The sequence below is a fragment of the Mustela putorius genome, unplaced genomic scaffold, assembly GCF_011764305.1.
Source record: "Mustela putorius furo isolate JIRA1106 unplaced genomic scaffold, ASM1176430v1.1 tig00000145_pilon_pilon_pilon, whole genome shotgun sequence".
Classification (NCBI taxonomy): Eukaryota; Metazoa; Chordata; class Mammalia; order Carnivora; family Mustelidae; genus Mustela; species Mustela putorius.
In genome coordinates, this window is record NW_025421294.1 from 45,280,775 (window position 1) to 45,424,953 (window position 144,179).

The window sequence follows — 144,179 nt, forward strand, 5'->3', positions numbered from 1 at the left end:
ATTATAATAAGGTACATGGAATCCCTATACAAATCATTCCCCCCCAAACTGGAAATCTATAGGTAAAATGTACAAGACTATGAATAGACAATCTATAAAAAGGAAAACCTTTAATGGCTAATAAGCGTACGATGCTTGACCTCATTAATAATCAGAGAAATGCAAATTAAAAGGACGAGATGACATTTTAGCTACATTAAAATAGCAAAATTTGAAAGATCAGATAATACCAGTTGGTAAAAGCCTCATGAACTGTTGGTGGAAGAACATTTAGTATGAATACATCCTGAACCAAAAAGTTGTCGTCAAGGGGACACCTACAGAGATAATTACTGAAGCATTATCTTTCATACCAAGATGACAGAGGCCTCTAAGGTTCCCATCAGTAAAAGAATGGGTAAATGAAATATAGTAAATGTGTGTGATAGAAACAACAACAAAAAAATCAAATAATATACTGTAGTAACAAAATATTTTTTTAAATGTTGAAAGGGAAAATTAGCAGTGCATTGTATAGCATAACACCATCTACATAAATTAGAAACACACATACACAAATAGCGGGTTTGTTAAGGAATGTGAACATAAGAAAGGCAAATGTTAAATTCAGAAAAATGGGTGCTTATAAACACAGTGAAATGACTGTAAGTAATGAAGACAAAGGGGAGGAATCAAAAAGAAGACAAAAGATATTAAGCAGTGAGGAGACTGCCATGAACTGATTAAAACTAACTCAATTCTTAAACTTGAAGTTCACACTAAGAAAAACAAAATGGTCTATGGGCCTCATCCTCAATATCATCACATATTAGAAAAGAAAGACCATCTGTGTCTTGTAACTAAATGCCAACTGACAGATTACATTCCACCCAACTGATTTCTTAGGTCCAAATGATAAACTTGCACATCCAAACAGAAGGGGAGAATGTTTTTTCTCCCTTCTGCCCCACCCACCACATGCAGAGGAAGAACTGATAGTGGCTTAGAAAAAAGCTGCCATCTCTAAATAGTATGCAATTTTTCAAATCATGGTTTTATTATCTCTCTACTTCTGCAAACTCCCAAATCTCCAAAGAGGAATAACTCATAGATACCAAACTCATTCAGGGGATAAGCCTAAAACAGAAATAAAATAAGGCATAGCTTGTCTAGAGACTTTTTCCTAGAAAACATAAACTACTCTATGCAATTATGTTGAGAATTAAAAACTGCTACAGATGGCTTACTAAGACTATTAATACTCTAAGACCATTATATGCAATTCTGTCATTAATTGCTAAAATCCCATTGATTTTAATTTACAAAAGTAATAAATCCAACATACCATAACTGCTTGTATTTTTAAACCCTAAGAGATTAGACATTTTAAATCTTGTCTCTGCCCTTAACTAGGGAATTTAAATATCAGAAAATAAATCTGAAGCTTCTGCTTTCAGGATGAAAACATAAATTTTGTCAGGAAAAACATAAAAATAGATGAGTTCAGCGTGCACCACTTGCCTCACTATAGGGTTTCCACAAAAAGAGGGAAAACAAAAAATTAGCACAATTTAACATCCCTGACTCAGAGCAAGATCAAACATGGTTCTCAGGTCAAATAATATTGCAATCTTGTTATACTTTAGAACACATTTTCTTAATTGTGATTATAGTTATAGTTACATATATCTTATTGTACTTCTGTTTTAAAATATTATTTTCATAAAATTATTCTCAAATATACAGTCACAATAATATAAATACATTTTAGTAGGTTTTATCTTTATAATTTAACACTAGCCAAACAAAAGTCTTAAAAGGGTTCTAGAACACACTGTACACTTAATGTTAAAGAATATAAGAAAGTGGGGATTGAGAACAAAGAGCTAAAAATTTTTAATCCTAAATTATCTTGAATTATGTTATTTCCGTATATTTATATGTACAATTTTGAAAATCAAACAGAGAAACGAAACTGCAGATTATAGTTGTATCTGGGAAGTAAGATTACAGGAGATATTTTATTTTCTACTTCATACTTTTATATATTTTTCCAATTCTCTTCCACGGGAATATACTTCTTTTTTACTCAGAGGGAGAAAAAACCTTAAAAGCAAAACAAAGGGGCGCCTGGGTGGCTCAGTGGGTTAAAGCCTCTGCCTTCAGCTCAGGTCATGATCCCAGAGTCCTGGAATCGCCTGCATTGGGCTCTCTGTTCAGCGGGGAGCCTGCTTCCCCCATCCCCCTTCTGCCTGCCTCTCTGCCTGCTTGTGATCTCTATCAAATAAATAAATAAAATCTTTAAAAAAAAAAAAAAGGCAAAACAAAAGGACTTTCACTACCAACAATATAGCCAACCAGATATATAGTGTACAAACCACTTAAAATTCTATGTAAAATATTTTTCAATTTTATTTATTTATTTATTTTATTTTTATGGACATATATTTTTATCCCCAGGAGTATAGGTCTGTGAATCGCCAGGTTTAACACTTCACAGCACTCACCATAGCAAATACCCTCCCCAATGTCCATAAACCCATCTACCTTCTCCCAACCCCCTTCCCCCAGCAACCCTCAGTTTGTTTTGTGAAATTAAGAGTCACTTATGGTATGTCTCCCTCCCAATCCCATCTTGTTTCATTTATTCTTCTCCTACCCCCTTAACCCCCCATGTTGCATCTCCACTTCCTCATATCAGGGAGATCATATGATAGTTGTCTTTCTCTGCCTGACTTATTTCGCTAAGCATGATACCCTCTAGTTCCATCCACGTTGTCGCAAATGGCAAGATTTCATTTCTTTTGATGGCTGCATAGTATTCCATTGTGTATATATACCACTTCTTCATTATCCATTCATCTGTTGATGGACATCTAGGTTCTTTCCATAGTTTGGCTATTGTAGACATTGCTGCTATAAACATTTGGTTGCACGTCCCCCTTGGGATCACTATGTTTGTATCTTTAGGGTAAATACCCAGTAGTGCAATTGCTGGGTCACAGGGTAGTTCTATTTTCAACAGGTAAAATATTTTTTAAAGAAGATTGCTTTTTAAATCTTTCACCTTTTACTTTAAAAAAAAAAAAAGACTTTTTTTAAAAATTTATGACTAAGAATTTTTTAAAAAGAAAATAGGGGCACCTGGGTACTCAGTCAGTTAAACACCTGCCTTTGGCTCAAGTGATACATGATCCCAGCGTCCTGGGATCAAGCCCTATGTCCAGCTCTGTCAAATAAATACATAAAATCTAAAAAAAAAATTAATAAACACTTGTTCCCATCTAGTTTATCATCGTATCACCAGTCTTACTGAAAGTCTTATGATCTCTGTACCTAACTTTGTCAGTCACATTAATTTCTATAAATCTGGTAGATATGAATGTCGTGGCCAGCACAACAAATTGACCAGGAACATGAGGGTAAGAGGATGAAGAAAAGAATTCAAGAAGCAGAGAGATGGGGGCAGGAGGAGCACTTAGGAGGATGTTCAGCAGTGCTAACTTTATTCAAAGCATTAAGGCCATATATATATAGTGATAACAGGAGAAGCAATACATCTGTGTCTAGTTAAACAACCACGAGTTCCCATAATAAGTTTCACACTTAACTATAAGCAGACCTCGTGGCGCCAAATGGCTGATGCCAGTACAATGGTTCTGTATTGATACAGCAAACCTGAAAGTAATTTATGGGCTATACCAGGGCAGCAAGGACCAGCAACGAACTTATGACCCCAACCGAATTGTTCATTTGTTTAGCAAGCGTGTGGGAAGTCACGTAGGCGAGCGCACAACACAGAGCACAGACCCTTTTTCGGTGCTACTCAACTTTTCCCGTCCTAAACCTTTTGTTAGGTTTTTTGGACTTTAAAGAAGGCACAAGTCAGGGCCTGGTTTGGTCCTCGTCTCAAGCCTTATTGCAGCCTCCCACATATGAAATGGTATCAAGTTTTTAATTTGAGTATCTCTAAAGAGACTTAACTTCATTTTACATATTTATTGACCAGTCATGTTTGCACTTAAGTAAATTGCTTATTTTTATCTTTGCCCATTGCTTGATTGGGTTGTCCTTTTTGATTCATAGGAGTTTTAAAATATTCTGGATATGCATACTTCGTCATTTTATATCTCAAATATCTTTCTGTTGGTTATAATTTTTCTTACCACTCTGATATATCTTAGAAAAAAGGGAGCTCATATTCATTCATCTTTTCATTTATAATTTTTATTTCTATGATTGGTTAAAAAAATTCTTTTCTACCCAGAAAACACAGAATTATTTTCTGGTATTTTTCCCCCAGAAGGGGTTTAATGTTTTGTCTTTAACATTTAAGTTTTTAGCGGCGCCTGGGTGGCTCGGTCGGTTAAGAATCTGCCATTGGTGCAGGTCATGATCCCGGGGTCCTGGGATAGAGCCCTGTAGGCATCAGACTCCCTGTGCAGTGGGGAGTCTGCTTTTCCTTCTGCCTCTCCCACCAGCTTGTACACTCTCTCCCTCCTTCTCACCCACTCTCTCTAATAAATAAATGAAATCTTTAAAACAAATTGAGTTTTTCAGTCATATTAAAATTATATATATACAAACCTATACATTTTATTGTGGTGTAATTCACATAAAAGAAAATATACCCAATTAAAGTATACAGTTTGGGTTTTTTTTTTAAGATTTTATTTATTTATTTGACAGAGATCACCAACACTTGGTATTGCCAGTCTTATTAATTTTATATATTGGAATATGTGCATAGTAACATCTCATTATGGTCTTAGTTTGCATGAAACTGATTTATGTGAAAGATTCAATTTGATTCCTTTTTTCCATCTGACCAACAACAAATGGTCTTGGCACCATTTATTGAGTAAGGTAAAAATTTCCTTTTTAAGGTAAAAATTTCCTTTTTAAGGTAAAAAATTTCCTTAGTAAATGCAGTGATAGTTCTGTCATGTTCTGAGATGATACCAAAATATTTAAAATCTGGTGTGAAAATGGGTACTCTGTTTTTTAGAGCTTTCATTGTAATATTAAAGTTTAGCATGTATATTTAACTTTATGCTTTGTTAATCAGTATTTTAATAAGCTTCCCTTCGAATTTGGAAGGTGATCAGTTATCCAACCCCACTTTACTGTTCTCTCACCCACAGTCTTGTTTTCTTTAAAAAAAAAAAAATTATATATATATATATATATATATATATATATATATATATACATATATATATATTTGAAACAGAGAGTACAGGCAGGGGAAGGAGCAGAGAGAGAAGCAGGCTCCCCACTAAGCAGGGAACCCTGTCGTGGGGCTTGATCCCAGGACCCCAGGATCATGACCTGAGCCAAAGGCAGATGCCAAACTGACTAAGCCACCCAGGCACCCCAAAAAGTGTTTATAAAACTATTTAGCATACCTAGTAAAGTTGAGTATGTCCATACCCTGTGACTTAGCAATTCTACTCTCTGGAGTAAAATATTTTAAATTAAAACAACCTAGGTAATTTGGCTACACTAAATTTACTTTAAAGCAGTAGTTCTTGATCTTAGCATGCATCAGAATCTCCTAGGGAACTTCTTAAAGTACAGAGAGATCCCTGGGCTCATCCCACAGTTTCTGATCCAGCAGGTCTGGGAAGAAGCCCTAGAATTCACATTTCGAACCAGATTGCAGGTGATGAAGATGTTACTGATCTGAGAACCACACTCTGAAACCACTGCTCTAAAGTAATGTGCTGTCCCAGATTTACACCTTGAACTGGCATACAGAAAAAAAAAAAAAAAAAAAAATTCTTCTTTTGCTTGAAAGAGCTCTTGTGATATTTCATGAAGAAGCATTATCTTTAAGAAATTAAAACAAAATTGAAGAAACACGGACACACGTTTACTCCAAAAAAGTAGTGTATCTGAAAGGAATGAGCAGCCTCTTTGATTTTAACACACAATAGATACTCCAGGTTAACTTACCTGCTTTAAAGTCTTAGGATCTGAAAATTCATGACACTAATACTGTATCAGCCTTAACAAACTAATCCATCACTTTCTAATTGGGAGTTTTTTCTGTCAACATTTCTAGTTTTTTACTAATCTGTATACTGTGTTTTACAGAATATTTAGTTAATTATGCAAGAGATCTAATTATACCTATTTTTCAAGAGACGAGAGGAGTAAACCATGAACTTAAATAGCAAGAAATGAACATCTCATTTTAATTTACTTGCTCTCAATAACAGGAATATGGAGGAAATTCCAATTACAGATGACACTGACAAAATCTAGTACAGACTGACAACCAAACAATTTATTTCAAAACAATTGTTCTGCAATTCCCAAAGATATTTCCCCTGGATTTTCCACCTCAGCTTTAAAATCATAAAATTATATAAAATTATTCAAGCCATATAATGTGAACCAGATTTGTCATTTTAAGTTATGGCATCATCAAGCAATTTAATAGAACCTAATAACCTTCCATGACTAATAAAACAAGATACAAAATTATTCAAAGAGGTTTGAAATTTTTTTATGAAGAATTATTTTATCATACATATGAGCTTTTTATGTGTCTGAATATGAACAAACTCATTCATATAGGTTGCTAGTAACTAGTCAATTAAAAATTAATGTAATAATTATCATCTAAACCTAATTTCCACTAAAAAGATAAATATAATTATACTAGGTTCCATGAACAAACAGTAACTGTAATAATTAATAATATAACTGAGAAAATTATTATATGTGAATAAATCAATGAGAGAGATAAACCTGAATAAGTATACGAGAATGGGTAAACAGATAACTGGAAGGAAGCAAAACCTGATGAGGAAATACAAGGAATTGTTCAGTCAATGAAGAAACCTACCAAAGTTGTTACTGAATAAAATCCTGTTGTCAAAAGCCAAGATATGCCCCCAGCTATAAAACCATGAATAGGCCAATTCATTCCTCAAAGGTAATGTTTTCATATCATAAAATGGGAACAACTGATAAGGCTGCCTCATCCAGATGCAAGGTTGATGGACCCCATAAAGGGGTTCAGTTTAGAGGGGCTTTCTTTTTCTACTTCACACAAAGGCATAATATAGACTAGAAGCAGTCCTGCTGATACAGCCTATCCCATCCTGTTGTTTCACAAATTAAACTATGTATGTCAAATATATATGGAGGTTAAAAACAGTTAAATATGTCAAATAGTGTAGTAACTAGCACATTTAATAAACAGTAACTATTACTATAATGTCAGCTTTCATTAAGATCTCAGGATCAGGACTATGAAAATATCATCATGGACAGAAGGATTTTAATACTACTAGTTAAAAAACTACTCCACCTGGATCCATTAAAAAGAAACATCTCCACTTTTTTGGAATGATGTAAAGATTCTGTGTCATGATTATGGTGTTGATTACATGACTGTACCACTGTCAAAACTTAATTTGCACCCTTAAATTTGCTAAATTGTAAGTCAATAAAGCTGATTTTTAAAAATAAAATAAAATAAGGGATGCCTCGGTGGCACAGTCAGTTAAGTGTCTGACTCTTGGTTTCAGCTCAGGTCGTGATCCACTACAAGGTGGTAAGATCAAACCTTGCATGGGGCTTCATGTTCAGCATGGAATCTGCGTGAGACTCTCTCTCCCTCTCCCTCTGTCCTTCCTGCTTGTGCTAATTGTTTGGTGCCTGACAAAAAGCCAGGAGAACATAAGGCGATCTGCCTCCCTTGCCATCCTGGCAGATCTTCTTCTTCCTACCTTGAACCTGGTCATGTCAGGACCAGGTTCTATATATTTGGCAGTCATTTCTATATATTTGGCAGCCATTTGTGACCAGGAGGTAATACACCCCAGAAAGGAAATAGGCAATTGTAGAAAAGATGCAGAAAAGACAAAATGCCCCTTTAGTGACATCACTGAGCTATGAAAGCCTCCGTGTACTTCTGTTAATGCAATAGGCAATGATGTTAAAATATGAATATTCTGAGACTTGCAGAACAAAGCATTCCAAACTCAGAAAGAAAAATTATGTAGGGAATATCAGGTGTTGCAATGAACATAGTCTTCAAATACAGAGTAGTGGGTATTTACTGTTGTTTCTTTCTAGTACCTTTCCCTTCTTTCAGAAACAACATGCTTTTGCAGACTTGGTCCTCTTCCACTGGACCAGTGCCCTCACCACTGTGTAAATTAACCATTCAACAAAGTTTTTGTATTGTTTTTACTATACTGTAAGTAAGTTAATAGTTTATCTTAATCCCTCAAAGATAAATAGCATTTTTTTTTTTTACCTGGAGAAACAAAAGGAACTTCCTTGGGTCATTCCCTCCTAACTAGAGCTGAAGCAGGTCCCCACCATACAAGTCTAACTAAAGCTGCCTCCCCTTGAACTTTTCAGCATTTTACTATCTATGAACTATGTGTGCAGAGATGTATATTGTGAGAAAGTCGGTCTGAATGCTGATACTGGCATGACAGCTGATGATTAAAGTCTGAGCCATAACTTGTTGTAAACATGTAATTTCAAGTTAAAATAAATAATACCACGGACAATTCCTAGTGCAAACTTCATATTTACATTTCCACTTAACTCAAATTCTTCCCATCATTCAGGATGTAGCTTGAGCCTCCTTTTTAAGGGAATTGTCTCAAACTATGACAACCCATATGATTTTCCCTTATCCTAAAGACTACATATATATCTGAGCTATGCATATCAGTATTTTTATCATTTCAAATTAATTTTATTTCCCAGTCTCATTTCCAAATATAGCATGAAACGCTTGACATATAGTAGCTTCTTGGTAAATACTTTGAAACTATCAGTCTGTTATCTAACTAGATAATGGATAGCATGGTAAACACCGACTGTTAAATTTATACTTAGTACTTAAATAAATATACCAAATACTAAATTAACTCCTCCTTTAAAATCTTTCTTTTTAAATTAAAATATCAAATCTTAAAAATAACAGAGTTTAAAACTTGTAAAATATTGATCTTCCAAATATGATAACTCTCTTATCTCATGAGACCATTGTTTTTCTGTGTGTCTAATTCAACGTAGGTCCTCCAGCAGCTCTTTCACTAAACCCTGATGCTCTTCTCTGTTCTCTCCTCTTCTCCAACTACCCTTTTCCCATTTCTTGATATTTTAATACAGTCAGGCGCCCGGTAAGAGTGTTTCAGTCATCAGAGTACTCACCAGTGAAAAGGCAGGGAGTAGGAGAGAAGGAGATAGAAGGGAGGACACCTACTCCAGTGACTGAGGCTCAGAGTAATACTATTTTCATCAACTTTTTTTATTCGTATGCACAATATCTGCCTTCTACCATAATTTCTCTTCCCAGTACCTAGCCCATATATAATAGGTATTCAAACATCAGTTGAGTGAAAATTAGCAAACAGCACACATTTATTAAGCACTATCAAATTTATTAAGCACTAGTTATCAAACACTAGTCAGAAAAAGTCAATTCACATATATTGGGAATTATGTCATGCTACTTAGATTATAAAAACGAGGTTTCAGTGACTAAAATATTTTGCCCAGCATCCCATATTTTGTAAATGACTGAGTGAGAATTAAAACCCAGTCCTATTCAACATGAAAGTTGTTTTCTTTCCACTATATCATACTTAATTCTTTGAAGTATTAAAAAGTATTCTGGGGGCGCCTGGGTGGCTCAGTGGGTTAAAGCCTCTGCCTTCAGCTCAGGTCATGATCCCAGGGTCCTGGGATTGATCCCTACATCGGGCTCTCTGCTCAGCAGGGAGCCTGCTTTCCCCTTTTCTCTACCTGCCTCTCTGCCTGCTTGTGATCTCTGTCTGTCAAATAAATAAATAAAATCTTTTAAATAATAAATAAATAAAAAGATTGGGCGCCTGGGTGGCTCAGTGGGTTAAGCCTCTGTCTTCAGCTCAGGTCATGATCTCAGGGTCCTGGGATCAAGTCCCACGTTGGGCTCTCTGCTTGGCAGGGAGCCTGCTTCCTCCTCTCTCTCTCTCTGCCTGCCTCTCTGCCCATTTGTGATCTCGTTCTGTCAAATAAATAAATAAAATCTTAAAAAAAAAAGAAATACATAAAAGTAAAGTTTTTCTGTGAAGGAAAGTGTTAAATTTAAGTCATTTTTATTCCTTTTATTTGTAAGGGGGAAAAAAACAGAGAAAGGGTTATATGAGTAAGTAAAAAGAAGGTGAGAAGATAGAGCAAGACCGAGAATATCTAAGATTCCTACCTCAACATACTTTACAATTTTGCCTAAGGCTGGCCCTCAATTACCATCTCACATATCCTAGAAATAAGACCTAACTCAAAGAACCAGCAGCCTTCATTAAATATAGATGAACAGGAAAAGAGAGTATGTGAGAAAGGACTAACCCAAGTTCTACTTGCCCAAGGCAAAAACTTGGGAGAAAAACAATATGAGACCTTTTTTTTCTCTGACCTGTTAACATAATTCCAGATGCATGCACTTTAGCTCCAAAAAAATTAGGATCAATATGTTGAATCTTACCATTTTAAGTAGTTATGGTGAATTACTTATACCAGCTACCCCCTTAGTCTCCAATACTTCATGTAGAAAGCAACACTAAAGCACAGTGGTTCTCTTTGGACTAAAAGCCCCACCATGTCTTAACTCTACATTCTAGCAAGTAACTTATTCTCTCTATATCTTAATTTTATTCTCTGTAAAATGTGGATAATTATAGGATTACTATTACTGAATGGTTTGTTATCTGTAGTAAAAGAAGAGGGTTTAGCATATGGTAAGCATTCAATAAATATTATTTTCATTATCCCCACCCCAGCAAAGGTTAGTCTCTTTTTTTGTTTTGCTTTGTTTTGTTTTAGGGAAGAGGTGACACAGGAAGAGAGAGAATCTTAACCACGCTCAGTGGCCCATGTGGAGCCCAACATGGGGCTTGATCTCACAACCCTGAGATCATGACCTAAGACAAAAAACAAGAGTTAGACACTTAACCAACTGAGTCACCCAGGTACCCCATGTTAGTCTCTTTTATACACTGCTATGTGCCTTCAAGCCTGTAAAATATCTGTCATAGGGGACATATCAATAAATTGGTCAGTGAGTGAACTTTAAAATAAATAAAAAAGAAAAGTGAAAGTTGAATGAACAAGTCAGTCAAGTAATCCTACTATTGCTCTACCAGATTACTGAGTACTGCTTTAAAGTCCTCTGGGGTAACAGTCCTCTGTTTCATAATTAGAAGTATTTTAGGCAACTTCAGCCTTCCTCCTCATTTATCCTTTTGGTACTTAATACCTCCCATCTGTTCATCAAGTTCATCATATCAGCTGTGATCTCCAGGGAAAGAAAATACCTCTTTCATTTGGGGCTCTGACTTTTATGAGGAGAATGCTGCAGGAACTAAGATAATAATAATTAATGGAGATAAGTCATCATCATTACTTGCATTATGAATCCCTTTATCCCTGACTGGCCAGGTGTTTGATGGGCAGTCACTTCACTGCTCAAAACCCCACTGCCTAGAAACTCCTACAATGAATGCAAATATGTCTCTACCCGCCTCCTGGGGCAAAAGGGAAAGCAATTAACAAATGTTCACAAAGTACTTGGAAAGAGATAATAGCACCATATAAATGTTACAGATTATTGCATCATGAAGCTTAAAATCATAATCAACTCTAAGATGGGTTAATTGGAAAGGTAACAAAAAAGTCTCTTGAGCCTCCTTTCAAAGGAATTTCAAAAAGGTATCACCTTCCTGTGGCTGAGAAATCACCTTCTGACCCTTTGCCCCTCACCCACATCCTTTACAGAAGAATGGTAAGAAACTACCTGGTTATGACTGGGCTTGGTGGCGGGGGCGGGGGGGGAGGTGGATTAATAAAACCAAAACTAAACACAGAATCACTTCCAATTCAGAATTAAGCATGAGATAAAATTTGAGAGGCCTGGCTTTAACCTGGGTTACAATTCTAGGGTACTGCAAACACAATTTTTATTCAAGTCACAAACTGCACTTCGCAGAAGACAGTGTGCACAAAAGTGGACAGAACACGCAATTTGGCTCTGATTGCTCCTAAACTTATGCCTCCAACCTGGGCCACCCATTCCCAGTATCTTGATTATCATCTCTATTGGATATCTAATGGGCAAGCACCCCAAACCCTATATATTCAAAACCAAGCTCCTGATCCTCTCCCAAAACCTGCACCCTTGACAGACACCATCCTCCTACTCTCTGCAAATAACAACTTTATCATTCCAGTTGTTCCAGGAAAAACCTTGGACTCATCCACACCTCTTTATATTACCTTACATCTGTCATTCGCCCCAGCAGTAAAACCTGTTGGTCTAATTTCAAAATATCAAGATTCAGACAACTTCTCAGTGCCTTTACAGCTACTGCTCTAGTCCAAACTACCATCTCCTCTTGCCTGAATTACTGAACCAATCTCCTAATTGGTCTAAACTCTACTTCCTCCCTTGCTGTCCTTAGTGTGCTCTTATGAAGTCAAATCACAATATTCCTGTGGTCACAATTCTGAAATAACTCTTCCCTTGATTCCGACTAAAAGCCAAAGAGTCTTTATAATGGATTTTACCAATCTACATAATCTGGATCTCTAATCTACTCTCAGCATATGATCTATAACTCTTCCTTTCTCTCCCCTTACTCTAGCTGACAGTTTCCCTACCATTTCTCGACCATGCTAAGTATGCATGAGCCTCAGGGCCTTTGCACTTGCTGCTCCCAGCTACTCAGATATTCACATTGGCTTGCTACCTCACCTCCTTCCCTCTATATTAGAAAGTTAGTGAGATTTTTCCCAAGCCAATTTTTTTAATTTCTAAAATTATAAGCCTCACCTCCCCCTGATGGTCTCTTTATCCCTTCTCTGCAATTCTTCTTAGTTATCAATCACCATCTGGCATTATTTGTTTATGGATTTTCTAATGTCTCTCTCCATCTGAATGTACTCTACATGATGGCAGTAATTTCTGCCTATTTCTTTTCTCTTTTTATTTACTACTGTTTCTCCATCCCCTAAAACAGTTTCTGACATATAACAATGCTGAATATGTATCTGTTAATTTTTTCCCCTTTTACTTGTCCTTGAATCCCAGATGTCATATTTACCACACTAATAATCTGTGCTAAAGAAATGGTACTATCGGGGCGCCTGGGTGGCTCAGTAGGTTAAAGTCTCTGCCTTTGGCTCAGGTTGTAATCCCAGAGTCCTGGGATAGAGCTCCCACATTGGGCACTCTGCTCCAGGAAGCCTGCTTCCTCCTCTTTCTCTGCCTGCCTCTCTGCCTACTTGTGATCTCTGTCAAATAAATAAATAAAATCTTAAAAAAAAAAGAAAAAATAAATGGTACTATCAAGTAAAGATCCCAGGAACATGGTCAACTTTCTCTCAAACTCCTAATTATATAATTTCTGGGCATGGACATACTAAAGAGTAATGCTGGAATTTGATTCTTTCCATAGATATTAATATTGAACACTAGCCCTCTAATCATAAAAACACAAGACTGGTTTTTACTCATGCATCAGGCCGGAGGGGAAGAAATGAAACCAAGATGTGCATTTCATACTCTGGCACCATCCCTTGGTGAAGAGACAGTTTTGTTCAACAACTAAAACAATGTTTTAAATGTGTAAATTCTAAAAGAAAATTAAAACTGGCAGCTACTTGATATTTAGGAGGGGGAAAAAAAAAGAGCTCCTGTTCAGTAATCATTAAGATCTGGAGCTGCAGTAATTCCCTCGAATAAAAAATAATTTATGATTTTCTTGGAGCTGGAAAAATGATGGCACACCTGAGCCTCTGATTTATAAAAAATGCATTTCCAGCTCTTTTTTAAAACTGCATCTTTATTCCAGTTTTACAGCTCTTCAAAGCAAATCATAATTGTAAAGCCCTCTACAAGAAGGTAAAGGCCACAGAAAGAGGAAAGATACTCCAAACTGCAAAAAAGGAGCAGACTTGCAGAATTATACTGGAAGTCCCTCTCAAATGTGACAAAGAGGACTTTCCTGACCACTCAATCTGAAATGTGCCTCCCTCCATCTCCCAATCACCAAATTTTAATTGTTGGCAGGGCACTCATCTCTCTCCTGCTATGTATTACCCTTCCCCCAGTTTTAGAAGCTCCCAGAGATAAGGACCTGTCTGCTTTACTAAAGTACTCAACAATGGCAGAAGTGACACCTGCCAAAGATTAGGTGCATAATACCAATTTGCCATATGAATGATTACATTAAACATCTGAATTTTCTCCCTAGTGCTAGATCCAAGTAGGAGGTATGATTTCAACTCTTGCCAGTTAATGAATTAATCTCAATAGCTAAGATTTGAGAGAAATACATTCTTTTATAAGGTCTAAATCCTCCCCATAAAATTAGTGCCATATAAAAAAAAAGGCCCATAAGAAGAAGCCCATCCCTTCTCTCCTCCCCAATTCCCAATACAATAAATGAAATGTACATTTCCATTAGCTTCTATTCGCTGGTGACATTTAGTTTTAATCTGAACTAGTCTTCATAAATTCTGGTACTGTGCACAACATCTTAAATGGCTCTATTCTTTATTCAAAATCATCCTTCTCATTCCCAGAATTGTAGTAAATAGATCTTCTAAAGGGGAAATAAAGCTATTTCAACAACAGGCCTATTTCAGCAGTTTCTCAAAGGCATTTCTTTCATTCCCTTGGCTAGAGTTTTCTTTTTATGCTTGGAAAGTTGTATTATATATACATGTAGTTTAGTCCAAATGGATGTGGCTTTTTGTTGTTGTTGTTATTGTTGTTGATTTCAGCTTTTCTATTTTCCACTTCAGTATTTTTATAAAAGCAAAACTTCATATTTCTCTTATTCCTCCATTTGTGAGTCTCCATTATTGAACCATGTTCTCTTTTAAAGAATACTCAAGATGCTCTGTGATTCATATCTTCCCCAATGAAAAAAAATCAAATTTATAGATCAGAATATTTATAGCATATAATAATCTCAAATAACCTTTCATTTTTCTGCATTATTTTTAGGGAGTGACCTATATGCATACGAATCTTTCTCAACTTTTTCGTCCCATATACCCAAAATATCAATTAGGGGTCCTCTGAACTGTAATCTAGCCAGAAATGATTCCCTGCTATCCCCACACAGCTGGGAGAGATTATTAGAAGGGAAGAAAATACTGCAAGAGCCATGACTTCTGCCCTCCTCCAACCAACAGCTTCAATGTCCCCAATCCCAATCTCCAGCCCCATCCTTATGGTGACTTTAAAACTTCAGAGGAAGTTAACATACTCTTAACTCATCCTAAGGAAACAATCAGAGCTGTATAGAAAATGTACGTACAGAAGGGTTTATCACAGCATTATTCTATTACAGTAGTAAAAATAAACACACAAGTACCCATGATGGAAAGAAAAAAAAAAAAAAAGACTGGAATTAAATAAAACTATTTAACATTGACATATCTCTTAATTGGGGAACTATTGATTACTCTTGCTTTTACTTTATTTGTATTTCTAATTTATTTTCAATCAACATGTACTGCATACAAAATTCAGAGTTTAGAAATCATTTTTTAAAAATTTCAAAAATAAGGAAACAGACTGCACAAACTACAAATAAAATTGATATTTCGGGGAGGGGGGAAATGTTTAAGAAAAATCTTAAAGTCCTCTGACCAAAACTGTAGCGTGTTTTTGTATCTGCCTTAAAATGATCAGATTAAAAAGAACAGGGTGTTGGCCTAAGAGACAGTGAGAGATCCCATACCATACGAAAACATACCCCCAAAGGCCAACTACCACAAACTTGTGGATGCAAACAGAAGGAAGAGGAGGAAAGCTAGAGAACAAAGCATTTTACAACCTTCACTCATTTTTCTTTTCTTTTGTCTTAATAACCCTATGGAACAACCTGAGATTTCTGATTACATTTTAACAGTCAATATGATAGTGCTCGCTTCGGCAGCACATATACTAACAGTCAATATGATAAATGATTACTTTGCAGCCAAATATTTTGATAGATAAGCACCAACTCACAGCTTTTTGGAAGCATTCAAAAAAAGATCTTACCTAAAGCCCTCTTTTCCTCCATTTTAATTTATTCTTTACTAGAAACATGCATCAATTTTACCATCTAACAAATCAACTGCTTTCATTTTTGTTTTTTTCGATCTTCATCAACCGCCATTTCCATCCCATGGGGTTGTAAATATGTTAAAAGATTGTGCATTCTGTTATCCTCATTTAAATTTATAGAGGAGATTCTTATTTTAAACTACTGTATGTTTTTAATTCAAAGAGAAAATAATTCTATGAGATTTTGACTAGAGATAGATTTGACTAGAGATATCTTCCTGCCAAAGTATAAACCCTAAAAGTAAATACAGCTATTAAAATTAATTACACCAAATTGCTTGAGCAAGGTAAACAGCAAACCCAGGGCCAAGTGCTAAAAACTTGAGAGAGTCAATTATCAAGCCATCTAGTAAAAGCCTCCAAAAATCGATAATCCTCCAGCCTTACTTTTATGAGGACATTAGAAATAACATTTAATTTTTTATATATAAGAAAAGATCTCATGGAAACCAGTCTATGCTAATCTTTTTAAACCTATTACCAACATTTTATGCATCATAATCCTCACTAAACCAGAGTATATGTATCTATTTAGGTTCTCTCAACAACTCCACTTTCTAAAAGGGTCCCTGCCAGGCAGTAACACCATTCATTTACTAACTATTGCCTGGGTACCTAGCCATGCGTGACTCTTATAATGCAGATGGGAGTTTCAGTCATATCCAAGGTCTGTGGAACAAATGGAGTAACCCATTATTGGTTCTTCTCCCCTCATATCTATTTAACATGGATAATAAAAAGAATTTGGTCTGCTATGCCTTACTCAAATACCAAATACCACTAAGTTCATATTTTTAGAGTCAGTTTTCTCTTTGAACCCACGTATCATTTATGAGTCCACAGGGGAAGGAAATTTACACCTAAAGCCATTATCTTAAGAATATTTCTTGATCAGCTTCCTGTTGTTGCTCAATTATCTTATCAGCATAATTACAAGTATAGGACATTTGATAACAGGAATTATTATATAAGATTACATCTGTAGCCTAATAACAGGAAATACTGTATATACTCACACAAAGGAGGATGACTGTTTTATAACAAAGAAGGGTATCAATTTGATTTCCTAACGTTAATATTTACTTACCCAAGTAATAATGTTCATTTAGGGCATACAAACAATTTAAATAAATGAAACTTTTTAAGTTTCTAAGCCTTCAACAATAGGATAAAATAAAGTACAGCCTACCTATCCACCAGGACATGTCAAAGCTATCAAATATGACATATAGATCTCTATTGTCCAGGACATATTACCAATGAAAAAATAAGTAACAGGTTATTATGGTATGTGATCCAATCTTATATCTTTACGCATGTGTTAAAATGAATCACAGAAGAGTATACACTAAAATCTTATCAGTGGTTATTTCTGGGTGGTCAGACTGTAGATGAGATGTTTACTTCCTTTTACCTCTCAGTATTTTCTATAATGATAAATATAATTCTATATGCTAAAAGCCTTGGAAAAAGTGCATTAAAGAGGAGAGGTGGGTGGGACCAAGAGACAATCAGTTTGCCCTTCAGTCTAATATCAGACATGTAAATGCTACTTCATATAAATGATAACTTCACAGATTTTGGTTAGGAGTCCAGAATTGAACAATCAGTTTGCAACCATCAGGATACACACAGTTAAACCTCAGAATGCCAGAGTGTCTTTGCCATTCTTGGTCCTGTGCCGCAGACTAGTTCAATTTCCTTACCCACATGTCCTCCATTAATTGCCTTTTCAATGGATTACTAATAAGTTTTTGATGTTAAGCAAACATCAATGCTCCTATTAAAGTGAGACCAAACACTGTGACTATTTGTTTAATAACACAGTCTGAATGAAGGACGAAGTTCAATTAGCACTGGAGCTGATACAGGCTTCATTAGGAAGGAGAGGCAATTAAAAAGTGGAAGGCTGCAGGAGGCACTGATGTGCACATCATGCAGCAAGCAGAAAAGGACAAGCAGCACAGAGTTCCTTTGAAAAAACTGTAACCTGAAGACTTCAGACAGAAAGAAGGATCATTAGCTCAAAATTAAGCACCTTAATAGGGTGATCCTTACCCCACTAGCTCCAGAAGAAATATGAGGCCAAATCACGTAATCTAAATAAACTGCAGGGTGTCAGGACAATTGGAAGGAAGAGGAATTATCTAGCGGGTAGAACTTGATTTAGCACAGAGCTTGGTTCAGAGACACTGTCCAATGGATGCTACTGAGCACTATTTGGGGAGTCAGAAGACCCACCTGTACCATTAACTAGCTGTGTGACCTTGAGTAAATCACCTAAACTCTACAGACTTCTGTTTTCCTTTTTTGTAAAATTAGGGGATTAAACAAATGAGCTCTTCTAATTCAAAAATTACATAATTTTACAATTCCAATTACTCACGTTATCCTTGTTATCCTAGTGATACAGGAGACAATGCAAATCACAAATTATTTGACAATTAACAGTATTCATACTATTTTCTTAAAAGGAAAATAGTAAAGATATGCAAAAGTACTTTAATTTTTAAAGATACATGTGGACATGGATTTAATTTTATTTTACTATTAAAATCTTAGGGTATCTCTCTGATTATCCCAATTTCAATGTAATAGAAATTTTGAAGCCATACAATAAATTGATCTTTTTTTGCAACTTTCCTTTGTGGTATTGAGTATTTACAACTTAGTGCCAGACATTTGGGGAAAAATAAATGTGGCTGAAGGATGAAAAGGAAATTCTTTCATCTATTAAATTGTTTAATGACAACTCAGTCATACCCCAAGGTCACTCCTGAAATCACAGCCTTGTGAAGAGGCCCATGGGGATCAGACCAGCTGCCTAGTGCCTGCTTTTCCTCCAGAGCTCCCAGGAGGGAGAGAAAGCAGGCCAGCCTTCCACAGTAGAGATAGCAGCAACAGACCCACAGAACCACTTTGAAGAGAGGCATGAGAATACTAAAACAAACAGGCATGGGTGTGGAGCGGGGAGTCAAAGGATTTTTTAAAAAGAACAAATGCGCTCAGTGCAAAAGTAAGCAATCTCAGTTCTAGAAATTTATTATACACAAGCACTTATTCAAGTGGATAAAGATATGTTCGTATAACACTCATTTGGCAAATATGGTAAGAAAACATTTGAACAGACACCTAAAGGAGAAATGCAGGTGTGAATTAGATAAATATGTGGGAGTGGGGAAAGGCCTGAAGGTTTCTTGGTAGTGAAAACAAATGCAAAAACCCTAAGAAGAAATTGTACTTATTACACTCAAGAGATAGCCAATATTTTAACATGGTTCATGTGTAGAGAATAAGGAGAGTAGTAGAGGTCAGTGTCAGAAAAGTAGTAAGATGCTGGGTCATGGGGCAGCGAGTGGTCTTAAAGACCATAGCAAATACTCTGGATTATAGTGAGTTAGAAAGGGAGTCACTGAAGAACTTTGAACAGAGGGATTTTTACCTGCGTTTTAAAACATTACTCTTAACAAGTAGAGAGACTGCTAGAAGATGATGACATTAATCCAGATAAAAGGCAATGATGGTTTGGACTGATTAGTGGTGGTTGAGAGGTGCAGTGAAATCACTACTATCTGCATATACTTAAAAAATAAAATCAATATGATTTGCTGATGAATTGAACGTGGGATATTATAAAAAGACAGTATCAAGGACAACATCTAGGTTTGGTGCCTCAACTGAAAAATGAAAAATGAGATGAGTAAGACTAGGATACTCAATTCCATATAGTTTCCTATTTTCCCACAATTACAAATAATTTAAATATCAATGATTTTAAATTATCAAGTAAATTATGGTATATTCATACTACATAGCCAATAAAATAAATTAAGATAGACACATATCCTAGTATGAAAAGACATCCATAACACATAGGTTAGTCACAAGTTACGAAATGTGTTTTTTACTGTGATGTCACTATATATAAATATGTTATCTGAAATAAAATACAACAAACTTTAATGGTACCTGTCTCTATGGAAACTGGTAGACGAGGGGAGACTATCATTATCAATTATATCAATCTTATCATTGTTTGAGGTTCTAACAACTTAATATATTTTTGTTGTCATTAATGACTAGCAGGTATTACTTTTTTATAATTAAAAAAAATTATTTTTTTTTAGGTAAGCATAAAGAAGAGCACCTAGCCAGTGCAGGACTATATCAAAGTCATTATAATGGATTCTGAAGTCACACTCAGAGTTCAAATTCTGACTCTGCAGCTTATTAGCTATGTGACTTAGAGAAAACCGCCCAACCTCTCTGTGCCTTGTTTGTTCATCATTAAAAAAGGCGTTACACTAATACCTATCTGAGAAAGCAGTTGTGAGGATTAAATGGGATAATGATTGTATTTTTTTATATTGTTTTTTAAACAGAATTATGAATAAGACTCTACCCTGATGGGGAGGGTATGTGCTTTGGTGACTGCTGTGAAGTGTGTAAACCTGGCGATTCACAGACCTGTACCCCTGAGGATAAAAATATATGTTTATAAAAAATTTTTTAAAAAAGAATAATTAATATAAACTACAAAAAAAAAAAAAAAAAGACTCTACCCTGAGATAAATCATCATGAATTTACTAAGGGGTTTTTTTTGTTTTTCTTTTTTCTTTTTTTTTTTTAACACTGTGAAGGGGGATGTGTGTGTATCATTATGTTTGTACTTAACATTGGTGGGTTAAGATGGGAAGAAAAGGAACACTAAGAGTTTTAATTTCAGTCACAGTCTGTGTTTTGAGGAAGATATCATTGTAGACTCTAGTGCCCAAGGAAGATGTGATTTAATAACTTAAAAGGTCAAGAGAATGGGTAATTGTAAATTAAAAGGAAAAAAAAAGTCCTTGTAGGGACAAAAAAAAATAAAAAACCTGAAAGAACTATTTCAAATTATCAAGTTGATTACTTTAAAAAGATCCAGTCTTTAAAAAAATATATTGTTAGTGATATTATTATGACTTATTTCTTAAAACTTATTACCATATCTATCAAAACAGATGGTGACACCACATAGAATTTTCCCCATTTTCTCAGGAAAAAGATTCATAAAATGTTTTTAGCCAATTTGAGTATATAAAGTTTTACGTTAAGACAGAAGACTTAAATATTTACTTCTAATAACTGATTTTCCAAATTTTTATACTCAGGCTTAAAAATCACATCTTATATGAAATATATTAATTCAAAATTACTCCACTTTACTACCTTGATGTTACTTGAAATAATTTTATTCAAGTTCTTCAAATTTATCTTTTTCATCACATCTTTATTAACCATGAATTCACTCTGAGATGCCTTAGTCTTCCCGAGCTCATCATGTTCACTTCTGCCTAAATTGTCTGAATTTGTATATATGCAATCAGTAACAATACTCTATGCCTACAGTATTCATCAGAATTACACTAGGGCACTTACACTTCTCATCATCCTGTAGAAATATATTCCTAATGTCCACAAACCCAAATACAGAATTTTCCTTCCTTCAAGACTCTTCAAAAGTTTTGTTTACAGTGATATACAGTCAAGTTCTGAGGCCAAACCTCTGGGAACAATTCCTATGGCTGTGTTAAATTTTTCTGCTTCTTTTTTAAAGTTATCATGGCAGATGATCTTTCTAAGTAACTAGCATTCACTGAGGTCGTGAGGACTTTCGTGTTTTCCACAAACTTTGACACCGCTTTAGAATGCATTCCTTATGAGAGGCTTCATAAGAACTTTTTATTAAATGCCATTCAATCTTCTAGAGAATAGTATTTTGGGGAAAAGAAAACCTTTCTTGTGTTTAAACATCAATCAGACAGTATGCAAAGAATCTTATATGCAGTGTCTTTTTTGTAAAATCCTCAGAATAACCCCGTAGGGTAGGTAACAACTTTGTTGCCATTTTCCAGATAAGAAAATTGAGGCAATTATGTAACTTGCCCAAGGCAGTTACATAACTTGCCCAAGCTCACAGGACTAAAAAGTGATGGGTATTTGAAATTCCAAATCTCGAGCTCTCAGTCACTACTTTGTGTGGCACTCCCAGTCAAGATTACTGGCATAACAAACATTTTGAAGAAAGGCTAAGAAACCTGAAAGGGAAAGAGCCAGAGAAAAGCATGAATCTTTTAATTATAAAAGACCAAGAATTCAACAGGAAAGGAAAATCTGGTCAAAGCTATGATTTTTAAAAACTAATCCTTCATGGAACAAAGAGAGAACAATTTTTCAGAGATAAAGACCCACAACTGTTTCAAGATATTTTTCTCCAGAGGACATTACAGAACCACAAGGGATTAAACTTGAGTGAAATTTTCCTAAAAGTGCAATTTGTTAGAACCTGGAAGCTTTATGTAAGTATGGGAATTTATTCTTTCTAGTTTCTTTTAAAAAGATAAAGGGCAGGACTAGGGAAGTGTGATTTTTCCTATGACTAGAGCTGCTCCATAACAACCGTCTTTGACATCAGTAAGCAGAAAACTTCATATTGGACAGTCAGCTGTGTAAGAGAAGAAAAGAGGAAGCTGAATTAAACAGGCAAGTCAAGAAAATATGATTCAGGGGCGCCTGGATGGCTCAGTGGGTTGGGCTGCTGCCTTCAGCTCAGGTCATGATCTCAGGGTCCTGGGATCGAGTCCCGCATCAGGCTCTCTGCTCAACAGGGAGCCTGCTTCCTCCTCTCTCTCTCTCTGCCTGCCTCTCTGCCTACTTGTGATCTCTCTCTGTCAAATAAATAAATAAAATCTTTAAAAAAAAAAAAAGAAAGAAAAGAAAATATGATTCAACTCCTTTGTAAGTTTGTTCAACAGTATTTTTGTGGAATGCACTTGACTATTCAGTAAAGGTACCTTCAGTATTTATTACCTGAATAGCACTATAAGTTTATAAAAAAGTGGTCTCTGGCCTCAGTCTATTTAAAATTTAAGAGTATATAATTATGGTTGCATGATAGGATTATGTCTTTATTTTCCCTTTTGGACTTTATTTTCCAGCTATATCAACATAGGCAAATTAATCTCTCTATGGCTCCATTTCCTCATCTATAAAGCATGAATAATAATAGTTGTATCCATCTCATAAAGTTCTTATGAAAAATAAACAAAATAATGACACACAGTAAATGTTTTCAATAAATATTAGCTATTATTTCATTTTTATTGTTATTTTAAATGCTTACTATTTTTTAATGGGACCTCTACAATCCAACTGTGGTTGAGGAACAATATAATACTTATCCAATTCTAAATAGGTCTTATTTAGGTAATTTATTGCTATCACAAAGCAACTGTAATTAAGTACCTAATAAGTGTCAAACAGAACCACGAACTGAGAGGAGAGATCACTTGCCTAGACTGGTCAGAAATAACTTGAAAGACAATTCAAGTTTCTATAAATGAAGAGAAAGCAGGAGAGAACACAAACAACCAACGTCAGAAGCCAGGAAAACACTGACGTTCAAATCATGGAAACTGGAATAGAAGCAACCAAATGTTAAGAAGGAAACAACAAAGAGCATGGAGGCCATTTGTTCGTCCAAATCTAAGATCACCAAAGCCTTTCCCTTCTAAGTTTTTTCCATCCTGATACTGGAACATTCACTTCTTAGTTGAAGAGAAAAACTATCCTCCCTTCTCCAATGGCTCATGCTCTGGGAATTTCCTCTTCATTCTTTTACTAGCTGCAAGTCTTCTAAGAACCAGTAAGCTCACCCATATCACTAAGTGTATGAGCATTAGGTAATCACATCCAGCCAGAAACAAATGTAAAGAAGTTTCTCTGTACCAGGTACTACAGTAGAAAGATCATAGGCTGAAAAATCAGCCTTAAGTTCTAGTCCTGGCTTTGCTTATGTTACTTAAATTGCAGTCCTTAGTCCTTCCGTCTGCAAAATGGGGTGGTAACAACATGGTTGTTAAGAATATTAATTTGATAAAGTTGGTAAGGTGCTTAGTAGAGCTAGCATACAATTAGAAGTCAAATAAGAGATCTGATGGTTACAAAAATAAAAGACAAAGAAGAAAAGAATAAGTGAATGTAAGGGAGAAGTTCATTACAGATTTTTTTTTTTCTGGCAACCCTTGGTTTGAAGAAAGTCAAAAACAAATGGATCACTCAGAAGCTAAAGGAGACAAAAAGTGTTTCAAAATTGATATATCCTGGCTTCTGGTCTATCTGAACATTTTTGGCAGTAGATGCCTACATTATATATCACAGCTTGAAATACAAAATCTGTTAACACCTATACTAATTTAATTGCCCTTATATTTTAGTGAGACTCCTATACCTAATGATATGAAAAGTGCTTGTACAACCCTTAAATTTTTTTCCTGTATACAAACGTTCATACCACCTTTATTTGTAAAAGCAAAAACTAGAAACAACCTAAATATCCATGAACAGGTGGTATATTCATACAGTGGGATACTACTCACCAATAAAAAGGACAGAACAGTAATACAACACAAACAAATCTCTATAATGTAATGCTAAGTGAAAAAAGTCAAACAAAAGACTACATACAGTAGGTGTCCACTTAGTGCTCTCATTCTAAATAAAATTACAAGGATAAAAATCTGATCAGTGGTTACTTGAGGTTCCGGGTCAGGATCAACTGCAGAGTCCTAATTAAACTAAGGGTGATGAAATGTTCCTGTATCTTAATTGTGGTCGTAGTTACACATAGTATACAGTTACCAAAATTCAAACTCTACACTAAAATGGGTGAATTGCATTATATGAAAGTTTTTTTAAAAGATTTATTTATTCATTCAACAGAGAGAGAAAGCACGAACGGGGGGGGGGGGGGCGGGGGGGAGCGGGGAGCGGCAGGCAGAGGAAGAGAGAAGCAGACTCCCTGCTGAGCAGGGAGCCCAAGGCGGGGCTCAGTGGGGCTCATTCCCGGGGATCACGACCTGAGCCAAGACAGCCACTTAACCAACTGAATCACCCAGGCGCCCCTATATTATATGAAATTATAACTCGATAGTCTGGGAACATTAAAAAAAAAGTCTATAAGGTAAACTACTGCTTTCCTAACAAGTAAAAAGAACCTTCTCATATACAGTTGTAATAAGCAATGATGCAATTCCAGCGAAACAAAATAAGGCCCTGATACTTTTTTTTTCAGTCATTCCAAAAGTTTATACTCTATTCCAAAAAAAAAAAAAAAAAAAACTTGCATACCTCAAATGTGAGGAAAAACACCCAATTCACCTGTGCCTGGCTTCAAGGGCTTTGAGAGTTTCCAGCATTTGTGTAAGCTCTGCTGCTTTCCATACACTGGTTTTCTTCTTCTCCTAGTACCATTAACTTCGCTGCCTACGTGACCTCAATGAAACGACGAAAGCCCATATGACTAACACCCTCGAACTCTGCCAAAGTTTCCTGAGTAAACTCCTGAAAGAATTTTAGAACTTACTGCAAGCAGCCCAAACAGCCTGATGGGCCTTAGAAGGGTGTCCGTTGACAATCACAATGCTACAGTAAACGGGTCCTGCTCCCCTGCTGACGCAGCAAACCCAGGATCATCTTACAACCTCCAGAGAACTCCTGAAGAGACTCCACAGTCTCGTCGGCCTCCACAGCGGCGGAGACGCTGCAGACACACTGCGACTGCGCCAAGGCCACGTGAGGTGGCCGCTTACTGGGCGAGGACCAGGAAGCGGACAGGCCACGCCCACATGCCCCTTCCTGACTCGGGGATTTGGTGTTCCAGAGAACTAAGCCCAGGGAGGAGGAGGAAATTGGGCTCTGGAGCGGTTGTGTGCACGCAGAGCCTGGCTGTGCTGGGAGTAGGGATTCTAAATTCCCACCCTTACCTTCCTCCTACCCCCACCTGACTCCAGGTGTGAGTGCTTCTGATCCGGACCTCAGAGTTGACCCTTAATTTTCATATGAAGAGGTCTAACCTTTGTCTCAGAAAGTCAAGTTTTCCTCACGTTTATAGTGTATCAGCCAACATATCAAATAAAACTGTCCTTATTCATTCGCTATTTCGCCTTGACCCATTCATATTTGTTTATACACCCAATATTTTTTAGTAAGTTCTGAGCCAGAATCTGGGCCAGTTGCTAGGACTGCAACAAAGACCCCTGGAGACGCAGGTCCTGCCCCTCCTGGCTTTAGAGTCTAGTGTAATGACACATGGTGCTCTGTCTCCCGGGAGGGCAGGGAAGGGACCATCACTGAACACCTACCATGCACCAGACTACAGGAGGCACTTAACCTGCATCCTCATTTAACCCCACAACAACCAGATGAGATAGGATTCTCACCATTGCCCAAAGATATGAACAAAGACCGTGAAGCCAGAGGTTAAGCAATTTTTTTCAATGTATGCGTAGGGTGAGCCCTAGGCAAAAAATAAAGGTGACTGTGATATAGCTGATCCATGGTACTGCCTTGCCCTCACCTCACCACAAAGAGCCTCTGATTGGCCTTTTTCTATTTTCCTTAAATGACACTGTATGAAGGATCATCCACTCAGCCAGATTAGTGCTCATTAAAATTTTAAGCCAGTGAGCAACATTTCCCTCAAGTCCAGTGACTCTCAAACTATTGCAGCACTAAAACTGTTTGAGTGGCTGATTAAAACACAGCTCACTGGGCTCCACCCCAACATTTGATTTAGTAGGTCTAGGGTAAGGCCCAAGAATTGACATTTCTAACAGACTCCTCCAGGGATGCTGATACTGCTGGCTTAGGGACATTTTGAGAATCGCTACTCTCAACTAAAAGAACAAGTGGGGCTTCTAGCCCATATAATCTAAAGAGTTCAAGGTTAACAGCAAGAATAATCGACAAAACTTATCTTGTTACCTACTTAAAACATGGAGACAGGAGAATCCAAGCACATGGGAGAAGTTTTCTCACTTAAACCATTTTACAGGTGAAGCAAATGAGGTTCAAAAAAGTTAGATGGGTGTGCCTGGGTGGCTGGCTCAGTCAGTGAAGCATCTGCCTTTGGTACAGATTATGATCCCGGGTCCTGGGATCCAGCCCCTCAACAGGCTCCCTGCTCACCACCGAGTCTGCTTCTCCCTCTCCCTTTGCCTCTCCCCCTGCTCATGCTCTCTCTCTTTCTCTCTCAAATGAGTACATTTTTTTAAAAATCTTTTAAAAAAGAGTCATGTGGATTCCAAGGTAAACTATGGACTTTCAGTGATAATTAAATGTCGGTACAGGTTCATCTATTGTAATAAATGTACTACTTTGGTGGTAGATGTTGGTAATGGGAGAGGCTGTGCATGTGTCCAGCAAGTCATATGAGAGAAATCTCTGAACCTTCCCCTCAATTTTGCTGTGAAGCTAAAACTGCTCTAACAACAACAACAACAAAAAGTTATGTGGTCCTTGATTATGCAAAAAGTGACAAGGCTGAGGCCTAAAGTCAAAGGCTTCAAAATATATAGACCAAAGAATGTGCTTACTCCCATGCCAGAGTTTTGCACATGGAGAGCAGTAAATACATTACAGTTATCAGCTATGGCTCCCTTTAGTGCCCAGAATGGCAGAGTGGGGGAAACTTAGGATAGCCTAGACCTCATGAACAACTTCTTCCAGACAAAATTCAACTGAATCACCCGAGTTTCTCTTACACCCTGCCTCATACCTGCCATCTGCAATATGTAGATTTGATCTGGAGTTGGACCCAGAAATCTGCATTTTTCCTATTATACTGAATTTTGAGAAAAATTAGACAGGTGTGAATGCCTCCGGGAAATATTAACTATGTCCGAAACATCCCTTCCATTGTCACTTCTTAAAACATTCTAAGTAGGCATTAAATACTGGGGTCAACAACAAACCCCAGCAGGCAGCATCTTGCTTTCCATCGCTCAATTTCCCACATGGTCAATAAGCTCTGCAAATCAGGCTCGTACTGGATCAGTAGATCTTTAATCTCCTAGATGATCTGAACCAGAAAGATGGCCTAGCAGCAAGCCAATACTGAATTAATTTCCCTTAAAATCTATATTCCATATATCTGGTCACCCCTAAATTTCAGTTAATATGACCTAGTTTCTTCAGAGTATCAGCTCTCCCAAAATTATTCTATTACTCAAGGAACCTGAACTTGATTAAGCTTTTAAGTATGTGTGTGAATTTGAACAAGAGAAAAAAGGGAGGTTAATTAGTATGCGTTAGGGGTTAAGAAACCGTTTTCCTACTCATGTCCTCATTAACCAGATGCCTACCCCATGCATGTGCTCTGTACTAGACCCTAAGTCCCAAAGGAGCATGAAATCATGGTGTCTACCCTTGTAGAGCCTACAGTCTAGTGAATAAGAGTCTGCTAGCCAGCAAAGCAGAAGGGGAATAATCCCTGCCTCAATTGCACACATATGGATACCCAAAATAAAACCAAGCTGGGGGAAAAAGTGACAAATTACAGTAATAAAACAGATGGATTTAACAGCTTCCCTTTAGAACAAAGGCACTGTATACTCTTCCTCAGCAACCTCAGCATTTATCCTGAATAAATGGTCCATGTTTTCCATTCTGAATAAGAGTCAGGACAGCCCTAATCGAATCACACCCCATAGTGGCCCCCAAATCTCTCCCCAGCAAAACCTAGGGTCCTTCAATTACTCATCCGCTCCTTTCGGTTATGTTATTTCCCTTGATGCTTTCATAATGACAGTTACTCTTCAGAGATATATTCCTTAAGCCACGAGTTCTCAGACTTTGGTGAGTGTAAGAGGCCTCTTAAAAGTACATATTCCTGGGCCTTTCCCTCAAGATTCTGAATCAGTTGTCTAGAATAATACTCAGAAAACTTCATTTTTAACAAACACCTTAAATGTTTGACTATTCCAATGCCGGAGCCCGAGCTTTATAAGTGATGTTTCATTTATTGCTCAAAATAGCCCTACTTACAGATGGGGACATGAAATGCATGAAAGTTAAATAATTTGCCCAAATTTACACAAGAAGGAAGTGGCAGAATCGAGATCCAAACAGAGCTCCCAGACCCCCAAACCCAAGGACAGCCCAAAGTTGGTAAGCCAAATGCCAGAGGCAATTAAATTAAAAACCAATAAAGTTTAAGGGGAAGTGGAAAGAAGTTTTAGGTTCAGAGAAGGGAAAAATAAGCAATGAAATAAAAAAGGGCTCAGAAACAGATTTTACCCACCCCTCAATTTTGCCTAGTGCCAGCTCCACTCATGCTAAGGCCACAGTAGTACCCTGACATAAACAAGGCAAAGCACCTTCTATAAATGTGTAAGGAAAAAAAAAAAAAAAACTTGAGATTTTACATGCAATTAATTGCAAAGACATTTCTTAATGGCAGCCTTCTCTTGCCTTTCCAAATTAATGAGTCAGAAAAGCACTGCTCTCAATAGCATCTTTAGAAGTGGGCAAGCCCCCCTCCTGGGCTCCCATTAAAACAGAACACAGGACCTTCAGCTAAATGCTGCAATGTCCTCCAATTCAGAAAGTCATCTCAAAGCTGTAAATGCCTTCACACAGATTCTTCCTCGAACTCTTTTTGGTCCCAGAAGGAAAAAGAGGTGGGGAAATGAAGATGCATAACTTGGATAACATGTCATTTGTGTCACATTTTGGACAACACTAGAGGTAGTTAACTTATGCTGAAAGATGGTTCTTTCTATAAAGGAAAATGTCCTTTTTATTGATAAATAAAAAGTTGTGCACATAAAAAGGGTGGAGATGGAAAAAGCATTTTCAAGTCCTTTCTATTTTCACTATAGGGGTGTGTGTGTGTGTGTGTGTGTGTGTGTGTAACATGTATCAGAAGGAACTACTACTAAACAGATTTTCTTTTTATAACATCCAATCTATGAATAGACCAGGTCTGATGGGTGCCAGCCTATTCCCAAATTAAACTCCAAGTTAAAGGCCTGGGTGGCTACCTGGTGGTTTGCATTCTGCAGAGCCTTGCCTTTTTAATGAACCAACAAGGGCCCACCTGTGTTTGCTACATGTCCCTTGGATAATTAATGCTGGTAATAACACCTAAGTGTTAGCACACAAAGCACCTGGAATGCGCCTCGCTGTACACATTCTAATCACATCAGCCATCGAACTCTCCAAATGACCTTCTTCAAAACAATGACTGTCTTTGAAACCACAGCAGCCAACCTAGGAGAGAGCAGTTTCCCAGGATTTGGCTGCGGCTGAGCAGTTCTTAAAGCTAGAGTGGCACCAAGTGGTCAGGAAGGGAATTGGGCTGTCAGTTTGTATTCGCGTCCTCTGGCCAGCCTGCATGCATGCCAGTCCAATACTGTTTCCAGGCAGCCAGAGGTTGCAGTCCATCTTCTCAGAGAGGTGAACGAGGCTGGGGAGGAAAAAGGAGCCCCACATACCTCTGACATTTCAAAGGTGATTCTGAAATTCACATAAGCCTTGAATTATCCTAATTTTAAGAAGGCTTATGTTTTCATGAACACACAGCCAGGGATGGGTTTGGGGATAGGGAACAGCAATGAGGACCTATTCCTTAACATTGTTTATAATATTTACATAGCATTATATTTTTAGTGAAGTGTGTTTGTATCATTGTGCCCCACAAAGATGGTGAGAAATACTGTCTCATATTACAGATTTAAAAGGAAGGTGACATAACAAGAACAATGGGACAATAATTACTCAGAGAACACATAAGTGTTCCATGACTTTATAGTGGCTTATTTAACCACTAAGATAGTATTTCCTCCTGTAATTAGTTTCTTATAGCCAAAACCAATAATTTTTTCCTTTCTCATACACAGTCTTCTCCTAAACCTTTATTGCTACTACATATTCTGATTTTTCTCTTCTTATATTTGTCTTACATTTTTAAACTTTTTTTCCCCCCTAATGGCTTGAACTCAGATAACTTGGGTAGCTTCAAAGACCATTATCAGAAAGGGTTTCTCCCTCCTGTGGCTTCATATAATTATAGACATACCATTTTCCCATAATGCTGCAGCATCGTTAATCACTTCAAATACAGAGAGAGTCAGGCAAGCTTTCCTGTGAACAGAGAGCTCAGGGTCCCATTTCAATTTGTGATTATATCAATAATCTTGAAACTGTTTTATTTGAACTAACCCATTATTTCTGGAGAAACTGGAAGGAAACTTGAAATCATGTAGGCATACCCTTGCAGAAACACAGAGTATTTGTGTATATGATCCTAAAATTCCAAATGACATTTGTCAGCTGTTTTGTCTTGCATTTCTAAGTGGCAAAAAGACAATTTTGTCTTTTCTGTCAGTACATTCATATAAAGCATTGTGAGAACCTTTATCATTAAAAGCACAAGTTATCTATGGATCTCTACCACACATAGCAGAGGCTAGTGTGAATTTAAACTGCTTATAGATCAGAACAAAAACAACAACAAATTAATCCCGATGTACTTTTCTAAAATACTCTAGTGTAATTTTCATGCTGCAGTCCCTACACCCTGAGACCACAAGCAAATCTTGTAGCAATTTCACAGATAATCTTATGGCAGATTGGAAAGATTAGAGGAAGCAACATTTCTAAAGAAATTATTTCACAGGGGAAAAAAAAGAGCTGAACACAAATATTGTCATTTGTATTGATCATTTCTCATAAATACATCTTTAAACAGGAAATCTCCAAGTATAGAATAAATATATAACACATCATCTCCAATCAGAACAACATTTTATTTGGGATAACAAATGGGGAATTACATATACTGCTATGGTCAAACAATAGAACCATGGGGCGCCTGGGTGGCTCAGTGGGTTAAAGCCTCTGCCTTTGGCTCAGGTCATGATCTCAGGGTCCTGGGATCGAGTCCCGCATCAGGTTCTCTGCCAACAGGGAGCCTGCTTCCTCCTCTCTCTCTCCTCTCTCTCTCTGCCTGACTCTCTGCCTGCTTCTGATCTCTGTCAAATAAATAAATAAAAATCTTTAAAAAAAACAAAATAGAACCACAAGACTGCAGGAGGGAATGTTAAGATATAATTTGCCTTTAAAGAAAATATATTCATTAGTCCAAAAAAAATGTTTACTGAGCACCTGCTATGTGCCAGGTACAATCCTCAGGACAGGAAACAAGGCTCCTGCCCTCATGGACATTACATTCTAGTAGAGGAACTCTGAAAATTGTTCGGTGTAAAAACAAATAATATAAATGTCAGATAGGGATAAATGAAAAAGTATGAAACAAAGTATACCATTTGAGAATTACATCAGGAAAGCTGCCACTGTAGGGTGGTTTAGGAAGGCCTCTCTAGATACATAAATTTGAGGGCAATGAAGATCTACAAACAGATGTGCACTTTAGGATTTAACCTTAGTAGCAGCCAATAGGAAGTACCAACGAGAGAAAAGAGTGGAGACACCCAGTAGCTGGGGCATGCCTTTAATTCCTTTCGGGTCTGGGGTAAAGAATAGTCAGCCATCAGGCATATTAAATGTATATTCCTAAACTTCTTAAAATCTAAGTGTTTATCCAATGTCTTCTACTTTGGCAAGTGAAAGGAACCAGGGTCACACTATAAACAAATCATCCTTGACATTTCACAGTGGTTGGAATTAATTGCCATGGGATAATAGCATCAAGACTTAAGCTTATAACAAATGTTACTTTCAAATCAGTTATGCAAATGCAGCTTTAAGAAGCCTAATATATGTAGATTTATGACTAGTTCCTTAAAGGTAATGATCTAAAAAAAATTTTTTTAAACGCCACGAAATTCTAAAAGGAATTTATAATATAAAATAAAAAGAAAAGGAAAACGAACAATGGACCTCTCAAGTTTTTAATAAACAAAGAAATGTAGCCGTAGCCTCTTCTACTAGAAATAATAATATAAACCCACTGATTTCTTTTCTCACATTGCATATTTTACTGAGCTTTCGCATATATCAGAAGGCAAAGGCAGCCAGCAATCTGGAGCTCTGGCACATAGATTTCATCTCATTTTGCATATATAGGGCCTCATGCTGTGGAATTAACAACTTTTAGATTGTTATAGTGTAACCATTGAGCTGTTGCATTTGAATATGATGTATATTTTTTAATTTAAATAAAATACATTTAATATTGATTTTTTTCATCCATATTCAGTATGCTATCCACACTACAAAATATAAATATAAAAAGTCCCTTCCGGAGCTTAAGAAATCTTCTATGATTCTATGATTCTGTATGATGTTTCATTTATACAAATTTGCCACTCCAGAATTCCTCAACCTTCTCTAGTTCAATCAGTAACTGTTGATAGTTTATAATGTGAAAAGTTTTCCTTCACATACTAGCGAATTATAGTATGGAATAGTATAGTGCTTTTAGAGATTCTATAAAGATATAGAAATAATTTACTAGATATGAGGCTATTGAATTAACAAAGCACTGATATACTACCAAAACAGCAATTTTGGGGCGCCTGGGTGTCTCAGTGGGTTAACCCTCTCCCTTCAGCTCAGGTCATGATCTCAGGGTCAGGGCATCAAGCCCTGTATGGGGCTCTCTGCTTGGCAGGGAGTCTGCTTCCCCCCTCTCTTTGCCTGCCTCTCTGCCTACTTGTGATCTCTCTCTCTCTGTCAAATAAGTAAATAAAATATATTTTTTTAAAAACAGCAATTTTTATGAGGAGACACAATAAACATCATGTTAGCCTATACACTAAGCTTAATTAAAGATGAATATGTTCAAGACAGCCTTCCTCTTCACATTAAAACCAGGGCATGGCAATCCCCTAGAAATGCCTGAAGGACCTACTACTGTGGAAAGTTTTCCTAACTCCTTCTGAATGATTTGGGAAAGCAACTTAAGAATCTATTAGGAATTAGCAAAATATATTCATTGTTGATGTTTATGGAATTTTACATAATCCCATCGAGATTACAGATGAGCAAACTTGCAGACAACTATATGAACAACACCCCTGTGTCACACAGGTCATGGGTAGGTTTCGTTTGCTTGAGGTGGTGATATTCTATACAACGACCAAGAGAAGAAAGATAAATAATTTAACAGTTACAGTTCAGTTGAGACCATCGACCATCTCTATTTTTTTGCACCAGAGATTAAAATTTTTTTCAAGATTTTCAATTTAGTAAAAGTACAAGAAATAATGCACACACTGTTATTTATAACTATAGCTTCTTTCTGGGTTTTATGTGAGCTCAAGTGAAAACTTTTATTAAAATGCAGAAAAGTCAGTTCATATAGCACAGAGAAGCAAAAAACATTTACTTTAAAATGAATCTCACAAAAAATTTATAATTTCCTGATAGATCTTCTCCCGTCATCTTCAAAGACTGTCAGTGAAAGTTTTATTTTCATCATTTTTAAGCAGAAAATCCTTAATCATTATCAAAAGAATTTAAATTTGAGGTACCCATCTGTTGCATTTTTTCGAGGCTCCAAACACCCTTCTCAGAGAGAAACCTTGGTTTTGAACTTCAGTGATTAAACAGTGGTCTCCTTTGTACAATCTGCTTATACTGCTGTTAGATAGCAAGTATTTTAAAGCCAACCTTCAGTCAAGAGCCTCTTGTCCTACAAGACACTCATTATTCAAGGAAAAAATATCTTCTACATTTAAAAAATGAAAGGAGGGAATCTGTGTTCACACAAGTGTTTTATGTTTGGGTTTTAATTTTTTTTCTTTAATCTCCAATTTCGAGGCTTTGCAATCACCAGAATTGTGACCTTTTTTTCCTCTCTGAAATAATAAAGATACCACTTAATTATCATCTCATGGTCATTTTGCCTGCCATGTGCAGATTGCAAAACTCAATAACAAGTCTAATGAAAAGCATGTCTTCATGGCCACAACCTCTTTATACCTGGACTGAAGCTTTCAGAAGATGATTATATGGTTGCTGCAAGAAAATCACCGCACAAGGCCAGAGGAACAATCCAGATGCCTGAACTCCTCCCAACGTTACTAACACACTGCTGACTGAACGGTTCCAACTGATGGAGTGGCTTATAAAAGAGACCATTTTAAAATATACTAATAAAAATGCTTTGAAAAGACAATTTTAAATAAACATAATAGTACAACAAGGCTAAGATAATGGGCTGGCTTTATTTAAAAAATAACCAGCTTGTCATTTGAATTAAGAGTAAAAGGAGATAAAAACTGATATTTTACAGTAATTTTCATCAGATGAATGAAACAATGCTTGGATAGGAGAATCTAGGAAGAATGCAGAATTCTACCCATCAATTTGTAATAAACGACAGCATATGTTGTGTTTTATTTTGAATTCTCTGATAAATGAAGGTTTATCCTGGGATCAATGGCTCTGGATGAATGGCAGATTGCAGCAGCAATTGCTTTCTTACCAAGAGAATTATCTTAAATCAGATCTCCTTTGTTTGATGAAACCTAAATTACAGGGGGAATATTTAAACATCTAAGGAGAAAATCCATAGATAAGCTAATACACGGCTCCAAGATGCATTTAGCAGAACTAATTGTCTCTATTATTCCTGTATTTTAAATGCTAAGACAGAATGTACAAGTCAAATACAAAATACTGCATCATTATAGGTGCCCTGATAAGGGACCATAGGCCACCAAAACAGTATATTTACTGCAAGTGATATTGGAAGGTTGGAACAAATTAGACAATTATGTGATAGTAAGTCTAGCTTAATGAGTGGATTAAGAACATAAACTCCTTCCCGGTGTTGTCACATATTTTTGTGAGGCAAGTAAAACATGGCAGCTATCTCTTTTGAACAGCATCTGTGGCCACAAATGTGCTCAACATGCCCTGGGACCAAGAAGACTTTCTATTCCAGGGTAACCACATACCCATGGCCCTGATGAAAGTGGTAGAAAAATTAACTGCAGTTAAGAGTTCAGTACTGCAGGGAAGACATTTATATGTTTGAATCCTGTGTCTGCCACTTATTACATGTATAGTCCCATTTAAAGTACTGAACCTTGGGGAGCCTGTGTGGCTCGGTTGGTTAAACGTCTGCCTTCAGCTCAGGTCATGATCCCAGGGTCCTGGGATCCAGTCCCGCATTGGCTCCTTGTTCAGCGGGGAACCTGCTTCTCCCTCTCCCTCTGCCCCTACCTCTGCTTATGCTCTCTCTCTCTCTCTCTTAAATAAAGTGCTGAGCTTTTCTGAAGCCCTTTTAACTCAGTTGGTTAGCTATGGGATAATAAGAATATGTAAAGCAGGGGTGCCTGGGTGGCTCAGTGGGTTAAAGCCTCTGCCTTCAGCTGGGGACATAATCTCAGGGTCCTGGGATTGAGCCCCGATCGGGCTCTCTACTCAGCCTGCTTCCTCCTTCTCTCTCTGCCTGCCTCTCTGCCTACTTGTTATCTCTGTCAAATAAATAAATAAATAATCTTTAAAAAAATAATAATATGTAAAGTATCAAATAGTCATCTCACCACCATATGCTTGCTCCTTGCACACTTTTCAACCCACTTCATCATGGCTTATTGCCTCCCCATTCCACTGAAACAGCTCTCCTTAAGGTCACCAAGCCCAAAGGCCACTTATATATCCCTTGTCACTAAGCCCAAAGGCCATTTACACATTCCCTATTGTTGTACTACGATGCCTCAGAAGCATTCTCCATTCTTGAAACACCCCCTTCTCTCTGTAGGGAGAGAGAAACAGGCAGACACACAGAAGAGAAGCCACCATGATCAGAGAGACAGAAGCCACCTGTGCTTCTTGGTGCTCTTGGAACCTGACCTTCCTAAGTTTGAGTTCTGTGACACTGCCATGAATTTCCACTGTGAATTTCCTTTGGGGGCACCTTAAAAGACCAAGGACACTATGCAAATGGAAGACAGGATCACCTTTAAATCTTTTTTTAAGCTATTCTCTTCAATATCCAGCACTAGGCACCTTCCCCACCTTGATTTCTGGCAACGGATAAGCATACAACACACGCATTTGACAGGTACTGAGAAGCAGTGAAAAGAAACATGAAGGTCCATGGCTCAATGTGATCCATTCTTAAGCCCCTTCACCAATTAAGTGGTGTCCCTGGAGGGCTCTTCCAGGTCAGGTGTTGGAAAGGTTTCCTTGAATTTAGAAGAAGCTAAGGTAGGACAGCCCCAGGTCTGTGATTTCTCTTTACCCTTAAGAGACTTATTTAAAATAAATAGCCAAGGCTTTGTCTCTTTGCCATACCCTTCCTTGCTATGAGCTGAGGTCAGGACAAATAGCTCATGTCCCTGACTCACAGCTGAGGATGAAATGGCTCCTTTGAGGAATCACTAAATCACACAATCCTCCTGGCAAAGGACAAATGAAGTTTGCCATTTGCCACCGGCTCAAACAGGTATCAACAGGACTTGGAACCAGGTCTCTTATGTTGCTGCTTTGCTTGAGGCCCTTCTAATTGCCCCTTGAATGGGTCAGTCCATCTCTCCTCCATCCCAGCAACACAAGGGTAGAGAGATTCAGGTAGAGACAGTCAGTGTTCTGTGACTGTCAGCGATGCGTTTGCTAAGACAAAGACTGACAAATTGCACTCCTCACATTAATTTTCAAGTACATTTTTAAAGCACATGCCTCTGATGAAGTATTTTGAATAGTTCTGTGGATGTCAAGGAGACATTTAAAATATCTCACTCATAATTTTTGAAAATCTTCCTCATTCAAAGTTGTCACAGCTTGACAGCTCAGCTCTGTTTTGAGTATATTCTTTTACAATGTACTACAAACTGATTGAAGAGCTGACAAATCTGACTTAACCCAAACAAGAATCTTTAATATATCTGATTGAAAAGAATGTTTAATGAAAATGCATATACAGACATTACATCTAGCATCCTATTTTTAAAAAGTCAAATTACACAATTAAAATCTTTACTGAAAATATGCCTCTACCTCCCCACTAGAAAAAAGAAAATCACTCCACCATCTATTGAGACAAAATGCTGAAATTATTAGAAATCACTGTGATTGAATATTCATTTTTTTTTGTCTAAAGAAAATCTAAGATTTTATTTCCTGCATGCACATTTAAACAAAGTTCAATAAAGTTATTTTCCAATTATCCATTCCTTTGGATCCAAGGATTGATCCTGGTTTGCACACACAACCTATAAGAAAGAGAGTAAAATACTGAAATGGGGTTATATAAATACACACACACACACACACACATATATATATTCTTATATATATATATATATGTAATGCATATATATGTATAACTATATGTAATTCTTCTCTAATTCAGGCTGGAAAAATTAACTTATGATTATTAAATACAAAAAAGGAAGAGAAGAACAAAAGGGATCTGTTGCTAGATAAAGGGAGAAATTGGTTGTGTAATATAAGAGGCAACCATGAGTTAATATTCTTAGTGCAGTGACGATTCTACCCAAACATCCATAAGCAAGGCAAGTCCATAAAATGCCACTGGCAACAGTAGAATAAGAAACAGCCATAAGATTACCTCCCTAAATATTTTTTTGGTTTTGCTAAAATACACTTGGTTTCCTGCATCCTTTTCTTGCACTGAAATTATGTCACTAATAAGGAGTAGAAAAAGAATATACTACAACATAAGGCAAAAATTCCTGCCAGACAGAAGGATGAAGAAAGAACCTTTTCAGTGCTAAGAAGAGAGGAAGAAATAAAAGAACAAAAGAGAAAGATGGGAACATCCCAGCCACCTACAGTCTTCAGAGTGGAAAAGGCACAGAAATATCCGCCTCGTGTTGTTGGAGTTTAAGAACACTGGGACTGGGTGCCTCATTTCCACAGGTATCGCTGAGGAAGCCAGAAGCATCTCAGAGAAGCCCAAGTAAGTTCACATCACGGCACTACATTCCAGGTGGCATGAAAGTCACAGAGCAACATCACGCCCTCCAAGCCTGGCAGATATTTAAACAGGGTACTTCTGGGGCACCTGGGTGGCTCAGTGGGTTAAGCCGCTGCCTTCGGCTCAGGTCATGATCTCAGGGTCCTGGGATCGAGTCCCGCATCGGGATCTCTGCTCAGCAGGGAGCCTGCTTCCCTCTCTCTCTCTCTGCCTGCCTCTCTGACTACTTGTGATTTCTCTCTGTCAAATAGATAAATAAAATCTTTAAAAAATAAAAAAATAAAATAAATAAATAAACAGGGTACTTCTGTGGGCATTTCAGAGCCTCCTTCCCTTCTGGGCAGTTCCAATGACATGGAAGAGATTTCTGATTCAGTGTGGTTCTCCAGTGGCCGCTCTATATACAGACTTTCACAGCTGGAAGCCCTTTGCCCTCCTCCTGGGTAGAAACGAAAGCAGTTCAGAGATAGGTCTGATCTGGATGTGGCCCACATTCCTCCATGGGAAAGATGCATTATCTGTTTGGTTATTAGTGGACATGTAGTTTTCCCTAAACGCAGGCTTCTAGCTTTTACTTAGGCTTCTATAGCTCTTTCTGACATGAGTGAGTTCCCAAAGTCCACAGAGGTCCCTACCGTAGCTCTCCTAGCAATCCTCCCAACTGCATGAGACAATTTCTTAAAATAAATCTCTTCACTCACACACACACACACACACACACACACCCTATTGGTTTTGTTTCCCTGGAGAAACCTGACTAAAACGGGGTTTAGCGTAACATTCTCTAAAGTAAATCTCCTCACCAAATCCTCTCCTGTCAGGATTTTGACCCCTTTCTACAATTTCTATTTGACTGAATGATTCCTGTCCTTTAAGTAGCTGTTTTAATCTGGCACCTTACTTAGTTAAGAAGCATCTATAACATCCTTGAGCCTTCGAAAAATCCCATTGCAGAGTTCTCTTATAGGTATTAATAGGTCTAGCAGAACAGAAGAGCTATGCTCAGGACAAAAAGACTTCACAGAGGAGGGACCTCACAACCAGAGACAAGGATAGGATCCATGGCGATCCAAGGCAGATGTTAGCATTTTGGGGACCAAAGCAGCAATTCAACACCATGGGTATCAAACAGGGACAAACAGCCCTGAGAGGTTAGTGCCAACCCTAAATTGACTGCTTTGTAGCTACAAGAGATGGTTTCAAACTAGAAGAGTCCCAGTTGAAGTGTGAGTGACAGTTTGTGAGGGGTTTTTTCTTCTACTAGAGGGAATAACTAAAAGAATAACATGAGAGCAATATGAAATTGGTTTTGAAAAACAAAAAAAACCTATATGTTTATTCACATCTGAGTCATAATGAGAATTTTGGCTTTTCTGATTTTATTTCAGAGGGAAGGTTGAGTAACTGCAGACTACTTGATAGTTTTGACTGTCATAAATCAACCACGATATAAGTTGTGCATGAGTGTATCATGAATTCGCATAGATTGTGGAAAAGCATGGAACACAAAGATAATCAGCACCCAAAGGTGAAGCAGGACAGAAAATAATAACTACAAAATGATGTGGACGCAGGCATTTCCATTAACTTATTCTTGGATTACCTGGAAATGCCCGAATCTTTGGAGAGGACAAATTGTAAGGAAATCATGGAACAATAACGTAGTTAGAACTGCATTTTTATTGTTGTGTTTGTGTGTGTGTGTGACATGCATAAATGCATATTTATAAAATATTCATTATATATTCCTGAGGTAAGAGAGATAGGTCATAAAATTCATTTATTTCCAGATATTAATAGCCCCAAACAGTGATGGGTCCTGGAAGTTGACATTTTGAACACTTCTGTCTTTCATGCAACCAAGACTGACAGCGTAGTATAATAGTTGAAAGCACATAATCTGGTGTTTCAAATCACAATTCTTTCATTTAATAGTATTGTGACCTTGGGAAAGTTATATAACTTCTCTAAGTCTCCTTTCCTGATGGGTAAAAGAGGAATAACAGTAACTACTTCATAGGGGTGTTACAAGGATTAATGAAGAGACATAATATCCATAGGTAGCCTAAAATAGTGCCTGGAATATAGTGAGCTCTACATAAAGATTTGCTAAATAAAACTAGATGGTCACACATATAAAGATCATAATAATAAATTGTGTAAATTGTGTATTTTGTTTTATTTTGATATTTCACTTGCTTTTGCTCTTCTAAACCAATCATTTTTCTTTATCACAGTCAAAAAGGGGGGGGATCTCCATTTTAAAGTTGCTTAAATAAAATGTCACAACTATAATTAAAGTTGAGGGTTCAGTACACTTTTAGAAGTTTGGGAACAACACTAACATCAAGGTATTGTAAGACTGGAGATATTAAATTGATATTTAAAAAGAAAATAAGTGAACTGAGAAATGTCAGTCTTTCATAGAGAAAATAAAAAAATATAGTGGGTTTTTGAAATTCAAACTACCAAACTTTCCACTCACTAGTGTTTTCCCATTTGACTGAAAGATTCCTCTCCTTTAAATAGGATGTTTTATTTGGGCACCTTACTTGCTAAGGAGCATTTATCACATGCTTTGAAAAATCCTATTTATAAAGCTGATTTTTTTTTCTTAATTCTAGATATGGTTTGTGATCCAAGGTTTGATCAATCTTCTATCTATAATAATCAAAGAAAATTGATAAATTGGAAGGGTTTACCTAGTACACTATTGGGTTTTTAATTAGAAGTGGGTATCATTAGGTTTAATATACTGTTTTTAATGACAGGGGAGTGAACTCAAACATTATTCAAGATTTCCAGAGTTGGGGGTGGGGGGAAGAAGTTGCCTAACTTTCAGCTAACCAAAACTTTAAAAAAATTTAATTATGCAGGATACCCCATCATTCAAGTTTATCCACGTTTTATTACTATGTCCTGATTTTGTTTTTGCCATATTGCTTCTCATATCCTCCATTCTAATTTTTTATGCTGGCAAAATCAGTGAAAATGAGTGTAATTCAGTAATGTGCTTGTTAACAAAAACAAGACACATTTCAGCTACTGGTAACACAAAAAATAGCCAGTCAAGGGCATACTCATAATAAAAGTTCACCAAGTTGTTCAGTAGCTTAGTTCTTTCTGTGAGGAGAGTGTCTGGTTTTCCATACAAACTAACCCAGAATTGAGAAATGGGAATATAAGGGCCCTCACCAAAAGCATTCAAAATGAGGTAGATCAGGACATGTGTGAAAAGATATCAGGACATCTGCATACCTGGCTTGAGGGACCTGGAGTCTGTGATCATCGCCACTTGTAAACTTTGGGATTTCTCACAGTTATTTATACAAACAGGGCCTCACATCATTATATCCTCATCAGTGCTGCCACTCTCTGCCTCTGGCCACCCAGAATGCTAAACAAGGAAATGATGTTTCAGAGCTTCATCTTCAGGAGACTGAGAAGTTATAATTTTCCTTCCTAAGGAACCCTGGCTCGAGGCTGAGAATCTCCTGGAAATTTGTTTTCAGTTTCTCTTGTTTGTCCTTTGTCCGGAAAGGTCATCATCTGCTCCTCAGAAGCATCATGCTAAGCCTCTTCTTTGAAACATATACATATAAATTCTCTTGTGAAACCCGCAAAAGAGGCAACCTTGAGCACAAATGCTTGGAGAATATTCCTGTCTTAGGTTGGTTTCTACAACAGAATACAATAAACCAGGTGGCTTCAACAACAAACAGTACTGGAAGCTGTTCTGGAGGCTGGAAAATCCAAGATCATGGTACAGGCAGGTTTAGTTCCTGGTGAAAGCCCTCTTGCAGATTGCTGTCTTCTTGTTTTGTCTTCACATTGGAGAGAGAAAGAGAGAGAGAGAGAGAAATTACTCTCTTTGGTTTCTTCTTACAGGAGGTCTTAATCTCATGTAAGAATTCTACCCTCCTGGGGGTGCCTGGTGGCTCAGTATGTTCAAGCCTCTGCTTTCGGCTCAGGTCATGATCTCAAGGTTCTGGGATCGAGCCCCGCATCAGGCTCTCTGCTCAGCAGGGAGCCTGCTTTCCTTCCTCTCTCTCTGCCTACTTGTAATCTCTGTCTGTCAAATAAATTTAAAAAAAAAAGAAAAAGAATTCTACCCTCCTGATCTCATCTAAACCTAAGCACCTCCCAAAAGCCCTACCTCCTACTATTATCATATCAGGGTTTTGTTTCAACATAGTTCAAATAAAATAGTTTGACAGGACACAAATATTTAGTCCATAACTATTTTTCTATCTGTTCCTACTTCAATATCACTAGATGCTATACATACTATCACTCTTCTTTTGTATTATACTCTCTGGCCTGGCAAAGGGACAGTTTTGATAACATGGGTAAGTAGCTTCTCTTTAGCATATATGATTCAGAGAAAATCAAAGATTAAAATGGGACAAAATGATTTAAGTAAAAAGATCAGATTTTGAAATCAGTATCTTCTTTATCTTATGTAAGTTGCTTAATCTTGTTTCCTCCTCTGTCAAATGAAGTAACAAGGATATCTACTTCTCAAATTGTGCTTTGGGTATTAAATAAGATCCATTTGGTGATTCCTCTCAGTACTTCTTTTTTTTTTTTTTTTTTAAAGATTTATTTATTTATTTGACAGAGAGAGATTACAAGTAGGCAGAGAGGCAGGCAGAGAGAGAGAGGAGGAAGCAGGCTTCCTGCTGAGCAGAGAGCCCGATGCGGGACTCGATCCCAGGACCCTGAGATCACGACCTGAGCCGAAGGCAGCGGCTTAACCCACTGAGCCACCCAGGCACCCCCTCTCAGTACTTCTTGACTGCCTACTCTGTGCAGATACTGTAATACACACTCAGGATAGCACAGTGAAGAAGACTGTCAAAATCCCCACATCACTGAGCTTCCATTCTAATCAGTGTGAAAAACAAATACATGCACTCCACAGTTAGGTAGTACAGAAATTTTGTAGAGAAACAAAAGCAGTGTGGAAGGCTAGAGAGTGACAAAATGTACTATTGGGGATAGGGTGGTCAGGCAAGACCTCTTTTTGGAGACGAATTTAAGTAGAGATCTTAAAATGACAGAATAAGCCATGCACAGACATGAAGCAATTTCTAGACAGAGAATAGGGAGAGCAAATTCCAGAAAGATTGCAACTTCTTGGGGTCTTCAAGGAATAATGAGGAGGTCATTGTGGCTCATGTATAGTGGTCAGTGGGGAGATAAAGGGAAAATGAGGTCTGCAAAATAAAGGGAAAGGAATCGAGACAGATCATAGAGAGTCTGGCACAGAGTGAATAATCAAAGCATAGCTATTCCTGACAGATTTTGTCCCTGTATTATTGATGAAGGTTGGGATTAAATGATTTCCCTTCATATTGTCAATGAGTCCTCTTTCAAAAGAAGAGGTGATGGTCCTGTCACTTTCCCCCAATACTATCAGTACCATATTTGGGTTCTCATTGACCCTGGGCTTTCAGCAAATGATAATTTCTTTTCCTCTATCCAAAGTCATGTTCATCCTAATGAAGATGCATCATTGGCACTTGCTTCCTGCATGGCTGGGAAAGAGCAGTAGAACCAAAAGGCCCCATCCAGATGGAGGAGCTCAGTAGAACATCTGCCTTGCGTGTCTGTCACCTCCCTACCTTCTGCTGCTGTGTTAGCTGCCAGCCATTGCAGCAGTTCCTGAATCAGGGGACCCTCCTCTTCTGGTGTTTTCTTAGAGCTTTGACAGATTATCTGTACTGTTATTCCCAAAAGCATCACGCTATCTTTCTTAAAACTGTAGGAAGATCCTCATGGAAATCTGTGCTTTAAAAAAACTACACTATTTGATCTTTAAAACAGATCCATTAAGCCATAGCCACACCTGCAAATGTCCTATCAGCTGGTGTCAGGCAGTTAATCCATTGCATCAATTACATGGATGACCTATACTGGTCCATATGAGACTGAAGAAACAAAACAGCTATGGAGAACACATTTGTTCCTCTCCAACTCCTTGTGCTTCTCAGCCAGGTCCACCACTCTCTAATCCTTGCTATAGCTCCTTTTACTCTACTTTTGAAGCTCTTCTAATTCGTAGTTACATGTCACTGAGATTGATTATTTTATTAAATATCTATCTCCCTCCACTAAGCTGTACTAACTAGGAAGCCAGGGAAACTTGTTTTTCTTATTTCTTGAATCTTAGCACTTACTATTCCAAAGCTAGTGCTTATTCTACTGCTTTCTGGACCAACTTGTCAAAGAGCAGATAACCATTTAAACCTAAACATCTCTTAATATAAAGACTGCCTATATGGGTTTTTTAAACCTATGCCATTTGCTTCTTTTTATATAGAAGAAGTAATAACATCAGTTCTTTCAAGCATGAGTTTGAGCTAAGAACAGAAAGAAGGGCTGAGACACCCATTATACATGTTTTGAGCAACACTTTGCAAAACCAAAAACTTTGATCTTTTCTTCTCATTGAAGGTATATCCAAAAAGCTTGACTGTGGACATAAACAAAAGGTAAAACTGGACCTCGTCAATCTCCTGCTTCTATGAGCCTACCTAATTTGTTCAGTGAAAATGAATATCTACTTGTTTACTTATGATAGGTTCTACTTGAGCTCCTTAGTACCAATTCCAAATTTTAAGTGAATAAAAAGGCAAAACCTTGCTGTGTTGCAACATCATCCCTTCCTACAAAATAAATAAATAAATAAATAAACTATTTTTATAAATGTACTTAATAACACTACCATAAACTCATGAGTTTTTTAAAAAGCATTACTTCAAACTTGAGGAAAAAAATAAAAGAATATCATTAATCTCCCAAAATTATAAATTCCCATGAAAAAATAACAAGAAAGAAGGAAAGACCAAAAGATATAGAAAGCAAAAAGGGAAATAAAAAGAGAAGTGGAAAAGATGTAGAAAGATAAGGCACCATTGAGAAAGCAGAGTACTCAGTCATAAGTCTTAGACTTAGAAGTAGAGATTCTGTGTGAAATCATCACATAGCTCTAATGCAGATACAGGAAAATGTAATAGTATTACCCCCTACAACTAACCTCTAAATTAGTAAGGATTTAAAACACATAAAAGTGATGTTTGATATTCGGATCACAGTGGAAAAATTCTATCAAATGGTGGGCAGCAACTTTATTTCTTTAATAAAAGTAATACTTTTAATATTTATTATATTTAATAATTTTATATTAATATTTAATAATATATAATGATATATAATAATATATTGATATTAATATATTAATATTTAATATTTTAATCCACTGTATATAAGCCACTGAAATCCCTGCCTCCATAAAATTTAGATATTAGCAGAGAAAGGTAATCAACAACTAACAAACATAATCAGTACATTATATAATCTGTTGGAAGATGACAAATGCTTGAAAAAGTAAAACAGAAAGTAGTTAAGACTGCAGGGACAGACAATTGCAATTTAAACATGATGGAGATAGTAACCCTCATTAGGGTGGTGACATTTAGTAAAGTCTGAAAAAGTTGAGAAAGCTACCATGAATATTTGGGGAAGTACATTTTAGGTAGAAGTCAGGACTGTGTCTGGGATATGTGTGTGGTTTGATGTGAAACAAGTGAGGCAGGAAAACATGGGAGAGGAACTCAGAGAAGTATTAAGGGGCCAGACCACATATTTTCATTTCCCTGCTATTTAATGGTGTTGAACATCTTTTCATGTGCTATTTGTTTATATTATTTGTGAAGTACCTGTCTAAGAATTTCCCAATTTTGAAATTAGCTTGCTTGTTTCTTCACTATGGAGTTTAAAGAGTTTTTTTTTTTTTTAAGATTTTATTTATGTATTTGAGAGAGAGACAGTGAGAGAGAGCATGAGCGAGGAGAAGGTCAGAGAGCGAAGCAGACTCCCCATGGAGCTGGGAGCCTGATGTGGGACTCGATCCCAGGACTCCAGGATCATGACCTGAGCCGAAGGCAGTCGTCCAACCAACTGAGCCACCCAGGCGTCCCAAGAGTTTTTATATTTTTTGGATACAAGTCTTTGTTGGATATGTGGTTTGCAAATATTTTCTCCCAGTCTGTAGTTTGTCTTTTTATTCTCTAATTAGTCTGTTGCAGGGCAAAGGTATTCAATTTTGATGAATTCCAATTTATCAACTTCTTTTATGAATCTGGCTTTTGGAATTCCATCTAAAAATACTTTACATAACCCCAGGTCATAAATACTTCCTTCTAGAAGTCTAATCATTTTGAAATTAGATTGGCAATTCATTTTGAGTTGATTTTTATATAAGGTAAAAGGATAATATTGAGTGTCATGTCTTGTAAATGGGTTCAAGTAGTTCCAACTTTGTCAAAATAACTATATTTTTCATATTGAACCACTCAGGTGCCTTTGTAAAAACCAAATGGCAATTATACAATGGAATATTATTTAGGAGAAAAAAAGAAATGAGCTATCAAGTCATGAAAAGACATGGATGAATCATAAATGCATATCTTTTAAGTGAAAGAAACCAGTATGAAAAGACTACATACTATCTGATTACAATTATATGGCAGTCTGGAAAAGGCAAAACTATAGACACAGTAAAAAGTTCAGGGGTTGCCAGGGGTTCAGAAGGGAGAGTTGAAGCATGGGTGATTTTTAGGGAGAAGTGTAACTATGCTGTATGATACATAATTCCTGACATATGACACTATGCATCTGTCAAAGCCATTCAACATAGAAAACTTTATAATGGACCTTAATTTATGCAAAATTTTAAAAATTACTTAGGATGACATGTGATCCCAGGAGAGAATATAGAATGTGATTGTATTACAAATATATAAAACACTTCACTGGAAGAGGAGATGCTGACCTAAGAGGCTTGGAAATTAGTGGAGTTTGTAAAATTAAATGTAAAAGAAACTCTATTGAAATGCTATGCTCAATCACTTCTAAGTGATTTTGGCTAAGATGGTGTGTAAACACTATGCTCTGGTTGATAAAGTTTTTCCCATGCCAGAAAAGATTAACAAAGCTAACTCAGCTATACAAGTATCTTGGAATTAAACAATTAAGTATATAAATGGTGAATGATGGGAGCCAGAGTTCTCATTGTTAGAGTAGGAGTTTACAGATAAGCAAGAGACCTAGCTAGAATGATCCATATGGTAATGGAAATAGAGTTGGAGACATCATTATTAACTTATGTTTAGCTTAAAATAAATTAAAATGACTCAATTTGCTGAAATAATGCTGAAATATCTATAGACAGATGTATAGACACTGAATACACACATATATTTCTCTGATCCATCAACTGAGAAGGCCTAGAGTCAGTGACATCTCAGTAGCACTGAACAAACCTAATGCCCATGTCTTGGTTTCTAATACTATTGTCCAAGAAAAAGAACCAGGTCTTTTTGGAAAATGGGGAAATAGGGGGTTTTAGGACTGGGATAGAAAATACAGAAGAGGTGCCTAACAGGAAATACACGATATGCCAGAAGCATCTTGTAGTGCCAGGAATTAAGGAAATACTTTCAAAAACAAAAAACACCATCAGGGCACATGAAAGTGAAACAGGAGCCAACTGAAAGAGAGCCTGATTATTCCAACTTGAAAGAATTTGAGCAACAAAATAAAATATATTAGATTATAACCCATAAAATAAATATCCATAGGCCCATACTGATCAAAATAAATTAATTAATTAATAAATAAGGAGAAGAGCTAAGTCTTCCACACAGAATAGTTCCAAATGAATTGCATACTCTTCCTTTAAGGAGGGGGAACATAACTCCCTGCTCCTTAAGTGTAGACTAAGTATAGTGAGTTGCGTCTAAATAGTAAGGTATAGAAAAGAAGGGAAATGAGCTACTTCTCAGTTGAGAAATGACAAAACACAATTTCAGCCAGAGGATCAAAGTCAACAACAACAATGATAAGCCAGTTGGTAGTATGTTCTCTTGATGATGAACATGATGAAAAAGGCACATTACCTCTATGGTCTTCCTCCCCAAAAAACCTAACTCCATTCTACGATAAAAGCATCAGGAAAATCCCAGTTGGGGGGAATCTACGAAAGATCTAATAGTACTCTTCAAGACTGTCAAGGTCAATGAAAACAAGGTAAGTCTGAGAAACTGCCACAGCCAAGAGAACCCAAAGTACACACGACAAATAAATGTAATGTGTATCCTATATGGAACCCAGGAAGAGAAAAAGAACTTCAGGTAAAAGCTGAAGAAAATCTTTTTAAAAAGTTGCAGGGGGTGGACACCTGGCTGGCTCAGTCAGTTAAGCATCTGCCTTGGGCCCAGGTCAGGATCCCGGGATCCTGGGATTGAGTTCTGCATTGGACTTTCTGTTTAGTGAGTAGTTTACTTCTCCCTCTACCCCCATTCTTGCTCATGATCTCTCTCTCTCCCAAATAAATAAAATCTTTTTTTAAAAAAAAAGCATGAACTTTAGTTAATAATTATGTATCAATATTGGAACATTAATTGTAACAAATATACCATATTAATGTGAAATGTTAATAATAGGAGAAACTGTGGGTATGGGGTGTATAGGAACTCCTTTATCAGTTTTTCTGTAGGTCTAAAATTGTTCTGAAAATAATTTATCATTAAAATAAATAAGATGCTCAAGTGCAAATAAAATTAAATGGTCATACTTGTGTTGATCTATTTCTGGACTCTCTTCTAGTCCATTGATCTATGTATTTATACTTTGGGCAAAGGAAAAAGAAACTATATAAAATTTATGTTAATTCTTCTTTACATGTTTACTAGTGAAACTACCTGGGCTATAGATTTCTCTTATAGTTTTTTTTTTAAGATTTTATTTATTTATTTGACAGACAGAGCTTACAAGTAGGCAGAGAGGCAGGCAGAGAAAGAGAGAGAGGAGGAAGCAGGCTCCCTGGAGCAGAAAGCCCAATGCGGGGGCTCCATCCCAGGATCTTGGGATCATCACCTGAGCTGAAGGCAGAGGCTTTAACCCACTGAGCGCCCCAGGCGCCCCTCTTTTACAGCTTTTTAACAATGTATTCAGCTTTTTAATAGTGAAAGGACTATTCAAGTTACCCATTTCGTCTTCAATGAGTTTGGTAATTTGTATTTTTTAAGGAATTAGTACATTTTACCTCTCTTTGAATATTGAATTTGTGTGCATAGAGTTATATGTAGGATTTCTTTAATGTCCTTTTAATGTCTGAGGGTCTGTAGTGATACCTACTTGTTTTTTTTTTTTTAGTGCCAGAGGTAGAACTTAGTGATTCATTAGTTGCCTACAACACCCAGTGCTCATCACTTCACAGGCCCTCCTTCACAGGTCCATCTCCCCATCGGTCTCCCCTCCAGCTACCCTCTTTGTTTCCTATAGTTAAGTCTCTTATGATTTGCCTCCCTCTCTGTTTTCATCTTTTTTTTTTCCTTCCCTTCCCCTATGTCCATCTGTGATACCCACTTATTTTATTCCTAATATTGGTAGTTGGTGTCTTTTCCATATTTTGTTTGGTCAGTCTTACTAACAACATCTGTATACTTTTGACACTTCAGAGATTTCCTACAATAAACATTTGTCATTTTATAATTAGAAAACATACCATTTAAAAATTGCTTGTTTCTTCTTTTAAATTGAAGATAATGTTTACAACATGGGGTTGATACATGAGTTAAAAGTGGTAATGCATATAAAAGTTCTGTGCAATTTATAGACAGATGCTCTTCTAAGTAAAGGAAGAGAGTTGAGTAACTAAATTAGAAGAATATTATTATCCAACTTAGGAATAGATGGCAATATTTATATTATGACTTTATGGGTTTAAGAGAAGAACCTACATTTTCAAACATGGTTTCCCACAACATTTTGAATAAGGTTCTTCACAATTATATGCATGACATTTATTTACTTGAAATTCTTAATCACTTTTGAAAGTGACTAGTCACAACTAATAATTCAAAAATCTATGTAAACAAGTATAAAAGAACAGTAGAAGATAGCCAATTGCCTCATTAATTCTGAAATAGCCAATGTATTTCTTTGAAGACCAGTCACCTAAACTAATCCCTACTACATAGTTAAATAATTTATATTATTTAGGTCCCCAGGTAGATTACCTGTGGACCTAGAGCATGCTGGCTTATTCATCCTATGTTTCAGATTAAAAAATAAAATAAAATAAAACTAATACAATCCTGCCCTGAAAAAAAAAACAACCTAGTTCAAATAATATAATACTACTAAACCTCACCTTTTATATTAGTATAGATTTTAGAGGCAAATAGGAGGGTAGGGCGAGAGGAATTATACCTCCCTTTAAAGCATTTAAGGTGAGATGGTACAAATACTCTATTCCCAAAAAAGATTTGCTAAATTCCCCACTCGGCGAAGTCCAGAAACACTCTACCTGACATTTGGAAGATGCCACTCTATGAAGAAGTGATCTCCTAAATACTGAGCTCTCAGAGCCCCATGAATTTGCAGGTAAGAATGAGGAGAGAGAAATGACAAGATAAGAAGGATTTCAATTGTAGGAGAAAGAAGAGCATTAGATGAAGCCAACACATTCAGCTATGATTTATGCAATACCCAAGTACTAACTCAAGCCAACAGCATACTTCCAGGCTATATGTAACTACCAAATTACCATAAATTAAGCTCAGGCAAAAATAAGGCCATAAAATGGACATTTTACAGTGGCTATTGACTACGATGTTCTGTTTGCATTAAATCTTCTGAAACATTGTTACTTTGTCAACTGAATTAGTAATTGGTGTCTTCTTGGGAGGGAAATATATAATACTTCAAACTTCGTATATATTACTCACCACAATTAAAGTCACTCGCTGTAAGAAGCTGCTATCTATATGCATCAGACTAATTATTTTGTGCTTTTTTACTAAGATAATGGGACACTGCTGCCAGTGGGCAAATCCTGATCATACATTATACCACACTTCCTAGCAATTTTTGATGAAAACTACAGGTGGAGACAGATTATAATGGGAACATCTAATTGAAATTCATCTCCATTTTGCTTCAGATGGAAGACATGCTGCTTGAGCCCTGAAACATATTCAATTTCATTCAAATTGGATGCAGATTTTTCCGGCAAAACTAAATTCAAAAAACATATATTTCAAAAGGTCCTGGAAGAGAGAGAGGAGTACCACAAATGTTGACCACTCAGGTTCATTAAGCTACTGCTTTCCAAGGTAGGAATAGAAAACTGAACTTCTGAAAAAAGCTATTATCTTTGTGATACCACATTGCACTAGCAGTTAGGAAGTCCAAGGCTTCACAAAGACCATGAGGAATACTGTCCAACCCTTTAATAAATTTCTCTAACAGTCCAAAGTCAGGTCTCTTCATTCATGTGCAGGGCCTCACTGTCTCCTTTTTCCATGTCCACCTCTGGCACTGACTCCTAGGGTAGAAGACGGAGACTCTCCAGTGAGATATTGAGTAGGAAGACATCTCTTTCCTGGGCCAAAAAAAATTTATATACAAACACACTCATACTCATACACATACACATACACATACACACATTCTTCCACACACTCATACATTCATACATATATGAACATACACATCCATATATAACATATACACATGTGTACATATACATGTGGGGGGTGTATGAATAATATGCATATTTCCTTCCTTTGCAGTAAACCAAAACATCTCTCATTGGCAATAAGGCTGATAAGATGCTTATCAGATGAGTACTCAATACAATGTTACTTAAGGTGAAACTCATCTGAGTTGTTTTTGCTAAATGCTAGATCATACTCTTCTTGAGAATAACTGATATACTCACAAGTCCATGCATTTACTCCACCAATATTTGATGAGCACCATCTATGTGTCATGTACTAAAACACAGGCCAGAGACAGAGCAGTGAACTCCACAGTCTTGGTCTTTAAGAAGCTTTCATTCTCAAGGGGATGAAACAAGCAGGTAAATACGTCTGATTGTGATATGCACTAAGAGGAAAAATAACGCAGTGAAGAGAGTGATTCAGGTGGGCACTCTATATATGGTAGTCAGTGTAGTCTTCTCTTACAGGGTCATATTTTAAGAGATCTGGATGAAATGAGAGTGTAAGCCAGGCAAAAAACTAGAGGGAGAACCCAGTAAGAAGAAGGAATGGCATATTTAAAAACTGGGAAGCAGGAGCATGCTGTTGCTGGAATATAGTGAGTGAAGGGGAGAGTGAAAGCAGATGAGGTCAGAGAGACAGCTGAGGAAAAGCGAGGGTTCAGCCTTATAAAGCTTTGGTAACGTCTTTGCCTTTTCTTCTGAGCGAGATGGGAGCCACTGGAGGACTATAAATAGAGGAACTACATGATAATCTTTACAGGGCTTCCTCTGCTTGCTCTCTAGGAAAAAGACGGAAGGGAGAAGGAAGAGACAGACAAAAGATTTAGGATGTGACTGACTAATCCAAGGGAGAGATGATGGTGATTTGAACCAATGCCCTGCACTGCAGGTCGTGAGAAATGACCAGATTCTGAACATATTTTGAACATATTTTGAAAGTAGTGGCTTCTGGAACTGTTGACAGATTTATGTAGATATGTGGCGAGAAAGGACCCAAAGTTTACTCCAAGCTTTCTGCCTAAGCAACTGGAAGGACTAAATGGCATGTAAAGTGCCTAGGATGCAGTAGGTACTTAGAAGATGTTGATGACTGGTATGCATATTATTCCCTTGGTGGGAGACCAAGACATGCCCAGGTGGCCTAATGAATTGCTGTAATACAAGTTTTTGGTTTTGAGTGGTTAGTTCCCATCAGGAAAGGGGACTCTAAATGCCCAAAACTTCTTCATTGGGGGAAGGGGCTGGAGTCTTAAAACAGAAGCTACAGAAAAAAATCTCCAGGAGATTCCACGAAGAGTTTCTATAAAGTTTCTTTCACTGCTGTATTTTAAAATGTGCTCAAATCTTCATAGGCAACATACTAAAATCAAAATTAATCCAATCCTTCTGATGTGGAGTTATAATTACTAATGAGCATTAAATGTATGCTTCAAACACAGTGAAATGAATGTTTAACATAAAACCAAAAGAAAGCGGGGCACCTGGGTGGCTCAGTGGGTTAAGCCGCTGCCTTCGGCTCAGGTCATGATCTCAGGGTCCTGGGATTGAGCCCCGCATCAGGCTCTCTGCTCAGAGGGTAGCCTGCTTCCTCCTATCTCTCTCTGCCTACTTGTGATCTCTGTCAAATAAATAAATAAAATCTTAAAAAAAAAAAAAAAAAACAAAAGAAAGCAATACCACTGAATTCAATCTTTTACGAAGTATAATAAAGTGGTTTCTTTAAGGAGACATTCAGCATGAAGATCCCGTTGGTTACAAACAACTTCCTCCAGAGTAAAAGTCACCTCAAGAATATAGATGATACAGATCCACAATTACTTAATAAGAGAGAATAGAACATCCTAAAAATATATTACTAAATGTAAAGTTGACAACCAGGTAGACAGTTATGATCTTCCAAAAGATTCTCCTTGAAGCCCTTTCAAAAGAAGGAATATGAACTGCCTGAACCGTGGGCAGAGTACAGGAAGCTAATTCGAAAGATGCCACCTCTATTCTTTAAGAGTTTCCAGTCTCTATGATGAAATTGTGGAGGAGGCAATTTTATACCAAGAAAAAAAGCATCTCTGTAAAACAAAACATACCTGCCTATTTGTCATTCACATATTGACACAAATGTGTAACTAGAAAATGTCATCTGTACCAACATGAGCTAGATATTCTTTATTTACCCCTCCAGGTCCACTCTCTAGTTTCTCCATCTTGTTTGGTGTCTCAAGAGTCTGACTTCTATAGACCGCATTGCCAGGACTCTCTGGTCCTTTTAGTTTAGACAAAAGCACCAGGAAGAGATCAAGGGGCAAAAGGTGAGAGAGGTTTTTTCTCCCTGCTGGACCATGGATTGACAATGGCTGTCCATTGTTCCCCTCCACCAGCCCTCTTTTACACCTACAGGTTTCACCAGGGTCTGATAACTACTTCTTCCCCTTGCGCCTATTTCCCATGACCACTGGCTATGGATGCCTTGTTATCCCTTAAAAGTTCCTCTTAAACTTGGTCACACACTTGTATTAACATTTCTTTAATAATCCCTTTGAGTTTGTTGTTCCCCTGCTACCCAACTGACATACTGATCTCTAAACTTAATTCACAATTATTTGTAGAGCTAGGAGGAAACACAGATTCCCAGAGCCTATCCAAGACCTAATGAATCAGAATCTCTATGCTTAGAGCTAAAGAGCAAATAGCTTCAATAAACAACGTAGGTGATTTTGATGCAGCCAACTTGGCAACCATCAACAGACCAGCATGTGGGAAACCCTGCTCTGAGAACCCTTCCATGCCAAACTGAGGCATTTGAAAACACATGTGATGCTTCCAGAATACAACCTCAGCCACACTTCCCTCTGACACCAGAGCAATCAGTACACAGAAAAAGTGGATTTTCTGTGGGGACATCAAAAGCCAAGGAAAACAAGTATATGGTCTAAAGTGAAAGGAGATACCCATGAGCACATTCAGTAAATGCTCAACTACTCCCTTCACATTTTATTAGATTCTCAATTGAAAATCACTTTTCAACCATTTTACAGGAAATGAAATGCATTTACACTTCTATCTAGTGCCAAAGTGAACAAAGTGGAAAATGCCTACTAGTTTAGGCCTGCCCAACTGTAGTTTAGAGTGGACACTGGAGCACCTAGAGCCCTTCAGCTTTGGGGAAATGTGACCTGTTTATTCCTGAACACCATGATCCTCTGGTAGGACCAGCAGATAAATAGAATCAAGAGCCTAACCTGCTCTGGGCTCATGAGATCTACTCTCCATTCTGAAGCCAAAGGCACCAGGAGATGGGCTAAACTGACCATCTGTTCTTCTCTCTGATAATATGTAATTAAGTAATTTATTTATTCAGCACTTGAACCCCTTCCTCTCACCTCCCATTAGTCAGGGCTGATTATGCCAGACCCAGCTGTAGGTAACATATTGCACACTCAGACGAGCTCTGTGCTACAAAGCACTCTGCTAGCCTCCTGGCTATCGCCACCTCTCAGACCTGACCATAGGAGTGACTGCATGAGGCTTGCTGCTCTGCTAGCTTTGCTTTCTTCCCCAATGCTTAGGCACCAATTTCCTGCTGTGCAATAAACCATTTACTGTGCATATTTAATTCATTTGTTCAAAGATGAATTTACCCACATCCTCTGATCTCTTCCACCAGGCCAGCTAGGCAACACCAATGGATTTCTCCCATCTGGTAAATTTTATCTAAAATACAAACAAACACAAATGTAGACAGAGCCTGACACACAGCTATAGAGCACTGGGATTGATTCCACAAGCCTCCAGCAAAACATACAGCTAAAACTACGATTATATATAGCATATGCAATGTTTTGCATATTACATGATGTTTTACATAGCACATCTGTTTTTGTAGCCTGACCAACAAGTATTTCCTTTTTGCTGATAGTGGCTTTTTAAATATTTCATTGGAGACTCCTTACTCTACGTCCCTGCAATATCATTGGGGCTGGCTCAATTCAAGGTTAGGCCAGCCCACTGAATGCAAATTCTAGAAATTTTTTTAATAGAGCTCTTTCCATGGATGTCTAAGAAGATAGCAAGGTTGCCTAGGTCACTCGTGATCATCCTGTCATCCTAGCATTATCTTACTAAATAAAATCAATTCAACAAAACTGAAATTAAGATATGGAGTGACCAACTTCTAAGCAACCAAGACACCATCTGAGTACCTGGATCCAGCTGAAGCTACACTTATTCTGGGATTTCTCTGGTATATAAGCCAATAAATTCCTATCACCGACTTAATCACACAGTTATTTTTTTTAACACTTGCAAACATAAAGTTTTTATTAATATACTTTCCTTATTTTAAATGTAATAGGTCACATGCTCGCTTCGGCAGCACAAATATTAAATGTAATAGGTCACTATGAAACCTCAATATGGAGGTTTGGATATGGATCTCAGATATGGATTGGGTAAATTCACCTGAACTTAGCACATTATTTTTTTTATATAGATTGCACAAATGGAAAGTAAGCAAACATAAATGAGATTGCAAAAGGAACTTAAAAACAAAAACTTCAAAACCATAGATTCTTGGAAATAGGAAAGGGTTAAAAGTTATTTAAGTACAATCTAAAGGCTGTTGTTATTAGTTCTCTAACACTGACATTACTCAAGAGAGGCTAGAGGACACTTGCCCAAGATATTGTAGAAAGTGTTCTTAGAGTAAAGAAGATAGTTTGATGTTCACAAAGCTAGCTTTTGTAGGCTGAATAACAGACCTCCAGAGATATCCATGTCTTAATCCCTGGAATCCATGAATATTACCTTATATGGGAAAAAAAACATTGCAGGATATGATTACATTAAGGATCTTGAGATAGTGAGATTGTCCTGGATTATCCAGGTGGATCCTAAATGCAATCACAAGTATCCTTATAAGAGAATGTTTTGCCATGCTAACTGTCCCTCTCATAACACACCACAAGTCTATTATTCTGGAAAGTGATGTATCTAGAACACAATGCCATGTTCTAGTTAGATCTTATCCTCACAGAATAGAAACTATTACCTCTACTAGTTCAGTCTCAAACTCCTTTAGGCCACTTTAAAAATACATTCTTAAACATGAAAAGGCGCTCAATATCACTAATCATCACAGAAATACAAATGAAATACCATCTCACACCTGTTAGAATGGCTATCCTCAAAACAAGACAGAACAAGTGTTGGCAAGGATGTGGAGAAAAGGGAATCTCTGAACACTGTTGATGGAAATGTAAATTGGTGCAACCACTATAGAAAACAATATGAAGATTCCTCAGAAATATTTGAAAATGTAACTACCACGTGATCAAGCAATCTCATTCTAAGTATTTCTCCAAAAGAATTGAAGAGATATCTGCCCTCCCATGATCAGTGCAGCATTATTCACAATAGGCAAGATATGGAAACATCCTAAATATCTATCAATGAATGAATGGATAAAAAGATGTGGTACATATACAATGGAGTATTATTCACCCATGAGAAAGAAGGAAACCCTGCCTTTTGTAACAACATGAAAGGACCTTTTTATGCTAAGTGTAATAAATCACACAGAAAAATATAAATATTATATATTACTTATATGTGGAGTCTAAAAAAGGTAAACTCACAGAAACAGAGACTACAATGGTGGTTAGCAGAGGCTGGGTGGTAGGCAATGGGGAGATGTTGCTAAAAAGCATAAACTTCAAGTTATAACGGGTGCCCTGGGTGGCTCAGTCATTAAGCGTCTGACTTCAGATCAGGTCATGATCCCAGGATCAAGCCCTTCATCAGGCTCCCTGTTCAGCTTCTACTTCTTCCACTCCCCCTGCTTGTGTTCCCTCTCTCACTGTGTCTCTCATTGTCAAATAAATTAAATCTTTAAAAAAAAAAAAAAAAACCTTCAAGTTATAAGGTAAGAAAGTTCTGAGGATCTAATGTCCATCATAGTGATTATAGTTAATAATACATATTATATACCTGAAATTTGCCGAGAGTACACCTTAAATGTTCTCACCACAAAAAGACACAGTAATTATGTGATACAATGGGTGTGTTAGCTAACACTATGGTGGTTGGTGATCATTTTGCAATTTATAAATACATCAATTTGACATGTATGTACCTTAAATTTACACAATGTTATATGTCAGTTATATCCCAATAAAGCTGGGGAAAATAACATTCCTTGACTTAGCAGCGATGTCATGGAAAAAATCACACATACTTTCAAAGTGAGGATAACATTCATGGGGTATACATGAAATAATTCAACAAAAAAAGTTAATTTTAGGAACTGCAGGCAACAATAGCAAATCATTAACACAAAACCTTTCTCTATAAAACATATAGATACTCTGGTTAAAATATCACAAGTATCCTTTTAAATACATATCTGCACTCAAATAAAAGTAAGAGAAATCCCCAAGGGTCAAAAATGAAGATAAAGGAAACTCAGTAATATATTATCATGTTGTCCTGGTTCGGTGATTGGGGAAGGGATTGGTCTGGTTTCAGTTAGCCCACAGGCTTTGATTTTAATAGCTACACACATTGTACATAAGACCTGGAACCTATGAGATGAGGAGAGTTGGAAATGAGACCCTCATGCTTAATCCACAATCTTCGGAGTACTGTTTTTTCAGTGAAATTGTGTTCTATATGCTCACCGGCATAGAAAAGGAACATGGAGGCTGGTGCAGTTCTAAATTTCAGGCATGAGGAGTGGGAGGAACCTCCCCTAAAAATTCTTAACCAAAGCTCATCTTCCCATGAGCTTCGGTTTTATTTCACACTCTCTTTGCAGAGTCCTATATTCCCAAGGCATGAAATTAACATAAAAGGACATCGTGGAGCACCTGGCAGAAGAAAATGAGAAACATCTAGATGGAGAAAAACTCAGCCCAAACCACACAGAAATAAATAGATAAAGCCTCCACTTAGATAAAGCCTCCACTAAGGATAGACATGCAAGACAAAATTATAGAGCTGGATAGGAAAATTTTAGTGTTCATGTTAAACCAGCAGATAGATAGAAGGAAGACCTTCAAGAACTTCACATAATAGTTTTAAGATAGGTAGATAGATAGATAGATAAATATGCTTAAAATGATTAAACAGGCAGTGTATTGAAAGCATGCATTTAGTGCTGGTTCTTCCCAAAGCCCTACTAAGATGATAGTAAACCTTTTATCTCCCTAAGGCATAAACTCACAGATGTAAAACGGAAAAAAAAAATGAGAACAAAAACAGAAAAAAATGTGGATGATAAAAAGCTAATGGACTAGTGATAACTGATTACCAGACAAGAGAAAGCTAGGAAGAGAAATTAGAAATGAGAAAAGCCAAGAAGTACCCAATTTACCCCACAGATGACAGCCACACAGTCAACAAGCCCCACCCATATGATCAGAATGTTCACAACCCCACTGGTACATAGAAGCAGATAACCCAGGGATGAGCTACTTCAGAAAGAGGAGGTAGAAGTCAAACTATACCTGAATTCCAACTCTGCAATTTTATACTATGTAACTTCAAGGCAAGTTATTTACTTCTTTATAGCCCAGCTTCTCATCTGTAAAACGGAAGAAATGATAGTAGTCACCAGTGATATTTAATGTGAGAAGAATGAAATAAGTTAATATATATTAAATAAGATAATATGTATAATCTATTAGAAGAGTGATGACCACATAGTAGATGCTCAATAAATGTTTGCTACTAAAGTTGCCATTATTGTCTGAAGAGAGTTCTAACATAGAATAGAGGACAAAACAAAGAAGTTAAACCAAATTGGAAGAAACAGAGATAATATAGGGCAAAAAAATTTTTAACTTTTAATAGTATCTTCAGAGAGAGAAAATATCCCAGCTATTATGACCAAGAAACAAGAGCAGACACTTACTTAAAAATAATAATAATAATAATAATAATAACAGAGAATGAATTTTGCCAAAAGAAAGAATGGAAAATAGACTTCAAGAAATCTCTGAAGGCACTTCTGTAATGGTGGAAAAAGGATACCTGATAATCCACTCCCCCATAAAATGGAATACTAGCAAAAATTCTCAAAATGAACTTATTCTGAACTTTGGAAATTAGCCAATGACATAAAACTATTTGAGCGGTGATTATTCAGGAAAAACACTTGAGTTTAATTGGATAATCAGGTCTGTGGTATTCTAACTTGGCCTATTCCCAACATTCTACCTCGTTCTGGAATAGCTTTGAAAACCAGTAGTCTAACAAAGATAGTAACCTTAGGGAGTTCATAATGGTATACTAGGAAATACCTAATTAACACAAAGCAAAACAGCAGTGGAGGAATAGGGAAACAAAAAGACAAAAAACATAACAGATATAAATAGCAAACTTGCAGACATAAATCACTTGGCAGGAATTGCATTAAATGTAAATGTATTAAACACTCCAATCAAAAGTTAGAGAGTGACAGATGAAGAGATACAAGACATACACTTCAGAGTCAAAGACACAAATAGGTGGAAAGTAATAGGACAGTAAAAGATATATCAGGCAAAGAGTAACCAAAAGAAGTTAGAGTGATACTCATATCAAATAAAATAAAACTTAGGACAAAATTGTTGCTAAAGACAAAGACATTTTATAATGATAAAAAGTAAATCTATCAAGAAGACATGATTATAAACATATCAACTAACAAAACCCCCAAATAAATGTAATCAAAACTGACATAATTAAAGTGAGAAATACACAATTAAACAAAAATACTTGTGACTTGAAAACCCCCCTTTAATAATGGATAGGATAACTAAACAAAATATCAACAAGAAAACAGAAGAAGTGAACAACACTTTAAACCAGCTAGACCTCCCAGAGATCTATAGAACTCTCCACCAACAAGAGAAAAATATAATTATTGGGGGCACATGGAATATTCTCCAGGATACTCCAGGTGTTAGGCCACAAAACAAGTTTCAGTGTATGTATAAGGATACAAAATATGTTCTCCAGGAACAATGGAATGTAGTTAGAAATCAATAACAGAAGAACATTAAAGAAATTCACAAATATATGGAAATCACACAATAAAGTCCTAAATAACAAATGGGTCAAGAGAAATCACAAGAAAAATTAGAAAATATATTAAAATGAATGAAAACAAAAATACAACTTACTAAAATTTATGGGATGAAGCTAAAATATTCTTAAGAAAAAAATTTATAACTGTAAAAACCTAGACTAAAATGGAAGAAAGATCTTAAGTCAGCAACCTAACTTTCCACTTTAAGAAACTGGAAAATCAAAGAGCAAACTAAACCCAAAGTAGTGATAAGAGAAGAGAAGAGAAGGAGAGAGTAAAGAAGAGACCTCTCAGAATATCAGAATATAAAGATGCAAAAACTGAAAAAAGGAAATTAAAGATAATAAATTAGAGATATAGTCCAAGAGATCCAACATCATAAAATGAATTAGAGAGTGAAGGAAATAGGTATAAATGAACCATCCAAACAAGAACCTATATTATTATTATTATATTATTATTACTCAAGAAAATCCCCATAATGGAAGGATATAAGCTCCAAATTTATCTTTTTAAAGGGGTATGTGAATTTTATTTTTTAGTATTGTATTTATTTACCTAGACAGAGCAAGTAAGAGACAGAGAACATGGGCAGGGGGAAGGGAGAGGAAGAGGGAGAAGCAGACTTCCCCCCTGAGCAGGGAGCCCAATCCCAGTACCCTGAGATCATGACCTGAGCCAAAGGCAGATGTTTAACTGACTGAGCCACCCAGTTGCCCCATAAGCTCCAAATTTAAAAGGCACATGAAGCTACCAGCAAAGTGGATGAAAATAAATGTACACTAAGACACATCAATGTGAAATTTCAGAACAATAGAAAAAATACATTATAGCATAATTCATGACTTGATTGTGAATAGTGATTATAGAGCCATAATAATATAGACATTGACTATAGGAATACCAATCTAACAAATTTCTATTAATTCTACTGAAAAAAACAGGGAAATGGGAAGATTTTGTTTTGTGGTAGGGATCAAGCATGAAATAGAGCTAAATTCTCTCATTTGAAATTGCATAGATAACACTGAAAATTTAAAAATCAACAAAGTGCAGTGAAAGCATGTTATGTAGAAGCATGCTGTTAAATTCTAAAATAAGTTCAAATAGTTAAAGTGGTTTCTCTGGCAGAGCAAAACAAGGAGAGAAAAGAGGGAAGCAGGACAGAGTAAAAGAACACATCCCACTTTATTTTTATTTTTTTTAAGATTTTATTTATTTATTTGACAGAGAGAGATCACAGTAGACACAGAGGCAGGCAGAGAGAGAGAGAGGGAAGCAGGATCCCTGCTGAGCAGGGAGCCCGATGCGGGACTCGATGCAGGACTCGATCCCAGGGCCCTGAGATCATGACCTGAGCCGAAGGCAGCGGCTTAACCCACTGAGCCACCCAGGTGCCCCAACACACCCCACTTTAAAAGGGCAGGACAGGGCGCCTGGGTGGCTCAGTGGGTTAAGCTGCTGCCTTCGGCTCAGGTCATGATCTCAGGGTCCTGGAATCAAGTCCCGCATCGGGCTCTCTGCTCAGCAGGGAGACTGCTTCCCTCTCTTTCTCTGCCTGCCTCTCTGTCTACTTGTGATCTATCTCTGTCAAATAAATAAAGTCTAAAAAAATTAAAAAAGAATAAAAGGGCAGGACATTTTGAAAAATCCAAGGACAAGAAATATCCTTGCAGTAGGAAAGTCAACATACCCACAATGAAAGGTGAGGCATGATCATTGACGAACCGACATTTAAGCCTTAGCAATATCCTAGAAGACATTCTTTTTTCTACATAGAAATCATGGAAGCTCATTAAATCTGTCTCTCCAAGGGAGCGCCAAATGAGAACATTTAGAGACATTCAAACACTGACAGTGAGGGGGCTTTACCTCCCTACATCACATCCTCAAATAACTGCTAGGAACAAAAATTGTTAAAACAATAAAAATTCAGCTAAGCTCTGTGCAGATGCAAACTTCAAGAGATGCAGCAGAGTTTTCTGTAATTATCATAACACTTGTGTCAAAAGAGAGACTAGACTACCCTGGCCACTGACAAAGACAACACAGGCTGATGACCTGGATCAGGATAACAATAGATAGGACCAAGAGGAAGAACAATAGACTACTCTAGCTGCTTCTGAATAGGGCACGATCTACATACTCATAATGGGCAACTAGCAATTAACACCAAAGCTATATGTGGTTACATATGTATGTTATTTGTAATTTCTTGTGGGAAAGTGCATATATTTGCATAAGATACTTAGAAATTGTGGATAGTTGAGTATGCAGCATCAGTTCACAGCTCAATAAACGCTTTTGCTCTTTTCATGAAGTTCTAGATTAGAACTTCTTTTCAGGGGCGCCTGGGTGGCTCAGTGGGTTAAGCCACTGCCTTCGGCTCAGGTCATGATCCCAGGGTCCTGGGATCGAGTCCCGCATCGGGCTCTCTGCTGAGCAGGGAGCCTGCTTCCCTCTCTCTCTCTCTGCCTGCTTCTCCGACTACTTGTGATTTCTCTCTGTCAAATAAATAAATAAAAATCTTAAAAAAAAAAAAAAAGAACTTCTTTTCATCTGGAATAAAATAGTAACCGTATTCATTCACTAGCTGGGCTCCACACTGAATAGTAGATTGGTAACTACTTCTTAACAAGTATTATCCATACACATTTTACATACCAACAAAAGAGTGAACTATTAATGATAGCTCTCTAAGTTTTTCTTGACAGGCAGTATTTTACTTCATTTGGGATTACAATACATACTTGGGGAAAAAGAGCTGCTACTTTTTCAAACTATTCTTTAATACAATAGCTAGAAACCTTCCCTTTGTAGCCTAAATTTGGCCTACAGACCTCTATTTACTTTTTAAGTGTTATTATTAAATTGGGTGCCAAAGTATAAAACTTGGAAGATTTTGCAATCCCCTCCAAAAAAAAAAATCCAAATTTATGGATTCTCTGATTCTAAAAATGTTGTTTAATAGTTAGCTAGAGGTGGGGCGCCTGGGTGGCTCAGTGGATTGGGCCACTGCCTTCGGCTCGGGTCATGATCTCAGGGTCCTGAGATCGAGTCCTGCATTGGGCTCTCTGCTCGGCAGGGAGCCTGCTTCCCTCTCTCTCTCTCTCTGCCTGCCTCTCTGCCTACTTGTGATCTCTCTCTGTCAAGTAAATAAATAAAATCTTTAAAAAAAAAAATAGTTAACTAGAGGTAAGTAGAGGCTGCCCCTTTCTTTACTCCCACCCCCAGAATCCTCCCTTGTCTACCTGGCCCATGGGCATCTAAGATTGGGAGCATGGCTCTAACTGCAGATATAGCCCATTCTCATGAAATCAGCTTTAGGCCAGACAGATCTTCTTTAGAACCACAGGTCTAGCTGACTCTACTGATGATGGGCAATTCACTTACTACTTTAAGCCTCAGTTAGTCCATTTTTGGCAAAATGGAAATAATTTTGTCTTTATCATAAGACTATTGTGAGGATTAACAGGGAAATTGCAAGTATTTCAAATGGTTGACAAATTTATTCAGTAAGTGATAGTTCTTCCCCTCTAATGGAACTCTTAACCAATTCAAAGACATTCATCATCTTCAATGTTTTGGCACACTTCTGAGTGACTTTACATGCAAGTGAATACACTAGGAGTGGTTGAGGGTAAAAAGCTGTGCATGACCCTTGCCTTCAAGAAGCATGTAAGCTAGGGCGCCTGGGTGGCTCAGTGGGTTAAGCCGCTGCCTTCGGCTCAGGTCATGATCTCAGGGTCCTGGGATCGAGGCCCGCATCGGGCTCTCTGCTCGGCAGGGAGCCTGCTTCCTCCTCTCTCTCTGCCTGCCTCTCTGCCTGCTTGTGATCTCTCTCTGTCAAATAAATAAAATCTTTAAAAAAAAAAAAAAAAAAAAAAAAAAAAAAAGAAGCATGTAAGCTAGAAGAGAAGGTATAACCTAAGAGCAAAATGAGGTGGAACATGATACCACCATACACCTACCTAAGAATGGCCAAAATCCAGAACACTGACAACACCAGATGCTGACAAGGTTGTGAATCAATAGGAACTCTCATTTATTGCTGGTGGGAATGCAAAACGGTACTGCCACTTTGGAAGATAGCTGGTGGTTTCTTACAAAACTAAACACCATTCAGCAATTGCTCTCCTTGGTACTTACCCAAAGGAATTGAAACTTATGCCCACACAAACACCTACACATGAATGGTTATAGAAACTTTATTCATAATTGTCAAGACTTGCAAGCAACCAATATTTTGACCCTCAGTGGACTAAAGGATAAACTATGATATACAGAGGCAATGGGGTATTACACAGTGACAATAAGAAATGAGCTATCAAGCCATGAAAAAACACGGAGATACCTTAAGTACATATTACTAAGTGAAAGAAGCCAATCTGAAAATGCTACATACCTGTAATTCTAACTATATGACATTCTGGAAAAGGCAAAACTACATACACAGTAAAAATATCAGCAGTTATATGTATAGATAGAACACAGATTTTTAGGGCAGTGAAAATATTCTGCGTGATACCATAATGAATATTTGTCCAAACCCACAGAACGATACAACATCAAGAGTGAGCCCAAGGTAAACTATGGGCTTTGGGTAGCTATGATGTGTCAATCATTTAGGTTCATCAATTATAACAAATGTAGCAACTCACAAGAGATGCTGATAATTAGGAGGCTATGCAGGTTTGGGGAAGGAGGTATATGGGAAACCTGTATCTTCCCCTCTGTTTTGCAGTGAACTTTAACTGCTCTTAAAAAAAAAAAAAAAAAAACAATAAAGGTGACAAGCAAAAGGGAAAATAAAAGGATAGAACATGATGGATGCAGAAGTAAAAAAAAATGAAATGACTGCGCTGAGATAACATGTGATTAACTAGTGTTACTGTATTTTGTACAAACCTTGGTGGTACCTTTCCTTGTGTTACCACCTTCCTCACCCTCACTTCCATCTCTGCCAGTACAGTGCAGAGAGAGGGTGGAGAATCAAGTCCAGGCTTCACTTAAAAAACTGAACATCACCAGTCTTCACAGATTCATTCACTATATATCCAGCCATGTTCTCTACAAAAAGAAACAGCAGCAGCTACTGCTGCTGTTTTAAGATAGGATGTCATACTTAGCTGTGGAATAACATTTAGAAGACTCTACTTTCGATCTGAGTATACATGGGGGGAAGAAGAAGGAGGCCAATTTTTAAGAACAATCTTACTTGTCTGATGGGACTCACACTTCATCTCAAACACAAATGTGCTATTAAGTGAATCTAAAATAACTGATACAAATCTCTCCACTGAGCCAGTGGGAAATTCCAACCTTTATAAGTTGGGAAGTGCTAAAACAGCAACCTTTTAGAAAAGAGTATCTATCTTTTTGAGCTGTTTCTGGGGAATTGCATATAAAGCATTCTGAAAACAAAAATACTTTCCTATTTTTCCAAGATCTGTTTTGCCAGCTTGATATGAGGCTGCCCAGGACAGATATTGTCATGGCTCAAAGTGTTTTCAGAATTATATTCGCAGTTTAAATGTTTTCCAATATGGTGTTTGAACATCAAAACCAAAACAGGCCTTGAGGAAATGGGGTGGGGGGAAGCATTCCTTAATTCTTTAGTTCCTATAAGATGTCTAAAGGAATTTATTTTCTCTACCAACATTCCTATCACTTAATAACTTGACAGAACTTTCTGAAAAATGTCTTTAGAAGATTTACATTTAGAAGAATGAGACACAACATTTTGATTGACTATAGTAAGCCACAAAGTGACATATTCTGATTGATTTTATACAGAAAAGAAAAACCATATGCTAAATGTTTCTGTCTTCCTATCGATGGAAAGAGTAGTTATTGGTCAAGTCCCAGGACTTTCAGAAATGGTTAAGCATCCAAGCTTCACTTTCTAGTTAAATCTTTGAGTCATTTGTCTGATGATTAATTCAGTTTTGTAAAACGATATTCTGGGGGCAACTAACTTAGAATAAGAAGCCAATGACAAAATTTTAACTTTACTGGGTTTATATTTTGGCATGGCTATCAAAAGATAACATTTAGAAGACTGTACTTTAGATCTGAATATACATGGGGGGAGGGAGAATTAAGAACATTTGAAGGAGGGGCACCTGGGTGGTTCAGTGGGTTCAGCCTCCCCTTCGGCTCAGGTCATGATCTCAAGGTACTGGGATCGAGCCCCACATCGGGCTCTCTGCTCAGCAGGGAGCCAGGGTGCCTGCTTCCCCCTCTCTCTCTGCCTGCCTCTCTGCCTGCTTGGGCTTTCTCTCTCTCTCTCTCTCTCTCTCTCTGTCAAATAAATAAAACTTAAAAAAAAAAAAAAAAAAGAATGTTTGGTGCATATCCCTAATATTTGGGTCTGTTATGGACTGAATGCTTTTGTCCCTTCTAAATTCATGTGTTGAAGCCCTAACCCCTAATGGTATTTGAAGATGGGGAGGTAATCAGAATTAGATGAGGTCATGAGGGTGGGGCCCTCATGATAGGATTATAAGGAGGAGACATCAGAAAGCAAGCATTTAGAAGACTGTCCTTTAGATCTGAATATACATGGGGGGAGGGAGTCTTCAGGGCACCTGGTGGCTCAGGGGGTTAAAGCCTCTGCCTTTGGCTCAGGTCATGATTTCAGGATCCTGGGATCCAGCCCTGCATTGGGCTCTCTGTTCAGCGGGAAGCCTGCTTCTCTTTCTCTCTCTCTGCCTGCCTCTCTGCCTACTTGTGATCTCTATCAAACAATTTAAAAAAAAAAAAAATCTTAAAAAAGAAAGAAAGAAAGAAAGCACACCTTCTCTGTCTCCCACCCCACCCCCACTCTGTGTGCATTCTCACACAGAAGGAAGACCATGTGAGGACACAGTGAGAAGGCAAAAGCAGTCCTCTGTAAGCCAGGAAGACAGTCTCTCCCAGAATCTGATCATGTTGGCACCCTGATTTCATACTTCTACCTAGCCTATGGTATTTTGCTAGGGCAAATTCCTAACACCGAGTCCCAGAAGAAAGTATCATGCTCTAACATCCTTGAGAGACATCTTTTGTGATGTGCGTGCCTGGCCCACATCCCTACTGATGACAAGGGACTCCTCCACCCACAGAGTACTGATGGGACGCACTTCCCTATTGGTAACTGACTGGCCTACAGGTAGACACCTCGTGAACTGCGCTGCTCTGAGCCATACTGGAGCTTGAGACAAAAGGAAAAATCAGTAATAGTGATCCTGTCTACACTTAGAATTTCAGAATTTGTTTACCATGGAATTTTTTGCATTAATTTTTATTTTGTTAGAACATTTGCATTGAAATAGTATTATCTGGATTATTGATCTTTTTAGGCATTGCCTTAAATTTTGCACCTGCAGCTTTATCACCTCACCTTAGTCTCATCCCTGCTGAAAAGCTAGGTGACCCCTAGCTTTGGGAAATGGTCTTAGAAAGACTGGCAAGGGATCTTAAACTGGTAGCCTTAAAACTACATTTGACCATAGCACTGTATGGGTATGTTTAGTTTTGCCATTAATAATGTTTAATTCAGGGACGCCTGGGTGGCTCAATTGGTTAAGCAGCTGCCTTTGGCTCAGGTCATGATCCCAGCGTCCTGGGATCGAGTCCCACATCGGGCTCCTTGCTCTGCAGGGAGCCTGCTTCTCCCTCTGACTCTGCCTGCCCTTCTGTCTGCCTGTGTTCGCTCTCACTCTCTCTCTCTCTTACAAATAAATAAATAAAATCTTAAAAAAAAAAAATAATAATGTTTAATTCAAATGTTTTTAAGCCAGAAATGCATTCTGCATATTGGCACTCCCTCACTCACTGTTAATCAAAACGAGGCCCAGCTCCTGAAGGCCTTTGGGCCTAACTCTGGCTAGTGAGTTGGAATGGTTACTGGGATTGAGAATGTGTAGTCTGGGACCCACTGATGCCACCGTATTCTGCACAAGGGCAAAGAGGCAGGAAAAAAGCCAACTACAGAAAGAAAAATGAAGCAGATGTGCAGAGAGGAGCAAAAAAGAGACCTCTAAGAGAGATTGGAGTGTAAGCTTGACTGTGCTGTCTTTGAACTTCCTACTCCCATCGCCCATGGGCAGCTCTAATTCTACCTTTGGTCTGAACCAAAAACCCACGTCCCCGCTCAGTCCCCCACCACTCCCGCCTCCTTCCTTCATGATGGCTCCTGGCCCGTGGGAGCTACCAATCCAAATCATGTCTCCTAATGAGGAGAAAGCATTTTCCTTTCTTACCTACCATATATTTACTCTGAAATGAGTAAATAACCAATTCACCAAGCAAATTCTGACCTGCACAGAGTACCCAACCTGTAAAAACAGCAGCCATTTGGGAGGAGGAATGCTTCTCCACTCCAAGTCTTTGTTGTGCAGTTCATAACCCCGTTGCACAGTGAATATAGTTAACGCTGAAAAACTGGCAAGCACGGAGAGGCTGGATGATGACAGCCTCCAGGAGCTATAAAGAAGGCTGCCCAGGCTCCCGCTGTGAATTACTGTTGTTATAATTATTCAGAATCAATTTTAATCAGGAAACAACACACCCATTTAAATAAAATGAAAATAAAAGCACCAGGAAGAAAACCAAAGTTTGATTCCAAGCAAAACTGAAGACTTCAGCCTCTACAAAGAAAACCTAATTCTGCCAAAATTTCGTACATTTTACATTTAATTTTGCTCTGATTTAAGACTGAATCTCCTGGGTACCAATGGTATGTAAAACACTGTTAACTCTGTGGAGGCAATTGTTAGTTTTTATAATAAAAAATGCATACTGCTTATACCATTATTGCTTAGGAAATTAGGGAACAGAGCTTCTAATGCCCTGAGCGTGGAATACTGTAGCAAACCACTTAACTTGCAATAATAGAGTATTGACTAGGTACAGTGATCTGTGAGACATGGCCACGGTCAGATTAAGCTACTATCACACTGGGCTCAATAGACCTTCTCCTAGAATACATTTATTCCACCTTAGCCAAAGAATTCCCAACAAATTAGCTATGAAAAAGCTTTCCAAATGGCTCTTCCTGTAAACTATATATCATGTTCCCTTTTTCACTTTGTTTTCAAATACTTAATTTAAACACTGACTTCTTTTCCCTCCTACCTACGAAATCTTTCAGACTTTGTAATTCTAAGCCCTTGATTTAAACAATATCTGAATTAAGAGGAGGTGTTTCTAAGGCTAATTTCATGTTTACCAAAGAAAATCACCATAGAAAATGCATGGGTTAGCATTTGCAGGTCTTGAAAGTATGAAAGAATAAGTTTAAGAGCGTTACAAGCCTTTCACGTGAACTATACTAGCCCAGTGGAACACACAAGTGCACAAGCTCTTTCTGAATACGGGCTGCAATCTATACCCCTCTCCCTCTCCGTCTCTTTTCTCCTCTTCCCCTCTCCGCCTCTCCTTTCTTCCCTCTCCTTCTCACACACACATCACATACAGTCACTCACTGACCCGCAGACTCTTCCTTATTCTCCAGTTAGTCGGCTGAAGCAATCTAGCATATTATACAGTGATAGGATATGGAAAGATATCTTCCGGTCCCTGTCGCTACTCTTTAATGGACACTGGAACATTTAATCTGAAGTCTCTCCTTTGCATTCCAATGCTGAAACCTGTTAGTGCTGTGGGCAGATCCTGAGCACCTGTGCCAGACGAGTTTAGGTAACAAGAAAAGAGATATCTCCCTGGAAAATGTGTCCAAGTTACAGGTCACAGGAGGAAAATCATCAGTGGATATCACAGGAAACAAAAACAGGCTGCTCACCCCATTAGGCATCTGCCTTTGGCTCAGGTCATGATCCCACCTGGGACTGAGACCCATGTCCAGCTCCCTGCTCAGTGGGGAGCCTCCTTCTCCCTCTGCTCCTCCCCCTGCTTATGCTCTCTCACTTGCTCACTCTCTCAAATAAATAAATAAAATCTTTTTTTTAAAGGGAGGGGGACAAAAAACTAGCATGCCCCCAAAACATTCCTGATGTTTTATTCCTTTGACTTCAGGCATTATCTACCTTCAAAAATTATAAAAATGTGAATCTTTGGAACATATTATTTGGGGAGAATTCTTCATGAGTCTCTCACATTCCTGTAAGTTTTCTGAGCAGAGGCACTGACAGTTTTTTCCCTAGACTATCTTGTCAAGGATGTTTGAATAGCAAACAGCCTTGGAAGGTGAACTCCGTTTTCCTCTGGGTCAGAGAACATATTTGTTTCCTGACCACTTTAAGAAAGAACGTCTCCCTCTAAGGCAAAGGTTAGTCAGGTTTCCCAACAGCCCTTTTAAAGAATTGGGGTTTCCTAAGCTTGGCATTCCTCAACTGTGACATAAGCCCAGTGCAAGGATAACATTTCCCTAAGCTATCCTCTGCATCATCCTCTTGGATGTGGGGTCTCCAGGAGCCAATAAGATCCTGGTGCTCTGCCTGCTGAGCTATAAATAATAAAGTCTTTTGTCTCCACCCAGGAGTCTCACATTTTCAGCTAACGTCTATGAAACTGCGATGGGCTGACTTGTTACTTTGCCAAGAGGGTAAAACTTCAGACCATCATAGTCCTTTGTGAATTAACATGTCACTCGAGTATAACCAACTCTACTCTCACAAGATTAACAAATTGCTTGACTCCTAAATTTCAATGGGTCTAAGCTGCTTAAAATACTCCCCAAACACTGTCACCACCAAGGAAATGCCTCACACGTGTCCATGAACCAATCTGTCAACTGCAGCGCTTACAGAGAATTGAAATGTTCTCCCTCTCTGTGCCAAGGTGTTTTGGGCTTCCCATCATCAACTGGTGCCCACATCCACCCTGTGAGTGGCCATGTCCATGCAAGGGCAAATCTCCAGAGAATTCTCCAAGATGCCAATTCCAAAGGTGCCACAACGGTGCTTAGAGACTTCCTTCTCTTCTATTCTGTGCCATACTCTGACAGGTAGGCAGGAAGTACCAATGCTGGGCATGGAATCCCTGAAGCCTCTCATCAGGGGAAAAAAATAAAAATCACAGCAACTTCTGACCATTGACCCATTAACCAGTGAACTCAAACACATTCCGTTGTATAAGGCAGAAAGGCAAAACAACACCCTCATCATTTTGCCTCTCCTCCTCTGTGTAACCTTTATTATAGCCAAAATCCTCCCTTCAATCAAACTAACAATCCAATGTTCTTAAATCAAAGGGTAAAGACAGATTCTGGGCAAGTATCTAAATCCTCCATTCATCCTATTAATAGTCTCATTACAAACCCATTTAGTTCATAAAAATACCTGCAGAGAATTATACCATTGAAAATGAGGGTGCCTGGCTGGCTCAGCTAGTAGAGCATGTGACTCTTGATCTCAGGGTCATGAGTTCAAGCATCACGGTCGGTGTGGAACCTACTGAAAAAAAAAAGAAAGAAAGAAAAAGAAAATGGAACACGAGTTGGATAACACTGTAAAAGAAAGCAGAAAGGGGGTGAAAAGGACAAAAAGAAATGGTCCAGACTTTATAGATACATGGAAAGAATGCACCTATGCACTGAATGAGCTCCTGGCAGAAAGGACAACATTGTCAAGGTCATCTTCAGCCTTGAGCACCTATGGAGGGCAATAGTTTTTTGCACGTGTACCCCAAGCTTTGAAACTGATCGTTCTTTTATTTAAGTGGTGATGCTTATTTGTATATTCAAATATGCTAACCAGTGAATATGAAAAGCAGTACATGTGAAACATAGGTGGAATAGAGTAATTGCTCAACATGAAGCTAACCCAAAACTGAGCTTTGTTATCTCTTGTTTTCTGTCTTCTTCCTTAGGTAAAGAAGAAAATGTAGACTTTTGAGGAAATAAGAGAACCATCTGGATCAGAACGCCTCCCAACCTTCACATTCAGTTCTGCCATCCAAACAAGGATTTAGAAGCACTTTTCTTAAGTCAGTAATTGAATGGTGCCTACCAATTTCTCCCAGAACTTGGCTTTTCTTAACCAGCCATTCTCCTACCTTTGTCCCTTTTGTTTTTTCCAATGAGAATAAGAAAAACTGGATGAATTGTACACAATCACCAGGATATCATGGGGGTAAAAGGTGTGTAATGAAGTATAAAAAATTAAAAAATAAAATACTGCTCAAGTCATGGCGTTTTCTGGGAAAAAGCCACAAATAAAAAAAAAAAAACACCATCTAGAAAGCTGACAGTTTTATAAATTGGTCCATAAGACAATAATGCTCATTTTTTCTTACTAGCCTAGAAATTGTTTAATTTTGACAGAAATGACCCAAGTAGCAAGGACTATATTTCTATAAGGAAAGTGATAAATATGGAAAAGTTAGCCAGGATGAATTTTTACCAAAAAAAAAATCAAAGGAACTAAGTTACTTCCAGAGAATGTACTGACATCTAACACAACTTAACAGTGATTTCTTGATGGAGATTTCTCAGGAAGGAGGTACCATCACCTAGACTTCTGGATCTTTCCACTACCCTGGTCCATTTCCTTTAACTCCCAGTTTGAGCCTAGAGCAGTCACTGAAACAATGTTCAGAATATACGCTCTTTGAGATTTAAGAATATGAAAATTTCCATCTGAATCTTAATCCTGAAAGAGGAGTTTTGAGAAAATCTCTCATCCTGATAAAATGGATTCTCCCAAGGCTGAATCTTTTGGGGGAGTAAGTTAAACGACTACAGAAATGCTGAGTACTCTGCAGGATTATGTATCATGAAGTCAACAGCACAGTTTGGGAGAGGTCAGTCTCAGATTCAACCCCAGCTCTGCCGTTCCTGCCCAGATGGCCTTGGGAAAGTTGTAAGGTAGCCTTAAAGCCTACTTTTGCTATCTCTGAAAGTATGAATAATAATATTACCAAACATGTTCCCCATGAAATAAAACTGGAATGATCAACCATAATATATAAACTAGAACTTAGCTATATGGCAGAATTGTCACAGGTCTCAAACAACTTTAAGACCAGCAGAAAGACCACCAGCGTGGAATAACAGCTACTTTGTGATGAGATAAAAAAAAAAAAAAATCCTTGCAGAAGAAAAAAAGGTGTTAAAGAAGAAAACAATTATTCACAACTACTCCTTCTGGATCTATTTTACTTCTCCAATCTCTAGAAGCTGTTGAGGCTTCAACTCCTACAAACAGGAGCTGACAGGTGATGAAAACAGGCTGAAAGCAGCAGCTGCAGGTCATGTAATCAGCACCGGCTGAGAAGCCCTAAAACCTTGCCCTGGCTCCCTGATGATCGGCTGTGCCTGGGGCACCCACTTAACCTCCCTGAGACCCTGAATCCTCAATTGCAAAATCAGAGATTGAATGGCATAGGTTCTAGGAGGTACTTTGGAGCTGATGAAAAACATTCTCAATTTCCACAATTCTACTAAATTAAACACACAGATGATCCAAAAAAGATTGCAAGTCAGGTTACCTTTCCCCCAGAGAAATTGAGCTTGCGTTGCAGAGAGCTCATGCCTTGTTTGGTAATAAGCATCCAGATCCACTGGGCTAGGCATCCAGGTGACCCACGTTTCTGTATAAATGCTTCTGCTGGTGCCAAGGGCTGCATGCAGCCTGGAACTAGAAAGAAAGAGATTAAACTGAAGGCACAAACACCTGCCTCAAAGCCTATAGGGAGCTCTAACCATCCTGACAGGCCAGTTGTGGTAATTGTCCTGTCTTATCCAATAAACCAGCTATTCAACCACTGAAAGGTTGATGCCTCCTGTCAGTTGACCATAATTCCAATCACCTCCATTGCACATATATGTTTTATTTGCATCACACCTGAGCCACCACAGAACAGGAGAGACCAATTAAACTATGATTAGCACATATGCCACCTAAATCTGACAAAGGGCTGTTCTCAATGAAATCAAAGAACTGTGTTAGGGAAAGCCAGATGATCACTTAGGTGTGAGAGGGTAGTACCAATGACATTGAGAATATGACACATACAGAAATAAATCTAAAAGAAATCAGACTTGTTGGTTATGTTTTCTATTTTAGTTAGTATTTTTAGTATTTTTTCTATTTTCTATTTTAGTTATATTAATTATATATGTTACTCTATTTAGTTGTATTTTCTAATTATGATTGCTATTGATATTGATGAAGAACTTTGATGGTGCATGTTCAGACAAAGGAGAACATTTCATTTTTTAAATTCCTGTTAGTAAATAAAGTGGCAAAGGAAGAGGATCATGTAGTTTCACTTATGTATCAAGTGACAGGTCATCTGGACATTAGTTTCTGGATACAACATCATCTGGACCACCAACGGCCAAACACAAATATAGGCAAGGTCTTTACCCTGACTGATACATTGTTCCAACTTGTCTCCCCAGCTGTGTTAGTTAGGGCAATGCTACTTGTTCTTAAAAATACAACCCTTATATCAGTGAAAGTGTTCCTGCTGAGTAAGACACTCTCCTCCACGTGGAGATTTAGAAATCCAGGGTCTTTTCATCTTGTGACTCCATCAACTTGTAGGCCTCTGGAGTCTCCTGTATCCAGGCAGACAGAGGTAAGGAGATTAAAAGAGATACTGCCATCTTAAAACTCTGGTTCAGGCAATCATACTTCTGCTCCTTTGCCTAAACAGTAACATGGCCACAACTCATGCAAGGAGGACCAGGAAATGTAAACCCCCAGGCAGGGAATTTCCTCCCGAGGTTGATCCTGTACCACACAAAGCACAAAACTAAATTTTGGTGGAGAGCTCTTCTCTCCTATAATCACAAATTCTCTTATGTAAACGGTTCTATTTAAGAACTGTTTTTAGATCCCCATTATTTCAGCTTCTACTTTATCATTGACTAGAAGTGTTATATCATAACCTCCTGCTTCCTCATCATCACTTATTTTATGTAGTATCGTGCTGAATGTGTTTTTCCAAGATATTGGGAGTTTATCCAACCAGATAATAAAGATACCTCACAGGTGTACCATTAGGTCCAGGTGTTACTATTAGGAACAGGAATACAGTACCATTGCCTTTCTCATGAGGAAAGAGAAACTACTGATTTGTCTTCACTTTTTTGGTTATCCTAGCTTTACATAGTATGGTGACAGACTGGTTAAAGTGTCTAACTCTGCCTCAGGAGCTTAGATCATCACGTGGGTCCAAACCAACTCTGCCATCAACACCAAGGGGTGGTCCACTCTCATGCCAAACTCAGGGTTATGGCTCACGGCTACGTTAACTGTGGGGGTATAGATGATACTCAGAGACTGTGGTACAAGATGATAGATGGCATGTGAAAGAAGAAAGAGATGGATTGAGAATGCCTTACTCAGCATATCACTTAAAATCTCAAACTCCTGAGGTACGTGGGTGACTCAGTGGGATGAGCATCTGACTCTTGATTTCAGCTCAGGTCATGATCTCAGGGTCCTGAGATCAAGTCCCAGGTCAGGCTCTGAGTTTGGTACAAAATCTTCTTGTCCCTCTCCCTTTGCTCCTCACCTTCCACTTCGTGATCTTAATTTCTCCCTTTCTCTCTCTCTGTCTCTCTCAAATAAACAAATAAAATCTAAAAAAATAAAAAATAAAAAAAGTCAAACACCTGCTGGGCTTACATTTCTTATTCAAAGTCCATCTTTTGTATCACCTTGATGAGTGATGGAGCACCCAGCGATGGCTAGACTTTAAGGGAAAAAGACCACAGACTGATAAATGTAAAAACAAATCCCAGGGGCACCTGGGTGGCTCAGTGGGTTGGGCCTCTGCCTTTGGCTCAGATCATGATCTTAGGGTCCTGGGATGGAGCCCTGCATCAGGCTTTCTGCTCAGTGGGAAGCCTGCTTCCCCCTCCCCTTCTGCCTGCCTCTCTGCCTATTTGTGATCTCTCTCTGTCTCTCTTTCTCTTTCTGTCTCTCTCTCTCTCTGTGTTAAATAAAATAAAATAACTTTTAAAAATATATTTTTTAAAAATCCCGAAACTTGTCTTTCATAGGCACAGCACTGAAGGAAGCAAGAGAATGTTCACAGACTAGGTGCTAAGAACCACCACTCCCCAGTTTATTAACACATTGTAATGGCAGTGTCCCTTTTGACCCTGAGTATAGCTAAGATCACCACGAAGACGCGTCTCGTGAACAGCACACTGAAGGAGCTTATGAAACAGGGAAGCAGGGAAGATGAGACCATATGACATTCAGCAGAGAGGGTGAAAGTCAGATCCTGCAATCATAAGTTATCACAATTAAAAAAAAAAAAAACGATTTAAAAGGAGTATTCTGATAATATTTGTTTTGATGAGATCATAATATTTGTGCCATAAAGGACAGACTCTGAGCTGCAGCTTTTGTCCAGGGTAGTAAATCATTAAGAATCTCTGAGCTTAGATTTTTAACTTCTAAAATGCATAATGTAAAGTTCTGTTGATTATAGAGAATCTGATTTTCTAGTCAGCATCCACCAAAAGCAGCAACAGAAAATGCCTCTCTAGCACAGTTCTGCTGACTTATGATCCCTACTTCGCCGACTCTCATCTGCTTCTAGGCACAGCTGTTTCCAAATGGAACAGCACTTTATGCAAACAGTACCAGCCTGGCTTCAGAACAAGAAAGCCCAGAGAATAGGAGTTGGGGAAATGAGTATTTTACAGTTGGAGCCAAGAATCTGGACCATCACCTGCGACTTCAGATACCTGTGATCTTCCATGGCTTGCTCTTTGCTGAAGTGCACTGCCTAAAGTAGATCTTAGAGAGCTGTTACGGTAACTCAGTTCTCTGGACCCTTGCAAACTTCTCTGAGCATGCCAAGGAGAGAAGCAAATCGAAGGATAATGAAGAAGGCTGTGGCATGCACAGCAAGCACTCCTCTATCTTTGCTCAACCTCACGGAGAAAACTACACCCAAGTTGATAATTATAAGATTAGAATCCACGGGAGTTTTGTTTTTCTATAGAGTTCAACAGTGCAACAACAACTAAACTAAGCCCAATGAATCCACTCTGTAGGATACTTGGAAGACAGTAGTAGAATGTCAAAGCCAACAAGATATGAGTCATCAACTGGAGTAGAACCTTTGGAAAACTAAGAGATGCAGACCCCTTAAAGAACAACACTCCCTTTGGGACCCAACAGAATGTTTCACAGTCACCAACCTCCTCCATTCAGCTCCTGGTTGCTGGCTCCAAACTGCCACAATCCTACGTCTTCCAAGACTTTCTAACGCCAGGATTTGATCCATAAGGCAAAGTATAAATTGTAATGTTTAAGAGCAAAGGCTTTGGAATAAGTTTGCCTTGTTCCATAACATGGCTTCACTACTTACTGTGTGATTGTCAATAAGTAACCTAATTTCTATTAAGCCTAATTTCATACATGGGAGAAAAAGAGCTGAAGATACACATTTTTTTAAAGATTTTATTTATTTGACAGAGATCACCAGTAGGCAGAGAGGCAGGCAGAGAGGCAGGCAGAGAGAGAGGAAGGGAAGGAGGCTCCCCGCTGAGCAGAGAGTCTGACACGGGGCTCTATCTCAGGGATCCTGCAACCATGACCTGAGCCAAAGGCAGAGGCTTTAACCGACTGAACGATCGAGGCACCCCAAGATATACATATTTTTTAAGTTAACAGTAGTTATCTCTGGATAGAGGGATTAAGCATTAAATTAGCTTTATTTAGGGGCACCAGGGTGGTTCAGTTTATTAAGGGTCTGTCTTTGGTTCAGGTCATGATCCCAAGATCCTGGGATGGAACCCTGCATCGGGCTCCCTGCTTGGTGGGAAGCCTGCTTCTCTCTCTTCCACTCCCTCTGCTTGTGTTCCCTCTCTCACTGTCTCTTTCTCTGCCAAATAAATAAATAAAATCTTTTTAAAAAGTTTTATGTATCTGCATTTTCTAAAAATGTTTGCTATTGAACTTATATTATCTTTATAACAAAAAAAGCAAACATTATATAATAGTAAAGTTAACTAAGGAAATTAGAACTTAAGTGAAGTAATTTTTTTTGTTTTGTTCTGTTATTAATTTTTTTTAATTTTTTTAATAAACATATAATATATTTTTATCCCCAGGAGTACAGGTCTGTGAATTGCCAGGTTTACACACTTCACAGCACTCACCAAAGCACATACCCTCCCCAATGTCCATAACCCCACCCCCCTTCTCCCAACCCCCTCCCCCCAGCAACCCTCAGTTTGTTTTGTGAGATTAAGAGTCACTTATGGTTTGTCTCCCTCCCAATCCCATCTTGTTTCATTTATTCTTCTCCTACCCCTTTAACACCCCATGTTGCATCTCCACTTCCTCATATCAGGGAGATCATATGATAGAAGTAATAGTTTTAATAGAGTAACTCTCAATGAATCCAAACAACAGTCAGATTCCAATTTTGTTCCTCTAAATGTTATAAAAAATGCCAAAAGTCAATTCAAAAATCAGTAAATAAATGCAAACAAAACCACTGCAACAAAGTAATAAATTAATAATAATTCCCAAAGAAGGGAATCAGCTTAAGTGGGCAATCTCTGGCAGACACAACATATCTTGTGATTGTCCATGAGAAAATTAATTAAGCACTGGAAAACAACTGCATCAGTCCCTGCTTTCAAGGTGACTTCAATATATTTTGAATGACAAGACTCAAATATATCATTCTAAATAAAGTGGAGGATATGCCTCCAAAGACAACTCAACTGAGCATGGGAACAGTGGCAGTGTTGCATGAAAATAATACTAATTCAACTAAAGAAAATGTTCCACAGCCAAATGTTGCTCTGTTGTTCTGCCCCACATAGCTGTAGAGCCACTCATCCCATAATCATAACTCAATTATCTACCAGAAGAGTTATTATATTCACTTGTGTTGAAGAAATCCATTCCAACTACTAGTGTTTCTCAATCTAAACTCCAAATTAGGGGCGCTTGGGCGGTTCAGTTGGTTGGGCTTCTGACTCTTGGTTTCAGCTCAGATCATGATCTCAGGTTCGTTGGATCAAGCCCCCTGTCCCTGTCAGACTCCCTGCTGAGTGAGGAGTCTGCTTCTCTCCCTCTGTCCCTTAACCTGCTCATGTGCTTTCTCACTCACTCTCTCTCTCTCTAAAATAAATCATTTTTTAAAAGTTAACTCCAAATTATAAATATAAGCAAGAACACCAAATAACAAAACTTATGAGGAAAATTAACAAATGAAAGAGACACTAGGTTGAAAGTCAAAATAGCCAATCCCTGTAAACAGAGCATATGAACAGTACTGAATAGAAATTTAAATATATAATAATTATCACTAAGAGATTTGATATATCAAAAGAGCTCTGTGAAAAGCAATCATCAGTCTGAAAATTAAAAATATGATTTTTAAGATTTTTTTTAAAACTAAATCAGCCAAATACCAAAAGGGAGATCAACTAAAACTGAATTAACAACTGAAAATCTACCAAAGAAACAGAAATTATGAGACAACAAGAGTCATAATAGAATTTAGATCTTACTTCTTTCAAGACAGACTTTAGAAAAATAGGATTTGTCATTCTAGAAGAATGACAAACATGGAGAGGGAATACAATGAAAGAAATAAAAGTCCGTATTCCTTGACCTAAAAAAATCTTCCACAGGACATGGCCCACTGTGGAAAAGATAGCTGGTTGTCTACCAATACCCATTCTCCTTGTCTTCTTTTAATAGAACCCCTGAGAATTTTAGCTAATCACAGAAGACCTGGTGAAATAATTTTTCACCCTCTCTTGCAAACTGGTCTTGTGACAAAATTCTAACCAATAAGATGTGGATTAAAGTGATAATATGCAATTATTAGTCATTCTCTCCCTTTTTTTTTTAAAGATTTTATTCATTTATTTGACAGAGATCACAAGTAGGCAGAGAGAGAGAGAGGATGAAGCAGACTCCCCGGTGAGCAGAGAGCCCGATGTGGGGCTCGATCCCAGGACCCTGGGATCATGACCCAAGCAGAAGGCAGACGCCTTAAACCACTGAGCCACCCAGGTGCCCCTTTAAGTCATTCTCTTAAAGAAAAGAAGAATGCCACTTTGCCATCCCTCTATCTATTAGCTTAAATATAAATATAATGGACATGGTTGTTTTAGACCAAAGATCACCAAAAATAGCCATGCCCATTTGTTTACTGATTGTCAACAGCTTATTTTCCAGTTCAGTGGTAGAGCTGCAAGGTTGCAATAGAAGCCCTACGGGCAATTAAGTCTAAAATACTTATTATCTGTCCAGTTACAGAAAAAATTTGCCAACACCTGGTTAAAATTCAAAGATTGACAACGTATGTGTTGGTGAAGAACAAGAAACAACTAGAATGCTCAGGCATTGCCCGTTGAAGTGTAAAGTATTACATAACTTTCTAATACTGTTGAAACACAGTGTTAATAATGTTTTAATGTTAAAGCTATAATAAATAATATATTATATTATATACATATAATATAATATAAAGTTATAATATACAGCTACCTTGGGTTTTTTAAATATCTTATTTATTTATTTCAGAGAGAGAGTGTGTGTGAGAGAGAGCATGAGAAGGGAGAGGGTCAGAGGGAGAAACAGACTTCCCACTGAGCAGGGAGCCTGATGTGGGACTTGTTACCAAGAGTCTAGGATCATGACCTGAGCCGAAGGCAGTTGCCAACTGAAGTACCCATGTGCCCACAGCAACCTTATTATACAGAAATTCCACACATCTGTATATTTTCAAGATAACTGGGGGGGAAAAAAAAAAAAAATATATATATATATATATATATATATATATATATATATATATCTCCACAAAAGACATGTTCAAGACTGCTCAGAGCAGTTTTATTCATTATAATCAAGAGTGAATAAATAAACTGTGATATATTCATGCAATGAAAAACTACATAGCAATAAAAAGGAAAAAATTACTGCTACACCAATGACATAAATGGACCCTAAAACATACTGATGAGTAGAGGATGGACACCAAACAGAATTTACTGCCTGCTTTCACATATATGAAGTTCAAGAAAAGGAAAAATTAATTCATGAGGCTAAAAATCAGAATGGTCAATATCTGCAGTTTGTGTGTATTGACTGGAAAGGGCACAAGGAAGCTTTTTGGGGTGTTAAGAAGCTCTATAACTTGAGCCTGGTGGCGCTTACACGCATCTACATTTGTAAAACTTCAGCGAGCTATGCATTTAAAATTTGTGTACTTTACTGCATACATGTTATAACTGAATAAAAATAAAATTTAAAAAGCTGAGGTAAACAAACAAGAAAGATCAATGTATCTTTTGCTTAATACAAGAGAGTTATTGTTGATGAATTTTTTCAAAGCAACAGACCAAAGCAGTAGATTGAATACATTTTCTGAAAATGCAGACTTAAAAATATAATAGGTCACAGCTACTTCTTTCAAGATATGTCTCCAAAGGCAAAGGAAAAAAAGTAAAAATGAACTTTTGGGACTTCATCAAGATCAAAAGCTTCCGCACAGCAAAGGAAACAGTCAACAAAACAAAGAGGAAACCCACGGAATGGGAGAAGATATTCACAAATGACACTACAGACAAAGGGCTTAAATCCAAGATCTATAAAGAATTCCTCAAACTCAACACACACAAAACAGATAATCATGTCAAAAAATGAGCAGAAGACATGAACAGACACTTCTCCAAAGAAGACATAAAAATGGATAACAGACGCATGAAGAAATGTTCATCATCATTAGCCATCAGGGAGATTCAAATCAAAACCACATTGGGATACCACCTTACACCAGTTAGAATGGCCAAAATCAACAAGACAGTAAACAACAAGTGTTGGAGAGGATGTGGAGAAAGGGGAACCCTCTTACACTGTTGGTGGGAATACAAGTTGGTGCAGCCACTTTGGAAAACAGTGTGGAGATCCTTAAGAAATTAAAAATAGGGGCACCTGGGTGGCTCAGTGGGTTAAGAAATTAAAAATAGAGCTATCCTATGACCCTGCAATTGCACTACCGGGTATTTACCCCCAAAGACACAGATGTAGTGAAAAAAAGGGCCATCTGTACCTCAGTGTTGATAGCAGCAATGCCCAGTCACCAAACTGTGGAAAGAACCAAGATGCCCTTCAACAGACGGATTGATATAGAAGATATGGTCCATATATACAATGGAGTATTACGCCTCCATCAGAAAGGATGAATACCCAACTTTTATATCATCATGGACAGGACTGGAAGAGATTATGCTCTGTGAAATAAGTCAAGCGGAGACAGTCAAGTATCATATGATTTCACTTACTTGTGGAGCAGAAGGCATTACATGTAAGACATTGGGAGATGGAGATAAGTGAGTTGGGGGAAATTGGAGGGGGAGACAAACCATGAGAGACTGTGGACTCTAAGAAACAAACTGAGGGTTTTGGAGCAGAGGGGGTGAGGGGTTGGGTGAGCCTGGTGGTGGGTATTATGGAGGGCACGTATTGCATGGATCCCTAGGTGTGGTGCATAAACAATGAATTCTGGAACGCTGAAAAGAAATAATATAAAATGAAAAAAAAAACATTAACAGCCTAGAATAAGAGATGAGCACTTCTAACTTATGAATAAAAATAAATCCACCACAGCAATATTCAACACATATTACAAAGTTTAGTGAGAAGAATAAGACACCAAAAATGCACACAGAAAGTACCCATTCATGTAACATTCAAGAACAACCAGATTTTAAGTATGGATATCAGGAACGCATGCTTAGATGATAAAGACGTGGGAAAAGAGAGAAGCAAGTCTTATTAATTCAGGAGAGTAATTACCTTAGGCAGTAATAAAATAAAACTTCCCTGTGATAAGGAGGTGATGGAGGAGAGGGGCTTCTGGCATGCTGGTTATGTTATTTCTCAATCTACATGAAGAGGACACCGGTGTTCATGTCATTACTATGTTAAATGGTACATGTATTTAAGCATATCTCTCAATGTATGCTCTATTTCACATAACCAAAGGGTTTAAAACAAAGTAAAGATATAGAGGATTAGAATGGCAAAATGGTTCGTTTGCTATTACTTGCATGTTATTTCTTCATATATAAGTATGAATATTATATTCATAGACACAGTATTAGAGATATGTTACATATGAATTGCATAATACACATTTTTTATATATGTATGTATGTGTCTGTGTGTACATACCAAACAGAGAAGATGTAATGTATTCAAACGCCTATAAAACCTGTTTTCAAAAGTCCATCACATACTTGACTAGAAACGATTTCATCTTTGTTGCAGATTAGTGATGGTTGTGAGTGTCCCACGTCTTCAGTTCCCAAGATGAAGTTTGCGTGTGTATGTGGTTATACTGTCATTATTGGGTGTATGGTAAGGGGTGGGGAAGACAAATCAGCTTTTGGTTCATATGTAGCCAGGCATAAGGATTCACATCCATCCCCACCCAACATAGGACAGCACATTACCCTGAAAGCCTAGACTTTGATGTGGATTCAGTAAGTGAATGGAACTCTGGATTGTCTTTCTTACAGAACAGTATGAGAAGAAGGGTGCTCTGAACTGTTCGGTAGCCAGTGGATGAAGTAGGGCAAAGATGGCTAGCAGATCACCTTTTTACACTTCCTCCCTAGTGTGGAGTTATCTCAGAGAACCCAGGGACTACATTTCCCAGTTCCTCTTACCCTTAGTGGTAGTCATGCGACTAAGCTCTAGTCAATGAAATGTGAACAAAATTGATCACCATAACTTCCAGACCTGACACATCGAGACCCACACACAGTACTCTATCCATATTCTTTTCACTTCTCAGCTGGCTGGAATGGAGGTGATCCATCAGGGTGACCTTGAAAACTATTTGTTGAAGAGAGCAAAGCTCCCAATAGCCCAGGTCTCTGAATAACTGTATGGATGCAGGTGACCCCTCCTCGAAACTTTTCAGCCACACAGTATTCTTATGCGAGCAAGGATGAACTTCTATAGTATCTGAGCCATTTTGGGTCTATTTGTTAGGCTACACTAATCAACACAGGGAATAGTAATAGTAACAGTATCTACCCCACAGTGTGGTTGTAGAGCTTAGATGAAATCATGAAAAAAAGAAACTTAGCCAGTGCCTCACACGTCGTAAGTGCTGTGTGTGTGTTAGCTTAGTAAGTACCCAGGAAATTATGACAAGGATTTTCGTCTTCGAAATGATTAAGTTTAAGGAGATGTGCTGTTCAAAATAAAGGAAAGTGATGGATGACAGTCTACTCAGCCCATTTCTTCCAGTTAGTCACTCCTTCCTCCAAAAAATCCTCTGGGCTTGGACATATGAGTAGCACAGTAGGCAACATAAGCACATTGGAGCAATAAAGCTGTGGAACAAGCTCAATATGCTAACCATCAGGGACAATAAGGAACCAGCTGGAGGCTCCGAGATTAGTCCCTAACATGAGTGAACAGAAAGAAGGGACCCCTATGTATATAGGTGTGCAAAGGTGGAGTTATTTTCTGCATTCTGCTTTCCTGCTTACAGCGAGCACATGGGTGGGTACACATGTGCACACACAAATACACACACTGACACACAGACGGCTGCACTGCAAAGAGTATTGGTGATGTTATTGATGGGTCTCTCAAATCATCACTAAAACAAAAATAAGCTGTTCACTTCACAGCTGGAGTCAAATGGAGTGATGACAGTTGTCTCACCCTTCTTTGATGATAAATGAGCCTTCCCCTGCTTACTCGGGTCCTTGACCCAAATTCACAGTTATTCCAGTGACCCAGGCAGACCTTTGAGAAGAAAAAAAGCCACACTCACAAATGCCTAATGAAGCTTGTCCCAACTATTACTATTGTACCCTGTCATTCTAACTATAATTGATTTGCTAAGGTAGCTTTTTTTTTTTTTAATAATCAGGCTAGCAGACAAAAATACCTAATATAAATTAAACACATTTCTCTCTCTCATTCTCATTTCACCAGCCCTACTACCCCATGTTTCTTTTAAACTTTCTATGAGAGTACATTCTCCTCTTTTATCTTGGAGGTAAGCAAATAAGCGTCTGGCCTTTAAGAAGATCTTTGGAAGAATCACGTAAAGAGGACTTCATCCCGTTGACAATCTTTATCTTAAGGCACAAATTTTGGTAGATCGAAGGTGACCATCTAGAAAACGGTTTGGAAACCGCATCAGAGCTTAGTAGGAGAAAACACCATGATCAAGTAGCAATGCCTACACAGAGTGCGGTGGCGTGTAAGACTATATTCCATGCATTTATCCTCCCTAGGAGTTAAAGGAGACTAATACATCAAAAATTTCCAGAAAGCAAGATACCTAGCCTATTGTGTAGGTACAGATACAGCTATAGGCAACAGATATTAAAATCTGAATCCTTTGAGGAAGATAATAGCAACCACATTTCAAAGCACATTCCCTGAAACTGCTTATACTTGTTGGTTGTTCCCCACAACCATCTACTTTAAACTCCTTGTGCTGCAAGACACAGGGATAAAATTCAACAACTTACTCAGGGAAAAAGGGAAAAAGGGCTCTGAGAAGTAAGGGCCCGAGATTTCTATGTTCCTTTCAAGAGCCAAACTCCCTGAGAGATCCTCGAGCCTGAGATTTTCCTGGAAGCCATGTGCTTTGTGGTTGCCTGGATGTCTTTCTTCAACAATGGAAGGGTGTATGTTAACAGCCTGTAGTAACAAGACTCCATTATTGCCAGAACATAACACCTCAAAAGGACTCCCAGCTACCCAGAGGTTGCAGAGAGTTCCATTTAGCACCATCTTTGTGAGGCGTGAACACCTGACACAGGATGAAAGTGGAGGAGCCGGCCCTGGGGAGGAAGGGCTTTTTCCCTTTCAAGTTTCTGAACTCTTCTAGGTCTGTGGAGGTCCAAACCACAGAACCAAGGAAACTCAAAAGCAGAGCAACAAAAGGAGATAAAATCAAAAGCGCCCTCTCCAATGTACAGCTCCCGCTGTTCTGCTTTCATTACACACCAGCGTCGTCTGAATGGACAGCAGCACCTCAGCTTCCTCATACAAAGTCAACACACTGTATTGAGGAGTGTGTACAACTTGCAAAGGAGCAGACTGGCTGCTGGCTAAATTCTCCAGTCCTTTTCAATCTCCCTCCAAGCTTTTTTCCCTCTGTGACGCTGGGAGCCAGGGCGTTTTCTTTGTCCGGTGACTATTAGGTTCCTTTGGGATCTTTAGGAATACCGTAGACCCAATCGCCACCTCCACCCATCCCCATATGGCCGTGCTCTCCCTGAGAACTGTCCTATAATTGGGACCTTTCTTTGCCCACATAGCACACACATCCTCTTCTTTCCTCTGGGTCCCATTCTACCTCTAATTCTTTAAAGGTATTTATGTTAGCCAAAGCTCTCTGGGTTGTAGGAAACAGAAATTCACTCCAGACTAATGGAAAGGAACTTCCAGACATCATGGAACTAAGTTAGCTCACAAAAATAAAGCAAGATCCAGGTTTTCCGGGGCCCACAGATTTAAAAGTAGAGAAAGGATGTCTTTTCAATTTCAAATGCAAAATTAGGCATGAAAGTGAGTATCAAAAAAAGAAATCACAGCAAACTGCAAATTTTTAAATGTTGACAAATGTCACAAATATGACAAAACCCAGAAGAATATCCTAATGTTTTTGTTAATTAACCGGCTGATAACACTTCTGTAATAACTTTGTCCTACTCCTTTTATCTCCTTGCTCTTTGATCACCTCTCCATATGACAATAATTTTTTACTATAACTTTCAAGGGAGTTAAAAAGGTAGTTCAGTCTTTCTTCTAGCATAGTGATCAAAATTCATTACTGAAGGGGGGGATGCAGAAAACAAGCAACAACACACACAGGTGTACTCCTGTCCGTCCTGACTCTTTTAAGACAGACACTCTGACAAATCATAGTTTGCATGATTCACAAAAGAAAAAAATATATGGTGCATTTAAATTTTCTAAATTACATAATCAAACATGTTCCTCCATATTTCCATTTTGATTAAACATCAATAAGTACTGAATCTTCCTTTTATAATTTTCTATTTCTGATCACTAAAATGTACAAAATTCTTTCAAGTCTTCCTTCTTCATTCCCCTCATACATTGGATGCTAGGAGCTATCCAGTATGTTTCTGTAATAACCAGATCACATTCCCCCCCACCCTTGTCTTCCCTGCAGGAAATTGTGGACTGAGGGGAGGGAAGGAGAGGTGCAGAGTGGAAGCAGAGAGCGCAGCATGGAGGCTCTTGAAACCATCTATGCAGTAGGTGATGTGATTTAGACTGAGGCAGCGGTGGTAGAGACTGTAAATGATCAGACTCAGACTTACTTTGACAGTAGAGTCAGTATGATTTTCCACTCTGATATGGGAGACAAGAAAATGAAGGTCAGGGGCACCAGGCAGACTCAGTCAGTGGAGAATGTGACTTTTGATCTCAGGGTTGTGAATCTGAGGCACACGTATAATGTGGAGAGATTACTTAAAAATAAAATCTCCAGTGGGGTGCCTGGGTAGCTCAGTCTATTGGGCAACCCACTCTTGGTCTTGGCTCGGGTCATGATCTCAGGGTCCTGGGATGGAGCCCCGTGGTGAGTTTCATGCTCAGTGCAGAGTCTGCTTGGGATTTTCTCATTCCCTCTCCTTCTGTGCCTCCCCCTGCTTATGTGTTCTCTCTCTCTCAAATAAATAAATGAATAAAGCCTTTTTAAAAAAATAAATAAGTAAGTAAAGTCTTCAAGAAAAGAAAGTGAAGTTTAGGGCAATGCCAAGTAGATACATGACCACTTCCACACAGGGTTATTCTGAGCACTAACTGAATGAAGGCTTGTAATCATGCCTAGCATGATGCATGGAACAAAACTGGAGCTCAATAAACATTAGTTAAATCTGAACCTTGTTTAGATTACTTTAAAAAGAAATTTTTTAAAGACCTTGAGGAGAATAAATTGTATAGCAGGCCCTGTATCATTACTAACTTGACTATTAATGATGACAGCAAGGATCTCTGAAAATTTCTCTCACTGACCCCTGCAAATCTGCTTAAGACAAGATAGGATAACAAAGCAGGCAAATATTTAAAATAAGATATTGCCCCAAAAAATCATGTAGAACACAATCCTATATTTACCTAAGTAAACACAACTCACACAGGGGCACCTGGGTGGCTCAGTGGGTTAAAGCTTCTGCCTTCAGCTCAGGTCATGGTCTCAGGGTCCTAGGATCCAGCCCCACATCAGGGTCTCTGCTCAGCAGGGAGCCTGCTTCCTCCTCTCTCTTTCTCTCTCTCTCTCTCTGCCTACTTGTGATCTGTCAAATAAATAAATAAAAATCTTAAGAAAAAAAAAAGAACACAACTCACATAAAAGAAGATATCTAGGGTGGTCACTTCAATGAAAATGAGGAGCTACCAAAGTCTAATTCTGATGAAACACGCTGGGGATTTTGGATTACCAATCATGGTGACCTCAACCCTCATCCCTACACCTTTTTTAATTCCTATTGGCTATCCAGCTTTGAAATTATACCCTTGTAGACAATAATTTTTAATTTGAGAAATTATCTTTTATTACTTTATTATATTTTCATTCTTTTTTTTAAGTAAGCTTCATGCCAAACATGGGACTTGAACTCATGACCCTGTGATTAAGAGTGTTATGATCTACAGACTGACCCAGTCACTAATTTGAGAAATTCTTATTTCAAATCCAAACATTAAATGAAACATTAATAGGGCACCTGGGGGGCATCTGGGTGGCTCAGAGCATTAGGCATCTGCCTCCCGTTCAGGTCATGATCTCAGGATCCTGGATCAAGCCTGGTGCCAGGCTCCCTGATCAGCGGAGAGTCTGCTTCTCCATCTGCTCCTCCCCCACCCCCTGCTCATATTTTCTCTTTTTCCCTCTCAAATAAATAAATAATCTTTCAAAATTAAAATAAATAAATTAATAAATAGGGTGGCACCTCGTTGGCTCAGTCAGTTAAGCATCTGACTTGATCTCAACTCAGGTCACGATCTCAGTGTTGTGAAGTCCAGCCCCACATTGAGCCCCACATCAGGCTCCACACTGGGCATGGAGGCTGCTTAAGATTCTCTCTCTCCCTCTGCCCTTCCCCACTGCCCCCCTCTAAAAAAATAAATAAATAAATCATGCAACATTAATATTTGCACTGTATCATTTCACCATTTACTTAAATTTGCACAATATAGTGTCTTATTATACAAGAAAATATTTCAAGCATGTAAGGATTTGAATATTTTCTCTTTTTTAAATCTGCATTTTGTAAAATTTTTATAATGGCCATACATTACTTTGAGGTAAGAAGAAAGTAAATATTTTTAAAACATTAAGGGAAAAAAAGGCTAAGAAAAACTCAACTGGAAATATTACTTGATAACATCTCAATATAATCGCCTCTTAGTAAATATAAATAAAGTTGAGCCTAAAACTTCAATTAACCAGAATAATTGTGATAATTAAGGACTGGAACATTCTAACGGTACAGTATAATATTTTTCTTAGTTATATGTAAATAAACACTACTTTTGGTTCCTGCCTTCCACCTCTCTTCCTAATTCTTCCCTTTTTTATTTCTTTCTCCCAAGAATGCAGCATAATTTATCAAGAGTTTCCAATTTGCCGTATGCAAGGCTTGTAGAACACTGGGCCTAAGGAAATCTTAAAGGGCTTTTATTCTGGTAGGAAAAATTCATGTCAGTGTTTACTACAAAAGAAGGAAATTTCCTTAAAGAATATGGCAAATATTGTAGGTTGGCTCATGCAATACTTATTCAAATTTCCTTTCTTTTCCTTCTGCTAGAGAGACAGGAGAGATACAAACCCACCTTTCTAGAGGCCCCTGCAACTAAAAGTACCCTTGTGACACATTTATGACCAATGAGAAGTAAGTGAGTGTCTCCTGGGAATTTCTTGGAGATATTACCACTATCTGCTGGCTCCTGTCTAGAATGCAAACAATGGTTGGAGTGGCAGCAGCCATCTTGGAACCTAAGAGAAAAAGTAAAAGAATGACAGAGCCTTTGGCTCTCACATCCTCATACCACTGATCTAAAACCCAACATCACATACCTCCAAAAAGAAGTCTTTATTTAAAAAAAAAAATTTTTTTGTAATTTATTCAACAGAGATATCACAAGTAGGCAGAGAGGCAGGCAGAGACAGAGGGGGAATCAGGCTCCCTGCTGAGCAGAGAGCTCGCAGGGCTCGATCCCAGGACTCTGAAATCATGACCCGAGCTGAAGGCAGAGGTTTAACGCACTGAGCCACCCAGGTGTCCCAGAAGTCTTTATATATTTATGCCTATTACGAGTCTATTTCTGCCACAGAAAAAGGCAAGTCCTAATGGGTCTGTAGCCCACTTCCTAAAGTAACTTAATGCCTTTAGCTAAATCTCTACTACCTTATGTTCCTAAATTAGCCACTTAATCCTGATACCACAATTTAGGAAAATACCAATCACCTCATGGTTCTAGAAAATTATAATTATTTAACGGGGGGAAAAAAAAGGATCATATTAGGCTTCTTAGATCCAATGCTCCAGTTCATATATTATGCATTTGTAGAACAGAGAAATGTAAAAGAGGCAAATGAAATAAAATCACAAACCTAAGGAATTTTATAAATATTAATTGGTGGGAGAGTCAATAGTCTTCACATTGTACCAGACTTTTGTTGTCAACAAACCTGAGTCAAGCAACCAGCTTTGCCATAATAGAGGTTACTGAGTGTTTGAAACATGAAAAGGCCACTAATTCCTAACTTAAGGGGTTTTTCATCTAGTCCATGACCAAGAAAGTATCTGTACCTCCCAAAAAAGAAGAGTACAGGAGAGATTGAGCCAATGAAAAGGTAATGGGCAGAAGACAATCTTACCAAGATTACATTCCATAAAACAGAATTGGCAACATCTGCTCAATCTACTGTAGATAAACAGTGAACTATTTTCCATCTCATTAACTAAGAGGATGAGATATTAAATAAACCCCAGGGGCCTCATGCTTTGTTATCACATTTAAGGTTTGGCCCAGACTTGCTGCATTAGCTAATCCTTATAATGGTTCACAATCTAAAATCCTACACAATTTCTCTCTCTCCTTCTCTCACTCTCTCTCTCTCTCACACACACACACACACACACACACACACACAAATTCCCAAATGGCTTAAAACCAAAAGTTCCTGCTTACTCTGACTGTCTAATTACTAGTCACTTAGCTTAAATTATTAACCATGTCTTCAACTGTGATATATGATACCTGTAGGTCTCCAAACAGGATTCTAATAGAATTATCTAATTCTATTAAACTGCAAACAACTGCCCATTAAATATTTATTAGCCAGCTTGCATTCATTGAAGATAGATTGGAGTGTCAGTAAACCTCTGGGTTCCCTCCTCCCAGGTTTGTCACACCGAAGCCTCGGCCAAACCAGCTCATCAGAATCATGCCTATTGATCAACTGCCAATTACCTATTTAATCAAAATCAATAGGGAAAAAAAGCTTAGAAGAACTTACAAGGTATGGTATAGATTTTTTTTTAATACTTGGTTAAATAAGTAAATTGGTTAAAATCTAGCTAACTTGATTGTAAACATTTAAGGGTTATTTTACCATGGGGAAAATGGCTAGCAGTTAAATAATTAGATTTTCTTTTTCAGGCTGGTGAATTGTATTTTTAATAAAGGAGTTGAAGCACTGTCAATTTTAGCCACCCAGGAGAGATGCTTTTTGATGCCATGCTTTCAGGCGAAAATGTCTTCTTTCTTAAAGCCGTATGAAAGATAACCTGACACCTTTGGCAGACAGCACTCCTTCAGATGGTAAGCATGTGGGCAGTTTTAGACAATTAGATTATGCAAGATGGCAAGTGTTCATTCACTAAAAATGCAAGAACCATCTGGATTCTCCCAGAGGATCTGGAGAAAATGAACAAGGAAAGTCATTCCTCTAAACAAACCACTTTAACATGAATTGTTCAAAACCCAACCTGTAAATCAATTCTTAATAGCAAAAGGCCATCATAAAGAATAAGAAAGAAGGAGATGAATGTCATCTGACCCCTTTTCAACTAACTTCTGAATAGAGAAAGTCAAGCCAAAGAAAACAGGACTTGCTATAGCAAATAAGTAGTGGTATATATTTTTGCTTTGTTTGCTGTGATTAAGGATTTGACTTCAGACAACCGCCTTATAGGTTGATTTTGAGAAAATACTACTGTCCAGAAGCAAAATAATTAAGACAGACATGAAAATCAGCACTAGGAACCTCTAGTCATTAAAAACAAAGCAATGGGGAAAAAATAAGTTGTGTTATAGTCACACACTGGTATAAAGTATTGCAATGCAAATGGACAGACTATAGCAACATAGAAAACGGATTAATTTTGTAGACATCATGTTGAATGAAGAAGCCAGACCAAAAAAAAAAAAAAAGAGGAACAGAGTCTGTATGATTAAATTTACATAAAATTCAAAAACAGGCAACATTAAGCTATGTTTTAAGTAGAATAATAGTTATATTTTGCAGTAGGGAAAGGGGGAGTGATTAGGAAAAATTTTGGAGTGCTTTCTATACTTGATCTACAGCTAGTTACAGAAATCTAGTCCCTTGGGGAAAATGTTTGCACTTTTCTTAATGTATGTTATTCTTCAACAAAAAGTTTACTTTGTAAAGTAAAGCAACAGGATAATTTATTTGTATGTCCTTAGGCAAGTCACTTATCTCTGAACCTCCAAGTTTCCGTCACAAGTAAAATAAGAAGTTGGACAAGATAGTCTTCAGATTTCTTTAGATTGCAAAAATGCTTTGATACTACAAAAGATCACTTGTCTCACAAGGACAAACTGGATCGATATATCTATACTGATATCAACCTCATTTTGGCAGTCAGACATATCCCTTTACCCAGTTCTTCAATCCTTACTTAAATAGTAAAAAGCAAGTTTTTTGGTAGCATATGTACATAGAGAATCCTCCCTCCAGATAAGTAGATTGATATATATAATGAGAGAGAATTTTTTTTTAATAAAATAAAGCCAAACCAAAAGGAGGGATAGGGAACCATCTCACTCTCAAAACCCCCCCCTTGAGTTTCTTTCAGATTCTCATTCATAAAGAAATATTCAATCTTTGAGCTATTTTATCCCCAAAGAATCTATAGTTCTGAAATCATACAGGAATGGGCTTCATAGGAATGTAAACAAAACAAAACAAAACGGGGCACCTGGGTGGCTCAGTGGGTTAAGCCTCTGCCTTCGGCTCAGGTCATGATCCCAGGGTCCTGGGATCGAGCCCCACATCGGGCTTTCTGCTCTACAGGTAGCCTGCTTCCTCCTCTCTCTCTGCCTGCCTCTCTGCCTACTTGTGATCTCTGTCAGATAAATAAAGAAAAAATCTTTAAAAAAAAAAACTGCCCTAAAATATGTCTTCAGCACAACTACCTAAGCACCCAATGCTCCCACCATTAGAGGATCTTCTTAGTTGATCAGCCCTTTACCTCACAGAGAACTGGCTTTTGAAGACATGAGGCATAGGAAAATAAGCTTTGTGCACATGGAAGAGAATGGTAGAGATCAAAAGCCTAGTGCATCTCTAGAAGAGGAGGCTGACATTTGGTACCAAGATGGCACCTGATGGTGCTCGCTTCGGCAGCACATATACTAAGATGGCACCTGATGACAAAATGACCAGCCCAGAACCAAAAATCAAGAAAACATTGTAAGGGAATGGGAGCCAGGTATCTTCCCACTACTCATTTTCCAACTAATACCAACTTATTTCTGATTCTCCTCATGTTTCTACACACACACACACACACACACACATCTTTGTGAATTTCACCACATAATAAGAAAATAAAATTCCACGAATGGCATCCTTTCCCTAAACGACCATAAGACAACCAGATGAACTGTTTTCTTTATAAACTATTAGTTATATATCGAAATCTATAGGAGGACAGCTCAAAACTGCCCTCCATTCACTGTAGAAACCAAAGCATAGATCTCTCTGCTTATGGAGCTCTATAAGGAAATACTGGAGATTCATTGGGGAATGAACAAATGTCACCAATTCACAACCCAAATAATGGGCAGAAAAAAAACCTTAACCTCTCATGTATGAAATATTACAACTCTTAAATTCCCTAGTAGTGTATCTCTTAAAAGGACAAAATAAAATACAAATCAAGAATTGTTCTTGGAGGAATATTCCTAGATCATGTTGTCAGGAAACAGATAATATGTCATTTCTCCTTATCTCTCAGGGAGAATAGAAGTGTCTAGAGAATATGCAATGAGCAAGTTACCTGCTGCTGTCTTTTACAAATTTTAAACAGAGACCAAGAGCAGTTTGGTTGGTTTTTCTTAATAAGGCACATGCATCTCCAGAGAACACATCCTCACTAAGCAAAAGCTGCCTCTAAATGTCTTTTCATGCCTTCCCAGCTGGGACCAGGGTTTTGCTCTCTCCTTTAGAGGCAAAGGGCTCTGCTACACAACTGGGAAAAAGATAGGGCAGAATTACATTTTGAAGGCAGTAGTTTAGGTATCAGTCTACTTCTCCAAACTGTAAAAACATAAGCAATTGTACAAATACTACTTCATTTGTAAAAACAACAACAACAACAATAATCCACTGACCTCAGCCCAGGATACAAAGATGCTGCGGTAAAATGGGCTTTTCCACCCCTACAAGGAAGGGGTAGGTTAGGAAAAGAGACGAGAACACAAAGAAGGAAGTATGAAAGCAGAACCAGAGCTGTGACCACGGCCAGAACCATTCCATAACGAATTCAAAGCTGCCCAGATGCTGGGGCTCACCAAGAAGCCACTCCTGCAGCCATCCCTGAGGACTACTATGCCTGAGATTTCTAGTCTCCCAACTCACATCTATTTTGCTCTAAAAATACAAGTCTTTTCTGCATATATGAATGCCATGTTAAAGACCACATTTCTCCATAAAGTTAGAGATGGCACATAACCAGGTACCAGCCAATGGGAAATACAAATACAAGTGACTTGGCAACTTTCTGGTCACATCCTTTACAAAGAAGACGCATTAAATTCTACTATTCTTTCTTCCTGTTTGCTGGAAATCAGACATAGTGGAGGCACGTGCGAAAAATGGAAGATCTGCAGAAGGTGCTCAGAAGCTGCTGGGTCCCCACACCATGGATCCACTGTGTAAGTTCTTACACTCACTCAGCAGCCATACCAATGTCCTAAAATTCACAACCACCAATTGCTATTGATCAGTTCACCACCACCTTCGGTCCCATCGGAGTGATGATTATCTCTGCTTTCCAGAGGTTGCCCAGTGCCCCATCAAGCATGGATGATCCCCCATGGGGATCTGGCACAATGGCAATCCCACCCCATCGTTACTACCAAGAATGTTGGGTTAGCACAAACAGACAACTTGCAAGGTCATGGTAGTTTGAATCAAGAGCCCGTCCTAATCAAAGTGGGGCCACGATGAACCAGTTTCGAATCAGCAGTGGCTATAATATCTCTGATGACAGCTCAATAGCCTTTATTCTCCAGCCAGGAAATTTGAGGGGTGAGCCTGAGCAGGGTCACCTAAATAGATTGCACCTGCCAAGACCGGGTGATGGAATAAATGAGTGCATGTGGAATGGAAATTAGGGGGCTAGACCTAAAATAAATTTAACAGATTGTCTCCTCTTTAAGGGCTCCTTTTAATCAGCTGATTTCATGAGACTTTGCTTTGCAGAGGAGATGTGACTCATGAGCTGCTTGCCAGAGACAGATGCTTGTGGGTTTTGTTGTTTTTTGGTTTTTGTTTTTTAAAATTCTATCAGACAGGGATCTGCAAGAAATTTGGATGAAGAGAAAGGCCAATGATAAATATGATTTGAATCAAAGCAGATTTGGGGGTAAGACATGCAAAATTTTTATAGACTCACAGTTCCTGAAACTATGTTCAAAGACATAAAAATAAAAGGCGAATCAGAGTTTTACAAATAAAGGACCTTAGAGATCACCTAGTTCAACTCTGTTTTCCCAAATAAAAACTTAACATAGTATATAACACACAGTTGGCAATCAAATATATTTTTTTCTTGTTGTTGAGTGAATGATTGCCTGACTAGAAAATAAGAGAAAAGAGTGATTCCTCCTAAATTACACAAGAAATATTCAGGTAAACTAAGATGTCTCAACCCCAAGCTCAACACATTTTCTATGCTGCTTTCTCTCATCATGTAGCATAGTCCTTCTCATTTTTTAAATAAACCCCAAATTTCATGCACACAACTTTCCTTTTCCTGGTGTCTCTGTCAATTAGGATGGTTTTAGCTGCAGGTAACAGAAAACTTAGCAAAAATAGTTTAAGCTAGAAGAGTATTTTGCTTTACAGAAACCAGAGGGGGGTTGTCCCAGGGTTGATTTTGATGGCTCCACATCATCAAGGACCTAAGAATGTTTCATATTTCCACTTTCTCATGCTCATGTCTTGCCTTTATTTGGGGTCCTATTTTCTCATGGTTGTCAAATAGTTGTAGCATTTCTTTTTATGTCTATGAAAACATCCAAGCAAAAAACAAGGGACACAGGTAAAAAATGTCTTTTCACACCACTCTATTAATAAAAAGAAAAGTTGTCTCTGGGGCACCTGGGTGGCTCAGTTGCTTAAGCATCTGCCTTCGGCTCAGTCATGATCCCAGGGTCCTAGGATCGAGCCCCACATTGGGCTCCCTGTTCAGTGAAGAACTTACTTCTCCCATTCCCTCTGTTGCTTGCCCTGCCTTGGTGTTCTCTCTCTCTCTCTCTGTCAAATAAATAAATAAAATCTCTAAAAAAAAGAAAGAAAGACAGAAAATTATTCTCCAAACCTTCAACATATTTCCCTTTACAACTCACTACCAGAAATGTGTCACACGCTCACCAATCACTGGCAGAAAAAAGTGAGGTAGAGATAACTGGCTTAGGCTAATCATGATTCATCTATGGGAGCTGGGCACATTCTATCCCAAACAAATGTATTCACAAGGAAGAGGAGGAAGAGGCTCTCCAAAGACATCTATGAGATTCTGCTGCATCCACAGGTTGCCTTAGCAGGCCTACTCAAACCTAAGCCCAAAGGTATTATATCTCACCAATGTTATAGGAGTATGAATTCAACTCAACAAACATTTGTCAATCACTTTCTATTTACCAGTTTCCACAGAGACCCTGCCATTAAAACAGCAAGGGGAACTGATACTTTTCTTACCCTCAGAGAGCCCACTGAACAATGGCAGATGAAGACCACTAAGTAGGCTATTACAATCCAAAATATGATGTGTGTTCTTATGGGGAGAGTGCCCACACACATGGGATAATAAGGAAGCCATAACTAGCCCACATACGGATGGTCAGGGAAGGCTTCCAAGAGCAGGTGTCATCAACAGAATAAGTAGATGCTAGCATGGAGATGTTATGGGACAAGCAGAGTGTGTTCCAGATAGAAGTTTCAGCATAAGCCAAGTGCAAGAGACAAGTGAGAATATGATGAATCTGAAAAAACAATTCAGTATGACTAAACCGCTGAACATAAGGCAGGGAGATCAACTGAGACTAAAGAGGTAAGAGCTGGTATTCGAATTAGCCTATTTCAAGTTTTTGCCAGTTTGATAAAGGATTTGCCATGACAGCCGTAGGTGGAGTCACACGTGTGAAAACAACGAAAAGGCAGCAAGCACAGAGGCGACCTCCCCAGAGGAAATGGATCACGACACTGCTACTTGGTGACTCACAATTCCCTTTGCCTACTCTCCATCTATTGAGGCTATTACAGACCAGGCTTGAAAATAATGGACCAGTTCAGAGTGTCAACAGCTCCCCAGCAGAAGAACTAGTGTGGTAATGAGTGTGATTTGACAGCCCAAGGTCAGATATTTAACAATATTCCAGAGTTTAAGTATGATACACTGAGCGCTGTTTTAGCTCCTAACTTGAAAGGCTCACAGCTGCTAATATTTACAGAAATAGGAAGCAATTACAGTTCGCTGCCACAGGAGGAACTTAAATAATTTAAGACTCATAATGCCTCTGATTCTTTTCAAGCCATCTTTTCTCCAGAACCAGCTGCTTCTAGCTCTCAGAAAGCCCTCTGTTCAGAAGGCAGAATCGCCCTGATGCACAGCACTGCTTTTGCTCGCCCAGAAACCCAAGCACACAGCTTTTTGGCATCCACAACATTTCTCCCACATTTGTACTTCATCTCTGGAATGGGCCCCTTTTCTCACCAGCAATGAAACCCCACAGCCATCTGCCCAGGCTAATCTGGGTAAACTGGCATGAGCAGAGAGAACCATAATGTAATTTCACAAATTAAACTAATTTATTTCAGTAGCCATTTTCATGACATGGATGTGGTAGGACAAGAATAGCGAAGAAAGGGGAATAGGGGTGGGGTGGGGGGGAATTGATGGTGTTCAATGCCAAACAGAAGAAAATCAAATTTTAAGTGCCTAGAGTTAACATGTGAACTACCCCCAAGAGTCTGTTCTTATGATTCTCTTGTGAATTCAGCACTTTCCCCCAGGGGTCAACAAGCTGATGAGTGGGATAAGAAAATGTAGACAGTTATAAAATTTTTTTAGTTGAAGTTTAAATTTAAGAGCTTCTAATATCAGTCTATAGAACGATCTTTGCAAGAATTAGAGAAAACGGAGGTATCTACTCTCATTATAAAGTTCTAAAATATGACCAAGAACATAACTGGTTAAGTTACCTCACCTGGGGATAAACACTTTTTATATGAAAAGTATTCTAGGATCTTTGGGTTCCACTATCTCACATTTATTGTCACAGCTTTTCTTGGGAGGACATCAGACTAGAAGGGAAGGAATATGTTTTCTGGCACCCAATATATTAGCTCTTAAATCCCAGCGCTACCCATTTATGGCTCCCAACTCTGGCTGGTTATTCCATGTTTCTGTGCCTCAGTTTCTGCATCTGCAACACGGAGATGATCTTGTAAATAAATTTTAATCAGGATTAAATTATGGTAAATGAAATAACTTGGACAAGAACCTAATAGTGTCTAGGCTATAGAAAGTATCCAATGAAGCCTGGCACTATCGCTTCTCTCCCAAGACTTGCTCTTCCATTTTTCTCATCAGGATAATATATATACCTTTCCAGTGTCTGTAGTGTTTGGGAGAAATTTTAATCAGTTGCTCCTGTCTGTTCTTTGAAAAATACTATAAAGAAACACTTTTTTTAATGTGTTGAATTGTGTTCCCCACAAAATTCGTGTGTTAAAGTCTCCACCTCAGTACCTCACGATGTGACCTTACTTGGAAGTAGAGTTGTTGCAAATGTACTTAGTTAATATAAGGTCATTCCAGAGTAGGGTAGGCCCCTAACCAATACACCTGGTATCCCTGGTATCCTTCCTTTTTTTTTTTTTTTTTAAGATTTATTTGTTTATTTGAGGGGGGAAGGGGCAGAGGGAGAGAGAATCTTGAAGCAAACTCCCTGCTGAGCATGGACCCGCCTCACCTACCTCGGGGCTTGATCCCAGGACTCTGAGATCATGACCTGAGCTGAAATCAAGATGACACCCCATCCTGTGTCCTTATAAAGAGAACACCATGTGAAGAGACAAGAAGCCCCCCAAGGAGACTATCATGTGAAGAGACAGGCAGCCCCCCAAGGAGAACATCATGTGAAGATGTAAGCAGAGATCTCAGTGATGCAGCAAAAACCAAGAAATGTGAAAGATTTCCAGCAAACTACCAGAAGTTAGGAGAATGGCATGGAATAGATCCTTCCTCATGGTGCTCAGAAGGAATCAGCCCTGCTTTGACCTCCGATTTCTAACCTCTAGAACTGTGAGATAATGAGTTTCTGTCATTTAAGCTGCCCAGTTGGTGGTATTTTTGTTACAACAGCCCTAGTACCAATACAGACCTACAGCTAACGTTATTTTCTGCTCAGTGTACACATTAATAGCTTTCACCACCACATTTTTTTATAGGTTGTCGATGGCTTTAGGTCTTTTTGGTAAACATTCAATTAGATACTGTGCAAATAACATGGCTGACTTGGACAATTCTGGCTGTCGAGAACACAGAGATCCTTAGAACATTGACCCCTTAGTCCTAAAGCACTTTGAATAAGAGGTTTCATTGGCTCTGTCTACCTATTTTTCTTTCCCCTAGATGTCAAGCTCCTTGTAAGCAGAAGCTGTGTCTCATTCACCTTCATATCCACAGCATAAAGATGTGCAAGAGGCATAACATTCACTGAACAACTTACTTTTTGCTAAGTACTAAAAAAAGTACCACAAACTGGTCTGAGTGCCTGCCATGTGCCAGACCACTTCCGCAGGAAAGAAAGGCATCAATGTCCCATCTAATAAAAGAAGAAATATAGTTCAGAAAATTAAGTTTAGGGGCACCTGCATGGGCAGTCACTTAGCCTCCAACTCTAGGTTTTGGCTCAGGTTGTGATCTCAGGCTTATGAGACTGAGTCCTGTGTCAGGCTCTGCCCTGAGCAGAGACTCTGCAAAAGTTTCTCTGTCCCTCTCCTCCTCCTGGCCTTGTGCACTCTCTCTCTCTCTAAAATAAATAAGTAAGGGGTGCCTGGGTGGCTCAGTGGGTTAAAGCCTCTGCCTCCGGCTCAGGTCATGATCCCAGAGTCCTGGGATCGAGCACCGCATCACGGTCTCCGCTCAGCAGGGAGCCTGCCTCCTCCTCTCTCTCTGCCTGCCTCTCTGCCTACTTGTGATCTGTCTGTCAAATAAATAAAAATAAAATCTTTAAAATAAATAAGTAAATAAATTCTCAAAAAAGGAAAGAAAATTAAGATTAAAAAAATGGAAAAAATTAAAAATTAAGAGGAAAATAGCAAAACCTTTTTTTCTTTTTTATTGTATTTTGTAACATGATTTCAAAAAATCCAAAATATTAATCCAATGTATATGCTTTCTTGGAGCTGGACTCAGAGAAGGCAAGAAAGAATGAAAGTGTCATCTCCCCAATAAATTTATTGTTGTCATCTCCCCAATAAATTCCCATAAATAAGCCATACATTGTAAATAAAACACAGTGATGACACAGTCCTGACCCCAAGCAAATGTAAAATCTAAAATATAGTCATTTCTTAGAAGAAAAGTCTAACCCAGAAAGACTCAATCCCCTTCTAAATTATTTAACACTTATTAATTGGTATCCTGTGAACTAAAATGCTAAGTTAAAGTCATGCCCTACTTTCTTTATGTCTTTAACATATTAAGTGTAGCAGATAACTATGTTAAAACCAAACAACGGGATCAAATTCATATGTGTATGTAGATCAAATCCAGATAGATGATAGAAAGATAGATCAAATCTATGTAAGAGGGCACGTATTGCATGGAGCACTGGGTGTGGTGCATAAACAATGAATTCTGGTACACTGAAAATAAATTTTAAAAAATCAAAAATTTAAAAATATAGTACTTACCATGAATTTTGAATTTTAAAAAATCTATATATGAATGCAGATATTATAAAATATTAAATTCCTTCAAATATTTGAATACTGGGGTGTCTGGGTGGCTCAGTGGGTTAAGCCTCTGCCTTCAATTCAGGCCATGGTCTCAGGGGTTCTGCAATCGAGCCCTGCATCGGGCTCTCTGCTCAGCAGGGACCCTGCTTCCCCCTCCACGCCACCCCCACACTGCGTGCCTCTCTGCCTACATGTGAGCTCTCTTTCTGTCAAATAAATAAATAAAATCTTTTTCTAAAAATCTGAATACTTTGTCTCAAAACAGCAGTATTAAGGGAAAGCATTTTTCTCTCCCTTTTTTGACAGGTTTCTGGCACAGATTTTTTCCCTTCTTTTTTAAAATTTGGTGTTCCGATATCTTCCCTATCAAGACAACAAACACACAACAAACATACTTGCTGTAAGAAATAAGAAGCAACCCTGAGTATCACGACTACATGTATCCCCACCCCCTATTAATTTCCTGAGCCACAAAGATCCAACCCTTTCTGATAGCTTGGGACCAGTCTGGATTCATGAGTGCCTAATGGCTATGGTGTAAATATTTGTGTCCCCCCAAAATAAGTATGTTGGAGTCTGAACTCCCAAAGATGGTATTGGGAGGTGGAGCTTCCGGAGGGGCTTAAACCATAAGGTTGGAGAACACATGAATAGGATCAATGCTTTATTAAATAGGCTCCAGAGAGATCCCTGACCCCTTCCATGATACGAGAACAGGAAGAAGACACTGGCGATAAACCAGGAAGCGGGGCTCTCACCAGAGTATGACCATGCTTGGGCTTGGATCTTGAACTTCTCGGCCTCCAGATCTTTAAAAAAAATAACTTTCTGTTGTTTATAAGCTACCCAATCTGCATTACTTTGCGATAGCAGCCCAAATGAACTAAAACACTGACAAACCTTGACAAATGCTCTCTGAGTTTGACATTTCTTTTGCTCATTTCCCTGCCTATTAATTGGTTTTTAATCTCTTCCAAGCTCCTCTTTTAAGGTATTATTCCATGAAGAGAGACAAAAGAACCAACACCACAGGATCCCACAGAAACCTTAAAAAGTCCCTCAATATCAGGCCCTTGAACTAAATCAATCACTTTGGCTCTTGCCTCCAGATTTCTAAATCCATTCTCAAGGAACTCAAAGAAAATCTCAACTTTGAACATTTATGGAGAATTGTTGCTTAATTGGCACCAAAATAGATGTTTAATGATTAACTACATGCCCTTCATAAAATACTCAATCACCGCATCACTTGGCACTCTCAGAAGGGATGGCAAAGCAAAACCAATTTTACAAACTCTCTTTCTCTATTGGAAAATACATGTAACCAATGAAATTCAATATTTATGCTGGATTCTTTTTCAAAGACATGAGCTTCTTGAGGAACCCTTTATTTTTTATCCTAAACACCCATCACAAGGTTTAGCACACCACAGACTTCCAACAGATGTTGGCCAAGACTGATTGACAGAGAAGGTACTAAGATAAGACTAAGGATGACATCACAGGTAAGCAAAAGTCATCACAAGTATATCTGTTTGCATATCAATTCCCAAAGCTAATGGAAGAGTTTTTAATCCTTGCCTTGAATAATAAACTTTAAGAATATGAAAGGAGTGACTTTCCAAGACCAATTACTTCATACCAAGATGTAAGGACCTCAGCCATCACTGCAAAACACAAGCACGGTTTAATTTAAAGCGACAAGGAACTTAAAGCTTAACCATGTCAACTGAATAATTAACTTCTTTATTTGAAACATATAACATATTTGAATTATTTGCTAATCACTCAATCCTCTTGCATTTTAGAAGCTTTTGAGTTATGCCTGCATCATGAATAGTGCCTGTGCTTTTAAACTTTTCTAAATATGAAAAAAATTACACATGTACTAGTACAGGGAGGAAAGACAAAGTCCTTGTGACCCAGATTATCTCCACAGCTCTCTGATACTTTTTATTTCGTATCTTTTTCATTCAAGATCATATACAACTTGGTTCAAAAATGAGAATCTAGGGGCGCCTGGGTGGCTCAGTGGGTTAAAGCCTCTGCCTTCGGCTCAGGTCATGATCTCAGGGTCCTGGGATCGAGCCCCGCATCGGGCTCTCTGCTCAGCAGGGAGCCTGCTTTCCCCTATCTCTCTCTCCCTGCTTGTGATCTCAATATCTCTCTCTCTCTGTGTCAAATAAATAAACAAAATCTTTAAAAAAAAAAAAATGAGAATCTATATACTGTTTTATAGTTTTTTCCCCTTTCTTTGTCTTTTTTTAATGCCTATACTTTTTAAAATCAGATTTAAATGTTAAGTGATTAGCTAGCAAACATATACTGACAATCACATACTACTTATTTTTCATACGTAAGGAACAAATGCATAATTTGTACATTTTAACACCCCAGTCAAGCTAAGACAATGTAAGTAGAGACCAGTCTCTGCTAGGAAATATATCAAAACCTAAAAGTCAGGTATTATACCAGAACTCAAGAAATTTCTAATATAGACTGACTCTAGGTGGCTCTGATTAGCCCAAACCTTTAGCTTACAAGATAAGGAAGAATCTCTATTACCGTATCAGCTCAACCAGTTGGGATGTTGACTATCTGACATCAGGGGTAAGAGTTGGGGGGAGGAATGAAAGAAAACACTACACATTCAGACAATGTTGTATATCACCAGCGGATTCCCAGACATACTACAGCATACAAGCCCATCAATTATATAAACTCCCAGCAAGTTCAAATAAAACAATAAACAAAGAAAAGGTCATCGTATAACAACAAAGCAAGTCAGGGAAAACAACCACCAGTGTCAGCCAATGCTTGCTCCAATCTAAGGCAGAAAATATCAGGAGAGGTGAAGACTGCTTACTGGCTTTAAATCTTCAGATGGTGCATTTCCTCTGATAGGTGCAATGCCTAGAAAGACAGTAATCAAAAGCAGTCACACAGTGGCCATTTCAACTATGGTTTTCCCTCCCCACAATGGGTTGTCAATTCCTATAATGTGGGCTCAGAAGCCTGGAGTTTGTGTTATGGTCTACGAAACATTAGAATGGGCTCCTAAAATACACACTGAACCTAAATCTTGATTTACAAATTCTCCATGCAACCCTCTTTTAGGGTAAAGCAATTTGATCTAAACCTCAGATCCAGAATGAGTCTCTATCTCAGGTGACATGGCCTGTCTGAAACTCAGGTAAATGATCAAGGCATTTGCAGATTTCAGTTCCAGGGACCAGTCTAACCTCTACATTAGAAGAGCTTTGACTAGAAGGCTTTAAAAGTTGAAGTTATCACATCTTATAATATTGAGATAAATAATGTATGCTATTAAAATGTTTTTAAGTTGAGGTTGTCAAACTGCTGCTACTAACATATTTTGAGGGTTTAACTCATATCCCTGAAACCTAGACTTTTCCTAATTTCCTGTGTATACCTTAGTGACAAAAAGTGATGGGATCATCTCATTCCCCTATTTAAAATCCTTCAGTGACACCAAGTCTAAACTTACCCTGTCCAAATAGGTCCTTCCTGATCGGAGACCCTCCCCAACAACCCTCAATATACAAGGCACATTCAGCCATTTGTTGCTACTTACAAATCCCCAATATATGCCCCCACTGTTTTTCACCTCTTTGACTTGGTATATGCTGTTCCTTGGCTACGTAAAAACCTTCTGAAGTTCCAAATTTCCCTTTACCCCAATCCGACCTCTTCTGGGCAAACCCTTACTCAGCACTGCTTCAGTAAAACAGAACCACAAAATGGGGTTGGCCTTGAAGCTAGCCAACTTGGATTTGCATTCTCCTTCCTACTATCCAGTAGTCACTTAACTCTCTGTGCCTGAGATCCTCATCAGCAAGATGTGAAAAGGAATAATGCCTAGAGATTTTGAGAGGTTTAAATGAAGTAAGAATTTAATCAGGTTGCTTTGAGAACATACTAAGTATTCAAAATTATTTGCAATTATCACCATTATCACTATCCTTTAAGACTCCCATTAAAGCTCTTTTTATTATTAATTTTTTTTTTGTAAAAACCCTTTGCCAAACACAACCTCTCCTCACAAACATATCGATTACTTGCTTTTTTTTGTTTCCACCCATGAAACTTGAACATACAGTAGTCTGCCCTTACCTGTGGAGGCTACATTCCAAGACCTCCAGTGGATGCCTGAAACCACAGATAGTACCAAACCATATATATATACTATGTTTTTTTCCAATACATACATAACTATGACAAAGTTTAATTTATAAGTTAGGCATAGTAAGAAGATTAACAATAATAACTAATAATAAAATAGGACAATTATAACAATATACTGTAATAAAAGTAATGTGAATATGGTGTCTCTCTCAAAGTACTTCTTTGTTCTGTACTCACCCTTCTTCTTGTTGTGATGATAGGAGATGATAAAATCCCGACATGATAAGACGAAGTACAGTGAATGACATAGGCATTGTGATGCAGTGTTCATCTATGACATGTCAGGAGAATCAACTGCTTCCAGACCATGGCTGAGCACAGGGAACTAAAACCCTGTAAGCAAAACCACAGATGGGGCGCAGGAGGGGCACTACTTTACCTCTAACGTGGCTTTCATACTGGATCAAAAGTATGGGGTTTTTTGCCTATCTGTTCCCTCCCTGAAAGCGTCTCAGGAACAGGAACCACATCTCATTAATCTTGTATTCTCAGTGCCCAGCAGTGCCCGATACACAGGAGATAAGAAAATAAATATTAGCTGAATGAATCAATAATTGAATGAGGTCCTAAAAAACCAAGTGGAAACCAAATACTGATCAATCAAATCATGTTTAACTGCACTATGGAAATCTGATATTCAGAGAAATAAGAAAACTTCAAGAACCAGGTAAAATAATGGAAAGCACGCAGACTTAGCAGCCAGGCCTAGCTGAACCAGAATCACAATGGCTCTTCCTACAAGCTTTATGACACAGGAGAAGTTATTTAACCCCTGAGAGCCTCTGCTTCCTCATCTTGAAGAAAATAATATCAAGGGACACCTGGCTGGTTCACTCAGAAGAGTGTAAGACTCTTCATCTTGAGGTTGTGAGTTATTAATAAAGTTATTAAGGGGCAACTGGGTGGCTCAGTGGGTTAAGCCTCTGCCTTCAACTCAGGTCATGATCCCAGGGTCCTGGGATCGAGTCCCGCATCAGGCTCTCTGCTCAGCAGGGAGCCTACTTCACCTCTCTCTCTCTCTGCTTGCCTCTCTGCCCACTTGTGATCTCTCTCTGTCAAATAAATAAAATCTTTTTTTAAAAAAGAAGTTATTAATATCTACATTATTAGGTAAACATTAAACAAGAAGATATAAAGCAAAGTAGCAGGACCAATAAGCAAGCATTCATTCATTATTTCCCTTGGTCTTTTATGAAGAACTATTATTGTAAATATAATTATTACTCCATTAATCTTTGTGTTAAATGTTTATCTGCTAAAATGCATCACACAATGATACTATCATAGGAGTCAAGCTTTTGTTTTCTTGTTCTATATTATGTTCTTAAACACCTGGACATACATACTCACCAGGGGACCGAGTTCATGTATGCGTATACTATGGGCAAATGTTCTTTGCTTCATGGCAATTGCTGTATTTGGTTTCTGCTCAAACCATTAATTTTAATCTCACAATTTAAAGGATAAATTAGTTATCATTATCTGAAGTTCTAGGAACACAGGCTTAGTTAGACACAGACCCAAGAGTCCTAATTAATATATTCTTTAACATTGCATTACAAATAAATTTGCCAGCTCCATATATCTAGGAAGATAGAGCTCCAAAAAGAGAAGATGGCGCTAAAGGAAATACACTAGACAAATCTCAACTCTTCTCATTAATTCAAGTAGGTCTGACCATGATGATATAAGCTTTCCAGTCATTCGGTTAAAAAAAAAAAAAAGTAGGGGCACCTGGGTGGCTCAGTGGGTTGAGTTTCTGCCTTTGGCTCAGGTTAGGATCCTGGGATCCAGCCCTCCATCAGGCTCTCTGCTCAGCAGGGAGCCTGCTTCCCCCTCCCTCTCTCGATCTGCCTGTCTCTCTGCCTGCTTGTGATTTCTGTCTGTCAAATAAATAAATAAAATTAAAAAAAAAAAAGACTGATCATTTTTCCTTCTAATCAACCTAGAACATTTACATATAAATGTCAAGATCAGCAGATAATCCTATTTATTCCTATAGAAAGAGCATAAATTACTCATGAATTCCAACCAAGTGCATTTGGTGGGAAAGTTTAAAAAAAAAAAAAAGAGAGAGAGGGTATGGTATGAAATAACAGAGTTTCTGATTTCACAAGTCCAGAGCAGCATTCCTAGTTTATCCCTAAGTATTCTCTTATCTTTCATTCTTGGCACAAGAACAAAGGGAGAAAGTAGAAAATGATATCAGTGTTACTATTCATGAGCAGAGAAATTGAATTAAAACCACCCCCAATCTTGAGACCTACTGGACAGACCTGAATCACATGTAGATATCAATCTTCTCTTTTAACCCCTGGAACCAAATTTTAATAGAACTGCGGGGGTAGCAGGTCGGGAGACCATTAAGTTGATAATGGACACAGAGTGTCCTCTACCTTGTGATGTCATGGAGCAGCATCCAATGTGTCCATCACAGATGCAGGTGTCATTAAAATTAGAAAACACACAATCCTCTGTTAGCATCCCCAAAACTTAAAAATCCATGATTACTTAGAGTGAACAGCCTATCTTTATGACATTCCAGCTTATGAGGGCACAAAGAGACACACAGGCTAAGATCTGTGTTTGGCTCTTGGGAGGCACAAAAAGGAGGAAAAACAACTTGGCAGAAGTATCTAAAACTAACAGTAGTGTGGCTATTAACAAACACCCCCAAAATAGAACTTAGGTCCAAAGAAATGCAAATTTATTTAAAGCATAAGCCACAAAATAAAAAAGTTGGCATGTCAACACTATAGACTGAAATTTAATCAAACTGAAAAGAACAGTTGATCTGTCTTCAAGAGAAAGGGAGGGAGTAGTGTGTAATATCTTTAATATATGGATGGCTGGGTAGAGTAAATGACTGTCGCACAGAAGGTTTATCTGTAAACACTGCAGCGAGTCTGGGGTTTTTAAGCACAATAAATGGCTGGTTTCAATCAGCTGCTGCTAGCAGGAAATCCATGGCCCATAGGAGCAATTACCCATCTCTTGACTGAAGCACAGGGCAATTACAAGCTACCAAAGTACACTCACAGTACTGGAGCACTTGACTATTCGGTGCTAATGGAACTGGGACAAGAAACAGTGGTGTGTGGCTACATGTCTCAGCTTTCAGCCCCTCGCCAACCCTTTCATACTTCCCTTATCTCACAACACGGCAGCTGAGACGGAGACTGTGGTCTGCAAAAGCAGTACCATCTATACGCAAAACACAGACATCAGGGTTTGCTCTGCCCTGTATCCCCTATAAGCCCCTCAATTCATTACACTCATCCTGCCTTTTCAAAATGCATCACACCTTCATCCATGGTTTTCTAGATGACGCCTTACCTGAGTCTCCTAGTCAGCATCTGGTGTTCATTACCGACTAGATCAGTTAGCCAAATTAGGACTTCTCATCTCAAGGAAGTAAAGAGGAACCTGTCAGGGAAATAAATGGGAAAATAATTACTCTTTTATTTTGCCGTGTAAAATACATCAACTAGGTATCCTTTAGAGAAGTAACCTCTGTAAGATTAGAGAAAGAAAAATAAAAAGTGGTCTATCAAGATACCTTTCAGTCTCATTAAATTTATTTCTAACAGGTAACATTTACCGAAGACTTAATGCGCCAAGCATTGTATCATGTGCTTTAAGTGCATTGTCACATTTAAGCCTCAAAGTAACCCAAGGTGAATACTATGATCACACTCTCTTACAGAATAAGACAATGGAGACTCAGTTTGAGTAATTTCCTCAAGACATCCTAGTTAAACACAATGTGGAATTAGGACCTGAACCTGGGCTGTAGTGGTCCAAATCTATCTCTTAAATAGCCTATCGTCCCACCCTTGATGCTGGGTGACTCTGGGAGAGAAGGCGAATAATTGTCAAAGCCACCCTATTATGCTCCCCAGATAGACATTAACAATAGATCCCAACATCTTTTCCCACTGAGTGCAGACAAGTCCACAGAATCTCATCACAGTATTTCAGAATGCCAACTCAGTTTGATGCCAACTCCATTTCAGAGTTTCCCAGCATAGCAGCCTTGTCACAGTGCTTGAACCATCAGTAGACATTCAATAAATTCAATAAATGTTAGATTTTAAGAGATCATTGCGTAAAAGGAATATAGATACTTCCTTTAGCCCCAAACAGAGCAGTATTTAACTTCAGGCTCCACCATTTACTAATTACATGATGTAAGCAACCTACCTAACACTGACTCTTACTTTCCTCAGAGTAAAATAAGGTCATACCAGCCCTCTTGCCAAGCTGAAGAAGGATAAAATGATCTCTGGAGTTGGGAAGTACTAATCCTCCAGGAATACCAGGCCTCCTAATAATCATCATAAGTGGGGCACCTGGGTGGCTCAGTGGGTTAAAGCCTCTGACTTCAGCTCAGGTCATGAGTCCAGTGATCCTGCAATCGAGGCCCCCATCAAATTCTCTGCTCAGTGGGGAGCTGCTTTCTCCTCTCTCTCTCCGCCTGCCTCTCTGCCTATTTGTGATCTCTGTCAAATAAAAAATAAAATAAAATAATCATCATTACTTTTGCATAAAACTGCTGGAATCCCCAAAGACTGAAATACATAGGCCCAGGCTCCTCAGAAGGAAAAGTGGGATTACAAGGGGTAATCCTGAAAATGGGACTCAGGATGAAACAGACCCTATATCCCAGAAAGGACAGATAACATGAAATAACAAATTAAGAGAAGTAAAAAAGACAGATGCGGTCCTGAATTAATACAGAAAAGCAAAAAAGACCACACGATGGGAATAGGTGATGGGTTGCGATACCTATATTTTAACAGGACAAGAAACACAGAGGAAGAAACCTAAGGAAAATTATCAGTTTCTTGCTTCTATGTCTTGAACCCAGCTAGCAAAACTGAATCTTTGTCCTCGCCCATTGGGAAACTCTTAAGGAAACATAATAATATATAGCATAAATAATAATAAATAAATAACAGATAGCATAAACTGTGGCTTTAATTTTAAGATACCTCATCTTCCCCAGAATGTTGGTGACTGTGTCTTACTGGGAAATGGGATGTAGGCCCACCACATACTATAAGGAGCATGAAACACAATGCTTGACTCATAGCAATGCTCAATGCAATGTAATGTAATTCTCATCCTTGTTTTCCCTAAGAAAGAAGAAAACTTGGACTTCAGTTTGCTTCTCCAAATGTAGGTTCTTGTCTACATAGAAATGCACTGCTTCTACCCTGGCGCTCAATAGCGAAGTAGCCTCAAGGCAGGTGGAAAGAACAGTGCACCCGATAGTTTCCAAGAAGTACCTAGTACTGCAACAGAGACTTGGTGTTCCCCTTCTCCCTCTTTTTTATTCATGTATTTTCTATTTTTTCTCAAACAATTAGAAAAGCAGAGAAGAAGCTCTATTAGACAAATCTTCATTCATCCAACAGGTCAAATCTGGACAGAAGGTGGCAGCACAGAGTTGCTTAATCTCATAAACTCTGCCAAGTGCAAGGCATAGTCCTCTTCTGGGCTTTAGCGAACGCAGAGATCCAAAGAAGCCAAAAACATCTATACAATTGAGTCATAAAAGAACTGGTGGACTACGCTTACCTTCACAGAACTGGTTTATGGGGAGAAATGACAGGTATATATGGGAAAAAAACAGACACTATAATGTAAGGAGCCTAAAAATATTAGGTTTACTGTGATGGTCAATACCTGTTTCTCTTTCATGTCCTCTTTTCCCTTTACTATCTTTCCTTTTCTCTAGTTTGTGATTCAAAACTTAAATGTGGGTGTTAGAAGGACATACCATCCTACTCTGCAGATACGAATTTTCACAAATGCCTACACTCCCCATCCCACCATTGATGGTCTTCCTTTGCTGAGATCACCTATTTCTACTCCCCATTAAGTTTATTTCATAAATCAGAAATGTTTCCTGCCAAAGAATCCAAAGACAGATTTTACAGAAATTTGAAGACATTCTTACTCCAACAAGATCTGGGATCTTTAAGACACAAAACTGCCAGAAAGGTATTCAACTATGGTATGACTTCACTTGAGTTATTGAAAACAAAACAAATAAAAATGTGCTCTGGTGGATTTAAAAAGGTCAAATACCTATGATGACACTAGATATTTAACAGTGTAACAGTTAACCTTATTTTTATGAGGCTAGTTTTTTTCCCTTGGTTCACAGAGGCTCTCTTTATCATACCCTCACAAGGCAATGTGTTATGACATTCACTCTGGTCTCCTTTGCCTCCTGGCTTCCTACCCCTTCCCATTTTCTTCCAAAAAAGTAGCCATAAAATGAAGGGAAAATATCCAGCTTAAAGGGCAAAGATTTCTAGTAGAGGAAAAGGAGCGGGAAATGAATTATTTCAGACCAAAAGCAATTATATTTTGAAGGCAGAAGCAGACATCTTCTGGCACAACTGTCAAGATGTTACAAAAAGATTAAAAGAGAGGTTTTTTTGTCATTTAAAATCTGTTTCTGGTTCGCAAGAAAAGGGGGGTCTGCTGTTCAGTTTGTGATTTTTAATAAGATTTCTCAATAGCCTCCCTGCTTTTAAAAAAAAAAAAAAAAAGCATAAGGCAGAAAGAAGCCAAAAATTGAAGGTAATGTAACAAATACAGCTATGACTTTGATGCAGTATCATTCATTTTCACCATTTTGGTGGATTTAGACAAGATTTTTGTGGGAGGTTATATCGTATACAACAACCTGTCAACAAAATATACTTATTGCAAAGACTTTACAGAATTTAGGCTTCTATTGGGGTTAAAGTAGAAACATCAGATTAATTGCTTTCAAAACTCAGGGAGCTACTGCTCAAGGAGGCAAAGGACGGTATTTTCCACTGCTAACGGAGTGCAAATCTTTCCCTAAGCTTCAAATGTCTGCTCTTATCTTGTCCCTATTCTTCAGGGTATGGGCTCGCTCAATTCTCCATTAAGCAGTGCTTATCAAGTTCCTGCTTGAGCGACACAAGAGATTATGTTGAAGCCCTAACTAAAGTTATTCAGACAAAGGGGTCATGATTTCTAATATATCCTCTACCTTGTTCCCCACCTTTATGACATGGAAGCTGTGTTGGAACTTGTTCACAATCCAAATTCTCACCACGGCAGCTGAGCAATCACCAGTTTTCTTCCATCTCTCACATTCCCTCCATCTGCAATTCATTCTTCATCTCTTTCCATTGTTGGAGTTCAACATACTCATTTCATAGTCTTCTCTTCTGGACTTCATCTCTTCCTCCCTCCTGTACGACCATTTCTGTTGGTGAGCATGGTGGCTCATAGCTTTGGCCTTCACACACTCATAAAGTAAGGGGTACTGCAGGTGGAAGACAGGTTCATGGCTTCATTTTCTCTCATTCTGCCTTCAGTTTGCAAGGATTCCTTTCTTGCTCAACACATATATAGGATAGGGCTAGAAGCTGTGGGAAGCCACATCAAGTACTTGAGGTGATCCAACCCCTCAAATATTCTGCAATATTTGGGGGGAAAAAAAAAGACAAAATAAGACTATTACTTGGAAAACAGAGGACAGTGTGTGATGCTAATCAATGAAGGTTAAATTACCTGCCAAATGGTATGATACATGTAATGAAATCTATAGGCTTTCAGGAATCAGGGGGAGGGAAAGGAGTGCCTCTACTCGGTCTAGTCCTTGCATTCATTTCTCATCATATGAACTTATTCAGATGTCAACCTGCTATGACAAATATAACTTTGAAAAGGAATAACTTCCTAACTCTCTTCCTCTGATTTATAACACTGGGGACCTTCTTCTATTTCCCCTTAAAACTTTCTTTTGAGCACTACCGTTGTATTTCATACAGAATCCATTTTAAATATATATCTCAGCTTCCCCTAAAATATTTGCAGACTCGAGAGTGCCTTAACTTCCTACTTTTCACTTTTAAAAAAATGTGGAAGTTAAACCTTCCAAGTTAGGTCAGCAAATTAAAATTTTTAACATGAAATTTTATCAGTATACTTTTTTTATTTTAATCCTTCCCAAATGGAAAAGCTAAAATCTGAAAGAGGTTATTTTTGGTTTGGGGGTTTTTGTTTTTGTTTTTTTAAGATTTTATTTGTTTATTTGACAGAGAGAGTACAAGTAGGCAGAGTGGTAGGCAGAGGGAGAAGGAGAAACAGGCTCCACACTGAGTAGGGAGCCTGACATGGGGCTCGATCCCAGGATCCTGGGATCATGACCTAAGCCGAAGGCAGATGCTCAACTGACTGAGCCACCCAGGCATTCCTGAAAGAGGCTATTTTTGAAGTGATGAAATACAGTGATGCTTCCAGGAATTTAGGATTCAAAAAATATTTACTTTCTCATTTAACTCAATTTATGCCTTTGTCCAGTCACCCTCACCAGATATTGATAGGGGAGGGGAGAGAAAATGAAACTTAAATGGGCATTTACTAATTGCTAGAATGTGTCTATTAAAAAGAAACTTTGTAGGGAAAGAGTTTGAAAGCACTGAGTAATTTCCCTATAATTTTAAAATATTTTACATTTTCTGATATCAGATTACAAAATACAATAAAACAAAGAAAAGGAAAAGGAAGACTGAGATGAGGAAGGGGAGGAACTTAAAAAGGAAAGGAAGGACACAATTGCTGGGCCCCAACGATGGGCCAGATACTCATCTAGGTCCTCGCTATACCTTATCTTATGTAATCCTCATAATAAAACTCACGCACAGAGTTATTACAATCTATGTTGTGCAGATGAAACACTTGGGGATGAGGGAGGTTAAGTAACTTGGTCAAGACCACACAGCTAAAAGCATTGTTTAGATCTAACCTTAGATCTAAGACAGATTCTTGCTTGCTCTCCACTGCACTGTCCCTGCAGATGACCAGTCATTCTTCTGGGGGTCTTTCCAGAGTAGTCACACCCAACATATTTTGCAGACAATCTTCTAATGGAGAATTTGTAGGCTCAGCTAACCGGGAATGCAATGAACAGAGGGAAATGTATTTGACTTCGCCACCACGTCTCATTGCACATCCACAGGCAAAAGCCTAACTACCTGGAACAACCAGGAAAGTGAAAGCCTAACCCTACAAGGCGGATAGAGACCAGGAGGAAAAGCATAGGCTCATCAATCAATCTCCAATTCGGCACAAACCTATCAGATCCAGTAACCATGTGACAGACAGCATTCCCAGCAGAAGCCTGACCACAAAAACCAAACGGTCATAATTTCCCAGGGCAAACATACCTGCTCAGTTTGAGCAGTTTGAAAGGAAAGGTTGATAAAGGTACTAGCGAGAGAAAAAATGTGCTCAGAGTACTTTGTATTTGTCACTGTGCAGTTGGCATCGGGGTGACCTGCTATATTGAAATGGGACTGGATGGGTGGGTGCGGGGAGCTGCTGAAGAGAGGAGAATGCGGGGGATGAAAATGAGACAGACAACTCAGAATTTTTTCCTTTTGAATTTCAACCTGTTGGATAAAAACAATAGCAAATGAGGCACTGAATATGCATGAGGAAGGGAAGGTATTTTAAGTTTTTCAGGAGACAGCTCGCTGAACGGAATTGCTAATTATGTCTCACATTGCTCTGTCCAATTCAGTTAGCTTGATTATGGCTGAGTTGTCAACTCCCCTGCACTTGAGGTTCCACAGTTGCAGCCCATTCTGAGGCTTAATATAAAATTAGAAGTATCTTTTTCCCAAAAAAAAATGTTTTCCCTCACTGAAGAGCTAGCTTTACCCATTGTGACAACATAACCTTTCTCAACAAAAATAAAATTAAAACCACTGAGGGTTCAGATTCAAGGGTTTTTGGAGTTGGTGGAACATCGGGAATGGAATCGCAGCTGTGACAATTGCAAATTAAGATTGAACAATGAGCCAAATTAAAAGGGTGAGAAAGAGCAGAACACCATATGGAGTATCTCGTTGCTACCCCCACAGGATATCTTTGATTTCTTAGGATAGGGAGGATTTGCCAACTGAGGAACGGACTAAATAGAGCCCTGGAATCTCGCTTTTTCTTCTCCCTAGCCTACAGAGGCTACCTAAGTCAAGGGAGTTGAATTTCTGCTTTCCTTGACTTAGTTTTTTCACCTCTAAAATGGGACAGACCTCATTTGACAATGGTGCTCGTTCAAGAGAGAGATGATGGGCATGGGGGGGGTGGTCCTCGCTGGACAGGAAGATGGCTATCTAGGAAGTCAGGGCCTTGAGAGAATTCACCCTAAAAATAGAAAGAATGGGGCATGATAGACTTAATCAAATAAAATGCCATTAGATTAATTCAGTAATGTGTCCTGGTCCAATCCATTTATTCCCAGCCAACCCCATGCTGGATTCATGTCCAAATAGAGGAAGAACAACAGGAGATGGAGAAAGGTGGACCCAAGAGTCCTTCTTGGGGCCCCTCTAAAATAGTAGCCCAGAGGGGAAAGGAGCAGTGTTCCCACCTCACCCTAGAGAGCCACAGTGCTTTGGGGACACAAGGGTCCAATGCGTGCATGAAGGTATGCAGTAAGAGAAGGATGCAATGGCAACTGGGCCATGCTGAAATGCACACATGGAGGGACAGGCAAAACTGAAGCAGCTGGCAGAGCAGGTCAGTTTCGGTGGAAGGGTCTTTTCTGAAAATGTTTTTGACACATCCCCCAAGAAATACAGGAAATGGTCCGGGGAAGTGGGTGAACTATTTTGTAAAGGGGTTGAGTTTTATGCTACGCAGTTGTGAAGTTGTTAACGCAATGAAGAAGCCCAGGGTATCTTGCTAAGGAGCCATGCAAAGGAGAACCAAGGCCCGCAGCCAATTGCTGGGCATGTCAAAGAGGTAGTGGGAACCATCCAGTTGACCAGAAGAAGCAGAGATCAGCCAGCCCAGCTGAGCCCAACCCAAATGGCAAAAGCAGGAATAAAAGAGCAGGTGTTGTGGAAGCCATTATGTCATAGAGCATTAGATGGCTGATACCATCTGTGTATACCATATAGTTCCTTCTAGTATCCTCCATTTTCAAGAAAGAAAGAATTTCTTTATTTCTTCCTCTGTGTCATTTGCCCACAAAAGCTGTCTTAGTTCCCAAGTAATGTCTGCTGCTGACCTTAATCAGAGGCATTAGAGAAGTAACAATTATTCTACTTGCTAAAATTAAGGTTTTAGCTACAGTACATTGTTTTGCAGGAGCAGAAAAATCTTTCACTGACAACAGCTTTGCTGCCCACATCTGCACGCCCTGAACAGTATCAGAACTGGGTGAAGCACATGCACTTCAGCCTCAGCAACACAGTAAGCCCCGAGTGGGTTGGGAGTTCATGAAATCAGTGCAGTACCACTGGCTTGGTTATTTGCCCTACAGAGTTGCTTTCATAACTGTTCCCTTAGTCCTCCAAACACCACCATTAGGAAGAGAGAAGATAAAAATCACGTCTATAAATAAAGCAGCCAAGCTCCAGAGAGAAGGGAAGGCCAGTCAGCTGCAAAAAGGCATGGCGAACAAAAACATATAATATTATTGATCGGGACTACTTTCCAGTGTGGCAGATATCTCCATTATTCACTGGCTTCGAGAACATAAGATTTCCTGACGAACACGTAGGATTAGTTTATATTAGACCTAATCGAGTAGAAAAGTTACGGGGGGAGGTAACATTTTTTTTTTTTTAAATGTTTGAAAGGTTCCTTTTTTCTTTCTCATCTCCTATCCTCCTTCCTCCTATACTCAAGTGTCTTTTGGTGGGGCAAAGACTTTCTGAAGCAGAATTTCCTTTCTGATTAAATCTGCTCTGTTCTCTCGCAGCTCCATTGCTTCAGTTCTGATAAGCCTCAGGTCAGTTCTATCTAAGTTTACAATCCAATTTGAACTTTCAGTGATCATGGAAATATAGATATTTCTTATTTTCAGTCATATCAGATCAAGCTGTTATCCTTAAGCAGCCAAGGTGGAGGAATTAAAATCACATCATGAAATGCAGGAACTATTTATTCACTTGGACTCTTTCTCATCGACGTTAGAGAGACAAGTACATCAAACGTTGTTTATAATCAAGGAAAATTACCCCCGAAGTACATCGTGGTGCACATGATTTTTTATGTGCTCCTGATGTCTGTCTTTAAGAAAAAATTGGGTTTATTTCAAAAGATTTGCCTGCTTGCTGTGATGATCTATGCCAGTTGGAAACCTCAGCTCTAAGTTGATGGTGCTTAAATAAGAAGTGTTTTCATGGTTCTAAGTCAAAAGGTTCCACCTTTTTTTTTTAGCCTCAACAATGCAACACATACAAGGAAGCTAAACTAAATTCCATTTTTCTCATTACGTATTAATATTGGGCTCTATCTGTATGTGACCAGAGTCAGACTAAAGGAGAAAGTCAAGAGTAAGCTAAATCCAAGTCTGAGAAGATGAAAGGTCAAAAATGTAGGGATAACACACTAACCAACAGAAAGGAAAAAAAACAAAAAACAAACAGAGGATCCAGAAATCTCATGGTACTTTAATCATGTTCAAACCTGACTATTTAGGGCACCTGGGTGGCTTAGTGGGTTAAAACTGACTATTTGACTCTGAAGAGAGGCTGGGAATGGCAGTGGAGACTCAAGGCTAGTCTATTCCTACAAGTACCACTGAAAATGAGCACTTATTATGAGGAACCACCCATCAGAAAAGACAGGCTTCTTCCCCCTGCTCTAAGCCCCGGGGCCTTGCCTGGGCTCATTTCTGTGAAGAGTCATGATGGCTACCTTTCCGTTCCCCTCTTATCACATGACCTCCTACATCTCTTTCCTAGATGTTTGCACTAAACCTAGCCAAAGGCGGTTTAACCGCAACAGTTCAGGTGACTGATATCTACAAGATACCTAGAAATAAGCATCCTTCCAGTGAATAATAATACTAGTAAAAGCTGAGTTTTAACTTTTTTTCTTTTTTCTTCTTTTTTTTTTTTTTGTGAGCACTTGCTATCAATGGTACAAAAATTTCTATCATTGAATTCTTATAACAGCTCAATGAGGAAACTACTAGACATTGGTTAGTAGATGTCTAGTAGGGTTACTAGACATAACCCCTTTCCTCTTGGTTAGTAGATGTCTAGTAGGGTTACTAGATATAACCCCTTTCCTCTGGGGAACTACTTCTCCCATTCTCCAAACATATGATGACAGTGGGGCTGACAGTCCTAGAACCCTACATGGCCACACCCATAATAGGGCAAGGAAACCAGGTCTAAACAACCAAAGCAACCCCTTCACCAGACCACATGGTGAGTTCAATTTTAGTATATGTGCTGCCGAAGCGAGCACCACATGGTGAGTTCAAGGTGAGATTATGACCAAAGTAGAACCAATTAAGACTATTTTATGGGGCACCTGGGTGGCTCAGTTGTTTAAGCCTTCGATTCTTGATTTCAGCTTAGGTCATGATCTCAGGGTTGAAAGATGGAGCCCTGTGTTGGCCCTGTGCTGGGGTCCATGCTGGGCACAGAGCCTCCTTAAGATTCTCTCTCTGCCTCTCCCCCTCTCCCCAGCTTGCATGTGCGCATCCTTTCACTCCCTCTCTCAAAAAAGATTATTTTATTACAATTTTTAAAAATCTGTGAATAGTTTAAATTTCAAGTTGGAGAACTTGATACATTTATTTAATGTTAATTAGGGGCTATGACACCTTCTTCTCTGCTGTGTAGACAAATCCTATTCACAAAAAAAAAGAAAAAAGAAAAAAGAAGGCTGAGGCTAAAAGAAAAAGCAAATCAAAAGAGGATAACAAGATTGTATCTTAACTAACCACTCCTGGAGAGTATAGCTAGATAGACAGGGACAGAGACACATAAACATACAGATTAGCTACTGTATTCCCTTTTATTGCTTCAAAAACCATAGTTTGGATTAGTGACATAACCAGAGCCTTAACTTATCAAGACAGGTACTACATTTATCCTCTTTTCAAAGATGGGAAAACTGAAACATAGATTATGTAACTTGCCCAAGGTCACACCAGTACAAATGACAGGACCTGGATTCAAACCAAGCTCAGTAGGACTCTAGTCCGAGCTCTTCATCATTGCAGAGTATGATCTTTAAGGACAGCCGTCATGCCAGGCATTTTCAGAGTGCAGGGAGGAACAAACTTGCTCTTAAAGAAATACTTTTGCAGGAAAAATAGATTGGAACCTAAAGAACAGCAATATAAAACACACTGTGCTATTATCACATACAGCACTCTTCATACAGTACCTGATTTGAACTCCCCAACAACTCTGTGAAGTGGACAGAACAGAGACTTTTGTTATTCACTTTACAGATAAAGAGAATGTCTAAGAAAAAGCTCTCCCCAGTTGACCTAACTATGTGATGGGTAATGAGATACAGCCAGGACTCTCTGCCTTCTAACTGCAGGTGACGGCAGGGCCTTTCTCCACCACACGATTTACTTACCCTGGCTTCATTTGACAGAAATGATGTGGAGCTCGAAAAAAGGTACTTGGTATTTAGAGACCAAGGTTAGACTCTCCTTCTCAACACTATACAACTTGGGAGATCTCTGATCAAAATTTCTAGCCAAAACTTTTAACAAGAAATTATTTTTCATCCAAAGTAATTCTTATACCCTGACAAATTTGAGTACTCAAGACAGATAAGTGGTACTCACCACTATTTTCTTCCAATTATTTTATAATTTTAAAAATTGATTTGAATCCATCTGGAGAATACTTTCATATAAGATGTTAAATGAGACTAACTTTTTCCCTTCTGTATAACTGATCAATTCACCAGCTTCATTTATAGATTAATCCAGTCCTCTCCCTCTATATACTCACATATACACATATCTTGTTTTTTTCACAGCTATTATTTCTCTAATCTGAGTGTAGAGAAAGCTTTATAAGGATAAAAAACAAAAACAACAAAGGGAAAAGATGGAAAGTTTTGCATCTGTGGAAATAAACACACATCAATTGATAGATTAAAAAAAAGATTTATATCAACAGACAGAATATGTGATAGATGGCCAAGAATCTTAATTCACAGGATTGTTATAAATATAGAAAGATAGATATCCAAGTAGAAAAACAGACAGATTAGGAATAGTCCATTTCCAGGAAAAAGAAAAATTACAAATTAGAAAAGAAAAAAATTAAAGGGGTGGCTGGGTGGCTCAGACTGTTAGGCATCTGCCTTCAGCTCAGGTCATGATCCCAGGGTCCTGGGATGGAGCCCTGCACAGGGTTCCCTGCTCAGTGGAGAGTCTATGTCTCCCTCTCGTTCTGCCCCTCCCCTCACCATGTTCATTCCCTCTCTCTCTCCTTCTCCCTCTCGTTCTCGCTATCTCAAATAAATCTTTATATTAAAAAAAATAGAAATACAAAGTATGAATAGTACAGAAAGCTGTATGGTTGCTTTCTGATACTACCCCATTTCCATGTGTACAATGTTGTGTTATCCAAGCCGATCCTGACTCGCAGCCAGCTCTAAGTTGTCCTTTTAACCAGAGAAAAAGTTAAGAGAAGCTATCAACTCCAGTGTAAGCCGTGTTTTCTCACTTGCATATCTTTAGTTACAAATGACTATTTACCTGTCAGTTGGGTTGAGAACACCCATAGGTTTTCCTTTGAAGTGAACCTCTTGGATTTAAAGAGATTTTTTTTAAGCTGTTGAAGGTTTGCTTGATCTAAAGTCTCAGAGACGTTTGAAGTTGTGACTTAATGGAAGATTATTTTTATTCATAGTGATCAAGCAGTTAATGAGATAAAGTAGTGAGGAGACAAGCTTAATAGAATATGTGGTTGCACCGCATGTTAATCTTTATAAAGGCAGAATGAAAATAACAGGAAACCAGGAAGAAATTGGGACAGATGGCTGAACAGCTCCAAGATAGGAAAAACAACTCGTCCCTGCACAGGGCTTTCAAAAACAAGCCCCTGTCATGTGGAGTTCAATAGATAAAAAGGTGATGGAGAATAAGAAGATGGAAAGCCAGGACTAAAATTTTTCGGGTGGCTGTTCTCTTGAGACTTTCCCCTAACCCTTCTTCAAGCCCTTCCCCAACTCTCCACCGAAGGGCAAAATGCGTTGGGAGCAGCTACAACTTTTCAATATGGGAGGAACACTAACAGTAAAGAAAGTCACCATCTGCCTCAGTGGCCCACTATGCACCATTTTAACCTCCCTAAGCTGTACCAACATGAGGGGCATTGCCAGCCGGCTCAGCAGCAGTGCACTAGAGAGGCTGCTAGGGAAGCCGATGGCAAAAGAGGGAAGAGAGTGTCATTTCCACTTACTCTCCATGCTAGTTCGGTACCATCATTTGTTGTCGTCTGCTTGTTTTTCAGGCCAGCGGAGAAAAATTCTGACTACCCAATTATCCATTTAAGTCAGAAGACTGATAAAGCCTGATTAGCCACGGAGGAGAAAAGGACATTTGTCATTAAAGGTATTCCTTTTGAGGCACTTGGGTGGCCCAGTTGGTTAAGCATCTGCCTTTGACTCGGGTTGTGATCCCAGGACTCACATCGGGCTCCCTGCTCAGTGGAGAGCCTGCTTCTCCCTCTCCCTCTGCCTGCCACTCCCCCTGCTTGCGCTCTATCTCTCTGTGTCAAATAAATAAATAATATATATATATTTTTTTAAAAATCCTATTCCTTTTAACCCACTAACAATGGAGGTGGAACCAAGTGCAAATATTTTAGTACTCGAAGGGGTCAGCGGAATACGTTTTGGGAAACTGGCATAGCTACATTTCCCAGAGGGTACCTTCTGAAAGATAAGCTGCATCTCACACTTTGAGGATGCCTTCTTAAAGTGAATATTCTTAAGCCCACCCCAGCAACTGATTCATTGGGACCCAGGAATCTGCACTTTTCAAACATTTTAGACATACTTCCATTCTATACCTTACATCCAATGTCTGAAGTCTTTGGGAATCTATATTTCTGCAAGATCTTATTACAATGGGATTTGGGAACTGGCTTTACTTCTAGAATTCCTAGAGCCCCTTGGGCAGAGGGGACATACCAGCAGGGAAAACACTTGGGCTTCTGCTCCCTATGCACTGGCTCCACCGACCCAGAAGCTTAGAGTTAGTGTCAGGACTGCGGTCTTTGTAAACCTCTAGAAGAGATAGACTCCTTCCCCTCCCTTTGTCAATGGTAGATTGGTCTTTTAGTCTGCCTTAAATGAGGAAAAACACTCTTTAGGAGAGATGGATATACAGGAGGTCTCAATTCTCACTCCATACCGTGGGTAAGCCTCCGACCTTGTCCTCTGCCCTCCTCTAGCCTAAAATATACTACTATGATTATTGTCCCTCGAGGCAGCTGTGCCTTTAGCACCCAATTACCTCTCTGAGTCACTTCTTCCCCTTCCAGTTTCTGGCCCTAGAAATTTTCCTTTCTTGATCACAAGCCCAGTTATGCATTTATAATGATGTTGGATATACTTTATCCAACATTTCTAGGAGTTGTGTAGTGGGAGAGTTTTTTGGGCTCTGTTGCCTTATGTATTGCTGGAAATAGAAGTTCTCGAAACTGCATTCTTAGCAAGCACCGCAAATGACTCTTATCTACACACTAAAATTTGAGGATATTGTAATCTCGGCAAGTAATGAGACTTTATAGTTGTATAACAGTAGTTTATAAAATGTCTTCACATTTATTTATTTCATTTCATCCTTGCAACAGCCTTGCAAAATAAGCAGGACTGGTATTTTTACTCCCAGCTTCCTGATGATAAAGCCTAATCAGGCTAAGTTTCTTGCCCAAGGACATAAAAGTAGTTAAAGAGCAAAAATGAGAACTAGACCCCAGATATTCTAGTCAATCTTTTATATCGTACTACGGCATTCCCAAGGTGATAATTTAAAGTGATCATTATCTATCACATGACACAAACCACATCTTTTCACATCAACAGGAAGGAAGTAAGATCAAATATTCTTTGGAGAATATGTTTTCCTTTTCTGTGTATGTCAAACACTGAAGCTCTACTCTTTGGCAACAGACTTCTTTAAGAACAATTTCTCCATTCTTTAAGAACAATTTCTCCAATTAAAAACATGGCACCTGAGACTAATATAACATGTGTCAATTTTACTCCAGTAATAAATTTTAAAAATAAGTTAAAAACAAGAACAACGGGGTACCTGGGTGGCTCAGTGAGTTAAGCCTCTGCCTTTGGCTCGGGTTATGGTCTCAGGGTCCTGGAATCAAGCCCTACATCGGGCTCTCTGCTCAGCAGGGAGCCTGCTTCCCCCTTCCCCTCTGTCTGACTCTCTGCCTACCTGTGATCTCTGTCTGTCAAATAAATAAATAAAATCTTTAAAAAAATGGAAATTACTTTTTAAATGATCTCTATAGTAGATTGATATTATTTATAAGAGCATCCATTATTTTTAATAATCATCCTTCAACTTTGTAAGAAACTTATCTTGTTGTATCAATGCATGACCCCTAGAAGGTTTCTTCTGCAGTGGGAACCTCTTCTAACTTCTGCTGGCCCCTAAGGGGTTGAGGAGCCTGGTTGAAATACTTTTCCAATTCTCCACTCTCCAGATCATGGGAATTAGTTGAATTTTAGTATTAATTTTCTGGCCTTCAGAGAGAATCAGTGGGGGGCTCATGGTCCATGCAATGGTGGACCCACCACAAGACCTCAGTCACATCACTGTTTCTGGGTCTGCATTTGGTCATTCCTCTCACAATCACATTCATTCCACAAATATATGAGCCACCTGCAGTGTGCCTGAAAATAAACTAGAAACTGTCTCATACCAGCATACTTTGTAATACTCTGTGGGGAAATTTTTACTATGGAATTAACACTGCAATTCCAGATTTCTTCAAAGGGCCTTTTAAAAATCATACAACTAAATATTTCTTGGCTCTGTCCAGTGTTAACAGAGTCTTCCCTTTCTAGGTGAGTTATGCCCCTTTTCTCCTATCTTTAGGGTTTACAGAGAACGAGTGTCTTCCCTATAGAAGACATGCCAAGAATTTTTTCACAAGCACAAATTGCCATGAAAACTTAAAAGAATTTGTTTAAAGGGAAGTTAATTAATTTTATTTTAGAGTTGTTGTTCAAATGTCTTTGAAACTGCTGCCTTTTTCCCTTTAGGGCCAAGCTGATTTTCTTTAGTCCCTTCAGCCGTGGTAATTTGCATGCATGTGAAAATATTTTATCAGCATTAATATTCTAGAACATGACTAGTCTGTATAGTCAGGAAGACAATTGGGTTGACCAGGAAGCCCAAGTATCTATCAGTGAGAAGGTAGGAGAACCCACAACTGTGCATCTATTCAATAGAAAATTCAACTACTGTCCAAAAAAATGAGGTGAACTTATGCTGACGATAGCAAATGGAAGGCTCGAGTTATATCATTAAATGGAAAAAGTTAAATTAGAAAACAAGCCATAAGTTTTGATCCCATTCATATACATGCTTAGAAAGAGGTTAATTCTGAGAAAGGAAAAGGGAAATCAAGAATTCAGGCATAATTTTTTTTAAATTTATTTATTTGACAGTGAGAGAGAGAGAATCGGAGAGCACATGCCTACAAGGGGGAGCGGACAGAGAGAGAGGGAGAGAAGCTCAAGCAGACTCCTCCTACTGAGCAGAGCCTGATGTGGTGCTCAATTTCACAACTCAGGAATATTTTTCCCGATTATATCTAAGCTACCAAATACTCCCCAAGTGATTATCATTGTGATTGCCCTCTAAAATTACCAGATAAGGAGACAATGCCACAATTTTCCTTGTAAAAATGTTTGAGTTGTCTTTTTCCACGTACAGAAATCAAAGAATAATTTTAGTAATTGTTAAACTGTATTGAGCTCTTACAATGATCCAATCACAGTGCTAGCTGTAAAAGTGTTAGCCAAAAAGAGAAGGAAAAAGAAGAGCACTAAAATGCAAAATCTGTAGGTCACAACTCTTCCAGAACTTCTATATAGACAGGAAGGCAGTAAGCAATCTGAAAGAGCGTTGGACTTGAGCTCTATTTGCATAGAATGTATAAATCAAGAAAATGCCAATGGACCATATTTTTAAATTGGTGAGAGGGTGAAAAACTAATTGAACTGAGATAGACCAATCCCCTTGATACTTCTGATGTCCTGAGGTAAGAAAATCCCCAAGGAAAAGAAACTACCTCTGGCTCCAGCTCTGAAAGAGAAAACTGGAGTTTGTCTGATGGAAAAATTCTAGAAACTGAACAAGGTTTTAAAAATTCTATGGAAGGGGCGCCTGGGTGGCTCAGTGAGTTAAGCCTCTGCCTTCGGCTTGGGTCATGATCCCAGGGTCCTGGGATCGAGTCCCACATCGGGCTCTCTGCTTGGCAGGTAGCCTGCTTCTTCTCTCTCTCTTTCAGCCTGCCTCTCTGCCTACTTGTGATCTCTGTTTGTCAAATAAATAAATAAAATCTTTAAAAAAAAATTCTATGGAAGCATAGAATGGTACAAGAGTTGTACAGTGGTACAAGAGTTTCAATGTCTTTGGATATAGCAACAAGATGAATGTTTCCTTTTAAAAGTATATATATATATGTATTTATCATTATCTACAGAAGACCAAGAGTTTAATTATCTTCTACCATATTACCTCTCAACCTATCTGTGGTAAAGGACAAGTTTTGTTTTGTTTCTTTATTAACATCCATTTCATTGGAGGTTGGTGACAATAGGTAGCTTGAACTACATGTAATTCATCACATGGGTATAACAATCACCCAACTGGACCAGACCCTGATTAACAAAAAGAATCCACTGATCATCTGATTTGATGTCATAGCAGTGACAAATTGCTTTAAAAATTTCTAAATACTAATTCCCAATTTCTATTCTTTTCTTGACTGAGACCAGTAACAAACAGTGCTAGTCTACACACAATTTAAGTAGCAGTGGTAAAAAACATATGGATCCTATCTCAATCCATAGCACAAAATATCTTTAAATCAGGCCCTGATCAGAAAAGAGACATATTAAACAAAAGACATAAACAATTTAAGCACAGACAATAAAACACATACAGATGAAGCAAAAATGTCCTATTGTTCCTCTTTTACACTTTTTGCTCAGTTTAATTGACAAGAATCTTGACACAGCAAAGCAATCTGTTTCCAAATACTGCCACCCTTTGCAACCACTTATCTTCGTGAATTATAATTTTCTCAATATTGTGCTATCAAAATAAGATAAATTGGATACTGAGACTGAAAAAGTACTAGCCAACTCTCCTGCAGAGACGCTCTTTGGAAAAATTTTAATTCCACTATAAAACATGTGACCCCGATAGAGATTCACAATATACAATGGACCTGAAGCATCTTGCAGAAATAAGTTGAATTAACCTTTCAAGGGTTCGTGAGTTATTTAAACCACAAAATCCATTCTTTACATTATATCAAGGAATATGCTGATTTACATATTTTGAAAAATGCTGGAGAAGACCACCTGTAAAGTACCTTGTCATTTCTAAAGCCTCAAACTTCCTGAATCTCTATATTGCTAAGTAAGATGCCTTAACATTTCATTATCTATCCCTTCCCTCCTGAACACGCACGCTTTTTTTTAGAGAGTGAGGGATCGAGAGAGCGAGTGAGGGAGAGAGAGAGAGCATGAGCAGGGTCAGAGAAAATGGGGCAGAGGGAGAGGGAGAAGCAGACTCCCCGCTGAGCAGGGAACCCAATGCAGGGCTCCATCCCAGGACCCGGGATCATGACCTGAGCAGAAGGCAGACGCTTAACCAACTGAGACACCCAGGCATCCTTACACACTTTTTAAATGCATCCAAAATCTTTATTTTAGGCTTGGAAATGAAAGACATCTAAAGGCTTCCCTTTCCACTATTGACTCTCAGAGCTTTATTTGGAACATCATTTATCAGTTCCAAGACAAATAGCCATTGTGCTCACAAGTAAAAAAAAAAAAAAAAAAAAAAAAAACATAAAACCTATTTTAAGATATGGATGCTGGAGGGGTGCCTGGGTGGCTCAGTGGGTTAAGCCTCTGCCTTTGGCTCAGGTCATGATCTCAGGGTCCTGGGATGGAGCCCCACATGGTGCTCTCTGCTCAGCAGGGAGCCTGCTTCTTGCTGTCTCTCTGCCTACTTGTGATCTCGTTCTCTGTCCAAAAAATAAACTCTTTAAAATAGATAGATAGATAGATAGATAGATAGATAGATGATAGATAGATAGATGCTGGAGAGTTTGACTAGAATCACACATTAACTGAGGGACTCAGTCTTATACCCATGACCCAGTGAGCAGAATTTGAGTCTATACTTCAGCCAAATCATAGTGCATTATGGGCTCATATGATCACGAGAGGATACTGAAAGCAAAACTATTAAATTTATCATTGCCAAGGTTCTAAGGAATGATGGTGAACTCACTCCCTCCTGCCCAAAGACGTATGTAACAACACTAAAGCTCAAAGCAAATTGGGTGAAGCTCATGAAAATCATCTGATCCTGTCAAACAAGGTGTCTCAACTTGAGAGCCCAGACTATTTCAAGGGAAGCCCCTTGTCAAAAATCCAGTTTCCTTTGGACTGTAGTGATAATAAGGCAACTGTATAAATGACTAAAAAAATCGTTGAAACGTACACTTTCACTGAATTAACTAAATGGTCTGTAAATTATACTTTAATGAATAGGTTATAAGTAAGAAAAAAAAATTTTAAGAATTTATTTATTTATTTGATAGACAAGAGATCACAAGTGGGCAGAGAGGCAGGCAGAGACAGAGAGAGAGGGAAGCAGGTTCCCCGCCGAGCAGCAAGCCCCATACGGGGCTTGACCCCAGGACTCTGGGATCATGACCTGAGCCGAAGGCAGAAGCTTTAACCCCCTGAGCCACCCAGGTGCCCCAAGAAAAAAATTTTTAAACTCAGCTCCTGAGTCTCATCCTTAGAGATTCAGTGGTAATAGATGTGTGACAAAGTTTAGGCATTCACACTTTTTTGCAAAGAACCTAGTAATTATGAGAACCAATGTTTAAGCTACATATTCTGAACTGTATCTTGGAGTTAAGCTAGCCATCAGAAAGCAGCATCTATCTGGATTACATATAAAATTATTTGAGTTGCTGTTGTCAAGGAATGCCACCAGAAGAGAATGTTATTCGTTTGCTTTAAGATGTTACAGTATCATTCAAAACACCTCATAAGAAGGAAGAGGAATTATGTCATCTGATAATAGCTCTCAACTGATAGCAGTAAGACAGTTAAAAAACCCCTATGAAAATACATCTTAAATATGACTAAAAAGACATCGAAAATATAAATAGAATAATAGCATTTTAAAAACCAAATCACTATACACACACACAGAAACAGTAAGCCAAGACTGGTTAAAAGGAAGATTCTCCAAAATTTTAAGGAATAAATAATCCTAATCTCATACAAACTATTGCAGAGAATTGAGAAAGGCTGCAAACTTCCCAATTCACTTTATGAGCCTAGAACAACCATATCTCAAAGAGAGATAAAGAATGTGCATGAAGGGAAAAAAAAAAAGTGATAAAAAATACTGCTAATTCACCTGAGCTTTGTTGTAAAAATAACTTTTAAAAAAGATTTCGCAAACTAAACCCAGTAACATCAGCTCCCTACTTCACACAATACAAAAACAGTAACTCAAAACAGATCGTAGAACTATATATAAAACTTAAAATTATGAAGCTTCTAGGAGAAAATAAGAGAAAATCTCTACAACCACAAGGTGGACAGAAGTGTTTAGATAGATAGAACATATAAGACATCAGTCATAAAAGCACAAAAAAATGATAAACTGGACTTCAGAATTAGACAACTTTGCTTCCAAAGACATTTTTAAAAGTTAAAAGTAAGTCGCATACTAAGAGAGAATATTCCAAAAACATGTATCATATAAAGGACTTGGTAGCCAGAATATACATAAACACCACAACTCAATTACAAGAAAAGAACACAATTTTAAAAAATATGCCAAAACTCTAAACACACACTTCATAAAGAAGATGTACAAATAGCTGAGAAGCATCAGAAAGATGGAAAACATCATTACTCATCAGGAAAATGCTAATTAAAACCATAATGAGCTATCACTATACATAGATTAGAATGGCTAAAATTCCAAAAATAATCATACCAAGTAGAGGCAAGGGTGTGGAGCAACTGGAACTCTCTAAGATTTCTGGCAGGAACAGAAAATAGTACATCCACTTTAAAAAACAGCTTGGCAGTTTTGGGGATTTTGTTGTTGTTGTTCTTGTTTGGGTTTTTTGTTTCTGTTTTTAATCAAACATTCACCTATCCAGCCATGGACAGGAGAAGGGAGAAAGGCAAACACATCTCCTATGATCCAGTCATTCTATTCCTAGGTATTCACTCAAGAAAAATAAAAATATGAGTCCCTTCAAAGATTTGTACATCGATATTCATAACAGATTATTTTTAGTAGCCAAGTGCAACAACCCAAATGTCCACCAATAAGTAAGTAGAGAGACAAACCGTAATATGACTATAAATGGAATACGACTCATACATAAGAAGGAGGGAAGGGTGGCTTTAACTATAGAAACCTATCATTCATCTTAAAAATAATTAAAGAAGAGGATTATGATCATCAGTTAATGCAGAAAAATATCCTTCTAAAATTCAATATCCATTCAGACATTAAAAATAAAGCAAACAAGGAAAGAAAAAGATACTGTCTCAAACTGATAAATAGGATCTTCAAACAAAAACCTATGGCAAAGAGAATACTTAATGCTGAGAAGTCAGAAATGTTTCCTTTCAAGTCAGAAACTAGCCAAGGCTGTCCAACCACTGTTCTATTTAACATTGAACTAGAGGACAGACAACTCAATAAGAAATAAAATGTACAACACTGGAAAGGGAAGAATAACTGTAAGTCACAGGCAATGACATTGTGAACCTAGAAAATAAAAAATACAGATTATTCTATGGAAAAATTATTAGAACAAATTAAAACAATCAGAAACTTGGCGGATCAATTTCTTTTAAAATTGTGTCCCAATATATCACTAAACAATTTTTTTAAAAAAATGTTTTTGATGGTAGGAGGGGCAGAGGGGGAGAGATAATCTTTTTTTTTTTTTTTAAGATTATTTATTTATTTGACAGACAGAGATCACAAATAGGCAGAGAGGCAGGCAGAGAGAGAGAGAGGAAGGGAAACAGGCTCCCTGCTGACGCAGGGCTCAAGCCCAGGAACCTGGGATCATGACCTGAGGTGAAGGCAGAGGCTTTAACCCCCTGAGCTACCCAGGTGCCCCTTGGATAGAGAGAATCTTAAGCGGGCCCCACACCCAGGGCAGAACCTAACATGGAGCTCCGTCTCCCAACCCTGAGATCAACCCTGAGCTGAAAACAAGAGTCAAACGCTTAACCGGCTGACCCACGCGGGCGTCCCAGCAATTAAAAAAATTTTTAAAGGTAACTGCTGGTTTGCAAACTCAGGAGCTTCCCCAGTGAAATCTGAAATTGACCCCAGAACGCAGAGGGCAAGGAGACACAGAAGGAAGAGGCAGGCCACTCCAGATCAGTGGGTGACAGTTTTAACAGTCAAGGGAACTTACTTATGAGGCTTGTCTTGGGCAGCTGCAAGATGAGTAGATCTCTGCACCTACCTGCTGGAATCTTGAAAGTGTATCTAGAGGCCTTAACAAGGTTCAGTCATGTACACAGTCCAGACCGTCTCAAAACCACATTGCTCTCTCAAGGCTACATCCTTGAAACAGCTCCTAGTGTTAGAATGGAGGGCAGAGTGCATATTCCAAGGACAGGGGAGAGGTGCCTAGGTCCACTAGCGGGGTCAACCGCTCATCATGTCCTCTCAGTGACTTCTTCCAACAGAAATATGTTCTTGCCTACTAGAAGAAGAAGGAAGAGAAAGGAGGAGGGGAGAAGGAAGAGGAAGACAAGGAGAAAAAGAGGAAGAAAGAACAAGAGGGTAGTCAGGAGAGGTAGGTATGAAAAACCTTGTAAGATTTTCATGCATAAAATTCAGACTTTTTCCTGAGGGCAATATCTTAGGACTGTGAAGAGTTTTATTCAGGGGCAACAACCACCAGATCTGTGTTGTGGGAAATTCACTCTGGCTAGGTCGACGAGAGCAAGCAAGGCCACAGACTCCAAGTTTGTGAACTACAAATACACTCTTCAAACAGCTTACAGGTAGCTACCACCAGAACAAAAACCAATTCAAACCAACAAATTTAACAGATGATATTTCCATGAACAAAAATCAAATTCTGCCTTTTGATGAGAAAATGAATTTATACAAATATGAAACCTGATAGCAGGCTTGTGAAATAAAGATTTGAAGGGTCTAGTGAGTGATGAATTTATTAGGAGCCTGCAGTGGGTCACAGCTATGCGAAAATCCATGAGGAAATCATAAATTGAAAAAATAAATAAATAAGTAAATAAATAAAAGAAAATCTTGTGGCCTGATTACATGCTCGATTATTTTGTCCTGTTCTGAACACCGTAGCTGTGTTAAGAGGTGACGTTGGATATTAGCACCAGGACGGCTGAGAGTAGAGAGGCAGACGGCCATCAATTTTGATTCTCGTCCCATTGAGAGGCAAAATCTATGTCCCTTCTCCTTTCCTCTGAGCAGGCTCTGAGACTTCTTTGATCATCAAATAGAACACAGCTGACTCTCTAACAGTTTTTAGACCCAGACTTGAACGCAGCACTCGGTGCACTGAGCTGCCGTGTAAAGTGTCTGCCTTGCCCTGTGGCTGCCATTACTGTTAGGAAGCCCAAGCTAGCCCAAAAGAATGGCCTTCTGGAGAGAAGCCCAGACACTCTCAAGCCCTTCCAGGCCCCAGCCATTCAAATCATCCCAGGCCAGAACCAGACGTTATGAGTGATGAATCCATTTTGGACAGTCGGCCCAAACCAAGCCAACTCCACTTACAAAATGATTGCAACCACTTGAGATATTTCAGCAAGAACCAACTGCCTGAGATATAATAAAACATAATCATCATTTTATATATTATTCTATCATATGTAAGTACTACTATAATAAAAAGTGGTTTCCCTCATTACGTTTGGTACACAGTAAAGACCTGAAATGTGAGGCTCCTCTCTCACCAGCCGTTCCCCGCGACGGGAGGAATGACTAAAGGAGCAACAAAAATGTAGCCTGGAGAAGGAAATACTTCAGAAAAGTATAATAATCACCCAAACAAAGATTTGAAACCCTGGCGAGTGAGCTGGAGAACTGGCTTTATTCTCCAAAGGACAGAGCTAAGACCAAGACCAGATATTACAGGGAAGGGGCACACGACAAGGTTGCTAGAAAGAAGAACGTCCCAATAATCAGTGTGGAATAAAACAGAATAAAAACAGAATCATTGTGATGTCAGAAACGATTTCTCTGGACAAGTTCCAAGGGGCACATGGGATGTCTGGTCAGGCAGGGTGTTAGAAAGGAGCCTAAAATAAAAGACTAGAAGTATGGCCAGGTTGCTGTGATCCTACTGTGTGTCTCAGAAAGATAACAACTGACCTTGCAGGCTTGTGTCTGAACTAAAAGCAGCCAAGCTGTGCTCAATTTCTGCTCTGAAACTACTGACTCAGGAGGCAATCAAATTCAAGGCCTTGGGTGCCTGCGTGGCTCAGTGGGTTAAACCGCTGCCTTCGGCTCAGGTCATGATCTCAGGGTCCTAGGATCGAGTCCCGCATCGAGCTCTCTGCTCAGCAGGGAGCCTGCTTCCTCCTCTCTCTCTCTGCCTGCCTCTCTACCTGCTTGTGATCTCTGTCTGTCAAATAAATAAATAAAATCTTAAAAAAAAAAAAAAATTCAAGGCCTGGACTCCAATTTACACTATGTTTCGACAAAACGAATTTCTTGGGAATTATACATGTATTGCATTTGTGAGATGTTCGTGGCACAAATGCTGCTAGAAACCTCTTCCGGCATTTAAAAAAACAACTTTGCAGAAAGGCTTTGAGACTGGCAGAGATGATGTCTGTGACCACTGCTGCCTCCTACATTTGATAACTTCTTCCCTGCATTTGATGATCCAGAAACTCCGCCTGTAATTTTACAGTATTTTTTATGCCACTCTATAAGATAAAGTCTTATCATTGTTTCACAAATGAAGAAACTGAGGCAGAGAGCTTAAGTCAATTGCCCAAACACACAGATAATAAATCCTAAACTCTTACCCAGCGGGGCAGGTGCTAGGTAGATTGAAGTATCCTTTCTTCTGTGTGTTTGTTTGTTTGTTTTTCACTGGATTTGTTTTAACTGAGAAGTTCTTTGGAAGCTCCAACCACACCTGTTTCTTTGTTTCCAGGAATGCCCTTGCTTGATTTTCAAATGGGATGTCAATTTGTTGTGTCAGAGAAACCAGAAAAGAAAACCCATTGAGGATAAGGTAGCTCTCTTTATGCAGAGATGCCGTTATTTGGGGGTTCGTGGGTAGAATTTAAGAGAAAAATGCTCACCACCTTCCCAAGTCTTTTTCCCCCAAAATATAGGTTACTTCACAAATCAGACAAATACTATATAGCACAGTGCCACCTCAGTGAAAACTAGAAAATAAATTGTGTTAACCCAAGAAGAACAAAGAATGATTAATCACTATTGTTCCTCTCCATTAAAAAAATAAAAATAACAAGAGTGAAAACTTTAAAAAGAACCTTCCCTAGAAATCAGATAAATAAAATACACTGTTGCTCCCTGATATGAGGAAGTGGAGATACAACATGGGGGCTTTGGGGGTAGGAAAAGAAAAAATGAAAGAAGATGGGATCGGGAGAGACAAACCATAAAAGACTCAAACAAAAAACAGACTAAGGGTTGCTGCGGGGGAGGAGGGTTGGGAGAGGGTGGTGGGGATATGCACATTGGGGAGGGTATGTGCTATGGTGAGTGCTGTGAAACGTGTAAACCTGGCGATTCACAGACCTGTACCCCTGGGGATAAAAATACATTATATGTTTATTTTAAAAATTTAAAAATTAATTTTAAAAAATTACACTGTTGCTATTTTCAAGAGTCAGCCTAACAAATAAGGCAGCCTCTGCAAATCTGTTCAGAAAAATATGAAAGTTCATTCACTTGGGGCCCCAATGTAGGCTTATCATCAGCATACTGATATTAAAAAGTACTAAGAGAGCAATAAATTGGAATGCTTCATGTATTTATTTACACACCGTCTCTGGATCTTTCTTGATTTGGGGGGGCACGGGAGTAGGGGAAAGGTTGGTGGATGGATAAATAGCTATTTGTGGGGGTATCTTCTGGAGGGGCTTGGACCAAATGACCCTTCAAGGTGGTTCGGTGTCTTTCGAGTCCACGAGCTGTGTTCATATCCAATCCCAGATCAGACGAGCTTCACTAACCACAGAAGTTTGGGACAAAAGCCAGTTGCAACCCACACATCCCTGTGGTCCTCCTGCCTTCTGGCAAACTCCAGGACCAGATTGGAAAATCTGTGCCGGGTTTGGAGGCCAAGTTTGGTATGATCTGGGGATGATTTATATGGCTTTGGTTGGAGTCCACATGATATGTGCTACTTTGGCCAAGTTTAGCTCTGGGGTTTCTGACTCATTTGAAATAAAATGTATCAGGTAGAGACAGATGGGCTCCCCAACAGGGATCAGAAGGGTCTCCTCCAAATCCTGTGGGACACGAAGACAACCAAATTTCCCACCTCCCTACTCAAAAGTCCAAAACAACATGCAATATAGGTGGTGTCAGGGTGAAGGAGTTGGATGTACAAGTGTTTCCTAAGATTTGCCAAAAATAAAAATAAATTGCTTTTAATTTCTGAAGGGAGAAAGGCTGGATTGATTTTACAGACTCTCCTCTAAACAGCAATTTACATGCTGAAACTGTAAAGCTGAAGGTAAAATATCCCTTCCCGGTGATTTGAAATCCGTTGATTAATTTCAAGTTGATGACCTTGTTCCCCTACAACAATAGAACTTTAATTCATCTCACTCAGGCTGCCTCTAACTAGTTTTCAACAATCACAAAACCAGCAAATAGTAGCTGTTTGGTGAATAGAATCCCTATTAATAAATACAAATTAAATGAAGCATATCAAAAGAACCCGATCCCAATACCAGACTAAACAGGATTTTCTCTGAATTTAAGAGCAAAATATGTCCCCATAGGAAGAATCTCAGATACTCTAAGTGAACTGTGTCCAATAAAAACAAAATGCAAGCCACAAATTCAAACCACTAAGTCATTTTTAAATTTTAAAGTAGCCACAATAAAACATAAGAACAAGTGAAATTAATTTTTAGACTTTTTTATTTAACACGACCTATCAAAAATATTATTACCTTGACATGCAATCAGTATAAAAGGACAGATGAGGTGTTTTTTGTTTTTGTTTTTGTTTTTAAAGATTTTATTTATTCATTTGACAGACAGAGATCACAAGTAAGCAGAGAGGCAGGCAGAGAGAGAGGAAGGGAAGCAGGCTCCCTGCTGAGCAGAGAGCCCCATGCGGGACTTGATCCCAGGACCCTGAGATCATGACCTGAGCCAAAGGCAGCGGCTTAACCCACTGAGCCACCCAGGCGCCCCGAGGTTGTTTTTTTTTTAATGTTCTTTTTCCATCTAAGTCTTTGAATTCCGGTGTGTATTTTACACTTAACAGCATCTCAGTTTGGACTTTCCACATTTCAAGAGCTCAATTGGCTTATGTGACTAGGGGTTCCAGTAATGGATAGTGCAGCTGGAAGGTAACCGCCACACTACATATCTTTCAGTAAGCAAATGTTATAGCTAGTTCTGACACCGGCTCAGGAAGATGAAGCCTGGCTTTGATCTCACAGAAATGGCAACATGTGGAAGTAGTATTGTAGCAGGCTCTCAGGACTCTGGGGAAAACCTGCTCAAGCTTTCACCACCACTTGCCTCAGTTTCCCCATCTATAAAATCTAGCTAGCTCATGTGTTTTAGCAGGTGAAATTAGTGAATACAAGCTGATACTTGGAATTACATCTATGGTGTCATACTAATCATAGAATGAAGAGGCTGATCAGAAATACCGTAAGGCAAGGACTGACTGTTCCTCATGCATCACTGTTAGTCCCAGGACCTTGCACAGCTCTGGGACACAGAAGGTGGTCAACGCACATTTTCCTTTAAGAGTGGTGGACACTGTGATGTGTGCCCAGATCCAACTTGCAGAAATAAAAGGAATTTTACCCAGGCTGCTGGGAGTGCTGACAGCAAACAGCCCTCAACTATCATCTCCCTTTGGGGATTGCCTCAACTAAAGACCGAAGGCTTGCTAAAATCAAGCACCTTTCCAATGTTGTTTGTATTACAGGGCAGGCTCCCTCCTCCTCAGGAAAGACAGCACTAAAAGGCTGCTTTCACTCCAGAGCCCCTCTTCCTTATGTATGTATCCTGGAGTGTGCATGTGGATCTTTCCCATTCCCTTCCTCCTTCCCTCCCCTCTCTTTCAGAGGGTGTTGACCCCAAGAACACCACCTAATAAACATCCTACCTGCCAATACACAACCCATGGCACCCAACTGGTGATAATAAGAAATAAGAGCTGTCTGTTAAAAAAAGAGTTAAGACAATGAATAAATAATATTTACCAGTGTTTTCCTAACAATTTCTATTAACCAGGTCAATATAAGTGTTGCCTGTACATGGCACACCAGGGACCATGACTTTGAGTCTTCGCGCCAGCAGCTTATTTTTTCCAAGGCACACAACCACGACGTGACAGAAGAAATGAGCATAGCTGCGAGCACTGAGAATCTTTCAAGAAAGTCTCTTTCTTCTTGAGGTTATCCAAGACCCACGCGCTACAACCAGACACATGCATGCCGGAGTGAGCCCAAACCACAGAGTTCTCTTGCATCTCGGACTTTCAAATTCTTAAATTTGCCCTTTACTTAAAAAAGTCAATGATTTCACCAAGAAAGTTTGATTAGTTTCTTTTACTTTCTGTAATGAAGTGCCATCCTTTTTACACTTGAAAGGATCTTTGTAATAATGCAACATTGATCTTTTGAATACAGATGAGCTAACCTAGATAATAGGATTTAGAATGAGAAAGACCAGACTTGTTCCGATATTTAAGGCTCCAGTGCCATCAAGAGGAATTGTGGCGTAAGACATGTTTCTGGAGACCTTGTCTGATGCCACATTAATAAATGTAGGATCATGTTTCCTCCTGCACGTTGTTTTTATTTTGCTCAGTATCTTGAGAGAAGTCAGTATGTTCTGTCCCTGGATGTCAATCACCCAGTGCAAAAAAAAAGAAGGGGGAGAGCCGTGGAGATTTAGCTCTGAGATCTGTTCTTCTCAAGTCTGCTGCTTTAAGCCACAAAGGTCGAGAACTGGGATTCAAACCTGATACTAGAGAGCAGTTCTGAAAAACTTTAGGAAAAAAATGGGAAGTCACTGATTCAAAAAATTATTTTGCACCAGGCTCCACTGAAGAACTGAAGAGGGGAGGTGGGACCGTTTCCCTTTGGAAAATGAAGTAGAGTCTCTAGGAAGTCGATTGCTATTTTTTCCTTTGAAAAAAAAGAAGGGAAAGAGCCTTTCTGGGGGGGTCTCATCCTCCAGGAGAGACTGAGGAAAGATATCCTTACGTAGAGCCTTCCACACAAGGGGTGACTTGTTCTCAGTTACAGCCTATGCCAGTGTGTCCTGTGTATGGAGGGATGTGAGAGTTAATGTCACAACAGAATGAAAAAGAACTATCATGAAAGACCCAAACCAATGACAAGTACAAAAGAATCCTACAAAAAGATGCTATTATTCTCTCTACTTCTGGCATGTTGGAAATTATTCATTTAAAAAAAAAAAATTAAGTCCAAATCTAGTGTGGGGAGCTATCAGTAAGTCACAAACAAAATCAAGTGCTAAGTCTGTGACACTAATTATAAAGTATTTAGAGATGAGAGAGCTCAGTGTGGGCTAAATTGATCAAAGAAGCCCTTGGGCCTTGGATAATGTAAGAGCTGATAATTACTGATCTCTTACTATACACCAGGTGGTATGAGAAGCACTCCACATGGGCTATCTCATTTAATCCTCAACAGGACTGTATAAGGGAGTTATAGTGGCTCTGCTGAGGCCCAAGGTTAAATAACTTCCCCCCAAGAGTTTACAATTACCAGAAATCAATTTATCAGACCCTAGAGCCTGAACTCTTCAACACCTACATCCTATCAAACTTGGCAAAGTGCAAGGAAGATTAGAAGGGTACAGGACCAAAAAGGAAGACCAAGGCATCCTAAAGTCCCAGAGGGAAAGACAAATCAAAAGAAAACAGATAGAGAGGGGCGCCTGGGTGGCTCAATGGGTTAAGCCGCTGCCTTCGGCTCAGGTCGTGATCTCAGGGTCCTGGGATCGAGCCCCGCATCGGGCTCCCTGCTCTGCAGGAAGCCTGCTTCCCTCTCTCTCTCTCTCTGCCTGCCTCTCCGTCTACTTGTGGTTTCTCTCTGTCAAATAAATAAATAAAATCTTTAAAAAAAAAAGAAAGAAAGAAAACAGATAGAGATATGGGTGGGCGTTGTGTGCGGGCACAAGCAATACAGAATCAAGTTTGGGCACAGAAAGGACGCCAGACTTTGGAGTCACAAACAAGGAGGGCACCGAGGGTGCTCAGTCAGTTAGTTTAGCCTCCGACTCTTGATTTCTGCTCCGGTCATGATCTCAGGGCCGTGAGATGGAGACCCTCATTAGGACTCCACGCTGGGCATGAAGTCTGCTTAACATTCTATCTCTCCCTCTCCCTCTGTTGCGCACCCCACCCCACCCTCGCCCTTGTACGCATGTGTTCCCTCTTTCTCCGAAACAAATAGGTGAAAGATAAGGCCGCGGGAACTGGGATAGCAGATAGGAGACCACTTACCTGAATGTCTTATAAGACAGAGACTTGGTTAGCAGTGAGATGATAAGAGCACCATTCTAGATGCAAAAGATGAATTCCCCCCAGAACAACAGCAGGGGTGATCATTGCCCTTGAGACCCCCTCCCGGGAATACAACTGGCCCCAGAGTCTGGCTTTGGGCTCCCCCTACTTAGGAACTCCACTATAATGGCATTGTAGCCTCCAATACGTGTACGCTGACATTCAGGTCCCATGAAACAGTAAAAGAACAGGGAAGAAAAGAAAGGGAGGGGACACCTGGGTGGCTCAGTGGGTTGGGGCCTCTGCCTTTGGCTCGGGTCGTGGTCCCGGGGTCCTGGGATCAAGCCCCGAATCAGGCTCTCTGCTCGGCGGGGGGCCTGCTTCCTCCTCTCTCTCTGCCTGCTTCTCTGCCTACTTGTGATCTCTGTCTGTCAAATAAATAAATAAATACATAATCTTTTTTTAAAGGGGGGGGGGAGCAAAGGAGCGAGAGTTTTAAATTCCTAGATCCGAACAGTTTGAGAAACCCTACAGGCAATAGCATCTTTTGAGGGATTTATAATGCACATTAGCACAAAACTCCCTTTAAACAAGCAACCATTTTCCTAACTTACTTGGCCACTGACCCTCCGAGGGCACACTCGGGGAATGAGCAGTTGAGAGAAACGCAGAGGCACAGAACCACACCCGTACATACTTCTCGAGAGAGGTAAAAGTATTTAAAGTGGGGATGGCCTGAGAAAAAAAGGCACGCTGAGGAGCAAAGCTCAACCAGAAATTATGGCCAGGAAGAGTCAAAGAATCACTTTGAAAAAATTAGCACTAGATTTCAAAGGAACTAGCAGAACATGGGGAGTTCCTGCCCTGAGGATCCTAATGTAAGCAGCGGAGACCAAAGGTGCTGGGTCTAAGAGCTCAAAATCCAAACTGAGAGGAGATGTTGGGGAGGACAGGGTGGGGCTGGGGGATGGGGTGTGTGATGGCAGTGTATATGGTGGAAACCAGGGCTTTGAAAACAGACATTCCAAGCCAGTGTCAGCACTGCCCTCCAGCCCTACGCACCTTGTGTTTGGTGCTCAATCTCTCTCCCCCCACTCTCTCGTCAAGGGAAACCAAGGCTTAAAGAAGGAATGTGACTGGCCCAGCAGCTAAAAAGCATCACAGCCAGGATTCAAAACCAGAGGTAACTGCTTCCAGAACCTTTGGGGCTCGATCATGGTATTGAACCTCCCTAAGACATCTTCATCAGCAGCCCCTTTAGGGCAAGACACGCTGTCACTCACCCAGTCTCCTCCATCCCCCTGGTTCCTCAGGGTCTCCCTTTTCCTCTTAGTCAGCAGAGAGCATCCCCTTTGCCTCTTTTCCCACAGGAAATCTCTCACTGGAATGTAAAGTTACAAAAGATCTGTGATACTGTTTTTATAGACTCCCCAAACTCCACCTTCAGCCAATGTATTTTTATTCCAGACACTTGCTGCTGACTTGATTTCAAGGGAACAGGTACACCCAATCCAGTTATAACATCAGACACCGTCCAGGTAACGGAACCAACACTACCCCTTAGAGACATCTTCTGTGGCTTCTATTCTTGCAGCATATTTTTATTTACCACCTTTGTTCAGGCTGCAATTACCCAAGGCCCGCATCTGCCAATATCACACTGCTCACCTCCTCCATAACCTACAGGGGATGTTCTACTCGAAAACTCACCAGTGCTAAGGGCTTGTGTTTTTTTGTTTTGTTTGTTTTGTTTTGTTTTTTCATCTCCTCTTTTCCCAAATTTGACCCCAGGAGGCCTGGGGTAAGCAGTCCTTGCTCCCCAAGGGGTAAAGAGCAGATCTCCGTTGGAGGCCACAGCAGCCCAGCTCAGTTACTATAAGCCCTCCGGCAGCACCTCACAGGTGAGTGTGCGTAGAAAACCCGCCAGAGCCTCGGCTTTGACTTGTAAACAGAGGCTTTGAAAGAGCAAAGTTGTGAGTTTGTCTCCACTAAAGCAAACTTCCTCTGCTGTTTGCTTTGGGCGTTTTGCCGATGTGTCTGCAGAGCAAGAATGGATTTCCTGTCTGTTCCTCCAATCCTCCTGGAGCCCCACGGAGCTCAGCCGCCACCTCCAGGCTCCAGAAGAGGCATCTAGCCGTATCTGAGTCTGAGGGCCCCTCCAAAGGGTTCCCTCCCTCCCCTTCCACCTTAACCCTTTCTTCCCCTGGCTGGGTTGGGTAGTGAATCTACAACTTAACCAAAGAATGAGGGTTAGGAGGCTTCATGGAGCTCCAGCCTAAAAATCCACTGCCCCCAAAAGGAAGGTAAGACAAAGCTAGGAGGTGGTCAACAACACTGTGCTAAGCAGTGTGCCCAGCTGCTGTGAGAGCTCAATGAGATTATCCCCCATTTAACCACGGGGATAGAAAGATCACCAGAGTGCTGGTACTTTATCCCAGGTAAGCCCCAGGCCTGCCCACCTTCAAAGATGCAGCCATCCCAGGTGCAAAATGCAAGGTGCTAGCAGACCAGGTAGTTTCCCTAAATGCTGCAGCAGAGAAGGCTACATTCAGGCTCATTTTCCTTGAGACATGTGGCTCCTTCATTATCTTTTTCATTTTGCTATTCTGAGACTGAAATGGGTATTAAATTCTCATTTTCCTTTTTTATTGTAACAAAAACAGTGCAAACGTGGTTATAATCAGCACCTCCCCTAGTGTCAGGGAAACAAAAGAGAAGAGCTGGTTATGTAATGACTACATATAGCCACAAAGAAGGTGGCTGTGGCCAATTGTCACCCAGAGCCCGTGCAGGCTAGTCATACCAATTGTTCAGTGTTTCAAGAAAAGCAAGAAACCTGGATCTTTAATAGAAGTCTTTGCATTTAAGTATTAGCAATTTTTTTTTAATTCAACCCTGTATGAGCCAATGCAGCATGACAAACCAAATACGCTCATAGGACAGATGCTAGAACAGTCCAAGGTTTTGCAGCAACCTCTGCATTATACCACCCTAGGAAGAGTCAACGGATTAGCTCTGACTTAAGACCTCCTGCATCCGCAGGGGCCAGGGGACATTCGGAACCCAGCAGGACCAGACCTCTCTGTGAAAGAGATCCTTCAGAATTCCCATGATGATGGGGTTAAGGAAGGTGATACGGTTCCATCTTCAGAGAAAGCTGGCTAGA

General features: G+C 38.8%; 2 long non-coding RNA genes across 7 annotated transcripts; one reads left to right on the top strand and one right to left on the bottom strand.

Annotated features, from left to right (window-relative positions):
• Positions 1–37,889: 37,889 nt before the first annotated feature.
• Positions 37,890–110,603, bottom strand: LOC101688007. 6 transcript variants are annotated; one of them, XR_006605418.1, is made up of 8 exons: positions 109,460–110,603; positions 107,361–107,516; positions 105,844–105,890; positions 74,937–75,085; positions 59,938–60,014; positions 56,078–56,146; positions 42,118–42,683; positions 37,890–38,131 (listed from the first exon to the last, which is right to left on the bottom strand). It is a non-coding gene; the product is annotated as an uncharacterized LOC101688007 (long non-coding RNA). The 6 variants fall into 6 exon arrangements; XR_198364.3 differs by having other exon boundaries at positions 56,074–56,146; XR_006605419.1 differs by lacking the exons at positions 56,078–56,146; positions 59,938–60,014 and adding an exon at positions 72,788–72,901 and having other exon boundaries at positions 109,460–110,602.
• A 31,514-nt stretch (positions 110,604–142,117) lies between these two features.
• On the top strand, positions 142,118–142,908 carry LOC101688210. The gene is made up of 3 exons (XR_198365.3): positions 142,118–142,196; positions 142,481–142,551; positions 142,805–142,908. It is a non-coding gene; the product is annotated as an uncharacterized LOC101688210 (long non-coding RNA).
• The last annotated feature ends 1,271 nt before the right edge of the window (positions 142,909–144,179 follow it).